At 41.7% G+C, this 144179-nt stretch overlaps 2 protein-coding genes, 1 long non-coding RNA gene and 1 pseudogene across 5 annotated transcripts in view; all 4 read left to right on the forward strand.

Moving 5' to 3' along the window:
• LOC307063544 overlaps positions 1-3231 on the forward strand; it is a 6972-nt gene extending 3741 nt beyond the window's left edge. For both annotated transcript variants that reach the window (XR_013811251.1, XR_013811252.1), the window contains exons 4-6: positions 679-751; positions 2588-2758; positions 2845-3231. This is a non-coding gene — a long non-coding RNA (uncharacterized lncRNA). The remainder of the gene's footprint in view (positions 1-678; positions 752-2587; positions 2759-2844) is intronic.
• An 18233-nt stretch (positions 3232-21464) lies between these two features.
• On the forward strand, positions 21465-118246 carry RALGAPB (Ral GTPase activating protein non-catalytic subunit beta; the record flags this gene model as incomplete). Its single annotated transcript, XM_079720291.1, has 31 exons — positions 21465-21545; positions 40966-41181; positions 44918-45120; positions 52155-52318; positions 53869-54055; positions 56539-56670; positions 67279-67457; positions 68504-68652; positions 68779-68995; positions 71229-71264; positions 72497-72698; positions 75498-75665; positions 76180-76294; positions 76671-76818; positions 78994-79058; positions 80271-80400; positions 82225-82358; positions 86820-87002; positions 88244-88395; positions 93930-94117; positions 96434-96540; positions 98139-98291; positions 100428-100637; positions 105488-105646; positions 107251-107416; positions 110640-110762; positions 112015-112151; positions 113853-113961; positions 114737-114815; positions 117065-117213; positions 118053-118246. The coding sequence occupies exons 2-31, from the start codon at positions 40996-40998 to the stop codon at positions 118244-118246; spliced, it is 4524 nt and encodes a 1507-aa protein (XP_079576417.1). The 5' UTR covers positions 21465-21545; positions 40966-40995.
• LOC307063794 (small ribosomal subunit protein uS3-like) lies at positions 84750-85458 on the forward strand (annotated as a pseudogene). The gene has a single exon. The product of its transcript is annotated as a small ribosomal subunit protein uS3-like (transcript).
• A 6171-nt stretch (positions 118247-124417) lies between the features above and the next one.
• On the forward strand, positions 124418-128411 carry ADIG (adipogenin; the record flags this gene model as incomplete). Its single annotated transcript, XM_079718801.1, has 2 exons — positions 124418-124544; positions 128299-128411. 2 exons carry the CDS (start codon positions 124418-124420, stop codon positions 128409-128411), a joined length of 240 nt encoding a protein of 79 aa, XP_079574927.1.
• Between the last annotated feature and the right edge of the window lie 15768 nt (positions 128412-144179).

The following is a 144179-nucleotide window of genomic DNA, read 5'->3' on the forward strand; positions in this document are numbered from 1 at the left end:
TCCCTGCCACACCTCAGGCCTCCAGGGCCTTGGGGTCTATCATGCGTGCATTGGTGTCATTGTTGGGGCATTCGCTTCCTGCCCCTGCTGTTGGGAACCAGGTCCTGTGTGCTGCTTAACTTCCCCTTGATGCCCAGTTGCTGTCAGTCGGCCATGGCACGTTCCCGTAAACCTGGCAATGGTGTCCTTTTCCGCCTATCACTGATCAATTACACATTGATCAGCGTTGGCCACCCTGCCATAGGCCATCCACTGTCTCCCTTTTTGAGTTAACTACTGTTTTTTTAATGAAGAAATAGTGTGTCTGTTCAGGAAATAATAACAGCCAACATATGCAGAACGTTTACTGTCTGGTAACTCTTTTTTTTTTTTTTTTTTTTTTTTTGGTACGCGGGCCTCTCACTGTTGTGGCCTCTCCTGTTGTGGAGCACAGGCTCCGGACGCGCAGGCTCAGCGGCCATGGCTCACGGGCCCAGCCGCTCCGTGGCATGTGGGATCTTCCCAGACTGGGGCACGAACCCATGTCCCCTGCATCGGCAGGCGGACTCCCAACCACTGCGCCAGCAGGGAAGCCCCTGTCTGGTAACTCTTGCACTAAGTCCTTTCCTGGTGCCTGACATGCTCTGCTGTGAGCAGGAACAAGTCGGGTGCTCATCCTTGGCTTCTTGTCTGTTGCAGATGAGTCCACTGTGTGCGGAGGTGTCATGGAAGTTGTCATGTCAGGAGTGGTCTAGACCCCAGTGTCCTTGAGGTAAGATCTCTCGTCCATTCTCTGGAGTGTTGGGTCCTCTCATCCGGTAGTCGTGTGTATGTGTTCCCAGGGGCTTTGGGTGAAAATGTAGGGGAGCCGAGAGGTGAGCTGAAGGCAGCATCCACGAGTCCCCAGGTCTGCTCACCACCCCAGCCCTGGGCATCCTGGACCACATCTGGCCCTTCACTGTCTGCAGTGGCTGCTGCAGGGGTGGAGCCTCTAGAGTTCCACTGGGGCGTTGAGAGTTGTGGGGTATCTGTCCTTCCCTGGAGTGTGGGCAGAAGCATGTTGTGATGGAAAACGGGTGGACCTGGGCATCAGAGATTCCTCCCCTGGCTTTGAATCCCCTTCTGCTGCCATCTTAGTCAGTGTCCTATTCAGAACCTTGTTTTCTTCATTTGAAAAACCAAAGCTGTGTTAGAGGTGACTTTGTGGTTCTTAAGACCACATGATTTCTGTAATTTCCAACCGTAATATTTTCCCGTTTTTGTCCAAAGTGACTTCTCTTTTTTTTTTTTGAGTGGATTTTTTTCTGTGCTTATTTATTTGTTTGTTTGTTTGTTTATGGCTGTGTTGGGTCTTTGTTGCTGTGCGCAGGCTCTCTCTAGTTGTGGTGAGCAGAGGCTACCCTTCGTTGTGGTGCGCAGGCTTCTCATTGTCGTGGCTTCTCTTGTTGCGGAGCACGGGCTCTAGGTGCACACGCTTCAGTAGTTGTGGGTTGCGGGCTCTAGAGCGCAGGCTCAGTAGTTGTGGCGCACAGGCTTAGTTGCTCCGCGGCATGTGGGATATTCCCCAGCCAGTGCTCAAACCTGTGTCCCTTGCATTGGCAGGCAGATTCTTAACCACTGCGCCACCAGGGAAGCCCCAAAGTGACTTCTCTTTGATTCCCCTTAGGAGAAGGTTTCTGTTGGGCTTTTGCAGGAAAGAATGGCCACTCCGTGGGTCCTGTGCTTGGCTGGGTGGTTTTCCCAGACTCAGTCTACCGTGTAGGCCACTGGCACTCCCTTCTCTTCCTGGAGCTCTCTCTGCCTTGTACGCACCTGCATTCAAAGGTGACCATGGGCTGTCCGTGCTCTGGTCGTTGATAATGCAGGGAGAGGAATTGTGGAAAGCAATTTCCCGTGTTTGGAGGGTCCACACCTGTCCCTTTCAAATGCTGACGCTTTCACACACTCCTGCTTCTCTCCAGCCTGTGCTTTCCAGCCCTCAGGCACTGGGGGCTGCTGTGTGACAGGCAGTGACAGGAGACTTCCGAGCTCGGCCTGTCTCAGCTTGGCCTCCTGTTAGCAGAGCCAGGCTACGTCTGTGTCAGGTTTAGATACTTTAGGGGTGTAAGGAACCAGGATGAATTACACATAATGAATAAGCACGATGTTGGGTGGTGTATAGTGGTTGCCGTAAGATTTTCAAAGGGAAGCAGCTTGTTGGAGGTGGCGGACCTGGCCTTTGAAGGAGTGAGATGCGATAGGCCGTAGGAAGGTCTTCGGGGGGAAGGGAGGAACACGAGGACGATTTGAGGCTGGGGTGAGCATGAGCACCTGGGAGTCCGGTGTACAAGCAGTAATGACAGTGCGGGGGACAGCTGCTGGGGGTGGCGGTCCCCACTCCTACCACAGGGGTAGGGCCGAGTGGGAAGAGCTCCTGAGAGCAAGCTCTCCGGCCGTCTCTCTGCCAGTTACTGCATTTGCTCTGTCGCTGTGAGAAGGCCCATTTTTTAAAGACAGTGTTCATTTTGACTCTTCTCTGGGAGTGTTGAGATTCCTTTTTGAGCCAGGTTTGGTGTGAAAAGCCCACAGCTCATGCCTGACTAACTGGGGGCACTCTCACGCGTGTCAGCTTGAAGGAAGACGAGGTAACGTTGGAGAGTTATCCCTGGTCCTGACCTCCTGCCCCGTGGCCTCCTCATCACTCTGGGGTGCTGCCTTGGAGGAAGCCTCAAGGGATGGAAGCTCTGGCCTCTCAGGATGGTGACCTGGGTCCCAGCTCCCCTGGAGGGGCTTCCTCATGGTGAGTAACTGCCAAGGGGCTAAGTCGGCCTGTGTTTCTGAAATAGAAATTCCAAGCTGCTGGCCTCACGTGACTTCCTCCTTTAGGTGGTTTTGGGGCTGTTCACGGATGCTGGCAGAACAGAGCGAAGAGGGGTGTTGCCGCTGATCGTCACCAGACCTTCGTCTCCTGTTGCCTTAGCACAGTATGGAAGGACTTGGCCCCTGTGAGCGGGGCAGAGGGAAAGTCCTGGGACTCTGGGGACTCGGGATTCAGAACTGGAGACCTTCAGCTGGCTCTGCCCTTCCAGCAGGTGCCACAGAGCACTGGGGACCCAGAAGTCTGCTTTCCTTCCGTCTGGACCAGGTCATCCAGTGGCCTCCGTGTCCCCTTGTCTGCTCCTGGTGTAACTTTTTAGAAACAAGAGTTCCCATTGGAGTCTTCTGTGCTGGGCATCGTGTCCTCTCACCCACTTCAATAAACCTTGAAACTGCCTTGCCGCTTTTTATGGTTTTGTTTTCTTTTTTTAATACTTGCTTCCATGTGCACAGCTGGGTATAGAGACAGTGGGCCACAGGGACAGGTCTTCCAGGTTTCAGTCATTGAGACTTTCCACTTAGCACACTCCTGAGGCCTGACCTAGGGATGGGGGATGGGATGTAGAATTGACATGGAGTTGAATAATCCCAAGTGCTTCTGGGGGCTCAGGTTTAGCAGAGATGGGAATTGTTGGCAGAGGGATGTTTGCTCCAGGGCTTTGGAAGAGACGATGAGGGTGCGGTGGACGTAGAGACAGTCGGGCTGAAGTCCTCGAGGAAGGCAGGAGAGCCTTGGGCTGTGGGGGTGAAAGTACACGGGGTGAATTTGGGGAGATGGTTTGGAGCAGGGCTGGGAGGGGGATGTATGAGGAACAGCTGCCCTCGGGAGAACTCTGGCGGTGTGGTGGGCAAAGGCCAGGTGTTGGGGTTACTGGTACAGTAACGATGACGGCAGTGGTGCGCTTCACCACCCGGTGGGTACATGGCACTCTGCTCACCTTTCAGGTGTCGTCCACACAGGGGAAGTCTCCCAAAGGCCCTGGTGAGAAGGGAGGAGTTCGCTGTCCATTCCTTCCAGTGACGTTGAATCACCTTGACTGGGGCTGAGGTAGAAACCAGGTGGTCAGGCCCACCTATGTGAGGTCAGCAAATTGATGGCTTCTACCAGTGGGAGGCATTTTTGGACCTGGAGGGTCCACGCTGCCGGGCAGCTGCAGCAGAGGTCCTTGTTTCTGCCGTTCCTCGGTACCTGCCCAGGGGCCACGTGAAGTCTCCCATTTGCTCTCTTGAAGACCCCCCACCTGCTCTGACTCCTCTCTGGGCCAGTTTCATCCCACTGTGGCCCTAGTCCTCTAGTGAAAAAGGAGCACATGTCCACCCACTTAGCCAAAGCCCCGCTGCTGGTTGTTGCCTCGACACTTGGAGCCCTCTTTCTTTAACACCGACTGTCCCCTCATTGCTAAGCAACTTCCTGTTAGCTTTTGGTACCAGTGTCTGTGCCCCATTCCCCTCCCCTTTATTCTGTTTATTCTTTCATGGTTCTCTGGACCCCCCTACCTCAGTCCTGTAGCCTGAGGGTCCCTGATGCCATTTTGTCTGTGTTCTGTAGGAGGGGGCAGCGATGGAGCACTGGAGAGGGGAGAGGCGGGAGGTGCTGTGGTTGGTGAAATGGGGCAGGGGAGGGGAGTCACAAGCCTACGGAGGTGTGATCTCTGACCGGAGGTGTGATCTCTGACCGTGGCTTGGCCCAAGGGCACCAAAATTTCCTTCGTAATTCGCCAGACTGGTCACTTTCCAGAGGTGTCACTCATTCCTCGCCCTGCTTCCGTGGCATCCTGGTATAATGACTGGAGGTGGGAGTGGGTGAAGTAATGCATTAGAAGTGTAGGTTGCACCACCCCGCCTGCCCGCCCCGCACGGAGCACTCAGTAGAGGACAGCGCTTCCTGATCGTTAACCTGTTCACTTTCGGATTATAAATGACGCTCGCCCCTGACCCAGCCTCTGAAGTCTGCCCTCCCCTGCCCTCTGCTACCCTCGCCCACCTGACCCTCAGCCCCAGCTTAGGCTTCCCACTCGCCAGGGTAGACACGCAGGGCCCTCCCCTGTGACCATGGTCTACTGTCCGCCTGCATCTCACACATCACGCCCCACAAGCACCATAGGCCCCAGCCATGCTACCACGTAAGGTCCCTGACCATGCTGCCCTTTTCCTGGCATGCGTTTTGTGTGCCTGGAATGCCCCTTCCATTTCAGATACTCGCCTGACTCTGCTTGTGTCACTTCCTCTAGGAAGCCTTCACTGGCTAAACCTCCACCCAGACTGGATCCCCTGCCCTTCCTTTCATTCACATCAAGTTCAACTTTGGGTAGGCACAATTCTAGGAAATGATAAATAAAAGAAGGCAAAAGAGCCAAAACCCCTGCCTTTATGGTGCTTCCATTTTAGAGGACAGGGACATACCATAAACAAAGTACTGAAATGTCTAGTGTGCTAGAGAAGGACTGAGAAGAAAACCAGTCAAGCAGAGAAACAGGACAGGAAGTCTGGGGGCAAGCAGGGACATGGCCTTTGAATCTGTAGATGGAGAAGGCCTCACCTAGGAGGTGTGATTTGAGTAGAGGGAGGAGCTCTCACCTCTGGGCGTTCATGGCAGCCTGTGCAGTCTCCATCACGGCACGGACCAGCGATGGGAGGAATCTTCCCTCTGGGATACCAGGCCCAGGGAACTGGGGGGACGAGACACCTTTGAGGCCTCTGCAGGGTGACGGCTAGTTAGCAATGTCTGCCATGTGGTGAGGGCAGCAGCGGAATCAAGTTGGGATTAGCTAGTCAGACCAGGCTGTGCACGGGATTAGCTAGTCAGACCAGGCTGTGCACGTCTGGAGGGCAGGCTCTGCATTGTCAGCGTACAGCCCCTCACCCCACCCCCCGACCGCAGCTCGGTGGACTCGGTGCCATCGCCCATGGGCAGGCCTAACCCATGACCTTGGTCTAAGACCAAGAACAGTGCTAACCAAGCCAGGCCTGTTTTCCTCTTGGGGAGTTCTTAGCGCGTCAAGAGCCTGAGTGATTGGTTGCAGGAACAAAAACAGGAAGAGGTGGAAGAATTAAGTCCCTTTAACAGCAGAGTCCAGAGGTGCAGAACATTGAGCGCCCATTGTAGGCAAGAGAACCATTTCTAGAATTTTTACAGGGAGAGGATGAGATTCCAATTGCCAAACCATGTTTGTGCTGCTGTACAAGGCCTGGCTATGGAGTCTTAGCAGCACTTGCTACAAGGCCTGGGGTTCAGTTTTCCCTGAATTCTTATAAGGCATGGCCAAGTGACCAAAATTCCCGTCTTCCTTTTCTTTCTAAGAGACGTTACATTCACCATCACTGTACCATGAGTAGAGGGAGCTAAATGAGTGTCTGCTCATAACAGCCTACAGGGTGTTACTTACCAATGTAGTGGCTGACACAGGCAAGGAGCTCAATCTGCATTTAAGGATGAGGGATGAAGCCAGTGGTGGCCTCGACCATGGGTACCAGGAATAGTTCACTGAGGCCCCTCTGCCCCCATGACTACAACTGGCATGTCACCAGGATACCTAACTCAGCCTGCATTAGGAAGCGACCTAGAGAAATCGTTAAGAGCCTGTTGAATTCCGATGTTGTCCCTTAATTGCTGTGGGGCCTGGAGCACATTCTTTTGCCTCCTTGAGCCTCGGTTTCTGGCTCTGTAGTTTGACCATCAGAATAGGACCTACCACAAATAGTAATGATGAAATAAGATGATGCTTGTTAAATGCATAACACAGTACCTGCCTCACACTGAGTACTCCGTACACATCAGCTATTTTTATTCGATGAGCATGTCTAGCTTGTTGATAGTTAAAATGAAGAACAAATATAAAATGTCACTATGACAGACTCATCAGTCATCTGTTAACGTGACACCATAAATACTTCTTTGCAAATTTGCAGACGTCCCAGTGGGGCTGGTGTTAAGCATCCCTACCATTGATTGAACTTTTATTAAATTCCACGCACTGTACTAAGTGAGCCTGTATATATAGTTACTTCACTTAATCTTCACAACAACCAGTGAGGTAGACTTAATTATTCTCCATTTTATAAATGAGGAAACCAAAGCTCATAGAAATGAAGGGACCTGTCTCCCTTCCAATGAATGGTTCAGCTGGCTTTCCATTTCCTGGTGTATCAAGTAGTGAAAAATGTTGCAGGCTGATTTCATAAATAGCACAAGCATACGAGGCTGTCAGATGCTTGTTTGTACTGGGAAACTGGAAATTAGGATATTTTACTATTCCCTCCATCTGTTTCAAATTATGGCCTATTATCCAGTCTTCCTAAAATAGTCCCCATCTAAATCACCAGTCTTGAGGACTGAACTTGTGAACCTGACACGTACAGAGAGGATAGGCATGTTTCAGCCAACGCCCGAGTATCAAGTGCGCATCTCATTAAGGCTGTGTCTGAGGCAGGAGTCATCCTAGGTCTTCTAAGCTTGAAAAAACCTTGGCAGGGTATGACCAAGGTGGCCCAAGAACCAGGATTAGGGTCAAGAAGGGGCCATGATCCTATCAACAAGTTGGTGCCTGGTACCAGAGGTGAGGCAGCTGGTGGGAGCTTTATGTGTAGTATAATCAAGCCAGGAGAACGGCCATCTGGGAGAATGAAGGTTTATTGTCCATGCAAAAAAGATTTGTCAGGCACTGTGCTGAGAAGCAGGATCTGCCCTCATGGGGATCACATACAGGTATATACATAATAAGTTCTATTTCCAGGTATTTATGGAACAGTCACTATGTGCGGGCCTTGCTCTAAGCTGTGCACACGATCCTGAACAAAGCTGAGGAGGGGCCTCATGGAGTGTACAGTCTAGAACAGCACTGTCCAATATAAACCAATACATGTAATTTAAAACTTTCCTACTAGCTGCATTAAAGAAATAAAAAGCAGATGAAATACATTTTAGTAATATGGTTTTATTTGATTCACTACATCAAAAAATATTGTCATTTCAACATATAATCAATATAAAAATTATTGAGATGTTTTATATTTTTCCCCCAAACTAAATATTTGAAATCTGGTGTACATTTCATGCTTATAGCACGTCTTGGTTATGCTTACAGCACGTGTGGCTGGTGGCTACCTTATTGGACAGCACACAGATCTAGATGATGAGGGGTTCGAGGCTAATTCCATGAAAGAAGAGTGTTGCAAGGATGCCTTCTTTACAGGAAGGCTGCTGCTCCTCCAGCCTGGGTTCCCCATCCCCTGGAATCCCTCTTCCCCATCTTGGCAGAGCAGGGCCAGGTATATATCAGGTGTGCCGGATGGAATCCCTGCATCATGTTCCAGAACCTACTGGAGGCAGGATGCCAAGTTCCGTAGTGCTCGCCCAGCATAAGCCCCACCTCCTAGAGTTAACCTTAGTGTGCTGGGAGTGCGTTCATTCAGTCAGTTACTACTTGTTAATTGAGCACCTACTAAGTGCCAGCCTCTGTGCTAAGTAAGCACTGGGAACACACACCAGTGAACATAGACAGTTGATAGCTCACAGTCCCATCATGATAAACAAGTAACCCATAAATGAAGAAATCATTAAAAACTGTAAGAAATGCTATGGAGGACAAATGACAGGTGCTGTGAGATTCAACAGGGCCACCTGACCTCTTTGGGGGTCAGAGAAGTTCTCCCGGAGGGAGTAGAATTAACTGGGCAGAGGAGGAGTGGTCCACGTGCAAAAGCAGCATGGGGGATGCAGGGAGGAGCTCTAAGACAGCCAGTGGGGATGACATGCACCACTGAGGATTAGGGCAGCAGCCTGGAGCGGCTGGGAGAGCGCTAACTTTGGAGTCGCACAGATCTGGTCCAACCCAGCCAGAAACTTGCGTGACAAGTTTCAACCTGTCTGGGCCCCAGTGACCTCCTTTAGAGGGACGTGGTGAAGATTAAACAGAGTGATGTATGAAAACTCTTGATATAGCAAATGCCCTACCTCACTGTTAAATTATTGGCCTTTTTTATTATTTATTGAAGGTTCTTCTGTACCATATCAAGAAGATGGCCAAGTTTTGTGTTTGTTTCCTTCTCTTGGGGACTTCAGAAGGCTCCAAAGTAGAAGTGTTTGGAGAAGTGGAGACAGAAACCTCCCCCCCCCCCTTTATTTTTTCCCTTGCTTTATTTTTACTAGAAAATTTGAACAGTACAAGTAATAGATGACTTTTAAAAATAAACCTTTTATTTTGGAATAGTTTTAGATTTGCAGAAAAGTTTAAAACCTAGTACAAAGAGTTCCCATGTATCCTTCACCCAGGTACCCCTAATAAGCACATTTGTCAAAATTAAGAAGTTAATACTGGTACCTTACCATTAACTGAACTCCAAGTTCAGTTTGGATTTCACCAGTTTCCCCACTCATGTCCATTTTCTGTGCCAGGATCCAATCCAGAATACCACATTACATTTAGTCATTATGTTTCCTTAATCTCCTCCAATCTGCAACAGTTTCTTAGTCTTTCCTTATTTTTCACGACCCTGACAGTTTTTTGTTTTTGTTTTTGGCTGCTAAGTATGTGGGATCTTAGTTCCCCGACCAGGGATCGAACCTGTGCCGCTTGCATTGGGAGCACGGAGTCTTTTTTTTTTTTTTTTTTAAGGTCACTGCAGTAGTGGTTGGAATAAGAGGCTGAAAGGATTTTTTTTTGTTGTTTTTTGTGTTTTTTTTGGCTGTGTTGGGTCTTTGTTGCTGCGCGCGGGCTTTCTCTAGTTGCGGCGAGTGGGGGGCTACTCTTCGTTGCTGTGCGCAGGCTTCTCATTGCGGTGGCTTCTCTTGTTGTGGAGCATGGGCTCTAGGCACGTGGGCTCAGTAGTTGTGGCTCGCGGGCCCTAGAGTGCAGGCTCGGTAGTTGTGGCACACGGGCCTAGGTGCTCTGTGGCATGTGGGATCTTCCTGGATCAGGGATTGAACCCGTGCCTGCATTGGCAGGCAGATTCTTAATCACTGGGCCACCAGGGAAGTCCCGACCTTGACAGTTTTGAAATGTGTTGGTAAGATATTTTGTAGAATGTCTCTCAATTTGGGCTTTTCTGATGTTTTCTCATGATTAGACTGGAGTTATGGGGTTGGAGGAAGAATATCACAGAGGTGAAAAGCCCCTCTTATCACATCCTATCAGGGAGTACATAACATGACTTATCACCAATGATATTAACCTTGATTACTTGGTTAAGGTGGTAGCTGCCAGACTTCCCCACTATAAAGTTACTATTTTTCCCTTTCCGTACTCTAGTCTTTGGAATATAGGCTTGATTTTAATAGATATTTAAGAAAACATATTTGGAAATCTTTGCCCAACAGTGAGAGAGTATATCTCTTTCTCAAGCACATTTGAAGTATTTACAGATAATGACCACATTATCTGCTGCAAAGCGAGTCTCAAATACCAATGCATCAGTATCACATAGATTACAATATGACTACAACATAAAGACACGTAAAAACAAAACTTGACACAATACTTAGACTTGAGCTATTACGAATATACCATATATTAAAACTTGTGGAATGCAGCTAAAACAGTACATAAGGAGAAGTTTATAACTTCGAAGACCTTCATTGAGGAATTCCCTACAGTAAAGGGAGCGTGTGACTCATCACACAGGAGACTTACCTCCACTGACCAGTGTGGACAGGAGTTCAGAGGGTTTCTCCCCAGTGTTATGGTCTTGGGCACTCCTCCAGGACTTTAGCAAAACCCTGAGGGAATCAGAACCACAGTGAACCACTGAGATTGAATGGCCCACCAGTTCCGAAAAATGGAGGCACAGAACAGTTCCTATTCGATTCTACAAAGAAAAGGGATAAAGGGACCTATGCTCAATATGCTGCAATAGGGACTTCCCTGGTGGTCCAGTGGTTAAGACTCTGCGCTTCCAATGCAGGGGGCGCAGGTTCGATCCCTGGTCAGGGGACTAAGATCCCACATGCATGCCGTAACTAAGAGTTCGCATGCCACAACTAAGGAGCCCACCTGCCGCAATAAGACCCAACTCAACCAAATAAATAAATAAATAAATTTTGTTTTTAAGTCCTGTGATAAACCATAAAGGAAAAGAATATAAAAAAGAATATATATATGTGTATAACTGAGTCATTATGCTATACAGCAGAGATTGGCACAGCATTGTAAATCAACTATACTTCAATTAAAAAAAAAAAAGAAAAGGGATGAGATATTTTCCCCACGCTAGCTTTGTGAAATAAGTTTCAGTTGTGATATCCATCAGAGGTGTTGAGGGAAACCAGAGTTTATGTTATCTTTGATTTAGATCTGCTAAAGACATTGTTTTGTTGGGAGCAAGAGTTTTATAATTTTTTAAAAAAGCTGTCCTTTCCAAATGCAAGAAAGACAGCTTCTCAACAGTGAACAAAGTACACAAGAATATAGGTTTAACTTCTTCTTAAAATAAAAAATTCTAAGTAATGAAGTTTGCTCCGACGTCACAGGTATTGCCTTTAAGTGCTACCTTTTTCAGAATGGGCCACCTCCTTGTAAAACTCCCACCACTTCTAATAGACCCTGTGTGGGTTCTGCTCTCATAGGTTTAGCTGTCTTCTGCTTGAGGTGATCAAGCCTGGGAATACAAAGCTTCAAAGTGCCGATTCTTTGAGCTATTCCCTGGCAGCTTTACCAGGGAGATCATTAACGGTTAGGGTGGGATTCCTTGAGCTCCCTTGGAATGGGCTTGTCGAGGACCGCCCTTCCCCACCAGAGAAGAATGTACTAAGAAAACCTACCCTTCTCTTTCAGTCAAGCATTTTCTATGGCATGGGCTCAACCAAGCATCCCCAGCATCTCTGCTTCTCAGCTACGAAATATGATGTGAATGGCTCTCAGGAGGGGTACAGTGCACATCCATGTGTGGCAAACCTGCCTACCTTCAGGGGAAGGTGGATGGAGACATGCCTGGGATAAACCTAGAGTATGTCTCTAGCTGTATGCAAAAAACCAGAGTGAGTGTGGAGTCAGAAGTCCACACACAGGGAGAGGCAGAGCTGCAGGACAGGGAGTCCCAGAGGAATTCCAGTCCCCCCTGCTTGTTGTCTTGAAGGCCCAACTTGGCCTCTGCCCTCCCCTTATTTGACGACATAAGCTTTCCAATAAATATTTCTTTTTAAAGTATAAGTTAGATTTCTATCGCCAATACATCCTCGCTAAAAGCCCAAGTTTTCCCCTTAACTTGCCCCAAATGGCCAGTTGTTAAGGTGTTCCATGGAGGGTTTGCTTATCCATGTTGACCTTGCCTACCTAACGGGGATTCCAGCAAACAGGGCAGTGTATTGAGGTCTCAAAATAAACATGTAGTGACAGCCTTTGCTCCTGGCATTCAGACATCCGTCCATTCTCAGTGGCTTGTCCTTATTTGTTGGTCACTAAATTTATTTCCTGGTATTAAAAATAAAAGAGTAGGCACACTCCGTCCATGCGGGAGATGTATGGGTGATTTGGATCTTTTGACTAGAGGGGATGTTCTGGGGCAGCCACTCCAGTGGGGGCCCAAGTTGGCAATTAAGACTGCCTGGAAAATGGTGCTTTCAAGAGTGGGGGAAGTGAGCTCAGAGGAGCTCAAGGGGCCTATCGGGAGAAGAGGAGGACACCAGCCAAGGCAGTCCTAGTATGTGCAAGGCCTTGGCAAATATTTTTTGTATAGCCCCTGTCTATATAAACAATTTTCTTTAAAATGTATTACAGAGGGGAGTTCCCTGGTGGTCCAGTGGCAAAGGCTCTGCACTCCCAATGCAGGGGGCCCAGGTTCGATCTCTGGTCAGGGAACTAGATCGCACATGCCTCAACGAAAAGATTCTGCACGGTGCAACTAAAGATCCCGCGTCCTGCAACTAAGACCCAGTGTAGCCGAATAAATAAATAAATATTTTTTTAAAGATGTATTACAGGGAATTCCCTGGAGGTCCAGTGGTTAGGACTCCGTGCCCTCACTGCCGAGGGCCTGGGTTCCATCCCTGGTTGGGGAACTAAGATCCCACAAGCCATGCTGCGTGACAAAAAAAAAAAAAAAAAAAAAAATTCATGGGCCCCATGTGGAGCGTTGTGGTTTACTGATGAAGATTTAGATCATGGGTAGGGAAGAGGTGCTGAGACTTTATTTCTTGTCCTATCAGTGCATGTGAAGATTCTTGGTAATATCCAGACACCATCTCTTCCTCTTCAACTCCAAGAACCATCTCTTCATGTTATTTATTGTAAAATGTGCCATTCTTGCTTAGTTTCTTATTTCCCACTGCAAAAAAAGGTATGCCGTTTGTAACCTGTTAGTATTGAAGCAATATAGATCTTCTTAACTTTGTATTTCTCTAATACATTTCTTTACTTATATATTACATTACAATTCATACATTACTCATGATGCTGCAGCATCCATGGTGGTGGTCCCTACGTGCTGGTTTCCAAGGACTCTCTCAAAGATTTTTACTGTGCCTCATTGTTGAGAACTACGAATATCAATCTTACCCAGAGTATGCAGGAAAATGAGAATGATGATTTATTTTCTGGTCATGTTAAATTTATCATTTTCAATATTGTTTTGTAAATGTGGAGTAATACATCTTCCAATCATGACTTGAACTCTCTTTTTTTTTTTTGGTAGAAAGGAAAGTTGCTTTAATCAGAAAGCCAGCAATCTGGGGAGAAAGTAGACTCATGACCCAAGAACAACTCCAAAGATTCTGGTCAGCCATGACAATTTTTAAAGGGAAAAAGGGGAAATAATCGCAGTTAAATATTAAGGAGGTCATATTCTTTGTCATTTTTCCATTGCGTGCAGACCTGCTGACTTCTGATCTTCCTTTGGATGCTCTCCTGCCTGCGTGGTCTGCCTGCAAGTTTACCAAGGGGAAGCTAGGGGTAGATAGTAAGTCATTCTTTAACTACTTAATTCTTCATTATTACTCCTTCTAATCCAGGAAAGGAATCAACAGGTTAGGCAAGGCATTGTGTACATTCAGTAAAGCAAAAATCAAGAGTTAGGTTAAACATTACCTAGTGATATCATTTTTATGATTGAAGTCTGAGAAAAACAGAGATGAACAAACAGAAAAGGGACAAAACAGATGCTTACATATCTACTGTACAAAAGCCTAGATTTGCTGAGAAGACTGTATTTCTCTTTTTATTACAAGTCCTTTCTCTGAAGTCAATATTTCATTCTGTTTCTTGGTAATATATATTTTCTCTCTCTTTAACTAATTTTATTCTTTTTTTTCCAATTCTGGTTTTATTTATTTAAATTAATTTTTATTGGAGTATAGTTGCTTTACAATGTTGTGTTAGTTTCTACTGTACAGCAAAATGAATCAGCTATACATATACATATATTCCCTCTTTTTCAGATTTCCTTCCCATTTAGGTCACCACAGTGCATTAAGTAGTTCCCTGTGCTATACAGTATGTTCTCATTAGTTATCTATTTTATACATAGTATCAGTAGTGTATATATGTCAATCCCAACGCATCCATCTTCATTAAATTCCTTCTTGAGAAATTCTGTTCATTTTTTTTTTTTTTTTTGCGATACGCAGGCCTCTCACTGTTGTGGCCTCTCCCGTTGCGGAGCTCAGGCTCCGGATGCACAGGCTCAGTGGCTATGGCTCACAGGCCCAGCCACTCTGCGGCATGTGGGATCTTCCCAGACCGGGGCACGAACCCGTGTCCCCTGCATCGGCAGGCGGACTCTTAACCACTGTGCCACCAGGGAAGCCCTGTTCATTTTTATTTCTGGCTCCCTAGCATCGCTTTGGATTTGGACTCTGCTATCCAGAGTATTCACCAAGCCTCAGGGCTTCATGTCTTTTGAGAATCGGCTCAGCTGGTTTTCTAGGTTCTCATCCAAGTCTCGGCAAGAAACTGTTGGTTCAGCCAGAGCTTAGGACTGAGTCCTCTAGGATGCTATTGGAACACACTCTCCAGCTTGGCTTTGACCCTTTGGAGACTGACTGAACTCGCTAGGCAGTCAACCAACTGCGTTATTGTCCAGCTTACATCTCTTTATCTCAGTTAAAAAGATATCATGAGGGTTTGGGTCAAGGGCCTTTCAGGCATAATATGGTTACACACAGGCCTTCCCAACCTATTAGTCTCTGATTCTATCACAAAAACCAGATAGGATTACTTGCTATAACTTATTCTTGGGAATCCCTTACTGGCTCCTAGAGCTCATTGGTCCCTCTCTAAGGGTCTACATACTACCTATTTGGGAACAATTATAGTTTTGTTTTTTTTAAATAAATTTATTTATTTTATTTATTTATTTTTGGCTGCTTTGGTTCTTCGTTGCTGTGCACGGCTTTCTCTAGTTGCGGCGAGTGGGGGCCACTCTCCAGTGTGGTGCGCAGGCTTCTCATTGCGGTGGCTTCTCTTGTTGTGGAGCACGGGCTCTAGGCACGCGGGCTTCAGTAGTTGTGGCTCACAGGCTCTAGAGCGGAGGCTCAGTAGTTGTGGTGCATGGGCTTAGTTGCTCCACGGCATGTGGGATCTTCCCAGACCAGGGATTGAATCCGTGTCCCCTGCAGTGGCAGGCGGATTCTTAACCACTGCGCCACCAGGGAAGCCCCTCGATTATAGTTTTGAGTGAGTTAGAATTTGCCACACAGTTTGTCAGGTCTATCAGAATTTATTGAAGGGCTTCTTAACCTAGGGTTTGTGAACTTGCATGGGAATAAATTACATCTTTATTTTCACTAATCTCTGACTGAAATTTCGCATGTTTTCTAATTGTTAATGTAAGCAACAAATCACAGTAATGTTAGCATGACCTTGACTTTGTCACCAATACAATCATGGATTTTTCACATCATGCTGGAGTCATTGTAGACATTTCAAAACATCTTTCAAGTTCACAACTACTTCAAAATTATGGTACTTATAAGACCTGCTGCTAGATCTTGTTATTTAATGCATTACTAAAGAGGCATGTATATTACCATATTGCAGGTTTAAAAAATATTCTAATAGCTTTATTTTAATATAATCGGCCTCCCTTGCAATCTGACATATTTCATTTGATGCATTTAAAAATACGACTCTGAGAAGAGGTCTGTAGGTGTCACCAGTTTGCCAAAGGGGCTCATGTACAGAAATTCATGCTTGTCATGATGGTAGCAGCTCCTCCTCAGAAGCCTCAGGGGCCAGAGCTCTGCCCAGAGCTCCCCTTTGCCCAGACAGATCTCTTGAGGGGCAAAAGAACCCTCACCTCAACTTTGGGTTCTTGTCTTCTCTTCACTCAGGCTAAGCTAACACTAGTGAAGCTTTCCTTTCGACTACATGTCTTGGACTCTTTAGGCCATAATCACTGCATTCCTGAATTATGATTGCTTTCAATGCTGACCACAGTCCTGCCTTCCACACACCACACCAGCAGGGAGCACAGGAAAGGGGCCTGTGAGCAGAGTGAGAAGAGCGGCCCCCTTCATACAAGATACATCCATCCCTTGTTCTCCATGGCTTAAGACAGATGAGAGCACCATGTCATCGCACTGATTGGAGGCATGAAAAGTACATCGATGGAAAGAGCACATCGGCCTTGCAGCTCAACATCTCAAAAGTCCTTGGAGGAAACGGGCATGGCCGCTTCTGCCAAAGGGAGTGAGGTGACCACCCTGGGGGCTGGCTGGGGAAGGGACAGCAGAACACACAGGGTAAAGGACATCTGCTGCCCTTTTCTCCCATTTCCCTGGCTGCAGTAGGTCAGAGGGGCACTGTGGTCTGAACAGAGAGGTGCAAGCCAATACCTGGGTCCACACTTGCAGCTCAAGCGTCTGCAGTGGATTGTTGGTGGCTCACAATCTTAAACCTAGCCTGGTTCCAAAGTGAGTGAGAATCATCAGAATCATACTAAAACTATTTTGGCAGCCCAATCTTGCACAAAGGGTGAAAGAATTACTGTATCAGATAGCAAGAGTGAGGTCCTTGCCTGGCTGTCCTCTTGGAATCAGAGCTGGCTATTGGGCTCCATGACATGAGTCCTGGAGTATCTCAGGGCATCTGGTCAACCCCACACATAAGTGAGAGGGGGGTGGGGGTAAGATAGAGGGTTGAAGAGTTCTTCAAAGAAAAGTAATGGAGAATGAGACCCACCCGGGATGGACATGGTCTGGGACGGGGTAGCTGTTCCTAGACGGCACCTCTGGCCAGCCCCAACCACTGAAGTGAGACTTAGAAGATTTCAAGGTAGAAATTTCTGGCCAACAGGACCCACACGGGGCCTGGTCTGGATTGGGGCACCAGGCCAAGATGGCATTGGTGGCCTGGAGAGGCACTCAGAAAATTTTGGGGAATACCAATCCAAAATGCAGTACCATTTGAAGCACAAGGTCTGGGGCAGGGGACCTCTTACCTAGATCTAATGATATTTTCTACCTCTACCACTGGATATTATTCACTAAGACTTAACGGTCCAGCAAGAAACTGGGTTCAACGCTGAGCCAATGAATCTTCCAGCCACCCACCCATCCATCCAACAAATGTTTATTGAGCACATACACTGTGCTAGTATTGCGTTAGGTTCAGGAGAAATAGAAGTGGATCTTCTCAGCCATTTTCCACACCAAGCTAGTTCTGCACAACTGAAAAAGGAAGAAAAGGGAAAAAAAACTGGCTACAGATGACATACCTCTCATACATCTGTTCAGTTAAACACTTTTCTCAATTATGGCTTTTGAAAACTGTTCCAGTTACTATGGTTCCACACAATTTACCCCAAAACTTAGTGGCTTAAAACAATGACAATATTTATTTTGCTCATGAATCTGCTATTTGGGCTGGGGTTATCTTGTCTCTGCTTTGCTTGCTTTCAGGTGAGTTGGCTTGAAGCCTGGGGACTGGAATCATCTGAAGCCTTCCTCACTCACATGTCTGGCCATTGATGTTGTCAGCTGAGACAGGTTGTCTCAGGTTGTCAGCTGGAACATCTCCACATGCTCTCTTCATGTGGTCTGAGCTTCCTCCCAGTATGGTGACTGGGTACTGAGCGTGAGCATTGCAAAAGGGGGTAAGCCAGGTGGAAGCTGAATCCTCTTTATGACCTAGCCCCAGAAGTCACCAAGCATTACTTCTGCCCTATTGGCCAGAACAGTCACAGCAGCCAACCAGACTCAAGGAGAGGGACTATGGATCCATCTCTCAGCGGGAAGATGTTGGTTACATTGTAAGAAGAACTGGGGGATGGATTATATATATTGGTGAGGTCAGTTCAGGAAAAAAGTCTGCCACATAAGGTTGATACAACTGCTCCATTTTGTTTCCTTTTTTCAAATGCAATACCTTTTAATACACAGTAGTTAAGTACATGATACAAAGTGATTATTCTGACTACAGTTTCAGATGAAGACAATTCCCCAATTCATTCTACTTTTATAGTTAGAATTTACGATGTAGAACAGATTTGAATTGTGCCCTGTTTGGAGGATCCAAATGTTTTATTCTGTATAGCATTTCATATGTCTCTTCAGTCTATTGTGCATGCACACTTTTCACATATGTTTCAAAGTGTTCTGATGTTTAATTTTCCCTCAAGGTGTTTGTGTGTGTTATAACTTTATTTTTATGTTGATTTAAGAGAAACCCTGAAAAAAATTTTAAAAATTGGAAAAGAAAAAATGCAGAAATATAATATCACCTTTAAAAAATGACTGCTCACTTGTATCTTTCCTCCACCCACCACCCCTCACCTAATATTAAATCTTGTCATCTTGGTCAGTACATTAGTCCTTATACGTTACATTTTTTATGTAGAAGCCACATTCTTTTTTTAGCATTTTATTTTATATTGGAGTATAGTTGATTAACAGTGTTGTATTATTTTCAGGTGTACAGCAAAGTGATTCAGTTTCATTTATTTATTTATCTTTTGGCCACACCATGTGGCCTGTGGGATCTTAGTTCCCCGACCAAGGATCAAACCCATGTCCCCTGCATTGGGAGCACAGAGTCTTAACCACTGGACCGCCAGGGAAGTCCCACAAAGTGATTCAGTTACACATATACATGTATCTATTCTTTTTCAAATTCTTTTCCCATTTAGGTTGTTACATATTATTGAGCAGAGCTCCCTGAGCTCTACAGTAGATCCTTGTTGGTTATCCATTTTAAATATAGCAATGTGTACATATCAATCCCAAACCCCCTAACTATCCTTCCCCCCTGCAGAAGCCATATTCTTAATTTAAAATTATTTATTTATTGCTTATATGATTTTTGTTTCCATTGTTCCATTGCTACATGTTTGTCTGTTAAAAATATTTAGGTGTCTTGGGTTGGAATTGAACACCTATCTTTTTCCCATTAAAATTAATGGAAGGGCTTCCCTGGTGGTGCAGTGGTTGAGAATCTGCCTGCCAATGCAGGGGACACGGGTTCGAGCCCTGGTCCGGGAAGATCCCACATGCCGCGGAACAACTAAGCCAGTGCGCCACAACTACTGAGCCTGTGCACTAGAGCCCGTGAGCCACAACTACTGAGCCCACGTGCTACAACTACTGAAGCCCATGCACCTAGAGCCCGTGCTCCATGACAAGAGAAGCCACCACAATGAGAAGCCTGCGCACCACAACAAAGAGTAGCCCCCACTCTCTGCAACTAGAGAAAGCCTGCGCACAGCAACTAAGACCCAATGCAGCCAAAAATAAATAAATAAAAATTTAAAAAATTAATGGAAATATATATTTTTTTCATTTATCAGCTTTTCACTTAGAGGCAGAATTTTCAGGAGTCAATTAAAGTCATCAGGTGGGAGATAGATGTACTTTCATCATCTCCCTAAAAGCTTTGACAGCCTCCCAGTCCTCTGTGTCTGTCATTTTTCCAGTTCCCATCACCTATTGCTCTTCTAAGCCGTCACCTCCATTATCAGCTCCTTACCTGTCTGACATATTACAGATGTTCCATATTTATTACGTTAGGAATGAGTCTGGTTGAATGTAACAGGTAACTTGACAAACTGTGGTCTAAAAAAGATTTTTTCCCCCTCATAAAACAGGAAGGCAGTCCAGGGTTTGTGCAGCTGCTTGAGTACGACCTAAAGAACCAGACTTCTTTTGTCCTTTTATTTCATCTTCCTTAGCACAATCCTCCTCATGGTCTCAAGGTGATTGCTGCACCTCCGGGTGTTGTGCCTTAGTTCCAAGCATGAAGTAGGGGAAGGGTGAAGGTCACAAACTTCTCCAAAGAGTTCCTTTTTATTCTGGAAGGGAAGCTGTCCCTTGGGACTTCTGCCTACATCTTATTGGCCAGGACTTTGTCTTATTGCCACTTCTAGCTGCAAGGGAAGGTGGGAACTGTGTGCTTTGCTTTCCAGCCTCTGTAGTTTGGAAAAGCAAGGGATAAGTGATTGGAAGAAATATTGAGAGCCTCTTACAACATGTGCCACACTGCGTTTAATTGAAATGTATTGCTTCGATCCACAAAGTATCCTGGATATAGCCTGTTCTTGTCCTGGAACATTCTTCCTTTTCCTTTTCTCTCCTTTCCTGGGTATGTATGTGTGTGTGTGTGTGGGAGGAGACAAAATATTGAGGAAACACTCCTTTTTTTTTTCCATGAGGATACCAGTTCCTTTGTCACTCCTTCCTCCATGGTCTCTTCTAACTGAGGGTAGGGAGGAGGAGTCAGCATCTTCTTTGCTCCATTCTGCTCTTTTCAGACACCGTGACTTCAGCACTACTACCCTGATCCCTTCCTCTATGAATATCAAGGACAGTTCAAGGCCAGGTTCTCCCTCCTCTTCTTTCTCAGCCCAAGTTTCCTCCTTTACACTCCCAAGGGACTTGAGCTGTATCTCTCTAATGGTATTTATAATTTTCTTCGTTGAAGCTGAAACCAAATAATTGGAAGTGGTACTGTTTACGAAATGTGTGGTGCATTGTAGGTGCTCAAACCGGTAGCTCTTGCTATTATTACTACTATTAATAATGTCTTATCGCCTATATCAGACTCAGCTCCTTAATGACAGGCTCTGAATCTGATGTCCGATTCATCTTTGTAACACACATCTGGCCTGGAATTGAACATTGCTCATAATGCTATCAATATAAGGGGGCGGCGGGTAAAGGACAACATTTCAAAGGAAGGGTTCTGTACTGGTGTGAGAAATTCTTAGAACCTGAGTGGGAGCCAGAATCTTGCAGAGAAGACCCTTACTCCGTCCGCATCAAAAACACGCAGAGTCCCAACTGTTTCGTAGGGACGCATGTGGACCGCCTTCACGCCTGTGTTGCGATGAAGTAGGACAGCCCGTCACTTCACCCCTCCTGCTCCTCCGGAAAGGGAGGCGGGACTATACCCCGCGCGCGGCGATCTGGGATAGCTGCGCACGCGCAACTTCCGGCTCCGTGTCTTGGGAATTATTTGACGCCGCCGCTTCGGCCCCACACAAGCCTCTGATCAGGCGCGCCGCGCACGCGCAGTGATCCTCTAGGCTCGGGGAGTTATTTGACGCTGCCGCCCCTGGCAGTCGGAAGTTGCCTGAGCAGAGCCTAGCCGGCCGGCCCGAGTGGCCTTCGTCGACCCGGGCGCCCTGGGAGAGTCGCTGACGGGTGGACGGAGCGACCGTCTGAGGACAGCCGGCCGGGGCAGCGAAAGCGCCGGGCCTATGGCGCGGGTGGCGTGAGGCGGAAGGCCGAGTGCGGCCGGCGGCGGCGGCGGCACCCGCCCCAGCAATGCGGGCTCCGCCCGTCGCCTCAGGTAACCGGGCGGCCCTCCCCGTCGCGACCGGACCCTCCCCTCTCCTCCCCTCCGGGCGGTCTAGGGATGGCTAAGCCTTGTTTCTCGGCCCTGGTGGCTCCAAGGGCCCTTCGGAAGCGCATCTCATTTTGGTGGGGGGACCCACGGGGTCCGGGGCAGCTTGGCTGTGGAGTCGGCGGCTTCTGTCCGGTCTGTTCAAACCCGGGGTGGCCCTTGAGAGCTGCCCCGGCCGGGCGAAGCTCTTTCCTGGCAGCCTGGGGGAGGGGGCGGGTCTGGAGCGGAGCTAGACAACTCTGGCGAAGAATCTGGTCCAGCAGAAAGGTTGGTCGAGTGGCTGTCGCCCTTTGGGACGATGCTGCCCGTTGCACGGTGACTGTCGGAGGAGGAAGAGTTAATAATGAGAATAAACAGCTGGCCCTTGTTAAGCGCTTACTATACACCGGCCATTGTGCCAGACCATTACGTTCACCCCATCAAACTTCACAACAACCCGGTACGGGAGGATGATTATCCCCATCTTACTGACGAGGCAACTGAGGCCCTGAATGGTTAGGTGACTTCCTTGCCCAAGGTCACGGAGCTGGTAAATTTGACTCGAGATTCAAGTTCTTAACAATTAGGTCAGTGGCTCTCCAACTTCGCTGCACGTAGAAATCACCTGGGGCAGCTTTTAAAGATTCCTGATGCCCAGGTAGCAGAGCCAGGCCAATTAAATCACCGTGTTTGGGAGTGGGGTCGGTGGGGGAAGCCAGACAGCAGTATTTCTTAAAGATCCCCACATGAATTCAGTGTGCAGCAAAGTTTGGGAACTGCTACCGTAGATAATTCTGCATCTCAGTTTAAGTGTGTAGGAGAATTTTCTGGGAGTTTGTTTAAAATGCAGTTTCCACCCGCAGAGATCTTTTCATTAGGCCCACGGACTACTACACCTTGTGAAAGCCTGTTGGGGGTGGGAAGTAACTTTCTCTGCAGGATTTGTGAGTCAGCTGGACCTTTTAAAGTGCGTGCATCTCATGCAAAACTGTTAGTTTGCAATTTTCCTGGATACACAGTACTCATGGTTATAGTGTCTCTGATTTTTGGGTCTTGTTTGAATATGCTGTTATCTGCCTAGTCTGTCCTCTGTGCTTTCTCCCTGCTCCGCCCAGACACACACACTTCTGCTGTTTCTTACACACATGCACGTAGTCTTTTCTTCCCATCTCTGGCTGCATAACTCCCAGCATTCAAGAAGCCTCTGTGACCCTCACGCCTCTCACTCCCAACCACCTTGGGTCTTTCCTGTTTGCTCTTTAGCATCATCCTAATGGAATTTACCAGTGATTTTCTGTGTTTTATTAGATTGTGAGCGACTTGAGCCATGTTTTCTCATCTCTGTATTCCTCCCAGTTCTTTGACATACAGACTCACAAAGGTTTTACTGAATGGAATGTTTGTGTCCCTTTTATGTCACAGACTGCATGCCGCAAATCGATTCTTCTCTATTTCCACTTTTGCAAAAGGTGTTTGGTAGTTCTTGCTCTACAGAGTTTTGTTCTTTTTGCTTGAAAATATTCTAGTTAGGTTCGTTAACTTTTCCATCCAGCAGTTAAATAAACACATTGAGTTCTTACAACTGGCGAGACACTAGGGAAGACTAACTATGTGCAGTCAACATTGGTTGATTTTTTTTTTAAATTAATGACTTCTTACCATATGGTGTCATATAGTAAGACTTCATGATGTTTTTTTTTTTTAATTTTATTTATTTATTTGTTTATGACTGTGTTGGGTCTTCATTTCTGTGCGAGGGCTTTCTCTAGTTGCGGCAAGTGGGGGCCACTCTTCATCGCGGTGCTGAGGCCTCTATCGCGACCTCTCTTGTTGTGGAGCACAGGCTCCAGACGTGCAGGCTCAGTAATTGTGGCTCACGGGCCTAGTTGCTCCGCAGCATGTGGGATCCTCCCAGACCACGGGTCGAACCCGTGTCCCCCTCATTGGCAGGCAGACCCTCAACCACTGCACCACCAGGGAAGCCTTATTGCTTTTTATTATATAGTTTTATCACAGTCAGATACAATCAGTTCTGTAGTGGAGACCTTTTTATTGCCCTTAGGCCTTTGCATGTGTTCCCTACTAAACACTATGCTGTCCAAACTAGCGTTTAGTTGTCATCCACTAAATGTTACCTTGCTGGTACTTGGTAAATACTAGTAGATGGAAGTGCTGTTGGTAGTAGTTCATCCTGTTACCAGGAGGGATGACTTAAGAAGTACTTAATAAAGATTAAAACCTTGATGTCAGAGGAATTGACAAACTTAGTATATATTTATTACAGAATGCCTGAACTGCTGTTGCCCAACATATTTACAAATTATAAAGGAAGGCAGCCTGGTAATTCAGATTATCTTTGTTCTTGGCTGGTCTTAAAACCATGTAAGGTTTATAAAAGTGATTGAGTGAGTATGTGTGTGAAGGTCATTATAAAGAGGTTTTTGGACAATAAAGATTTTCTATAGTAGTTAAATATGGTAAAGTATGTGGACTGAATGAGAAACACATTTCACGTAATGACATTCTTTACATCATACAGATTGTTATAGAAAGAGTTTTCTTGGTTCTGTTTTGTACTATTTACTCAAATTTTAGGCTAAGGCTAATGTAGAAACTGATGGGATAATTTATGTTAAATTCAGATACTCAAGAAACTTGCCCTTGTTTCTCTGATCAGATATGGGCAGAGTATCCAGTTCTGGCCTTAGCACATGGAAGAAACTCAATCTTCAAGCCTGAGGTTTAAGTCTCTAGTTTGATCCCCCAGAAAAGGTGAAAAACTACACATGCTCAGTTAGAGACCAAAAATGACTCTAATCATGATAGCCTGAGACCTAGAAATGGATTCTTTTTAATTTGAGGTACCCATCAGTGTTAGCAGATGTGTTCCCTGACATGTGTAAAGGGCTTTTCGATAGAATATATGATTTTCTTTGGTGTAAGACGATTAAACGTTTTAGAATTAAGGTACATGGAGTTTAAGTTTTAGATGCAGAAAATAGGTAACTTGCCCAAGACTACATGGTTGGCTGTAGCACATCTAAGAATAGAATGCAGGTCTCCTTCCTCTGGACTCAGTATCCCCTTCCACCCTCATGCCCCTCATGTGAGAGGATGTCTTGTTTCTTGTTGTTGTTGTGTGTGTGTGTGTGTGTGTGTGTGTGTGTGTGTGTGTTGGGGATGGGGGAAGTGGACAGAGTAGTCTGCTATGTTTGAGATATTAAGTTAGATATATAATGAGTGCTTGTAGTATGACATGTACCTTGCTATATAAACTGGAGATATTAAGATAAATAAGACACAGCCCCTTCAGGAATCTACAGTCTAGTCAGGGTTGTAATAAAAGTAAAAGTATAGTATCTAAGGCAGCTCTGTCAAATAGAAATTTCTGCAGTGATGGAACTGTTCTGTATCTGCACTGTCTAATGTGGTAGCAGTTAACCACATGGGATATTGAGGACTTGAAATGTGACTAGTTTAACTAAGGAACTGAATTTATAATTTAATTTAAATTTAAGTAACACGTGGTTATGGCTGCTGTGTTAGAGCAAGTCTGAGGCATAAAAGATGAGAGCTGTGGTGGAGGTGGGAGCAGGCAGGGTATCCATACTTTTTTGGACAGACTAGCAAAAACTACCTGTTTTCACTTTTGGGGAGGAATGCAGGCAGAACCTGTCTCCCTTTCTTGTAACTCAGGTGTTTGATAGGATCCTTAACAGAATCTGGTGCACAGGTGAATACATTCCTTTTTGGCCAAGCTTGATTGATATTTGCCTTGGGGGTCAATAGGAGTACAACAGAAATATGAAATATGTTCCTTGTGCCTTTATTAGTTGTAAAGGTTATATGGATGACCTTGAATGCACTTATGCACCTTAAAATCCAGCATTTATTTACTCAGTTCATTTATTCAGTGTTTTGGCACCCTGTACCCTATTTTTCCTAAGAGAAACAAGGCATGCCTGATAGTGTGTACCTTGCATTTGTACAGCTCAAAGTACGTTGACTTAAGTTGTTTTATTTGATCCTTTTCCCAAGTCACTTTAGCTAGGTACTGCAGGTATTCTCCCTGTTTTACAGGTGAGGAAACTATGACAAAGAAATGCCAAGTGACTTGTCCAAGGTCATATGGTGAGGTACGGAGTCAGAACAAAAGAAGGAGCATTGAACTTCGAGGCAAGAGGTGGAGTTTCTTGTCCCAGCTCTACTGTTACTTGATGTGACCCTGAGCAAGTTGTAGAGGCTAGTGACATCTGTCTTGCTTAAATTTCTAGGCTTGTTATTGAACTGAAATGAAATAACATGTGAAAGCTCTTTGAAAATGATCAATTATGCAAAGGTACATTGTTATCAAGCAAGATCTGCAATAGTTTTTCTGTTGTAGGATGCCACCTTTGTAACTCATCATGTCAGTTACCGTGTTGAATACTGCTGTATGATGGATTTATTCATCATGGATTTCTCTTGTCTTCTTCACTATGAAACTTTCTCTTGGGCAGCCATTGTGTCCTATTCATATCTGCCTCCCTACATGTTAGGACAATACCTGACACATAGCAGGTGTTTAATAAATGTTTGTTTAATGAAATGACTGCTGTATGAATTTACAAAGTTAAAAAAAACTGTTCTCTGCAATTAGATTTGAAGTTCCTTGGGAGCAAGGATGATGTTTATTCATTATTATAGTCCCTGTGCTTGGTGTATAGAAGGCATGTAATAAATATTGGCTGAGTTAATTGATGTAATTAATGCCAAGCTGTGGTCTTAGTGTGTCTACCACTGTATTGATCATTTTGGTAGTTTGTCAATTAGACCAAACCTTCATGTTACTTTGTGGTAGTACCTACAAGTCATAAACTGTTACCCAGCACACAGTGACCTGATAGTAGAAACATCCAGAGATTACCTAGAAAATGGATACATGCAGAGTTGGGAAGGAGATTAAGTGATCTGCAGGGTAGCACTGTCATCTTTACTTTCCTCCTATCACTTCTGGAGTATTGAAAGTGGAGACTTCTCTGCTCGCAGCTCAAGTTGATAGCCAACAGAGCCTAGCTGGGAAGGAGACTCATAGGATCCTAACACAGCAGTCAAAGCTCTCAGCCGTCTGACTTCAGTATCTCACCACAGTGCCCAACCCTCCCTGCAATGTTCCCATCCTTCCTTCCCTCCCCGTCCTCAATATGTTAGAGACACTGGAGTCTGCTTTCCTGCTGTCCCTTCAGCCTGTCTTAGATACTTCCATCAAATTTCCTTAATAGGAATTCAGTTCCTGTTGTATTATTCCTATGATAAAGTTAAACTTTCTCTCATTCTCTGCCCTCAGTTTTTACTAAGTTAATTTCAAATCTCCAATCTGAGGATTCATAGTATTCTTCCTCCATAAGAGCTGTCGTTTGTTGATTGCTTACTATGGACTAGATAGGACCAAACATCTTACATGTCTTGATTCTCTAATCACAGCTCCAAAGTAGGCTGTTATCCTACTGTTATTTCCATTTAACAGATGAGGATGCTCAGACACAGAGGTAGAGCAACTTTTGCAGGATTTTCCAACTTGCAGGTGGTGGAACTGGGATTTGAATCTAAGAAGTCTAGTTCCAGAGTCCTGGCTCTTAACCAGTCTCCTGTTTGTTTTCATGCTTCTCATCTCTGTTTGATGGCTATATTATAGTATATAGAGTTAATATGCCCTAATTGTGAAGGTATTCTATTATTGATGGACAGTTAAATTCTGATCACTTCCCCATCTTATGTGCAATACTACGGTGAATGAATGCCTCGTGCATTTTTCTATTGAGTTGTTTATCAGGATAAATTAAGTGGTATTACTGGGTCAAAGCACCTGATATTACTATGTCTCCCACTGTGTATTGGCAAAACATTCGTGCTATCCTTGGGTGAATGGTTAGGCATTAGCCTGAGGTGCCTTACAGATGTGTCAGTTTATTGGCAGGATAGAGCTACAAACAATTCCATGGCAAGTGGACTAGGCAATCAAGGCCCAGCAGGGTTTTACCATGGTGCTATCCTGAAAGGGTGATGCACATATGAACATCTTTGCCCAGGAGGACCTAGGCTGTGAAACAATTCTGGTTCTTGAAACTACAGATGTTCTTTGAGATCTCTGGGTTGCTTTGGACAGCTTGAGGTGCAACAGCAAGAGGAGGCTCTTATTTGTGTGTTTAAGACTAGGCTGACCACTGACAAAACTGGACCCAACGGGACTTACCCTGCCAAATCTGTGACATTACACTCTGCCCTCATCTTTTTTTTTTTTTCTTTTTTCCTAACAGCAACAAACATGAAACAAAATGAAGTTATATGACTTCCATAGTTGGGTAATAAGCCCAGACCCTGGATCAGAGGTGGGTTAGGGTGACTTTCAGGGCAGCAATGGCTCATTCATAGTGTATGCCTCCCTACCTTCCCTCCACAAGAGTCATGCTAATTCAGTTAACAAAACTAGCATATGCCTTTATCTTTGATCAGAGGCGTAAACTGACCCATAGATGAGTTCTTTTTAGCTTACATCCTGTTTTTTTTTTTTAAACTTGAATTAGTTGCCAACATTTAAAGAGTGGACTTCACAGAGATGTCCAGATTTTCTCTGTCTCTTGAAAAACTGGATTATCAGGCAACACTGGGTCTACATTCCTTCAAGGTAATAGTTGGCTAAGGCTGAGTAGTGATTGTGTCCTTTAAAGAGAACCTTAATTCTCTAATTTGCCCCAGTGTGCACCCTACCCACTTCACCCCATGTTTGGTTTCCTAGACTGGAGGTTTTCATCCTTCCCAGACCTAATATTGGTAATGACTGCTTCAGTATCCTGAAATTAACAGATAATATATAACCGACCAACACATAGAATTTTTAAAAAATCTGTGAAACTAACAATAACAAATGATAACCATAAATTACTATCCTTCCAATAAAATTGGTATTTCGGTAAAAATGCTCAGGTAGAGCTATACTAGAGGACATAACAAAATGATCGGATGCTTGTGTCTACTTATAACTTGAGAAAGTAAGACAGTAATATGGCACTTTATATTTGACATTTGAAATAAGGGCTAAGTAAGTAGCATGTAGTTCTTGTGATTGTGTTCCTGACAGCAGTGTGTGGTATTAGCAACTCAGACACCACAAAAGGTATGGCCTTTGGTGATGTGATTGTTCTGAAATGGTGAACAATTCTTGGTATGGTAAGGTTCCAAACATAAAAAAGTTGAATCTTTCCTCGGTTTGCATGGTTAATTGTGTTACTGGAAAATTAAGTGTATATTAAAATAGCACAAAATATTTTGTATTTATGAGTAAAATGAAGTTAGATTTTTAGCCTTAGACAATTAAGAACAGAATGATTTTCTGGCAGACATTAGAAAGTCAGGTGAAATGTAGCAAAATTATTCATTGTGCAGGACTGTCACCTGGGTTACAGGATGTCTAGATATCTTGGATCTACCCATAAATACCAGTAACATGCCCCAGTCGTTGCGTTAACCAAAAGTGCACTTAATATTTCCAAAATACCCTGGGCGGGGGCAGTCCTTTTTTTTTTTTTTTTTTAAATTGAAAATCATTGCCCTAAACTCTTGAGTGTGTCCTGTTGGCCTTACCTCCTAATCATTTTGCTAGTTTAATATTTACAAAATGATGCCTTTGTTACTTTGTGTTTTTTTTTTTAATGTTTGTTTCCAATGTTTATTTTCTCTTCATTGTTTAATTTGCATCTGCAGTTGGCCCTTTCTGTTGGTGGGTTCCGCATTTGCAGATTGAACCAACCATGAATCAAAGATATTTGGGGAAAAAAAAATCCAGAAAGTTCCAAAAAGAAAAACCTGAATTTGCTGTATGTAAGCAGCTATTTACACGGCATTTATATTGTAATTAGAACTATTTACATAGCACTTACATTGTATTAGGTATTATAAATAATCTAGAGATGATTTAAAGTATATGGGAGAATGTGCATAGGTTATATGCCACATACTTTTATATAAGGGACTTGAGCATCTGTGATTTTGGTATTGTTGGAGGGTCCTCGAACCAGTCCTCCGTGGATACCAAGGGACAGCTGTAATTATAAGGTACATCTTTGTCTTATTATTTTTTGTCTTTTATGCATTTTGTTGAAATTTAGCAGCTATGTTTTTCTGTTACATGTGTTAAATATTTAAGTTCAACTTTTTCTCTCTCTCGGTCTTAGTTGCAGTACGTGGGCTCTTTAGTTGGGGCATGTGGGGTCTTTAGTTGCGACATGCGGACTTCTTAGTTGTGGCATGCATGCAGGATCTGATTCCTGGACCAGGGTTTGAAACCAGGACCCCTGCATTGGGAGCGCAGAGTCTTACCCACTGGGCCACCAGGGAAGTCCCTACCTTACATGTTTCTTGAAGCATTTATTTCATTTTCTTCCATGTAATCGTTTAAACATTAATAGATTTGAAGAATTTAAATCTCTTACATTTAAAAACTTTTTTTAAAATTTTAAGAATTTAAGAGATATTAATCCTGTTTTGATTGGTCTTTCACAGTGTTTTTTCAAGAAAGATACTCCTGTCTTTTTTTTTTTTTTTTAACTTTTTTTTTTTTTTGCGGTACGCGGGCCTCTCACTGTTGTGGCCTCTCCTGTTGTGGAGCACAGGCTCCGGACGCGCAGGCTCAGCGGCCATGGCTCATGGGCCCAGCCGCTCCATGGTATGTGGGATCCTCCCGGACCAGGGCACAAACCCGTGTCCCCTGCATCGGCAGGCAGACTCCCAACCACTGCGCCACCAGGGAAGCCCGATACTCCTGTCTTTACTCCAAAATTGGGAAGGGTGGTAGCTGTTTCTTAAAAATGCAAATTCCCAGGCCCTAACCCAGACCTACAGAATTGAGCTTTTTGGGGATGGAGTTTTGAAATCTACATTTTAAACCAGAGGGCCCCCCCCCCCAATGATTCTTATGTGTACAGTGGAGTTTGAGAGCTAGCTTTTTTTTTTTTTCTTAAAACATTTTTTTCCCTCCAACAATGTATTATCCGAAATGGCCACTAAATATTATTTAAGTATTCCTTGAATATTTGAAAACCATCCAACTACTTTTTTAATACTAATAAATAGCTTAAAGCAAATGGACATTTTCAATTTTTATATGTATACAACATGCAAAATTTTGGACTTCCTTCAGTGGCATAAATGGAACACCTTCTAACATCTTCCTTTTTCCCATTGATAAACCTTGGCATTCTGAAACATTCAGTATTCACTGTATGCCAAGGACTTCTCAAAGATTCAGGAAGTGAGGTTTCCCCTCAAAAAGAAGGTTGACACACTTGTGGTGAAGATATCTTTATAAAGCTAACGAATAACCAAGCGTGAAGCTTAATATTAATAGCCTGTAGTAGGCACTCAGAGCTGGTGAAGAGGGGTGACTGGAGGAGTCAAAAAAAGTTTTACCGAAGAGGACATTTGAGCTGTGCTTTGAAGTGTGAAGACTTCATAAGATGGAAAGAGGTGGGGACAGCATGAGCAGTAATATAGAGTATGAACAAACTTGTCGGTTTTGAGCAATCATCAGTAGTTCTTTGGGTCATAGCTTGGAGGATGGGGTGGGAAAGTGGCCATAGAAGATAAAACTGGGAACGTGCATAAGCAATTTCAATTAGAATTTTAGCAAGGTTTTTTTCTTTAATTGGATAAAGTCATCTTAACTTTTATATAAAAGAGTAAATGCCTCAGAATAGCTGATAAAGTTTTGAAAAAGAGTAGTCAAAGTAAAGGGAGCTTCCTTTTCAGATGTTAAAACATTCTGTAAAGCCACTGAATTTAAATCATTATGGCTGGACTTCACTGGTGGCATAGTGGTTAAGAATCCGCCAATGCAGGGGACATGGGTTCTAGCCCCGGTCCGGGAAGATCCCACATGCTGCGGAGCAACCAAGCCTGTGCGCCATAACTACTGAGGCTGCACTCTACAGCCCACGAGCCACAACTGCTGAGCCTGCGTGCCACAACTACTGAAGCCCGCGCGCCTAGAGCCCGTGCTCCGCAACAAGAGAAGCCACCACAATGAGAAGCCCGTGCACCATAACGAAGAGTAGCCCCCGCTCGCCACAATTAGAAAAAGCCCGCACGCAGCAACAAAGACCCAATGCAGCCAAAAATAAAAATAAATAAATTAATTAATTTAAAAAAATCGTTATGGCATTAACATAGGAATAGACAAATAGTTGAACAGAACAGATTTGTAAATAGATTCCTATATAAATGAGAGTCTAATATATGACAAAATTGGTATTTCAGGTCAGTGGGAAAGGACGTGCTTTTATTTTTTTGTTTTTTTGTTTTTTGGCTGCATTGGGTCTTCGTTGCTGTGCATGGGCTTTCTCTAGTTGTGGCGAGTGGGGTCTACTCTTCGTTGAGGTGCGCGGGTTTCTCATTGAGGTGGCTTCTCTTGTGGAACACGGGCTCTAGGCACTTGGGCTTCAGTAGTTGCAGCATGCGGGCTCAGTAGCAAGGATGTGTGTTTTTTTAGATGTTGGGGGTAGCAGTTTATTAATTAATTTATTTATTTTTGCTGTGTTGGGTCTTAGTTTCTGTGCGAGGGCTTTCTTTAGTTGCGGCAAGTGGGGGCCACTCTTCATCGTGGTGCGCGGGCCTATCACTATCGCGGCCTCTCTTGTTGCGGAGCACAGGCTGCAGACGCACAGGCTCAGCAGTTGTGGCTCACGGGCCTAGTTGCTCCGCGGCATGTGAGATCCTTCCAGACCAGGGCTCGAACCCGTGTCCCCTGCATTAGCAGGCAGATTCTCAACCACTGCACCACAAGGGAAGCCCAAGGATGTGTTTTTAATAGATGATATTGACACAACTTACTATACATCTGTAAGAAAATAAAATTGGATCTTTCCTATACCACTCGTAGAAGTAAATTCCAGGTGATATAAAACTTAAATGTGAAGAATGAATTATCTTGCATGAAAATCTAGTAACTACATTATACACTTCAGGGTTATGTTTTTAAACTTATGGACCTAGGTGCATAATAAATATTTTATGTATTTTACATTATGACCCAGAACATATGCATATATAAAAAATGAAACAAGTCTCAAAGAACATTGCTTACCTTTACTGTGTGTGGTGCCTTTATTGTATATTCTATTCCATATAATTAAAAAGTATTATCTATTTCATTTATTTTATGACCCACAGTTTGAAAAACACTGATACAGGGGATAGGAGGGAGAAATCACCTAAGCCAGACTCAAAACTAGAAGTTATAAAATAAAAAAATATATATTTGGCTAGAATAATGAAATTTCACTTCATACCTACCAAATTGGCAAATAAATATGTAAATAAATCTGATTCTTGGCAAAAGATTGGGACTGAGAGGAGGAAGGGCTCTCATCCATTCTTAATGTAAATAGGAGTTGTTACAGCTTTTTGGGAATCTATCTGGCAAGACCTGTTAACATTAAAAATATATATACTCTTTGATCCAATGGTTTCACTCTTGGAAACTTGTTCCATAGAAATTAAAAGGCCAGTACTTAAGGATATATTAGCAAGCATATTTATTGCATCATTATTTCCTGGTGACAAAATATGGGAAATGAAGTAAATGTAAATCATTGGGAGACTAAATTGTACCATATCAGGGAATATTACACAGCCATTAAAAAGAATCTTATTGGAAGGATATTCATGAGGTACTGGTGAATGGAAAAAAGATGTAGAAAAGTATATAGTCCTTAGCTATGAGTGCATATAAATTATTTTAATATGACTGAGTTAGGGTGGAGCAAAATACACAAGGAAGTGTTAGGTTGTTTAAATGGATTATCTATTCAGGGAAGTGAATTATTTGGGTAGGGAATGAAGACAAATATAAAGGGTAAAAAATCACACTAAAACAAAACAAAAAACCTTGTAGTATAATGTTCTTGTGCATTTATTGAAGAGGTTGTAGTGTGTGTATTATACTATATACTATATGTATATGTATGTGTGTGTGTGTTTATATATATGTTCATAAAAAAAGGTGAGAAAAAATGTGTGGGTGTAAGTTATACTCTGATGAGAATGGCAACCTATCAGAGGCTCCCCTTTTTTCCCTTCCATTTTTTAAAAAATTCTTATTAGTCATCAGTTTTATACACATCAGTGTATACATGTCAATCCCAATCGCCCAATTCATCACACCCCCCCTGCCCCTGTGGCTTACCCCCTTGGTGTCCATACATTTGTTCTCTACATCTGTGTCTCAATTTCTGCCCTGCAAACCAGTTCATCTGTACCATTTTTCTAGGTTCTACGTATATGCGTTAATGTACGATATTTGTTTTTCTCTGACTTACTTCACTCTGTATGACAGTCTAGATACATCCACGTCTCAACAAATGACCCAGTTTCGTTCCTTTTTATGGCTGAGTAATATTCCATTGTATATATGTACCACATCTTCTTTATCCATTCATCTGTCGATGGGCATTTAGGTTGCTTCCATGACCTGGCTATTGTAAATAGTGCTGCAATGAACATTGAAGTGCATGTGTCTTTTTGAATTATGGTTTTCTCTGGGTATATGCCCAGTAGTGGGATTACTGGATCATATGGTAATTCTATTTTTAGTTTTTTAAGGAACCTCCATACTGTTCTCCATAGTGGCTGTATCAATTTACATTCCCACCAAGAATGCAAGAGGGTTCTCTTTTCTCCACACCCTCTCCAGCATTTGTTGTTTGTAGATTTTCTGGTGATGCCCATTCTAACTGGTGTGAGGTGATACCTCATTGTAGTTTTGATTTGCATTTCTCTAATAGTGATGTTGAGCAGCTTTTCATGTGCTTCTTGGCCATCTGTATGTCTTCTGTGGAGAAATGTCTATTTAGGTCTTCTGCCCATTTTTGGATTGGGTTGTTTGTTTCTTTAATATTGAGCTGCATGAGCTGTTTATATATTTTGGAGATTAATCCTTTGTCTGTTGATTTGTTTGCAAATATTTTCTCCCATTATGAGGGTTGTCTTTTCGTCTTGTTTATGGTTTCCTTTGCTGTGCAAAAGCTTTTAAGTTTCATTAGGTCCCATTTGTTTGTTTTTATTTCCATTACTCTAAGAGGTGGATCAAAAAAGATCTTGCTGTGATTTCTGTCAAAGAGTGTTCTTCCTATGTTTTCCTCTAAGTGTTTTATAGTGTCTGGTCTTACATTTAGGTCTCGAATCCATTTTGAATTTACTTTTGTGTATGGTGTTAGGGAGTGTTCTAATTTCATTCTTTTACATGTAGCTGTCCAGTTTTCCCAGCACCACTTATTGAAGAGACTGTCTTTTCTCCATTGTATATCCTTGCCTCCTTGGTCATAGATTAGTTGACCATAGGTGCGTGGGTTTATCTCTGGGCTTTCTATCTTGTTCCATTAATCTATGTTTCTGTTTTTGTGCCAGTACCATATTGTCTTGATGACTGTAGCTTTGTAGTATAGTCTGAAGGCAGGGAGTCTCATTCCTCCAGCTCTGTTTTTTTCCCCCTCAAGACTGCTTTGGCTATTTGGGGTCTTTTGTGTCTCCATACAAATTTTAAGATTTTTTGTTCTAGTTCCATAAAAAATGCCATTGGTAATTTGAAAGGGATTGCATTGAATCTGTAGATTGCTTTGAGTAGTAGAGTCATTTTCACAATATTGATTCTTCCAATCCAAGAACATGGTATATCTCTCCATCTGTTGGTGTCATCTTTAATTTCTTTCATCAGTGTCTTATAGTTTTCTGCATACAGGTCTTTTGTCTCCCTAGGTAGGTTTATTCCTAGGTATTTTATTCTTTTTGTTGCAATGGTAAATGGGAGTGTTTCCTTAATTTTTCTTTCAGATTTTCATCATTAGTGTATAGGAATGCCAGAGATTTCTGTGCATTAATTTTGTATCCTGCAACTTTACCAGATACATTGATTAGCTCTGGTAGTTTTCTGGTGGCATCTTTAGGATTCTCTATGTATAGTATCATGTCATCTGCAAACAGTGACAGTTTTACTTCTTCTTTTCCAATTTGTATTCCTTTTATTTCTTCTTCTTCTCTGATTGCCGTGGCTAGGACTTCCAAAACTATGTTGAATACTAGTGGCGAGAGTGGACATCCTTGTCTTTTTCCTGATCTTAGAGGAAATGCTTTCAGTTTTTCACCATTGAGAATGATGGTTGCTGTGGGTTTGTCGTATATGGCCTTATTATGTTGAGGTAGGTTCCTCTTTGCCCACTTTCTGGAGAGTTTTTATCATAAATGCGTGTTGAATTTTGTCAGAAGCTTTTTCTGCATCTATTGAGATGATGGTTTTTCTTCTTCAATTTGTTAATATGGTGCATCACATTGATTGATTTGCGTATATTGAAGAATCCTTGCATCCCTGGGATAAATCCCACTTGATCATGGTGTATGATCCTTTTAATATGTTGTTGGATTCTGTTTGCTAGTATTTTTTTGAGGATTTTTGCATCTATATTCATGAGTGATATTGGTCTGTAATTTTCTTTTTTTGTAGTATCTTGGTCTGATTTTGCTATCAGGGTGATGGTGGCCTCATAGAATGAGTTTGGGAGTATTTGTTCCTCCGCAGTTTTTTGGAAGAGTTTGAGAAGGATGGGTGTTAGTTCTTCTCTAAATGTTTGATAGAATTCACCTGTGAAGCCATCTGGTCCTGGGCTTTTGTTTGTTGGAAGAGTTTTAATCACAGTTTCAATTTCATTACTTGTGATTGGTGTGTTCATATTTTCTATTTCTTCCTGGTTCAGTCTTGGAAGGTTATACCTTTCTGAGAATTTGTCCATTTCTCCCAGGTTGTCCATTTCATTGGCATAGAGTTGCTTGTAGTAGTCTCTTAGGATGCTTTGTATTTCTGTGGTGTCTGTTGTAACTTCTCCGTTTTCATTTCTAATTTTATTGATTTGAGTCCTCTCCCTCTTTTTCTTGATGAATCTGGCTAATGGTTTATCAATTTTGTTTATCTTCTCAAAGAACCAGCTTTTTGTTTTATTGATCTTTGCTATTGTTTCCTTTGTTTCTATTTCATTTATTTCTGCTCTTATCTTTATGATTTCTTCCCTTCTGCTAACTTTGTGTTTTGTTTGTTCTTCTTTTTGTAGTTCCTTTAGGTGTAAGGTTAGATTGTTTATTTGAGATTTTTCTTGTTTCTTGAGGTAGGCTTGTATAGCTATAAACTTCCCTCTTAGAACTGCTTTTGCTGCATCCCATAGGTTTTGGATCGTTGTGTGTTCGTTGTCATTTGTCTCTAGGTATTTTTTGATTTCCTCTTTGATTTCTTCAGTGATCTCTTGGTTATTTAGTAACATATTTTTTAGCCTCCCTGTGTTTGTGTTTTTTACGTTTTTTCCCCTGTGATTGATTTCTAATCTCATAGTGTTGTCAGAAAAGATGCTTGATGTGATTTCAATTTTCTTAAATTTACTGAGGCTTGATATGTGACCCAAAATGTGATCTATCCTGGAGAATGTTCCGTGCGCACTTGAGAAGAAAGTGTAATCTGCTGTTTTTGGATGGAATGTCCTATAAATATCAATTAAATCTATCTGGCCTATTGTGTCATTTAAAGCTTCTGTTTCCTTATTTATTTTCATTTTGGATGATCTGTCCATTGGTGTAAGTGAGGTGTTAAAGTCCCCCACTATTACTGTGTTACTGTCTATTTTCTCTTTTTTAGCTGTTAGCAGTTGCCTTATGTATTGAGGTGCTCCTATGTTGGGTGCATATATATTTATAATTGTTATATCTTCTTCTTGGATTGATCTTTTCATCATTATGTAGTGTCCTTCCTTGTCTCTTATAACATTATTTTAAAGTCTATTTTATCTGATATGAGTATTGCTACTCCAGCTTTCTTTTGATTTCCATTTGCATGGAATATCTTTTTCCATCCCCTCACTTTCAGTTTATATGTGTCCCTAGGTCTGAAGTGGGTTTCTTGTAGACAGCATATATGTGGGTCTTGTTTTTGTATCCATTTAGCAAGCCTGTGTCTTTTGGTTGGAGCATTTAATCCATTCACGTTTAAGGTAATTATCGATATGTATGTTCCTATGACCATTTTCTTAATTGTTTTTGTAGGTCCTTTTCTTCTCTTGTGTTTCCCACTTAGAGAAGTTCCTTTAGCATTTGTTGTGGAGCTGGTTTGGTGGTGCTGAATTCTCTTAGCTTTTGCTTGTCTGTAAAGCTTTTGATTTCTCCATTGAATCTGAATGAGATCCTTGCTGGGTAGAGTAATCTTGGTTGTAGGTTCTTCCCTTTCATCACTGTAAGTATATCATGCCACTCCCTTGTGGCTTGTAGAGTTTCTGCTGAGAAATCAGCTGTTAACCGTATGGGAGTTCCCTTGTATGTTATTTGTCATTTTTCCCTTGCTGCCTTCAATCATTTTTCTTTGTCTTTAATTTTTGCCAATTTGATTACCATGTGTCTCGGTGTGTTTCTCCTTGGGTTTATCCTGTATGGGACTCGCTGTGCTTCCTGGACTTGGGTGGCTATTTCCTTTCCCATGTTAGGGAAGTTTTCGACTATAATCTCTTCATATATTTTCTCTGGTCCTTTCTCTCTCTCTTCTCCTTCTGGGACCCCTATAATGCAAATGTTGTTGGGTTTAATGTTGTCCCAGAGGTCTCTTAGGCTGTTTTCATTCTTTTTTCTTTATTCTGTTCCGCAGCAGTGAATTCCACCATTCTGTCTTCCAGGTCACTTATCCGTTCTTCTGCCTCAGTTATTCTGCCTTTGATTCCTTCTAGTGTAGTTTTCATTTCAGTTATTGTTCATCTCTGTTTTTTTTGTTCTTTAATTCTTCTAGGTCTTTGTTAAACATTTTTTGCACCTTCTCGATCTTTGCCTCCATTCTTTTTCCGAGGTCCTGGATCATCTTCACTATCATTATTCCGAATTCTTTTTATGGAAGGTTGCCTATCTCTACTTCATTTAGTTGTTTTTCTGCGGTTTTATCTTGTTCCTTCATCTGGTACATAGCCCTCTGCCTTTTCATCCTGTCCATCTTTCTGTGAATGTGGTTTTTGTTCCACAGGCTGCAGGATTGTAGTTCTTCTTGTTTCTGCTGTCTCCCCTCTGGTGGATGAGGCTATCTAAGAGGCTTGTGCAAGTTTCCTGATGGGAGGGACTGGTGGTGGGTAGAGCTGCCTGGTGCTCTGGTGGGCAGAGCTCAGTAAAACTTTAATCCGCTTGACTGCTGGTGGGTGGGGCTGGATTCCCTCCCTGTGGTTGTTTGCCCTGAGGTAACCTAACACTGGAGCCCACCTGGGCTCTTTGGTGGGGCTAATGGTGGACTTTGGGAGGGCTCACGCCAAGGAGTACTTACCAGAACTTCTGTTGCCAGTGTCCTTGTCCCCATGGTGAGCCACAGCCACCCCCCACCTCTGCAGGAGACCCTCCAACACTAGCAGGTAGGTCTGGTTCAGTCTCCCCTGGGGTCACTGCTCCTTCCCCTGGGTCCCGATGTGCACACTACTTTGTGTGTGCCCTCCAAGAGTGGAGTCTCTGTTTCCCCCAGTCCTGTCGAAGTCCTGCAATCAAATCCTGCTAGCCTTCTAAGTCTGATTCTCTAGGAATTCTTCCTCCCGTTGCCGGACCCCCAGGTTGGGAAGCCTGACGTGGGGCTCAGAACCTTCACTCCAGTGGGTGAACTTCTGTGGTATAACTGTTCTCCAGTTTGTGAGTCACCCACCCAGCAGTTATGGGATTTGATTTTACTGTGATTGTGCCCCTGCTACCGTCTCATTGTGGCTTCTCCTTTGTCTTTGGATGTGGGGTATCTTTTTTGGTGAGTTCCAGTGTCTTTGTGTTGATGATTGTCCAGCAGCTAGTTGTCATTCTGGTGCTCTCACAAGAGGGAGTGAGAGCAAGTCCTTCTACTCCGTCATCTTGGTTCAGGGCCACAAATTTTCCCTTCCGTTTTTGAGAGTGCTTATTTCAGGGCAGTGGTGCCGGGGTTGGGGGAACATCAGGATATCCTTAGGGGGGTTCCTTATAAATCCTAAGGAAATTGAGGCAACTTGTAACAGTCAGTCACATCCACCCATCCTTCACATTGTAGGTACCTTGTTCGATTCTGGTGCATCCTTTCTGCCTTCCCATTGTCAGGGCCTCTTGGTTCAGAGGAGGACCATATCCTCTTGAAAAACACTGATACTTACTGAGCTGGAATGGTTTTGTAAGATAAAATTAAACAAAGCTACCAGTTTGAAGAAAAACTAGTTTAAGGGATGGAACTTTTTAAAGCTTAAGTGTATCCTTAAACTCTGCTGGCTGGGCAAACAGATTTCAGAGCAAGTAGAAAATGAAAGTTAATAGAAATTAATTGGAAAGGATTAACCATCCTTGATTCTCTTCATGAGTATGGCATTTATGATTGTAATATTTACATTGCATTCATATAGATATGTTTTCTGTGGCTAAAGTTTCTCATTTGTATGGTAGACTTAAATATCTTTAAATGGAGAATATACAGTGTAGGGAAAAGCAGGACATGTCATGGAGAATGTATAGGTTAGGGAGGGGCAGTACATGCTGTGGTTAAGAGCATGGTCCCTGGAGCCCAACAGATGTGTACTCAAAACCCACCTCTACCATGTTATAGTTGTGAAGCCTCAGGGAAGCAGCAGACCTCTCTATATGCCTCAGTTTTTTCATCTGTGAATTAGGGATAGTGTTACTTAATTTTCATAGAGTTGTTGTGTGATTTCATGAGTAGTATGTAGTAAATGCTCAGTAAGTGGCAGGTCTTTACATGTTTTCTGAAGGACACTGACTTCCAGGGGTTCCATTACCAGAAGAATGTATGCCACTGCTGTAGGGAATGAAATATTCTCAAAGAATTTTATGTCTGATTTGAAGGCATTGGTAGGAAATTGCAGGGGTATGTTTCTAGCAAGTAATAGGTACTTGGAAACTGTTGACTGAAAAATCTGGGGCCTACAGTAAACCCTTTCCTTTGTCTCCCTTTCCTACTTAGAGCATACCATTCTTCTATCTTTTTCTATCCTGGAACATGAAATGTAGAAGGTTCCCTCATGCTGTGAGTGTACCAAATTTGATTATTTTATCCCCTTGCACGGTGGCCATCTGCCCCAGCTCTGCTCTGAGCTTCTGAGGGCTCTTTTGGGGAGGTGCTCAGACAGCTGCTTCCCAGGGTCTGCCTTTCCTACCTGATCTCACTAAGAGGCTATTTAGGACATTCTCAAGACATTTAAATGTTTTTTTTCCTCAGTCTTCTCAAGGCAGTATATTTACAGCTTCTTTATCTTGCTATGTAGGGTAAATGTGTATTTTACTAAGTTTTATTAGTTTGCAGCAATATAGTTTGACTTGTAATTCTCTTTTGTCTTTTCAGGTACCATTTGGATAGTCCTTTAGCGGCACGATGTACTCTGAGTGGAGGTCGCTGCATTTGGTGATTCAGAATGATCAGGGCCACACCAGTGTGCTACACAGCTATCCAGAGAGCGTTGGGCGAGAGGTGGCCAATGCGGTGGTTCATCCTCTCGGGCAGGCCTTAGGTACCCTTTCAGCAGCTGGTGGTGAGAGTTTGTTGAAAACTGACAAAGAAGTAAGTGTTTTTTCATTTCATTCTACTCTGTGGAAATATGTTTGTTACAGAATAATTTGTTTAACATTGTCTTTTTAAGTGGATTTCTGCTCACTGTAGTGTGATGTCTTAATTTGACCGTATTTGGGTTGAGGGCTGGGGCCCAGAGTCTGTGGGAGTTATGAGGAATAGGTTGTACCATTGTGCTGTTGGGATTTCCTGCTAGCTGGACCCAGTTCTCCACTTGAGCTGTGAGCTGAGACAGAGACTTGCCTGTCAGATCCCTTTCCCTAAGTTTTAGGCTTAGTCTTCAGATTTCCATTCAGAGGTTGTGTTTGGGAGGTCTTCATTCCTACCTCTAGATGGCCTCTGACTGAAGGCCTATCTTGGGTTGTCTTCAGGCTACACATGTGCGCTGCGCTTGAGGCTCTCCCGCTGTCTCCATCCCAGTCTACCCTTGTCTGACTTATGGGTTTAAGAGTGCTACAGAGCAGCTAAGTCTGTATAGCTGTGAGCCCACGTGGTTGGTATGGGGGTTGTGTTTGCTGTTCCTAAAGATGAGGAGCTTTTGGAGTGGCTTGGCCTAGAGCTGGTCCTCTGTTCTTGGGTTCAGGGGCGGGGCTGAAGTTAAGTTGCCAGTGGGGAGTCATGAAGGGGCCCTGAGAATGGAGTGATACGGAGCTTGCTAGTATGAGGTCTGGCTAATCGGGATTAGAACTTGTCCCCTGTGCTTGAGAACATTCATGCAACCTTTAGGCTTTGGGTTTACCTATTTCTCAGACACTGCACCGTTTTTCACTTACATTTTGATTTCTTGTGAAGGAGAGATTAGACTTAGTCTAGATATAAGACAACTCTAGATAGGAGACTAAGGTTTATAGCTCAGGAAGCATTTTATTTACCCTCTGTAGGCCAAAGAGCCTGGGTTGCCGAAGGGGAAGCCCCTCATACTGAGGAGCATTTTCTTCTCAGAGTGCCCTGGCAGAGACTTACCCCGAGGACCAGCACTTGTCCTGGCGCACTCTCTTCTTGGTGTGTCTGTAATTCCTTCTGCCCTCTCCTGGGAAGAGATGGCATGTGAGTAGATAAAGGTGCTCAGTGCAGCCCTTGTTTTTTCTCCTTTCCTACCCTCAAAAGGATATGAGAGAATAGGTCTTGAATCCAGTGTCCTCTCGAATTATACAGTTGAACTATTGTGTGAAGATATTACCAAAGATATCTTCTCCTTGGTCTTTGCTGTGATAATTAGGGACTTGCAACCTCTTTTAAAATTAGGGGCTTGCAACCTCTTTTAAAATTCTTTTGTTCAGCTAAATCCCACCCCCTCCATACCCCTTCCCACCTCATTTGTCACAGCTTCACTGTGTTCTTATAGTCACTTTTAACATTTATTACTGTTATATGTTACTTTCTATTATATTATATTGTTGTTATGTATTTTCTACCCTTAGCCTTTGTAGTTCTGAGGTTAAAAATTTCAGTACATGTATTTATCTTGTTAGATTCAGCTTTAGTTTTAAGCTGTTATAATCTTTTTTTAATTATTATTTTTTATTTATTTATGTTTGGCTGCGTTGGGTCTTTGTTGCTGCACACGGGCTTTCTCCAGTTGCGGCGAGCAGGGGCTACTCTTCATTGCGGTGCGCGGGCTTCTCATTGGGGTGGCTCCTCTTGTTGCAGAGCACGGGCTCTAGGCACGCGGGCTTCAGTAGTTGTGGTGCGCGGGCTTCAGTAGTTGTGGCTCGCAGGCTCTAGAGCGCAGGCTCAGTAGTTGTGGCGCACGTAATTGCTCCACGGCATGTGGGATCTTCCAGGACCAGGGCTCGAACCCGTGTCCCCTGCATTGGCACACGCATTCTTAACCACTGCGCCACCAGGGAAGCCCAAAGCTGTTATAATCTTCTTGAATCCTGAATTTCTATTTAACAAGTTAGTTTTTTTTTTTTAGCTTTGTGATATCTACAAATGGTCAGCATGTAATCTGTTTTTCTCTAAGTTAAAATCTTGGCAGAGCCTTTGGCATGCCATTGGGCATCTTCTTCCAAAACGATCTTGGTACAGTAATCCACTGCTATTCTCCCATGTTATTTTGACCAGTTACAAATCCAACCATTCTACCTCCTTCTGGACTGTATCTTTCCATCTTGTCCACAAAGACCGAATTTCTTGTTGAAGCCCAGATCCCCCTTTGCCAGAGAAGGCTGTTAATGGCATGGTGAGAATAGCTTTAGATTTCTAGTTGGAAGACCAGGGATCAAGTTTTCAGCTCCAGCATTTCCAAACGAGCGCCATGGTCCAAATTGCTTAATTTGCTAAACTTCAGTTTTCTTATGTATGAAATGAGGATGGGGACTTCCCTGGCGGTCCAGTGGTTAAGACTCCATGCTTCCACTGCAGGGGGTACACGTTTGATCCCTACTTGGGGGACTAAGATCCCACGAGCCATGCAGTGTGGCCAGAAAATAAAAGTAAAACATAAAAATAAAATGAGGATAGTTTACCCTCTCACACCGGTTATTTTGATGTTTAGATAATATTTATGAAAATACCTCAGAAACTGGTTTTAAATCAGTGCCAGGTTTCTACATTTGTCAGCTGCCTTCATAGTAACCCTCTTAATAAAGGAATGAAGCTTGTCTGGCATGACTTGTTCTTTTTGAGCAGGCTGGTTCTCAGCAACCCTGCTTCCCTTTCATAAGTGCTCACTGATCATCTGCTTAGTAATTTGTCCCAGAGTTTTGTCTGGAATTCACTTAAACTTTCCAGTCTACATTATCTGGAATATAGTTTCATCCTCTTTTGCAAATTAGGCCATTTCCCCTTTCTCATTGTGCCTTATTCGTTCATGACTGCAAGCAGTGGTTCAGCAGTCTCTTAGGCACCTTCTCTCGGCCCCTATGATTCAGACAGGTCAGGAGGCTGGAACTCATTTAGTGCAGCTAAGTGCCTTTTTAAGATCTTACCCAGCTTCAGTCCCTTCTGACTTGTGTTTGTTCTTGCCCTTCCATTTAAAATATTGTTTTCTTTGCCAATGAAAATAGTCACAAAATAAGAGTTGGGCAGTTCATCTTCCTTCCTGTTGTTTGTTAAAGTTGCATAATCTGGAAATGGAATATAATTAAATTTATGTAAGTGATTTCCTAAATGACACACATACCCGCATGCAAATTAAGTGGAGAAAAATATCTAAAATTTTCTATTTCTGTGCCTCCAATCTCTATGGAAAATCAAGATGACCTGTACTTACTTTTTATTTTACAGAGCAAACAATAATAATGTTTAAGGGGTGAAAGCCAACATAGGCTTAATAATTAGAAATAAGTAATTTATTTTCTTCTTAAATCTTTTGCTTAGGAAACGTTGTCTGAGTATGTCTTTTTTTTTTGGCGGTACGTGGGCCTCTCACTGTTGTGGCCTCTCCCGTTGTGGAGCACAGGCTCCGGATGCACAGGCTCAGTGGCCATGGCTCACAGGCCCAGCCGCTCCACGGCATGTGGGATCTTCCCGGACTGGGGCACGAACCTGTGTCCCCTGCATCAGCAGGCGGACTCTCAACCACTGCGCCACCAGGGAAGCCCCCTGAGTATGTCTTATACATGGAAAGTACATTCTGTAGAATTAATCTGATGTATGTTGAGATGAATATACTTCAGTTGAGAGGTTTTTGACAATAAAAGAGCTTAACATTTTAAATCAGTCTACTGATACACAGATAGGAATGTGTAATAATTCTATATGTATATTTTCTTTTGTTTAGGTAAAATGGACCATGGAAGTAATTTGCTATGGACTGACCCTTCCATTGGATGGAGAGACTGTAAAATATTGTGTTGATGTATATACTGACTGGATTATGGCTTTAGTGTTGCCGAAAGATTCTATTCCATTGCCAGTTATTAAAGAGCCTAATCTATATGTTCAAAGTATACTAAAACACCTGCAGAATCTTTTTGTACCAAGGTAAGCTATACTAGTCTATCTGACCTGTTATCAGGATCATAATGAAGTACTCACCAATGTTACTTTTTTATATTATAGGAACTGATTTCATTGTTAGACCTTTGAACAGTAACTTTCATTACTTGTTCAGTTAAAGAGTGTGTTAATATGAATGAGAGAGATGAGCTTATATAATGTTTACTAGGACTCTTTAACAAGTGTGTGTTCATTTTAACGGCTTTTGGTTTTGCTTCTAAGATCTGATAGCTATTAGACGTTAAAATACTGTGACCCCTTTCCCTTCCAGTCAAAAAAAACCATGCTTTTTGCCTAACATAATTCTTGTCTCCACTTAAACTAAAGGCGACTAAGCCATCTGCCTTAAAATGAATCTTTCTTATGAGAGAATGAAGACATTGAAGTAAGCAGATTTGAAATTATAGGCACATTTGTGGTAGGCCAAAACAATACTCTTGACAGTTTGTTGCTGAGTTTTTCCCCTATCTCTGCAGCAGAGACCTTAAATATTGTAATGTAAGATTGCCTTACTTGTGCCTAAAACATTTTTTTCCCATTCTAAAAGAATTATATGTCACTATAAAGGATTTTGGAAATATAGAAAATAATGGAGAAGAAAGCATTAGTTGCCTACCTATTTGTAGGGATTTCCTTTGAGAAAAATCTGTTTTCAGCTGTTTTTTATGTCTGGAAGGGGCAAGTGGGCTTCCCTCCTTTTGGAAAAGTTCTGGTTAGGGCTTTTGGTCTGTCAGATGATGAGGCCTTTGAATCATACAAAAACCAGCCCTGTAAATTTTAACTTTTTAAATTTAGAAGGAAGATTACTTTGGAAAATCTGAATTAAAAAAGAGGAATCTCCATTAAGAGCTCTGGTCTATAGGATCAGTTGTACAAACATACCTCAAGATAGTGCAGGTTTGGTTGCAGACCACCACAATAAAGCGATCATTGAAATAAAACAAGTCACATGAATTTTTTGGTTTCCCAGTGCATAAAAGTTTTTATACTATACTGTAGTCTGTAAACATGAAATAGCATTATGTCTAAAAAAACAATTACATATTTTGATTAAAAAATACTGGCATTGCTGAAAAATGCTAACCATCTGAGCCTTTAGTGAACTGAAATCTTTTTGCTGGTGGAGGGTCCTGCCTCAATGCGATGGCTGCTGACTGATCAGGGTGGTGGTTGCTGAAGCTTGGGTGGCTGTGGCGATGTGTTAAAATAAGACAACAGTGAAGTCTGCCACATTGATTGACTCTTCAGTTCATGAATGATTTGTCTGTAGCATGCAATGTTTTTTGATAACATTTTACCTACAGTAGTTCTTTCAAAATTGGAGTTAATCCTCTCAGACCCTGCTGCCGCTTTATCAACTGAGTTCATGTAATATTCTAAATTGTTTGTTGTCATTTCAATAATTTTCACAGCATCTTCACCGGGAGTAGATTCTATCTCAGGAAACCACTTTCTCTGCTCATCCATAAGAAGCAACTCCTCTTCCATTAAAGTTTTATTATGAGATTGCAGCAATTCAGTCACGTCTTCGGGCTCCACTTCTAATTTTAGTTCTCTTATTATTTCTACCACATCTGCATTTACTTCCACCACTGAAGTCTTGAGCCCCTCAAAGTCATCCGTAAGGGTTGAAATCAACTTCTTCCAGACTCTTATGAATATTGATGTTTTGATCTCTTCCCATGACATAAATATTCTTAATGCCATTTAGAATGGTGAATCCTTTCCAGAGGGTTTTCAGTTTCCTTTGCCCAGATCCATCAGAGGAATCGCTGTCTGTGGCAGCTATAGTCTTAAGAAATGTATTTCTTAAATAATAAAACTTGAAAGTCGAAATTGCTCCTTGATCCGTGGGCAGCAGAATGGATTTTGGGTTAGCAGGCAAACATTAATCTTGTTGTACATCTCAGTGTTGACTGAAAAAACTGCACAGTCGAAAAGTTGAGAATTATGTTTTATTCGGCGGACTTACTGAAGACTATAGCCCGGATACTGTTTCTCAGCTCTGAGGGGCTGTTCCAAAGAGGTAAGGGAGGAGCGAGGATGTATAGGAGTTTTGCTGGGAAAAAAACAAAAAAACAAAACTGTGTAGTGGAACATCAAAAGATTACTGCTAATCAAAAAACAGACATCTCAAGTTAATGATTTTAGTGCCTTTCTGTGTATGGGAAGGTGCAAGAGTTTGGACTCATTGAAATAATTCCTTTGGTATGCATCTTAACTATCTAGGGCCACTATTTTGTTTCTCTCTGTCCTGAAGTCCCCTCATGGTGCACCATGGGGGTGGGGGGGGGCATCTGCAGCGGCTGATGGCTTTATGGCCACAATATTGTTTGTTTACTGAAATGGCAGGTGACATTCTTTGTTCACATCCATTAGAGCTCTTGGATGACCCAGGTACACTGTTAATGAGCAGTAATATTTTGAAAGGCATCTTTTTGTCTGAGCAGTAGGTCTCACCAGTGGGCTTAAAATGTTGTAAACAGATGTGCTGGCATCCAGGCTTTATTGTTTCATTTATATGGCACAGGCAGAGTAGATTTAGCATAATTTTTAGGGGCCCTAGGATTTTCAGAATGGTGAATGAGTATTGGCTTCAACTTGAAGTCACCAACTGCATTAGCCCCTAACAAGAGAGTCAGCCTGACCTTTGAAGCTTTGAAGCCAGGAGTTGACTTCTCTCTAGCTATGAAAGTCCTAGATGGCATCTTCTTCCAATAGAAGGCTGTAGGCTGTAGGCTGTTTTGTCTCCATTGAAAATCTGTTGTTTAGTGTGGCCACTTTAATTATCTTGGCTAGATCTTCTGGATAACTTGCTATAGCTTTTACATTAGCAATTGCCGCTTCATCTTGCACTTTTTTTTTTTTTTTTTTAAATGGAGACATTTCCTTAAACTTCATGAACCAGCCTCTGCTGGCTTCAGACTTCCCTTCTGCAGCTTCCTCACTGCTCTCAGACTTCATAGAACTGAAGAGAGTTAGGGGCTTGCTCTGGATTAGGTTTTGGCTTAAGGCAGTGTTGTGGCTGGTTTGATCTTCTGTCCAGACACTAAAACTTTCTTCATATCAGTAGTAAGCCTGTTTCTCTTCTTATCATTTGTGTGTTCACTGGAGTAGCACTTCTTATTTCCTTCAGGAACTTTTCCTTTGCATTCACAATTTGGCTAATTGGTGCAAGAGGCCTAGCTTCCAGCCTGTCTTGGCTTTTGACTTGCCTTCCTCACTAAGCTTAATCATTTCTACCTTTTTACAATGTTGTGTTAGATTCTGGTGTACAGCAAAGTGATGCAGTTTTTTGTATATATATATATATATATATATATATATACACACACACACACACACACACACACACACATACATATATAAACACACACAAATATATGTATATTCTTTTTCAGATTCTTTTCCATTATAGGTTATTACAGATATTACTGAATATGGTTCCCTGTGCTATAAGGTAGGTCCTTGTTGTTTCTAGCTTTTGATTTAAAGTGAGAGACATGATTCTTCCTTTCACTTGAACACTTAGAAGCCATTGTAGGGTTATTAAATGGCCTAATTTTAATATTGCTATCTCTCAGGGAATAGGGAGGCCTGAGGAGAGGGAGAGAGCAGGAAAATGGCCGGTCAGTGGAGCAGTCAGAACACACACAACATTTATCAGTTAAGTTCGCTGTCTTATATGGGCATGGTTTGTAGTGCCCCAAAACAATTACAATCACCATAACAGATATAATAATGAAAATATTGCGAGTATTACCAAAATGTGGCACAGAGACACAAAGTGAGCAAATGCAGTTGGAAAAATGATGCCGATAGACTTGCTCAATCAATGCAGGATTGCCACAAGTCTTCAATTTGTAAAAAATCTGCAATATCTGTGAAGTGCAACAGAATGGAGTGCAATACAATGAGGTATGCCTGTAAACTCCTTATCTTGTGTGCAATACCTGCTGTAATCTGGCCCCTAACCACATTAGCTGCTGCTAATTCTGCGTGAGCCCTGCTCTTTGGTCAGACTCATAAATTAAACGTTCTCCCAAGACCCCTTAAAGATCTTCTCCATCATTACCTACTCTTTTGCCATCCTCCTCCTCCTCTCCCTGTCCTAGTTGTCCACATCGCTCTCTTGATGGTTCATCTTAAATTCAGCCTTACCTGATCATTCAGGCCCATAGTGATCACACCTTCTTTGAGCCTGTAGGGTACTTCCTGTGTACTTCTGGTATCTCTCCAGTTTTATTGCTTACCTTTTAAAATGTGTATGTCTCATTTCCCCATCTAACCAACTTGAGGGTAGGAACTAGGTTGTATATAGTTTGGACTTCCACAGTACCTAGAGCAGTACTGGTATTACATTAGGGTGAATAAAATGCTGGTTGCTTATATTTATTGATTTCAAATAGAATTATAACAGGAATGATGGGAAGTAAGTGGCATATTGTTTGTGGCTAAGCAGGTTCTTCTAAAATGATATAATACTTTTAATGCTTTCTTGTCATCCCATTTAGGAGACTAATTTACTAGGCTTTTTCTTAGTGCGTGGGACAGTCTCATGGATAGTACTGTCACTGTGTTTCTTTCCTCTTTGTACTCTTACCAGCTCTCAGTGCTCAGTTAGTTTGTATTGATGAGAAAAATCAACGGCATTTGAGTTAATTAGGCTTTTGCTTTGGCTTTTCTCTTTTGAGAAACATGATTACCTTATAAATTGTTCACTTACTGTTTTGGTAATTAGCTTATTTTCTCAAAAGTGTGTGTGTGTGCATACTTCTGAGTGGGTGCTAAACTGAGTATTAGAGTTCTCATGGCCAGTAATGTCTTAGGGAGCTGAATATTTTCATTGCTAAATATTGGGAGTTATGATCTCATCTCTTATTACTGGAAGTTTCTTTTTTTTTGATTCAGATAGTTCACAAAATTGTCATCAAGTTTACTTAATTAGTTGTTTTTATGAAAACTAACACTCAGAATAGAGGAAACAGCCTCTACTACTTTGCTAGAGATTAAGTCAGAGTGGATGTAACCTTTCTCTTTTTGCCTATCAGTTTTTGGGGGTCTTTTTTGCATAATTGAGTGAAGAGTGACCCATCATTTAAAATTGATTAGTGTTTTCAGTGCTCAAATAAACCTCTTTAGAAAATGTGATGTTCTTCTAAAACAGTGGTCGGCAAACATTTTGTGAAGAGTCATATAGTAAATACTTTAGCCTTTGTGGGCCATACGGTGTCTGTCACAACTATTCAACTCGGCTGGTGTAGAGAAGCAGCCATAGATGATATATAAATAACTGAGCATGGTTGTGTTCCAATAAAACTTTATTTACAAAAACAGATAGCAGGCCAGATTTGACCCATTGGCCATACATAATTCACCACCCCATGTTCTAGAACAGTTTTCTGAAGTTCACAAGTTGCTTTTGAAAATATTAAGGGGAAAGGAACATCTTTGGTGTTTAGACCTTTCTGTTTATTTTTCCAGTAAAGATTACCTTGTTTCTCTTAGCTGTAGAAACTTAGACACTGTTCTTAAATTTAGGCTGTCTGAGTGAGGCTACAGTACCTAAGGAGCAGATGTTTCCTTTTCTGCCACTGGGCAGGTGGTACCTAGAAAGGGTGGGTAGGCCTGGGTTACCATTTGGGAGGCTTCTAGTGTCATTGCTATCTTGCAAGAGTGTCACCCCCAGGACTACTAGTGGTATTTTTATTTCTTATTCTGGGTTTCCTCTTACATGGCTACATGAGGTTTGGGGCTGTTACGTATTTCTTACTCTTCTTTAGAAGCCAGAGCAACAGACACAAGCTTGAGCCTCATGGCTTCCCATGGACTGGATTCACCTCAAACTGAACATGGGATATCTTCCTGCTCTTGGGGGACTCTTCTTGGCTTTTCCTAAGTGAATGTCTCATCATTTTACTTTAGATCTGACTTCTTCAGGGAAAACTTAAGGTTGTCATTTTTTTGCAACTCCAGTGTAAGTTTCTGGTTTTCTGGGTCATGGCCCAGAATCTGAGAATCTTTATTCTAAGGTTTTGATGGGAGTTCTAAGGGCAGTCACTTCATTTTCTGGATTTCTTGAGGCAGCTCTGCGATTCTCTACTCTCATTCAGACATGTTTTATGAATTTGTAACATGAGTCATAATATATAGAAACTTGGCCTCAAGATTTATTTCAGTAGTATTAGTTACTTGTCTTGGGTTTCACATGAGAACTCCGGAGGGCAGTTCATCATTTGCTGATGCAGTGGGTTTACTACGGTTCTTGAAATTCTCAAGGTGATCCACTTTGGACAGTGGGGATAAGGGAGCTTGGACCTGATATATTGATCTAATTCTGTTGGAGAAAAATGGTCCTGTGAACTAAAAAGTGTTATAAAACTGTTCTTCGGGAGTATCTTGGGTACCTTTGGAGCCCCCATCTTGGGTTATGTTGCCTTTTTTTTTGTAGAGCAGCAGTAGCAGGTGCTCATTTCTGAGGCAATTGCCTCTATATCTCGTCAGTTTTGGGGACCTGTTAGGATATTCCATTCTGTAGGCTCTTCTCTACCAGACATTAGCTTCAGAGGGACTGTGAGCACTATGAAATCACGTGCAGAATTCTTGTAAATGTGTGTTTAAAATTTTTAAAAAGAATACAAAGGCCATTCTGCTGTGTGAGCAGCAGAAGTGGCTGTGGGTATTTACTCATTCATTCAGCAGAAACCTATTGAGTATCTGTTGTATGCACCAGGCACATTTCACACTTAGAAAATCTAGAAGTGAAGTTTACTTTCTGTTATCCTCTGTCTCCCCAGGAGCTCTTCAAGCTCTTTAAGAGTGGTAGGCTGAGATCCCAGAGGGCCAAACTGTATGACGAGGAAGTAGCTTTGAACTGAAGAGGGTGCACCTAATTCTGTCTGCTGATGCTGTTAGGGAGTATCATTGGATCATTGCTTGCTGTGTCCAAAAGTCTCCTGTCCTTAACTGTTGCATTCTGTCCTTAAGGCTCGTCAGTGATGTCTGTCTGTCTTCTTCAGACAGGAACAGGGCTCCAGTCAGATCCGACTATGCTTACAGGTCCTGAGAGCCATTCAGAAACTGGCCCGTGAATCATCCATTATGGCCCGAGAAACCTGGGAAGTCTTACTGTTGTTTCTTCTGCAGATTAATGACATACTTCTAGCACCACCAACTGTTCAAGGTTTGTTCATTTTTTTTCTAATTTATTTCTGAGCTCCAAATGCTGTTTACTTTTAGACTCAGTGAGTAGTAGACTGTGGGGATTTAAATTTTGGCACTACAGTTGACAAACCAAGATGAACAGTTCTTAGAATGGAAAACCCTCAAAGGCACAATGCAAAGTTATGTTAACTTCAGTGATGATTTTGCTAATATAGGGAGGGACTCAGTGAATTAATGCATGTTTGATAATGACAGTAACAGTAGCTTGTTCAGTATATTAGGATAGAGCCTAAATATGAAACAACTAATGTACCGGATTACAAAGTAGTTATCCAGGTAGACTCTGAAAACTTGATAGCTGGAAGATATTTTGTTTAGCAAATGAACCCTACAGAATCTTAAAGTGTTCTATTTGGAAGTATGACAGTATGTCATTCATTGCCTAGCCATTAAAAAGCCTCCAATTTTATAAGATTTTAGAGTGTATTTTAGACATCCTGCTTTGTATGCACAGTATACACAGACAATAAGTTGATATTTTAGTTCCCTTGTTGCTTATTCATCTGTGTAGTCTCTTTACTAACACATGTGAGTGTGCTTGTGCTCTCACACAAATGCAGTGTCCAGGAAGATATCTTAAAAAAACCCTAGAATTTTAGTGTAGCAAGGGACCCCATAATAGGAATACCCTGTCTGGTATTGATGATAGCTGGCCAGACACAGATAGTGTGTCTCTCTGCTACACACTCCCCATGGCAGGGATTTCAGCACCATAAGGCCGGCAATCCATCCACTTCTGGGGCTTATTATTGTTGAAACTTCATTTTTGCACATTTGAAATAGGAATCCTTAGAACTTTTCCTTCTCGTCCCAAGTTTGTCTTTTGGAGCCATGCAGAGTACAGACCACTGCTGTTCTTCCTGGTTCCAGGGCTTGGAACAGAGGATCAGCTCTGTTTTCATGGTTGAGGCTCTGTGTCCTTCCCAGTACCAGCCCTTGGGCCCGCTTCCCTTGAAAGGGTAGCTTTCAAACACCTGAAGCATTTGATAGCAAAGTTTAGAGGTAAAAAGTCTTGGGTATTTGTTCTGATTCCTTTACTTATTGGCTGTGTGAACTTGGGCAAGCTACTTAAATTTCCTGAACCTGTTTTCTCATCTTCAAAATAGGTCTAATCGATAATTGGTAAGAGATATTATAAATACCTATCCTGCAGAATTAATGTGTATGAGCTGTATGCACAGAAACTGACTCAGCAGTCATTCATTATAGACACTCATCCTTTCCCTTCTTCCCTCTGTACTCCTTGTCCCACTGCTGGAAGATTAAGATCTTCAATACAGACCAAGCAGGGCCACTTGAAAACTTGCAAAGTGATAATGGGTTGATGTATCCATGATTTCCTTCATAGGAGCTTCTAAGAATAGTTTTTTGTTCTCACTGTTAAGTTGTTATTTGAAAGTCAAAACTTAACATTGCAGTTAATTTTTTGACCAGTTCTCCCAAGTCACTGTATTAAAGATTCTGCTTTACAAATAAGTATGCCAAAGATGTTTTCTTTTTGTTGGTAAGGTGGCATTGCTGAGAATCTAGCAGAGAAGTTGATTGGTGTTCTCTTTGAGGTTTGGTTACTAGCTTGTACTCGGTGCTTCCCAACACCTCCTTACTGGAAAACAGCCAAGGAGATGGTGGCTAACTGGAGGCACCACCCGGCAGTGGTGGAGCAGTGGAGCAAGGTCATCTGTGCGCTCACTTCAAGGTAAGTTATCATCATCCACTTGCCTTCCTTCATCCGTCTGGCCTTGGGTAGCTTTCCCCTAGTTCTGTGTCTTTCTGGGATTCACAGAGTACATGGTAAAAAGTCTCTATTCTGTGTCTCTCATTACTGTACTTTAGATAGAGAATCAAACCACTTTTTAAAAATAGATATGTCAGTTTGGCTAGTGCCTGTCTAATCTAAAACATTTTAGATTAAGCAAGTATTTTGGAGAGGCAGATAAATTCTGAGCCCTGCCACTCCCACCCCCAAAATTCCACTCTTATTCTGATTATTAGAATATTCATGATCATTATTTTAAAAAAACAAACCAAAGAAAGGTATAACAGAAAGAATTAAGTTCACCAGAAGTCTTATTATATATGTTTATACATAATTTTACAGAAATGGGACCATACTATAATGTTCTCCTGTGTAACCAAAGTAGGCAGTATTTTATTATAATAATTTAACTTTTTTTTTTTTTTTTTTACCATTTATACATAATGCCATCACTATTCTGTGAGTAAACTATTAGGCCTCATTTTTTTCAGACTTGTTTTTTTCATTTCTTTTCATATGACTCTAAAAGTTGAGCATTCTTTTTTAAACATAATCACAATACCATTTATCACATCTAAACAAAATGTTAATAGTTTGATAATATTGGTTAGGCTGTTGAGTGTTCAGATGTCCCTGAATGGGTCAGTTTTTTTTATAGTTGATTCCATTGAATCAGAACACAAACAAGGTTTGGACATTGTATTTAGTTGACATGTTTCTTAAGCCTATTTTAAACTGTAGGTTACTGTTCTCTCATTTTTATTTCCTTGCAGTTTTTTTGTTGAACTGGATTGTTTGTCTTATAGAATGCTTCACATTTTGGATTTTTCTGATTATGTCCTAGTTGTGTTAATTAGCATGTTCCTCTGTCCCCTGTATTTCCTGTCGACTGGTGGTTAGATCTAGAGACTTGATCTGATTCAGATTTGATTGGGGGTGGGGTAGTGGTGGAGGTAAGAACAGATCATTCGTAGGTGGTATCATGTATCAGAAGGTAGACTGATTCTGGTATATCTTTGTGAATGTCAATATTATGAATCTATTTTAAAATAATATATCATTTTATCTTGATTATAAAAGCAATACATGCTTATAATAGAAAATTTGGAAGATGTAGGGGGAAATAACCATCACTTACAAATAACCAAAGTTTTAATGTATTTTTTCTGTTTTCTCTTTTTTAAAAAATCAATTTGAGATTATTTGATATAGTATTATCTGCTTTTTTTATCTGTTGTCTGATTCTTGTCCCAGTAATTACATGTACCTTTTTTCTTCTTAAATAGATCTCAAGATCATTTTTTAATGGCTTTATAGTTTTTCATTTTATAAATGGAATTATAATTCATTTAATAATTTCCCTGCTGTTTTGATACTTAAGTTTTTCCCTGTGTTTTATTTTAAAAATATTGTTGATATGTGAGTACTTTATACATAGTCTTTGTGTATATTCTGGTTATTTTATTAAGACATCATCTTTAGATTATATAACTCTAATGTAATAGATTATAATCTATTCTAATTATAATAGGTTAATAATTAGGTCAAAGGGCTTTGAACAGTTTTAATACATTTGGAATATTACTACTATTTAGTTAAGTAATTGAATTGTCAAATTCATTTTATGGCACACACACCATAAATTCTAAACTTCATTTAAAGTTATATAGCAGTTATTATGAATAAATTATAGCTTAGTTGTGTTGAAGGCGTTTGCAGTGCGATGAATCTTTTAAAAATAATTTAAAGAATTTATTATTTATATTACATGACTATATAATCAACATAAGCATAATTGTATATTATGATTATATAATTATTTGTTATTTGCAATTATAAAGTAAACTTTTAGGTAATTTTTAATTTTATAAAGTAATATTTAATTTGTAATTTATGTTATAATATATATTATAAAATTATATTATGTATAATTATATACACCATTGGATGTTACATGTTATACATATTATAATGTTATATACAAGAGGTATTATAAAATTTATATGAGATATATTTAATTTATAAAATCACTTATTTGATAATTAAAATAGAATCATATAAGTAAAATAAACTTATAGTTAAATACATAAATTTATAAAATTATAAAGAAATTTTATAAGTAAATAAAATAAACTTATAAATTATATAACTTAAAAATATATGAACTAAATTATAAATAACATTAATTATTTTAAAAAAGAAATACGTGTTTTAAATAATCCTTTACAAAACTGGAAATCCTCTTCCAGTTTATCTATTTTATAAACAAGGGTTTTCATTTATTTTATTCACCTCAGTGAGGTATAATACAAGTTTCATCTATTTTCTCTTATCATATTTCTCTTAGTATATTTTAATGCTTGAATATATTTTCCATTCTGTTACAAAATGAACTTGGTGGTGTGGTTTTTTTTATTTTCTAGATTGCTACGCTTTACATATGGTCCTTCATTTCCTCCATTTAAAGTTCCCGATGAAGATGCCAGTCTGATCCCTCCTGAAATGGATAATGAGTGTGTTGCACAGACATGGTTTCGCTTTTTACATATGTTAAGGTACTGTTGCTGTTGTATTTCATGTGGTTTTTACACAGTGAGTGTCTTAGGGCAGGAATGGTGCTATAACTCCTTGTTGGAGTTCACAGTGTGGCTGTTAAGCCCAGTCATCAGATGGAGCCAAATTGGACAACACACACATCTACATCATGTGCCCCTGCTCTCCCTGTCCCAGCAGGGTCAGGCCCTCCTCAGCTGCTCTTGGGCCACACTCTCTAGAGGCTTGTTCCCTGCAGTAGGTGCAGCATTTGTTCTCTTGCCTGTTGGTGCAGCTTGGATGATGATCTCTCTCCCAGGACTTTGTCACATTCTGTGGGGACTGGAGACTAGCTTGTTCCTCTCTATGACCAGCACTTACTGGTCAGTCTGGCTCTCAGGACCTCTCTTCTAGTAGCATTATTTAAAATTTCACTGAGGGTACACCATAAAATTCCACAGAGGGACAAATTGCTAAAAGTAATACTTCATGCTCTTTCTTTTTTTATAGTAATTCTATTCAATTCAATTTCATTGCTTCCTACCTTTCTCTCTACTAGCCCCATCCTTGTGCTCTGTGGAACTTTGGTTCTGTTGTATACTGTCTTGATTTGTAAACTTTTTCCTTGCATATCTTTTCTTTCTGGTTTGACGAGCCTCATTTTTCTATTTGTGTATTAGTGATTCTAAATTACTCTGTATGACCTGTTTATGCATTAGGGGTCTTAACCATTTTCTATCATGTTTTTTTCAGTTTGTATTGTGTGTTTTTCATATTTCAGTGATTTTAGTTTATTTTTTTTAATCTGTCTTTTTCTGTGATTATTTTCTGTTTCCTTTAAGATTAGAAAGTCTTTCTCTGTTCTTTGATCAGACAGATATTCACCTATGATTTCTTCTGACTTTGTTTCCTTTGTGCCATTAAGTTCCTTTATATATATGGGTTTTGTCTTTGGGTCACATATTATTCCATTGATCTTTTAATTCATTCTTATAGGAGATCAACACTTTAATTATTTTAACCTTATAATAGTTATTGATATTTGGTGGGACTAATATCTTTTTCCCTAAGACATTTCTTGGAATATTTTTAAAAATCTCTTCTTGCCTGTTTAACATTTTAGATGAATTTTAGAATCCATTTGACATGTTACAAAACACAAGTGAACAGAAGAACCTCACAAAACCTTTTGGGGTTTGGAGTGTGTATTAATTAGGGTAAGGAACATGTCCTCCTTTAGCAGATGAACCTGAAAATCTTAGTGGCTTAGTACAGTATGTTTCATAAAGTCTTGGGTAAGGAGCAGCTCTGCTTAGGTAGTTGTTCAGGGACCCAGGCTGGCAGAGTCTCTGCCATCTTCAACATGTGGCTTTATTAGGGCCTTAACTTTGTAGGCAGGTGCTTCTGTATCTGGCTAGAAGATGGAAAAGAGAGAGAGGAAGGAAAATTGTGTGGAAGGTTTTCATGGACCAGCTCCTGAAGTGTAATGTAAATCAATGCTACCCATATTCCATTGGCTGGAACTCAGACATATGCCACACTTAATAGCAAGAGAACATAGGAGGAAAAGAGAAGCTAGTGAACATCTAACCAGACTCTGCCAAAGATGAGAATTGCATTAAGCTTGTATTTATATTTAGGAACAGCTGATATCTTAATATATTGTGTTTGCTTTTCTAAGAGTAGGTATTTTTCTTTTTTAGAATCTTAATTAATTAATTAATTAATTTAGGTTGTGTTGGGTCTTTGTTGCTGTGCATGGGCTTTCTCTAGTTGAGGCAAGCGGGGGCTGCTCTTCATTGCGGTGTGCAGGCTTCTCTTGTTGCAGAGCACAGGCTCTAGAGCGCAGGTCTAGTAGTTGTGGCTCACGGGCTTAGTTGCTCCACAGCATGTGGGATCTTCCCGGGCTAGGGATCAAACCCATGTCCCCTACATTGGCAGGCAGTTCTTAACCACTGCACCACCAGCGAAGCTCCTAGAATCTTAAATATCTTGCAGAAGTGTTTTGTAGTTTTCTTCACAGAGATCTGCATAATTTTTTTCTTTTTACCATTATTCCTATGTATTTATTGCTGATGTTGTGAAAGGCTAACTTTTTTTCTACTGTTAAATCTTGTAAGTGGCTATTGCTGCTGTAAAGAAATGTTTTACTTATTTTTTTTTTTTTTTTTTTTTTTTTTTTTTTTTTTGTGGTACGCGGGCCTCTCACTGTTGTGGCCTCTCCCGTTGCGGAGCACAGGCTCCGGATGAGCAGGCTCAGCAGCCATGGCTCACGGGCCCAGCCGCTCCGCGGCATATGGGATCCTCCCAGACCGGGGCACGAACCCGTATCCCCTGCATCGGCAGGTGGACTCTCAACCACTGCGCCACCAGGGAGGCCCTTTTACTTATTTTTGTATATTTTTTTATATACTTGGAATTTAAAAATGCTCTGAGTATTTCACTGATTCTTTTTAAATTTCTAGATATAATGAATACATATCTGCAAATAAATGTCTCCTTTCTAGTAATTCATACTCGAATCTGTGGTAATTAATTATAAGTGCTTTGAGTGCAGTAATATCTGTATATGAGTTCATGTTCTGCTACTTCTTTCTTTGTGAACTTGAGCAAGCAGTTTAGTCTCTCTGAGTCTCAGTCTCTTTTTAATCTATACAATGGGGATAATAATAGTATCCATCTTGTTATAAGCACTGAAGAAAAAGTATGTAAAACAGTACATCTAATGCTTGAAAAGTTGCCATTGTTGTTATAATTATTTTTGTATGTGTTTTACTACATTAGGCAGGATTTCTAGAACATTGTTGAGTTAAAATGATACTGTTTTGGCATCCTTCTTTCATTCTGATTTTCATTGGAATGCCTCTATTGTGTGAAATTTTGAGTGGGATATTGGTTGTTGATATTAGATAGTTATTCTTTTTTATGTTCCTGATTTCCTAAGCAATTAAAAATTTTTGAATTTAAAAATATAAGTAAAATCAGAAATAGTACTGAATTATTTTCAAATCATATTTTGGCGTCCATTTAAGCAATTAAATGTTTTTTCTTCTTTTACCTATTGATAGTATGTTAATTTTTCCCCAATACTGAATCATCCTTCATTGTTTAGAGAAAAATTCTGCTTGGTTATGGAATGCTGTTCTATTGAATCATCCTTCATTCTTTAGAGAAAACTTGTGCTTGGTTATGGAATGCTATTTTAATGTTTTCCCAAATTATCTCTGTTTCTATTTTTTGACTAATTTATATTTTGGTAACTTAAATAGGAAACTACCTATCTTTTTCTATGCTCTGTTGCGTGAAAGTTATATATTCCTTAAGAGTTTGTAGTTCGTGGATAACCTTTTCCTGTTCCTTCACTATTAATTGATCTCTTCAGGCTCTATCTTTGTTCTTCAGCTGTAAGATTTTAGTATTTTAGTCAGGGTTTTTTTGATATACAGAATAGGAACTTACTTAAACAAATGCAGGTGAAAAAGAGGGGTTATTGTGTGATGATAGAGCAGTCTCACTGGGCTCCAGGAAGCAGTGAACATTCAATCATGATAGGGAGGGATCAAGGCAGCCTTGGGACAGGCTGCTCTATTGTCTGTCTCTTGGCTTTTTTGCTCCTCTTGTGCATATGCACTGCTCTCTTTCTCCGGCAGGCTCCCCCTGAACCCGTTTCTTTCTCTCCAGTTTTCAATATTAAACAGATATGAATTAAGCAGAGCTCTGCTGGACTGAGGTGTAGTCCATTCCAAGCTTACTGCTTATTTTTCTAATTTTTGAACAGAGAACTGTAATCCCCAGTAGGTACTGCTTCTAGAAACTTCTTATCTTCCCTACACCACATAGTAGACCACAGTTCTTTGGATACAGTGTACTAACACTAGAAGCCCCTTTTCCGTACATGCACACATATGCCCCTGTCCCCACTTGCAGTTATGTGAAATTCAGAGTCTGAGTAGATGGAAAAAGGTTTCAAAGGTCCAGGGCATCTATAAACCACTGATTTATGTTTCTCAGCCTAGTTCTTTTTGTCTTGAAGCTGGTGGAAGTTCTTTCCAGGTGCTGGCTGTAGGTTGACAAACAATATTACCTTGGGTTGGAAAGGCTGTTTAATGGACAGTTAAGCAGACTATTTTGAGTGGAAGCCTAAATCTGTTTTTTAATGGAAATGTTTAAAATTATTTACATATAAAATATACCTCAAGCCCATTGTTTTAAATACATTGAAATGGGTCTGCTGCCCTATCCTACCCATCTGCCACACATGCTGGGATGTTGCTCCAGGACCTTACTTCAGACATCCGTGTGGCTGACAGGGTCTTGGTGCTCTGGCCTGGTGTCAGGCCTGAGCCTCCAAGGTGGGAAAGCCAAGTCCAGGACATTGGACCACTAGAGACCTCCCGGCCCACGTAATATCAGTCGGCGAGAGCTCTCCCAGAGATCTCCATCTCAATGCTAAGACCCAGCTCCACCCAACGGCCAGCAAGCTTCAGCTTGGCTGGACGCCATGCCAAACAACTAACAAGACAGGAACACAACCCCATGCATTAGCAGAGAGGCTGCCTAAAATCATACTAAGTTCACAGACGCCCCAAAACACACCACTGGACGCAGCCCTGCCCACCAGAAAGACAAGATCCAGCCCTACCCAGCAGAACACAGGCACCAGTTCCCTCCACTAGGAATCCTACACAAGCCACTGAACCAACCTCACCCCCTGGGGGCAGACACCAAAAACAATGGGAACTACGAGCCTGCAGCCTGCGAAAAGGAGACTCCAAACACAGAAAGTTAAACAAAATGAGACAACAGAGAAATGTGAGCAGATGAAGGAGCAAGGTAAAAACCCACCAGACCAAACAAAAGAAGAGGAAATAGGCAGCCTACCTGAAAAAGAATTCAGAGTAATGATAGTAAAGAGGATCCAAAATCTTCAAAATAGAATGGAGAAAATACAAGAAATGTTTACAAGGACCTAGAAGAGCTGAAGAGCAAATAAACAATGATGAATAACACAATAAATGAAATTAAAAATTCTGTAGAAGGAACCAGTAGCAGAATAACTGAGGCAGAAGAACGGATAAGTGACCTAGAAGATAAAATAGTGGAAGTAACTACTGCAGAGCAGAATAAGGAAAAAAGAATGAAAAGAATTGAGGACAGTCTCAGAGACCTCTGGGACAACATTAGACACACCAACATTTGAATTATAGGGGTCCCAGAAGAAGAAGAGAAAAAGAAAGGGTCTGAGAAAATCTTCGAAGAGATTATAGTTGAAAACTTCCCTAATGTGGGAAAGGAAAGAGTCAATCAAGTCCAGGAAGCACAGAGAGTCCCATACAGGATAAATCCAAGGAGAAACATGCCAAGACACATATTAATCAAACTATCGAAAATTAAGTACAAAGAAAAAATACTAAAAGCAGCAAGGGAAAAGCAACAAATAACATACAAGGGAATCTCCATAAGATTAACAACTGATCTTTCAGCAGAAACTCTGCAAGCCAGAAGGGAGTAGCAGGACATATTTAAAGTGATGAAAGGGAAAAACCTACAACCAAGATTACTCTACCCAGCAAGGATCTCATTCAAATTCGACGGAGAAATTAAAACCTTTATAGACAAGCAAAAGTTAAGAGAATTCAGCACAACCAAACAAGCTTTACAACAAATGCTAAAGGAACTTCTCTAGGCAGGAAACACAAGAGAAGGAAGAGACCTACAAAGACAAACCCAAAACAAGAAAGAAAATGGTAATAGGAACATACATATCAATCATTACCTTAAATGTAAATGGATTAAATGCTCCAACCAAAAGACATAGACTGGCTGAATGGATACAAAAACAAGACCCACATATATGCTGTCTACAAGAGACCCACTTCAGACCTAGGGACACATACAGACTGAAAGTGAGGGGGTGGAAAAAGATATTCCATGCAAATGGAAATCAAAAGAAAGCTGGAGTAGCAATTCTTATATGAGACAAAATAGACTTTAAAATAAAGACTGTTACAAGGGACAAAGAAGGACACTACATAATGATCAAGGGATCAATCCAAGAAGAAGATATAACAATTGTAAATATTTATGCACCCAACATAGGAGCACCTCAATACATAAGGCAAATGCTAACAGCCATAAAAGGGGAAATTGACAGTAACACAATCATAGTAGGGGACTTTAACACCCCACTTTCACCAATGGACAGATCATCCAAAATGAAAATAAATAAGGAAACACAAGCTTGAAATGACACATTAGGCAAGATGGACTTAACTGATATTTATAGGACATGCCATCCAAAAACAACAGAATACACTTTCTTCTCAAGTGCTCATAGAACATTCTCCAGGATAGATCATATCTTGGGTCACAAATCAAGCCTTGGTAAATTTAAGAAAGTTGGAATTGTATCAAGTATCTTTTCTGACCACAACGCTATGAGACTAGATATCAATTACAGGAAAAAAAACTGTAAAAACTCCAAACACATGGAGGCTAAACAATACGTTACTAAATAACCAAGAGATCACTGAAGAAATCAAAGAGGAAATCAAAAAATAATTTGAAACAAATTATTTTGCTTCAAATGACAAATGACAATGAAAACACGGCGACCCAAAACCTATGGGATGCAGCAAAAGCAGTTCTAAAAGGGAAGTTTATAGCAATACAGTCCTACCTCAAGAAACGAGAAATCTCAAATAAACAACGTAACCTTACACCTAAAGCAGTTAGAGAAAGAAGAACAAAATAAACCCCAAAGTTAGCAGAAGGAAAGAAATCATAAAGATCAGATCAGAAATAAATGAAAAAGAAATGAAGGAAACAATAGCAAAGGTCAATAAAACAAAAAGCTGGTTCTTTGAGAAGATAAACAAAATTGATAAACCACCTGCCAGACTCATCAAGAAAAAAAGGGAGGGCTTCCCTGGTGGCACAGTGGTTGAGAGTCCGCCTGCCAATGCAGGGGACACAGGTTCGTGCACCGGTCCGGGAAGATCCCACATGCCGCGGAGCAGCTGGGCCCGTGAGCCATGGCTGTTGAGCCTGTGCGTCCGGAGCCTGTGCTCCGCAACGGGAGAGGCCACAACAGTGAGAGGCCCGTGTACCGCAAAAAAAAAAAAAAAAAAAGAAAAGGAGAAGACTCAAATCAAAGAATTAGAACTGAAAAAGGAGAAGTAACAACTGACACTGCAGAAATACAAAGGATCATGAGAGATTACTACAAGCAACTGTATGCCAATGAAATGGACAACCTGGAAGAAATGGACAAATTTTTAGAAAAGCACAACCTTCCAAGACTGAACCTGGAAGAAATTGAAAATATAAACAGACCAATCACAAGCACTGAAGTTGAAACTGCGATTAAAAATCTTTCAACAAACAAAAGCCCAGGACCAAATGCCTTCACAGGCGAATTCTATCAGACATTTAGAGAAGAGCTAACACCTGTCCTTCTCAAACTCTTCCAAAATATAGCAGAGGAGGGAGCACTCCCAAACTCGTTCTACGAGGCCACCAATCACCCTGATACCAAAACCAAAGATGTCACAGAAAAAGAAGACTACATGCCAGTATTACTGATGAACATAGATGCAAACATCCTTAACAAAATACTAGCAGACAGAATCCAACAGCACATTAAAAGGATCATACACCATGATCAAGTGGGGTTTATCCCAGGAATGCAAGGATTCTTCAGTATATGCAAATCAATCAATGTGATATACCATACTAACAGATTGAAGGATAAAAACCATATGATCATCTCAACAGATGCAGAAAAAGCTTTCGACAAAATCAGCACCCATTTATGATAAAAACTGTTCAGAAAGCAGGCATAGAGGGAACCTACCTCAACATGATAAAGGCCTTATATGACAAACCCACAGCCAATATCGTTCTCAATGGTGAAAAACTGAAACCATTTCCTGTACGATCAGGAACAAGACAAGGTTGCCCACTCTCACCACTATTATTCAACATAGTTTTGGAAGTTTTAGCCATGGCATTCAGAGAAGCAAAAGAAATAAAAGGAATCCAAATCGGAAAAGAAGTAAAACTGTCACTGTTTGCAGATGACATGATACTATACATAGAGAATCCTAATGATGCTACCAGAAAACTACTAGAGCTAATCAGTGAACTTGGTAAAGTAGCAGGATACAAAATTAATGCACAGAAACCTCTTGCATTCCTGTACACTAATGATGAAAAATCTGAAAGAGAAGTTAAGGAAACACTCCCATTTACCATTGCAACAAAAAGAATAAAATACTTAGGAATAAACCTATCTAAAGAGACAAAAGACCTGAATGCAGAAAACTATAAGACACTGATGAAAGAAATTAAAGACGATATAAACAGGTGGAGAGATATACCATATTCTTGGACTGGAAGAATCAACATTGTGAAAATGACTGTACTCCCCAAAGCAATCTACAGATTCAATGCAATACTTATCGAACTACCAATGGCATTTTTCACAGAACTAGAACAAAAAGTTTTGAAATTTGTATGGAAACACAAAGACCCCAAATAGCCAAAGCAATCTTGAGAAAGAAAAACGGAGCTGGAGGAATCAGGCTCCCTGACTTCAGACTCTACTATGAAGCTACAGTAATCAGGACAGTATGGTACTGGCACAAAAAACAGACATATAGATGACTGGAACAGGATAGAAAGCCCAGAGATAAACCCACACACATATGGTCACCTCATCTTTGATAAAGGAGGCAAGCATATACAATGGAGAAAAGACAGCCTCTTCAACCAGTGATACTGGGAAAACTGGACAGGGACATGTAAAAGAATGAAATTAGAATACTTCCTAACACCATACACAAAAATAAACTCAAAATGGATTAAAGACTTAAATGTAAGGCCAGACACTATAAAACTCTGAGAGGAACACATAGGCAGAACACTCTTTGACATAAATCACAGCAAGATCTTTTTTGATCCACCTCTTGGAGAAATGGAAATAAAAACAAAAATAAACAAATGGGACCTAATGAAACTTAAAAGCTTTTGCACAGCAAAGGAAACCATAAACAAGATGAAAAGACAACCCTCAGAATTGGAGAAAATATTTGCAAACGAAGCAACTGACAAAGGCTTAATCTCCAAAATATACAAGCAGTTCACACAGCTCAATATAAAAAAAACAAACAACCCAATCCAAAAATGGGTGGAAGACCTAAACAGACATTTCTCCAAAGAAGATATACAGATTGTCAACAAACACATGAAAGGATGCTCAATATCACTAATCATTAGAGAAATGCAAGTCAAAACTACAATGAGGTATCACTTCACACTGGTCAGAATGGCCATCATCAAAAAATCTACAAACAATAAATGCTGGAGAGGGTGTGGAGAAAAGGGAACCCCCTTGCACTGTTATTGGGAATGTAAATTGATACAGCCACTATGGAGAACAGTATGGAGGTTCCTTAAAAAACTAAAAACAGAGCTACCATACGACCCAGCAATCCCACTACTGGGCATATACCCTGAGAAAACCATAATTCAAAAAGAGCCATGTCCCACAATGTTCATTGCAGCACTATTTACAATAGCCAGGACATGGAAGCCACCTAAGTGTCCATCGACAGATGAATGGATAAAGAAGATGTGGCACATATATACAGCCATAGAAAGAAACGAAATTGAGTTATTTGTAGTGAGGTTGATGGACCTAGAGTCTGTAATACAGAGTGAATGAATTAAGTCAGAAAGAGGAAAACAAATACCGTATGCTGACACATATATTTGGAATAAAAAAAAATGGATATGAGGAACCTAGGGGCAGGACAGGAATAAAGATGCAGATGTAGAGAATGGACTTGAGGACACGGGGGTGGGGAGGGAGGGGTAAGCTGGGACGAAGTGAGAGAGTAGCATGGACATGTATACACTACCAAATGTAAAATAGCTAGCTAGTGGGAAGCAGCTGCATAGCACAGGGAGATCAGCTTGGTGTTTTGTAATCACCTAGAAGCATGGGATAGGGAGGGTGGGAGGGAGACACAAGAGGGAGGGGATATGGGGATGTATGTGTACATATAGCTGATTCAGTTTGTTGTACAGCAGAAACTAACACAACATTGTAAAGCAATTATATTCCAATAAAGATGTTAAAATAAGTTAATTAATTAAAAAAATATGGAACAGAAAAAAATACATTGAAATGTATGGCTTTAGTGTGTGCATGTGAACACAAACACTAATCCCAATTTTCACATAGTTTTTAAAAAATTGGAAATGTTAATATTAAAGTAAGATTTTCTCCTTGGGGTTCTTGTTGATTTATTTATAGTTTTACCATTCCATTGCTTAGTTCCAAACATATTACAAAATATCCATGTATACGTTAAAAAAATTACAAACTAGTCTTATTTTGATTCTCATTCTCTGAATAGGCAAAGTAGGTTCATGTAAGCACACTGCAGGTCTTCTGTAAAGTAGTGTTGGTGTTGAGTCCCTAGCTTATTAAATACAGATTAATCTCCTCTCTGAATCATCAAAGAAATAGGCACAAACAGCCCGTTCTTAAATTAGATTGCATGCATTTTATTGCTAAAGAGATTTCTAAATGTATAATTAATTCTTGCTCTCTCTTTTGATAGTAATCCCGTGGATTTGAGTAACCCAGCCATTATAAGCTCTACTCCCAAATTTCAGGAACAGTTCTTAAATGTGAGCGGAATGCCGCAAGAATTGAATCAGTATCCCTGCCTTAAACATCTGCCTCAAATATTTTTTCGTGCCATGCGTGGAATCAGCTGTCTGGTGGATGCATTCTTAGGTGAATTTTGTGTATGTTGCTAGATGTTTGAAGATAACTCTAGAGTCTAGTTTTAGAGACTTTTGTGGACAGCCCAAAGCAAAAGATGATCAGAGTTGATTACTAATAATAAACTGGGAAAAATTATTTGCAATGAATGTGATAGCTAGAGGGTTTTTGTTATTATTATATAAATAGATCAAATAATGCAAAGAAAAAGAATAAGACCTGGTAGATAAATGGACAAAGACTATGAATAAATAATTTGCAAAAAAGTGTTCATTCTCACTAGTAATCCAAGAAAATACAGATTAAAATGCATTAGGTATCATTCTTATGTGAATCATTAGGAAGCAGTTTATACTTTTTGTGAACCGTTGTTTTAAACTGTTTTTCACATGAAAAGTCAGAATTTTTTTAACCTGTTAAAAGGCAGTGATATTTAATACCAATCATTTTCAAAAACGTTTTGTTATGTGCAATTAATATATTACAGAGGTAATATATTAGTTCAGTTAACTTTGGCTGCCACCTGGCCAAAAAGTACTAGTGGTTTAAACAAGGTAGTTTACTTTCACATGTGTTAAGCGCAGGACTAAGCTGTATACAGGGCTGCTATAGCAGTTCCACCATTGTCAGAGACCCAAGGCCCTTCCGTCTTCTGGCTCTTCATCCTTTGTGCACACTCTCATGGGCCATGATGGCTGAAAGAGTTCCAACTGTCCTGTTCAGGAATTGGGAAGGAAGGAGCATCTACCTTTGATTGGTTCTTTTAAGGAGATTTCTTGGGGAAGACCCACCCAATAATTGCCCACTTCTCTATGGTCAGAACATGGCCACATCTGTCTGTAAGGGAGCCTTCAAAAGGCAGTTGTTTATTCTGCATAGCCATGTCTAGCTAAAATTTGTGTTTTGTAACTCAGGAAGAAAGGACAAATTGATATTGGGAGGCAGCTAGCAGATTCTGCTGTAGTCTGTTGTGAGCCTTCACTGGTGTAGCTTGAGGAAGATCTACTGACCACATATTTTGAACTATGAAGAATAACTCCATTTGTCTTTCTTTAAAGGCATTTCTAGACCCCGATCAGACAGTGCTCCTCCAACACCCGTGAATAGATTGAGTATGCCTCAAAGCACTGCTGTCAATACCACCCCACCACATAACCGGAGGCACCGGGCTGTTACTGTGAATAAGGCCACCATGAAGACAAGCACAGTAAGTTCTCATGACCATTGTTATACTGTATAAAATGGGCTTTTTAATCTGCCTTCCTTTAAAAAAATCCTGCTGTTTTCTCAAACTTTTCATGAGTGTGGCTGTATTCTTGTGTTCTTCTAATAGGTTAGTACTGCTCACGCCTCAAAAGTTCAGCACCAGACATCCTCCACCTCTCCTCTGTCAAGTCCAAATCAGACTAGTTCAGAACCCCGGCCACTGCCTGCCCCACAGAGACCAAAGGTTAACAGCATCTTGAATCTCTTTGGATCATGGTTATTTGATGCAGCATTTGTTCACTGTAAACTTCATAATGGGATAAACAGAGACAGCAGCATGACTGGTAAATATTGCTCAAGAAATACGTTGTCATTTTTTTTCTTTTCTTTTTTTTCTTTTTAATCTTTCCTACCTGCAAGATTAATATGTATCTTAAAAAGCTCTCTGTCTCTGACCAAGCAGTGTCTTGTGCTTAACCCCTTCCAGCTGAAGTAATTTTGAAAGTTTCCCTACTTGTCCTTTTTATGTTCGTTCTATGAGGTTTGGCTTTTGTCTGGCTTTTGTCTAACACTTCAGGTTAGCCACTTTTTGTTAAACCAGATTCCTTTCAGTAGGTGACCTGGAAGTTCCCTTCATGTCAGCCAGGATAATAATACTGATATAAAGAATTAAACATAATTGACCAGAAATTTATTCATAAGAAGTGTTTTCTTAGATTTTTGACAGCCATTCACTCATTACTACATATAAATATCAGAAAATTTCTGCTTCACAGAAGACTCTAACCTTTTAGGTTTTAGTCTAGAGAACTTTATTTCAAGGGCACACTTTGAAAAATATATTTTCTCTGTAAGTAAATAAGACTGGTGAAGAATTAATAACTCAACCCTGATATCTTCATTTGGATTTTATTACAGAAATGAAATTCTATCTAAATCTGATTTATTTTTGTCATCTTACCATTACACATGGAAAGTAGTGGCATAGGATGGAAGGCTGGGGTACTGCAGAATATACTGAATATTTATGACTGTTTTATAGAGCTGAGCAATAATAATGGCTAGCACTTACTGAGCTGCAGTTACTCTGTGCCAGGCACTATGCTTTATGAATTAATTGTGCTTTATGTAATAATATAATTAATATTGGTTGGTTGGTAAGAGAAGCACTTTTCCACTGGGGTTGGAAATAACTTTAGATAAAAGGATGCCTAATTGTGTTAGATTATGCGTCTCTAGGAAGAGTGTTAATTTCAAGGATAAAACTAATAAAATGGTCATAAGGGTCTCTGCTTTCTCTCAGAAATGCATTCTTCGTTATGTATCATCTCGGAACTAAGGGTCTGTTAGCATTATATACATGTAAATTATTTTGGTTGTTCTTACAAATCTTTAAATAATTTAGAAAAGTAGTACATATAAAGGCATTTTCAGGAATATAATTTGAGATTGCATGATTGAGTTTAGGGATTCCTTTGTTTATTTTGTTCAAATTCAGACACTTTATATTCTACCATTTCCATATTTTATTTGCAAGTTTGACTTATGGATAAGTAAATGTACTTATTTGATGACTAAATGAAAACATTTAAAAAACATTTTGACTTACGTTTTCTTATGTTCATGTGCCTTATATTTTGAGTTTTATGACCCATGTTTATATTTATTAATTTGTATTGTATATTCTAGATTGAGTTAGTTATATTTTTATTTTTTATTTTTATTAGGATACAATTCTTTACAGTGTAACTTTTGGGTATCAAGCTGTTGACACTAAAATCCCTGAATCCAGAGTGGTTCAACCTGCTGCTTCCTTGGTGGGCTTGCTTAAAGGGAATTTATAGATCTTCCCACTCTCTAGGGAGTTTTTAACAGCTTTTCTCACCCTCTTGTGCCAAAAGACAGAAACTAAAATTCAAATCATGTGTGGGCTACAAATTCCTACTTTTAACTCTTACCATTTTCTTTGGTGGGGAAAGGATAGAAGCTCTTCTTCCCCCACCTTGTGTTCAGAGATGAGAAAGGCTGTTGTATTACCCAGGAGATAGGAGGTGTCCAGATAGCTGAATGGGTTAAAGTGCTGTTGGGTGCTACTCTTGAGGTCTTGGGGGTGGTGGGAAGTTTGAGAATACTGATTCTGTTAGTCTGTTCTCTAAGTACTGGCTGCCATCAAGGAATTCTGCCATGTAGTTCACCTCTAAAAATGTTTGCTTCTGTGAACTGGTTAGCTTTAGAGTTACATGACAGTACACTGTGCTTTGTAATTGTAACATTGAGCTGGGAAGGGTTAATGAACTAAAATTTTAATGCACGTTATGGGCAGTTCAAAACCTCAATTTTTTTGTAGTTGTGTAATTTTCTTCGTTCATTGTTTTGCATGATACAAAAATCATAATTTTGGATCTGAATGCACAATTTCCTGTTTTTGAACTAGCTTGTGGTATCATAAAGCTTTTAATCTAACTTTTAAAAAGCTAAAAAGCTTCTTAACTTATTGTAAAATTTCACCATCTTTAAAGTATTTTATAATTACTACTGTCCTTTGATTTGTTTCCATTTATTTCTATTATCTTGCAGCATCTTTTATCCAAATTCTTCTTTCTTATAAATCTTGTAAGTAGGAACCAGAAGCTTCTCCTTAATTGCAGTCATGTTTTTATTTTTTTCATAATTCCATTAAAATTTTTGATTGTCATTGTCTCTTGTAGTTTTTGCACTTGGGAAGAAAAATACTTTTCTGTGTTTTGAATGGGGAAGATTGTTGGCAAAAGCAAATTAATCTGCCTGAATCAGTCCCATTATTTTCGTACACTAGTCTGGTCATGTCATGAATTCCAGGATTTTGCACTAACTGTGTTTTGGCTTTTTTTTTTTTTTTAATTTAAAGCTTTAAGCGTATTTTTATACAGATTTAGTGTTTGATTTGTATGCATTCTGCATGTAGTGTTTTTCAAATGTATTATTGCTGGATAGCTTATTCAGGACTAAAAATGGCTCATGGGAAGTTGCATAAAGATTTATGCTTGACTCTGCATTCTGTTAAATCTGTTATTACAAATAATTTAAACATTTCATGTAGAGTGATAAAAGATTTCAGAGTGATTTTCAATACACTGTGAAATCGTTTGTTAAAAATAAAAGCAACTTTCGAAGGGCTTCTGTTTCAGTGACAACAAATGACCATGATAATCTTTCTTACCAATCCAATTTTCTGATTTATCAACCTCAAGTTAGCTGCTGTCTGTGGTTGTTAAAATTCATTCTCATTTTGCTTGGTTGGGCGATTCTTTGGTGTGTGTTTTGGAGTTGGGTGGGTGGTGGGAATGCTCTCTCTTCCTCCCTACCCATTTCTTATCCTTACCTTGCCCTCTCCCTAAAGTATACAACCTGGCATGGGATTACCCATTCAATTATGATGTCTGTCTGGGGTAATGTGTAAATTTGCAGTACCTATTTTTCTTAATGTTTAAGCATCATTTTTTTAGGGGGAGAAAAAAACGGAATAAATAATAGAAAAGCCAAATTCTGTGTTATATATCTGTATGTATGTGAATACAGATATATACAGATGTACTCTGCTAATCAGAAATTCAGTTGAAAAATGCATCTTGTAGAATCTGTTAAACTGACAGTACCACTGTAAATTGTTACCCCTTTTCAAAGAAGATTTCAGAGAGCCCTTTTTTAAAAAAAAAAAATTAAGACATAATTGCTAAACAAAAGCATTATTGGATTCTATTCTAGTAGCTATTTAATGACACCAACATTTGATCTTTGTGTCCAGGGTCCCATGAGCCTATTTGCATATCAACAAATATAATAAAACCCTCCTTTTTTCTCCCCAGCCATTACAACACAAGCTAGCATGGAGTTTCGACGGAAAGGGTCACAAATGTCCACAGACACCATGGTTTCCAATCCTATGTTTGATGCAAGTGAATTTCCTGATAACTATGAAGCAGGAAGAGCTGAGGCTTGTGGGACACTGTGTAGGATTTTTTGTAGCAAGAAGACTGGAGAAGAGATTCTGCCAGCTTATTTATCCAGGTCTTAGAATTTTTTTTGTTTATTTTTCCATTTATATAGTTGTGATAGTGAAACTATTATAGCATGGCTTAGTAGGTTGAACTGATAAGTAAATGTTGGTTTGAAATACCTGCAAATGTATGTAAGTAACTGAAATTTTTTGCTTGAATTCTTCCTTTTTACCTACCTTACCAGATTTGGTGAGGACCCCTAACACCCTTTTTATTTTAGAAGTATTGTTAATTCCATCTTAGATGACGTTTGTTAATTACAGAGAGATTTGAAGGGCCACACTAAATTTTTAATACATTTTTACCACAGTACTAGACAGTATAGATGGTCCAGAAATGTTAGCTGTCAATCCTGCCTCTAAGGAGCTTATTTTCTCAAGTGAGCAAAGCCATGTACACAAGTAACACCAATCCGATAGCAATAGGAAGCTGGTAAGAGAGAGACACAGAAAAAGTGCTATAGGCATTCAGAGGAAGCAGCAGCATACACTTGCCCTGGGGGTTCAGGAAAGAGTTACAGAGGATTGGATGATTGTGCTGGACTTATAAAATGACTAGTATTTAGACTATGTTAGCAAGTTGGGTAGGGTCATCCTATCCAAATTTATAACTTCATCCAGTCTTTTTGAATGGCTCTGCCATCCATTCAGTTGCTTATGCCAGAAACTAGGAGTCATTTTAGGCTTCTCTTCTCTCCCTCTGTATCTTTAGATGGTCAGCCGACTCTTGCCTTTCTGCTACTTAACCCTCTTTCTAATCTCTCCACTCTGTCCTCACCATGACACTTCAGGCCTTGTCACTTTTTTGCTAAATTAACTTGTAATGGCCTCCTATTTTTCTTGACTGTCTTTTGCCCTCCTCAGCTGATCATTCACACAGCTCCTGAAGTGATACTAATATTAATAAGAACATTCAGGTGTCTGTACATACTAGGTTCTCAGGAGAGAGGATTAAACTGACTCAGAAGGAAAAAGTGTAGAAGAATACAGATATGAAACAGAATGGTACATGCAGGGAAGTAAGCAGTATCTTAATAGGCACTTGACTTTCAGTAACAGAAAACTCTTTCAATGTGACTTAAGCAAAAGGGGAATGAGTTATGAGAAACTCACGCTATTAAATACCTTCTAAGGTCAGGACATGCAGCAGGGTCTCACAAAGGGCAGGAACCAGGAGCGAGAAAGTGTTCAGGGGCCAAAACAACTTTCCCCCTTTTTGTTTCTCTGTCATCATGGTCTCCCAGAACTGCTTCATTTTTCTCTTACCTGCAGATCATGTTCTTATATTGTAGTATGCTTCTAAGTTCAAATTTCCATGACCTTTGTCTAGGTGACCAGCAGGGCCAGTTAGCATTCTGAATCCTAATTTCAGATTCCTGAGAAAGAGGATCTGATTAATCAGGTGTCTACCTCTGGTGTAATCAGCTACAGCTGTGAAGGTGGGTCACATTGGATACTGGCACCCCATGTGGTGGGGGCACATTTCTTAGGAGGGAGACTATAGGTTGGGACGATACTCCAAACGGTATCAACAGCAGTAAGGGAGAAGGCTGTGAACACGAGCCTTCCATCTGGCCCATAAGATTGGATGGGTGGTAGTGTGACTGAAGAGTGGATTTGTGACGGGGGCCAAGGATGGGGTTAGTGTTGAACCTGTTGAATTTGAGGTGCCTGCGGGCTATTTATCAACAAATATTTATTAAGTTCCTACTTTGTGCCAGTCGCTGTGCACAGGGAGTACTAGAGTAATCAGTAGACATGTCCTGCCCTCAGGTCTCCAGTATGCTTTTGGCTAGTAGTTCTGGAGCTAGAGACTGATTTGATTATGTTTGGTGGCTTAAGTAGTGTTTAAAACCAGGCTAGTAAAAGAGATAGCTTAGAGAACTGAGGTTGGCAGCCTGAGGAACCCCAGTGTTAGGAGGCACGTGGAGTAAGAAGATCTGTTAAAGGAACTAGCCATAGAAGTCAGAGAAGAATTAAGAGCAGAAGGGAGTAATCAAAGGGTTGAATGCTTTAAAAAGGCAAAGTTAAGACTTAGACATGTCTTTTGGATTTAGCAATTGAGAGGCCATTGGTTATTTGCTATAACATGGTTTTAGTTGAGTTCTAGAAAGAGAAGATAGATTGAAATGGGTTGAGCAGTGACCAGGAGGTTAGGAAGTTGTTTCTGAGGAGGTTTGTGGAGAAAGGTACCTTACAGCAGCAGAAGAGTATACTAGTATAGTTGCTTTTGAATGATGGAAGATTGAATGCTTAGTTCATTGGGGGTTAGGGGAGGATGTTGAAAGTAAGGTATGTTCAAGTACATTCCTAAGGATTCTTATTCACAGTGACCTTCATGTCGTGGTGAATACAGGGTCGAATGAGGTTTCTTTCTTTCATTGTGCCCCCAAAAATAATGGGGGAGGGGGAAAGGGACACAACACACTTTTTTTCAGGAATTGCGAAACACTACACAATTTTACTGACATGGAAATCAATTCAGTAATTCCTCCAGTTTATTGATAATTACTGCAGCCTTTTGTTTTTATCAGTAGTTACTTCATTTGCAGGCACCTGTAACTGAATTGCAAGGCTTAAAACTTCAAGAAAGTGTAATAGACATGAATCTTTTTTTTCTTTTGATTAGGAAATATAACTTGGTTCTTAGTGTATTTGATTCTGAATTGTTCTAACTCCAGTAATACCTTTTAAAGGATAGAAGTAGTGAAGATTGGAAATAGACTTTAAGATGACTGTGTAGAAAATATTAATAGTTATGAAAACAATTGATCAGCAGTTTGTTTAAAATTTTTTTCTTGCTTTCCTAGATTTTACATGCTTTTAATTCAAGGTTTGCAGATAACTGATTATGTGTGCCATCCTGTCTTGGCCAGCGTTATTCTAAACTCCCCTCCTTTGTTCTGCTGTGACTTGAAAGGGATTGATGTTGTGGTTCCTTACTTTATTTCAGCTCTTGAAACCATTTTGCCTGACAGGTAAGCTTTCATTCTGTACTAGTATGTCAGTTGTCGGTTTTGGCCTGGTCTGTTTTGGTGCTTCCACCCCAGTTTCCCAATTTATCCTGTCCAGTTGTCTTCATAGCCCAAGGGGACTGAGGCCATATTAAATGAGTGTAGAACATCCAGGCCTACCTCGTCCCTGAACTCTTTCAGTTCTCTTTGTCCACGGGCGTGTTGAATCCTTCTTGGTCTGGTCTAGAGGGGTAAGAATAGCCCCAGCCCGGAGGTCTTTTGTGGAGTAGGCCTTACATTTAAAATCAATCAATCAGTCAGATTCTAGTTTAATTCCATAACAGTTTAACATAGAGATTCTCTATCACACACACACAGATTGCAGAATATGAACTCAGTGGAAAGTAGTTACTGCATTCTTTATAAAACCAAACCCAGTACGTGTATTACAAAAAATTGGCATAATGTATATTTGGCAATAGCTAAAAACATACTTTAGTTCAGAAATACTAATAGCTATCTTTTTTTTTTTTGGCAGAGAACTCTCAAAATTCAAAAGCTATGTAAATCCAACAGAATTGAGAAGATCTTCCATTAATATCCTGCTTTCTTTGTTGCCCCTCCCACATCACTTTGGCACAGTCAAATCCGAGGTAGTTTTATTAAAGTTTTTTATATTCTGTATTCTCTTTTGTGTGTTAATTCACGTCAAATTGTATTTTTTTAAATGGAACAGGAGCTTTAAAAATTTTTTTCAAATTATTTCAAGTGAATCAACAAAGTTGATTTGTTGAGGTATTTCTTCTGTCAGTGAGCCAGCATGCCCTTGGCCTACCATTTCAAGTGGTGATGGGCTGGTGATGTCTGATCTCATATGTTGTGTGAGTTAGTGACACACTTAGCACAGTGGCTAATATTAGACTGCAAGCCTTGCTTGTTAGACTGATTTATGTGTCCACTGTAGCAGTTCCTACATGGGCGTAGCGTACCACAGCAGACGATGTTAAATGTTATTTGTTTCTTCCGTAGGTGGTCCTGGAAGGAAAATTTAGTAATGATGACAGCTCTTCTTATGATAAACCAATAACTTTTTTGTCACTGAAGTTGAGACTTGTGAATATACTAATAGGTGCCTTGCAAACGGAAACGGACCCCAACAACACTCAAATGATACTAGGTTTGTGTTCACATGTTTTTTTATAAGTGAAAACCCAGGTGGTATGTTGACCTCAGGCATGTTGAGGAGGCAGGGGTCAGGGATGGGAACCTAAGCATAATATAGCCCTACTTATTCTGAATCACAGGCAGAATTTGTTTGCTTTTATATGTGAAAATTTTTGAAGGGGTGAGATGAGGGAAGGAAAGCATCCTAGTTGTCTTGGTAGGTCATGTTGGCTTAGTTTTATTTGTGTTCTTCATTTTTCTCTTTCCCTCTTGTCCTTCCTCTCTCCTTCTCTCCCCTTCCCTCCCCTTCTTCTCCCCTTCCCTCTCTTCTCTTTCCTTTCTGTCCTCATTACTTCTGCCTCTGCCTCCTGCCTATTACGTACATGTGAAAATATTTGGAGTTGGGTGTAATTCTGGAAGCCATGTTTGAACATGCCAAGAGGAGATTGAGGAGTAGCTGTTGCTGTGCCTCCTCCCTTTTTCCTTATTGTTTCCTGTTGGTTTTCTAATCATACTGACTCTCTGTCTTAAATGGCTCCTTATTATTATTGCCACTTACATATTTTAAACACTTATCACCTCTCAGCTTGGTTACTGAAGCTGTCTCTCACTGTACTTCTGGTTTTTTTTATCAAAGCCAAGGGCATGGTCCTATGTGCAGGTACTCCAAGGAGAAAGAAGAGAATGGCATGGCTTTTATCCTTGAGCAAGTCTCATTGCAGAGGTTGGAACACCTTCACAGAGTACTCAGATAACAGCAGAAGGCAGTGCTGATTGCATATCATGTTGAGTGTCTTCAGGGTTGAGAAAGAAGAAACCAAAAGAGCAAGGAAACTTCATAGAGGGAAGTGGAAGTTAAATTGGATCTTGTAGGGCAGGATTTGAATAGGTGCCAGTGAGGTTAGAATTTCATTCCAGGAGAGGAAATGACAAGGCCAGAGCATTGGTGGTGGCAGTAGTGGTTGGAGTGGCTACTCAGGAAGTATAGTATGTTATGCGGCAAGAGAGGGGAATAAACAGGGAAGAGTAAATCCTTTCATTTTGGAAAGGAGTTGAAGGAACAGAGGTTAAATCTCGATCTGAGAGAGCCTCCACATTGTACTTTTTTAGGTTATTCAAATAACATCACTTGAAATCAGATAATTTCTACAGTGGATAGAGTATTTAGTTCTGCTTTATCCTTGTTCTGAAGACGCTCCCTATGTGTGTTCCAAGGAAGAATCAGTTGTCGGTCTTGCCATAGATTGGCAAAGCTGTGTCTGTCCTCTCTTTATCCATAGTGCACAAGAGCACTCCCCCACTGGGATGAGAAGCAGTGTGCTAGGCTCACTATCTTGTTTCTGTCCTAGTCTTTCTAGGGCTATGAGTTCCTTGGGAATAAATACATGCAGCTTGCCTTCAGAATGTGCAGCCATGGGCGAACCCTAAACCATTCGTAAAAAGCAGTTGGTCAGAAAGATATAGCTGTGATTTTTATTTTGTTATTTTATATTGAAAAGATCAGGGCTTCCCTGGTGGCGCAGTGGTTAAGAATCTGCCTGCCAATGCAAGGGACATGGGTTCAAGCCCTGATCCGGGAAGATCCCACATGCCAAGGAGCAACTAAGCCCGTGCGCCATAACTACTGAGCCTGCGTGCCACAACTACTGAGCCCGCGTGCTACAACTACTGAAGCCTGTGTGCATAGAGCCCATGCTCTGCCACAAGAGAAGCCACTGCAATGAGAAGCCCACGCACCGCAACTAGAGAAAGACTGCGCGCAGCAACAAAGACCCAGTGCGGCCAAAAATAAATTTTAAAAAAAAGTAAATTTATTAAAAAAAGAAAAAGGAAAGATCAGAATCTGGTTTTGAAAGTATTACATAATATTTTTCTTAGTTTATATTACCCTCGAAATTGAGATGTTTACATCTGGTCTTTCACACCAATTAAAAAATACCTTCAGATTTTTTTTGACCTTCAGATTTATTTTAGGAAAACGTTATTTTAAAATTTGGGGGAGAGATCAGGAGATTAGGTCATTTCTAAAGAATATCTTTTCTGACCAACCAGTAGATTTATTAGTAATTTTATGGAACTTTCAGGAATACTCAGCTAAAGTAATATTCTTATCTCTGTATTAATGGAGATGTTTTAGCCATTTTAGTATTCTTGTCATGTATTTAAATGTATTTTTTTGTTGTTTCAGGGGCAATGTTAAATATTGTTCAAGATTCAGCACTCTTAGAAGCCATTGGTTGCCAGATGGAGATGGTAAGAAGCATACAACATGTAATTTGTCAGAGAATATCAACTTCTGTTTTTATGTAAATTATATTCCAAAATGTCTGTCCTTGTGTTTTTTAAAGGCATTTGTTTGTAAATTCAGCTTACTGATTCAGAAAGGATCCTTTTTAAAATATCTGTTTTGAGGTTTCTTACCTTTCAGTGCCTCATCAGGTCCCTGAGAGATTCTGCATGAGAGAAATTCCAGCTAAACACTGTCTTTATTCCTGGGCAGTGTTTACTTAAAGCTCTTACTTCTTTTGCTGTGTTGGTGAATTGGCTTGAATAATCTAGGAAAAGCCCCCTATTCCATAATTCCTTGTATCCCTTGTAGATCTAGTGTTGGCTGTAAACAGCATCTAGTTTATTCTTTTCTATCTCATCAGCTCTTTCTGGCCCCTCTAGACCAAAGTTTGAAGACCCCCCCAAAGCACCAATGCTTCTAAATCAAAAAAACTTTCCAGAGACTCCCAGTTCCCCCTGCTTCTGTCTTCAAGATATGTGATCCCTTTACCTGGAGTAGAGGTGGGGCGGTAGGTGGGTGGGGAATAGAGTATACTGGAGTGAGATGGGTGGATGTTGGATAGGTGATCAAGTTATTATTAAGGAAATTATGTTCTTGTCCCAGTAGGTGGCTAATAACAGTCACCTTATCTGGATAAAATGAATTGTGTTTGTAGGGGAAGAAAATGAGGAATGTCTTTAACAGACACCTTTGTTAGCCCCTATACATACAGGAGTTAATCTTTGTACTAATCATATGTTTTATTGTTTGTGTTTTATCATATAACTACATTTGAAAGTTGTTTGTTTATTTGTGTTTTTTTTTTTTTTTTTTAAGATTGTATTCCTGTTCTGATGTTTTGCTTGGGAGGCACTAGGGTATTTCTTTAAGGACCCAGAGTCATTAGCTAGTGAAGTCTAGTGAAGATGGAAAAGGTCTGGCCCTTTTAAACAGCATCAAAGAAAACTCCAGAATGGGCACCCTCTAATCATCAGACCCTTGATACCTCCAATAGGTGGTTATGCGAAAACACCACAGCAGTTTTAATCCTTTGTCAATTTTTATCTGTGTATCAGTTTGTGCTGTTTAGCTGGCACATTCCATTTTATCAATATGGCTTTAGTGATTGACCTCTGTCTATACTTGTAAACTATGGGTCTAGCTGTCAAATATTTGATTCATTTTTATTTGACTAGGGTGGTGGAGAAAATAACTTGAAGAGTCATAGTCGCACGAATAGTGGTATTAGTTCAGCAAGTGGTGGAAGCACGGAGCCCACAACTCCTGACAGTGAAAGACCTGCTCAGGCTCTTCTAAGAGATTATGGTAATCCATGTTTGTTTTTTTTTTTGAAATCTAAAGTTTATAGAATAACTTTTAACGCACAGATATACAAAACAAACAAGCAAAGAAATTTTAAACCAGATTTTAAGTTCATGACTTTTATGTATCTAAGTGTAACAGAGAGGCTATTAGTCCAAGACATTAAGAAAAAGAAAACATTTAGCTCTATAGCTTTTAGTAGTTAGATTTTGCGTGGTTTCTTAGATTTTATAAGTGATTATAATGTGTGGTTAGGGAACATTTCTGAATTCTGTACCAGGTGCTAGTAGTACAGAGTCAAATAGGATTTACGCTCTGCCTCAGAGTCTAATGGCAGAGTCAGCCAGTATATCAGATTTTGCAGTGTGGTAAGGGTGGGTGATGGTTTATGCATTAGATGGCAACTCAGAGGAGAGTCTGTCTTTGTGTTTGAAGGCTATATACCCTACTTCATCTGGTTAGATTCTTCAGTCACAAAATGTAAGGAAGAGTAAGGAAACACTTGCCATTAGAGCATCCTATTCAATAATGTCCTTTATCCTGGGCAGTTACTTGATGGGTTCTGTGAGTTTATGGGTGCCTTTATGTTTTTACACATAAATACTAATGGTGTATTGAATCTGTGAGTATTAATCCAACTAGATTGGAATGAAATCTAGCTCCTTAGATGTGAGCTTAATTTTTTAAATCATTTGGAGAGTTCATGAGCCCAGGAGTCCAGGCATATTTCAGTGATTTAAGTTTGTTTTGAGGATCCTTCAACATGTCAGATACATAAGGTCATTCATTATGTGGCTATTAAACACATTTAAATATTGCATTTATGAAGAAGTTATTTAAATTACTATCTTACTCATTATGCTTGTGGATTTAAGTGTAGGTGAAAATTTGTTTTATTTTTCATGTTTCTAAGACACTTTTAAACTAAAGAAATTTTCGCATTATTATGTGTTCTAATATAAATGTTTGAAGTGGTTATTGTTTGTTTCAGTATTTTGAACTGGTGTTAGTGAGTTCTGCTTGTAATGTCATAAAATATTTTTCCTAAGAAATCCAGATATGTGTTAGTGTCGCATGAATGTCTCTCTTTAATGATCATTCCTTTTTTTGTTGTCACTGCCCTCTTTCTGATAGGATCGACAGGTATTAATGTCCCTAAAGCTTCCTTTATAAATTCAATTTAATTTGTCCTAATTTATTATTAACTAAGTAGTAATTACTTTTAAATATAGAATTGGAGGCTAAATAAAAACACAATAACTTGGTTATGTAATTTTTTTAGAAGTATTAAAGTTGTCTTAGAGAATTCAATGTTAAAATTTGTTTGAAAAGGGATTGCATGTAACTTTTGGTGGTTTAAACCCTGAAAATAATTTCAGTAGATGCTTTAGGATAATTCCCAGCATCTGAGGAGATTCTAGAATTTGAATTCTTTCCTCTATAAAATTCCAAAGAAATAATTGATAGCCTTTTCATTGTTTTGCTTTTTTTAAAAAAAATGTAACTCTGTGAGTTAATTTAGACATTTTAAGATTTACATTGTTATAAAAATGATATTGAAACTTTCAAATCCCAGTGGATGTCTATATGAAAGTACATGAGCTGGGAGCTAGAAGCTGCTCTGGTCCAGTGTGTGTGCCCTGTGCACTGTTGTTCAGTCAGGCTTGACGCTCAGGCCAGTGGGGCGGGGAGCATAGCGCTGTGTGGGTGCCCATCATGCTCACTGTGGCTGCTGTGGTCTGTGCCTAGTGGAATGCTGTGCTTCTCGTTACTAATGCTTAGTTGTTTTCCCTCCCTGTGGGATGTGGCATTGGGGTTATATCCTAGCTCTTAATACAGATTCAGCTGCTGGGCTCCTGATTCGCAGCATTCATCTCGTCACCCAAAGACTCAACTCCCAGTGGCGGCAAGACATGAGCATATCACTGGCAGCTCTAGAGCTCCTCTCTGGCCTGGCGAAGGTGAGAAGAACAATCCATTTATTTTAGCCCAGCGACCTTGGACTATGGCTCTTTTTTCTGTGTCTCCTGACCCCTTCTTGGGGTATTGCGGTGTTGGTTATATTCAATGCAGTTGATATCAAGGTGTGCAGAAATGAGCCTCCAAGTGAGATTTTACAAAATGATCTTTACTATTTTGTTTAATAGGTTCAAAGAGTGTGAATGATATTTTTTGCTGTTAAATTACTGGAAACATTTCAATACTTGCTATTCATTTGTACATAATAATAGAATACCTGTTGATTTATACCTGTTGATTTTGTATTTGCTTATAATACCCTTAAATTTTCAACAACATTTTGTGCCATTGTAAGTTCATCTAACTTCAATGAACAAATGCAGATTTGGCAACAAAAGAAAAGCTTATCCTAAAATATGCCATTTGGGACTACCTGTGATTCTTCCATCTTCCATTATCAGAGATAAGTGAAAATTGGCTGTATTTTCAAATTTCTTTCATAGGTCTTTTTCAGTTTTTTGGAACCTTAGAGCTGGGTGTCCGTTTGCATTTCTCTAAGTATTTTCTTTTTTTTTTGCTGAGGTGAAATTCACATAACATAAAATTATCCTTTTAAAGTGAACAATTCAGTGCCTATTAGTACTTTCACCGTGTTGTGCAACCACCACCTCTATCTAGTTCCAAAACATTTATAACCCCAGAAGAACCCTGTACCCATTAAGCGGTTGTTTCCTGGTCTCCGTTTCCCCTAATCCCTAACAACCACCAATCTGCATTCTGTCTCTATGGATTTACCTATTTTGGATATTTCTTATAAATTAAGTCATACAACCTATGAACTTTTATGTATGGCTTCCTTCACTTAATATGTTTTTGAGGTTGATTTATATTATAGAGTCTGTCACAGCTTCATTCCATTTTATGGTTGAATGATATTCCATTATATTTATGTACCAATTTGTCCGTTCCTCTGTTGCACATTTGGGCTGTTTCTACCTTTTGGCTGTTGTGAATAGTGCTGCTATGAACATGGACATACATGTGTTTATTTGAATACCAATTTTCAGTTGTTTTGGGTATATACCTAGGAGTGGAATTGCTGGGTCACATGGTAATTCTATATTTAACTTTTTGAGGAGCTGCCAAACTGTTGTCCACAGCGACTGAATCACTTTACGTTTCCACCAGTGATATAGGAGGGTTCCAATTTCTCTACTAACATCTTCACTAACATCTAAATGTTTTCTTATCTGTAAAATGGGCAGGATTATCTTGCGTGTGTGTATGTATGTGTATATATATATATATATATATATATATATATGTATGTATATGTATATATCTATCTATCTATCTTGTATAACACCTGGTGATGTGAGGATGAAGTGAAATGAAATATATAGAACACTTTGTAAACACAAAGGTGATGTACACACATAAGGTGATATTGTCTGAGATAAAATTTAAGCCCTCGTTTTACAGATGAGGGGACAGGTGAACAGAGGCTGTGACTTACCTAAGTCATGAGAGACAAAATAAGCAAGTCACCACCACTTACAGCTTACCTTTACCTCAGGGATTCTCAAGGATAGATGAAATGGCCATAGTTTTGTGAGGAGCAGTATTGATGCAGAAGGTAAGAATAGCCATTTGTGAGACATGCAGGACCACACTGTCTTTGAGAGCAAGGTACTGTTGCCTGTGACCTTGAGTACACTTGAAGTGGTAAGGAATAATTAGTCCTAGATGGAGTGCTCTCTGGACCTAACAAACCATAAAGGGCTAACACTATGTGATTTCAAGACTTGCTGTATAAAGCTATGGTAATCAAAACAGTCTGGTATTGGTATAGGGTTAGACACCTAGATCAACAGTGTAGTATATAGGGAGTCCAGAAATAGATCCACACATGTATGGACATCTGATTTTTGACAAAGGTACCACAATAATTCAAAGGAGAAAGGATAGTCTTTTCAACAAATGGTGCTGGAACAATATTCATATACAAAAAAAAAAAAGAACTTTGATTCATACTTTGTACTATGTACAAAAATTACCTCAAAATGGATTGTAGACCTACATATAAAACCAAAACTCTAAACTTCTAGAAGAAATAATGGGAGAAAAATCTTTATTGGTTGTACAGAGATTTGGGTTATACAAAGATTTCTTAGATATTATACCATAGAGGAACAGACTATTAAATTGGACTTTATTAAAATTAAAAACTACCATTCTTCAAAAAATACCGTTAAGAGAATGAGATGACAAGTCACAGATTGGGAGAAAATCTTTACAGAGTATGTATGTGGTGAGGGACCTGTATCCAGATCATATAAAGAATTCTCAAAACTCAGTAATAGCCTTTCGTTTTGGTGGTGTGCAGTAGTAATATGGTGGTGAAAATTTCCAAGAAGAGGATGTTTGTTGTTGATGGCTTTTTCAGAATTAAACTGAATGAGTTCTCACTCAGAGGCTGGCTGAAGATGACTGCTCTGGAATTGAGGTCTGAATTATACCAACCAGGACAGAAATCATTACCTTGGCCTTCAGGAGCAGAATGTTCTTGGTGAGAAGAGTCCAGGAATTGACTGATGTAGTTCAGAAGAAGTGTGGATTCCCTGAGGGCTACGTAGAGCTCTGTGCTGAAAAGGTGGCCACACGAGGTCTGTGTGCCATTGCCCAGACAGAATCTCTGCATTACGAACTGCTAGGAGGGCTGGCTCTGCAGAGAGCCTGCTGTGGGGTGCTGCAGTTCATCATGGAGAGGGGGGCCAAGGGCTACAGGGTCATGGATGTCAGGGAGACTCTAAGGACAGAGGGCTGAATCCATGAAGTTTCTGGATGGTGTGATGATCCACAGTGGGGACCCCGTTAACTACTATATTGATACCCCTGTGTGTCAGTGTTGTGCTGGGCATCAGAGTGAAGATCATCTTGTCCTGGGATCCAAGTGGTAAGACTGGCCCTAAGAAGCCCCTTTCTGACCACATGAACATTGTGGACTCTAAGGATGAGATATTATCCATCATTTCCATCTTGGGCCAGAAGGATAGGAAGCCAGAGCTACCTGCCATGCTCGAGCCAGTCCCCACTGCATAACATGGTCTTCTTGGCACCTGGATACGGAGTCTGGATGTTGCTTTGTAAAGACCTTTAATACCGTCTTTTGAAAAGACAGTATAACAATGACAGCAAAAGCCCTCAATAATACAACAAACAACCCAGTTTTAAAATGGGCAAAAGATTGGACAGATATTTTACCAAAGAAGATATACTGATGGCAAATAAGCACATGAAAAGATGCTCATTATCATTACTTAGTAGGGAAATGCAATTAAAATCACAGTGAGATACCACTCCATACCTTTTAGGATGGTTAAAATTTAAAAGACTGACCATACCAAATGTTTGGTGAAGATGTAGAAGAATTGGAGCTCTCATATACTGTTGAAGGGAATGTTAAATGGTGCAACCATTTTAGAAAACAGCTTGGCAGGTCCTTAAAAAACTAAACATGCATCTATCATATGATTCAATCAGTCCACTCCTAGAAAATAAGAGAGCATATACGTGTACAAAGACTTGTACCTGAATGTTTATAGCAGCTTTATTGGTAATATTCAGAAGCTGGAAACAATCCAAATGCAACAGGTGACTGTATAAATTAATTGTGATATAATCCATATAATGGAATACTACTCAGCAATAAAAAGGAATGAACAACTGATACACACAAAAATGTGGATAAATGTCAAAATAATTGTGCTGAGTAAAAGAAGCCAGACTGTCCCCCCGACCCCCACCAAATAGTGCAGTACTCTATGATTTTATTTATATAGAACTCTAGAAAATGCAAGTTAATCTATAGTGACAGCAAATCAGCAGTAACCTAGGGAGGGGGCAAAAAGGAGTGAGAGGAAGGATTACAAAGGTGCATGAGATTTTGAGGGGTGATGAATATATCCACCGTCTTGATTGTTGTGATAGTTCACAGGTGTATACTTAGGCTGAAATTTATCAAATTTTACACTTTAAATATATGTAGTTTACTATATGTTAATTATACCTCCGGGCAGCTGCACAGAACTTTGTAACCCATAGAGCATTGCTGTGGGGTTGGGTTAGGGGGCTTAAAAAATGTGCACATGTTCCATTGCCAGCTATTCTTGTGATTTGTGGCAGTGATGAGTAGCTGCACCCCAGGAGTTTAGGTTTTAGAGCATGAAAAAGTATGCTGAAGTGAAATACTGTTTTAAGGTTTGAAAAATGCCCTCTATTTTTATAGAGTAGTGTATGATAATACATCTGAAATGTTATGTTCTTTTATATAAATAATACTTTAAAAAGCAAGGCTTCCTGTGGTGTGTCATATTCTCAGAAAGGCTGGGCCTCAGTGTTGAGGCTTTGACATTGGTACAGTGTTTCCTGGCTAACTGTGTTCACCGTACAAATACGCTCAGGTGAAGGTGATGGTTGACTCAGGTGACCGGAAGCGCGCCATCAGTTCCGTGTGCAGCTACATTGTGTACCAGTGTAGTCGGCCAGCTCCTCTTCACTCCCGGGATCTTCACTCCATGATAGTGGCAGCTTTTCAGTGTCTCTGTGTCTGGCTGACAGAGCACCCTGATATGCTTGATGAAAAGGTTAGTCTACTAGATCTTAAACCAGTAAATAGAAACAAAAATGTATGTTGGAAAATATCTTTTGAAAGAGAATATCTAAATGTAAATACAACATTGCATACTTTAAACTGAATATACTTGTTATATTTCAGGAGAACACTTGTCCTAGTGAGCATAATTCAAAAACTGTCATCGTACTTATGCAGTTGACCCTTGAACAATATGGAGTTGAACTGTGTGAGTCCACTTACATGCAAATTTTTAAAAATAGTAAATACTACACTATTACATGATTCCTGATTGGTTGAACCCATGAATGTGGAACTGTGGATAAGGAGGAGCCGCATATATGGATGGCTGATATACATGTGGATTTTTGACTGAACTGAGGGTCAACGCCTCTAACCCCCATGTTGTTCAGGGGTCAACTTTATTTGGTTGCAAATTAACCCATAGAGAAGTTCTTTTTAAAGATGGGGCTTTGAATAATTTATCTGTGAACTGTCAAGAGATGGCCAATAGGTACTTTGGTCACCTGTCATCAAACCAAGAAGGGCAGTTGATAGCCAGGCTGCAAACCTAGAGCACTGCTTGTTCATAAAGGTTGCTTGTATCTAAAAATTTCATTTCACACACGTTTTTTTCTTTTCAAGTAGACACAGATATCTAGGCTGCTTTCTCTACCATTGTTCCATGTAATACTTTTCTTATGGGAAGGCAGACAGTTACAAAGAATTCACAGTGTAAATAAAAGAAGAGATACCAGGTTTATTGGAAAATTATAGAGAGTTTTATATAGTTTTTTAAAAATAATACTGTTGATTAACTCTTAGTCATTTTCATGATGACTTGTAAAGTTATCATACCAGAAATTACTTTAAAATGTCAGTAACCTATGAGCTTCCCTTTGGATAATGTAACATATTTTACACCATGTAGGTTTAACTGAATTACTTTCACTGGGCCTTTCACGATTTACAGTCCATGGTAATTTTACAAGACTTGTGACTGATAAAATTGAAATGAATTTATCATTACTTATTATCTGAATCTCAACACTCAAATTTAGTTCTTTGAAGAACAATGGGGGGGAACAAGTTTATTTTATTAAATTATTATGAAGTTAATATATACCTATTCAAGAAAATGAGAAATTAGAGTCCCACCACCAAAACACACCCATATCGACACTTTCATGTATTTCCTTGTCGTCTCATAAAATAGGTGTATTACAAACGCTAATCTGCTTTTCCTTTTTCTAGGACTGTCTTAAGGAAGTGCTGGAGATTGTGGAACTGGGTATTTCAGGAAGCAAGTCCAAGAACAGTGAGCAAGAGGTCAAGTACAAAGGAGATAAGGAGCCAAACCCTGCATCTATGAGGGTAAAGGATGCTGCTGAAGCCACCCTAACATGGTATGAAAGTGACTGCACAGGGATTGTGCCTAAGAGTTAGATGGGATTAGATGTGATCCTGTGTTGTTTCATCTCCTCCCCAGTTGTTCAGCATTAAGTGACACAACCCCATTTAGGATACTGTTTCTCCAGAAATAAAATGGAAAAGAAAATCTCTTGTTTTTTGGACCAAAGGAAACCAGGAACTTGGGGCTGAGAGTTTGGGTCCTTGTTTTTCTATGCTGGTTGTTAGTTAATTCAAGTCATATCATTTTAGAGCTGGAAAGGATCTTGGAGAGCCTTACCCACCCCCTCACTTTGATGGCTGAGTCCAGAGACAGGGTATGTCCGTGGTCACACCATTAGGTCTCCTACTTGCCAGCTCAGTGGTTTGTATTCTCTGCTATACCATTTATATTACATGTTACAGGTTCATTCAGCAAGATTTATAAACTTTCTCTTATGAACTGGTAATAGGATTGTAAAGATAAATCAGATTCAGTTATCACCGTCAAAGAGCTTCTTGTCTAGTAAGGAAGATAAGATGTGAACACAAATATCTATAATGCTAGTTAGATTAAATGCTCTAAGAGAAGAGGTACAAATGAAATGCTGGGGTGTTGGAAGGAGGAAATGAATACTTCCAGATTTGGGGAAATCAGAATAAGATTCCTAAGGAAAATGACATTGACCTGACTCTTAGAGAATGGATAAAGTTTGAGCCATAAGTCAGATTGCAGGGTGGTTAGGCTGCAAGAGAAGACTCCTACGTCAAGCAATTTGGTAGTGAAGGGACAGAGACAGGTTGGTATCTTGAAAAAGTATTAGAATTGAAAGAGTGTGTTTGGCCAGTTAGTGAGCAGAGTAGAAAGAGGGAAGAAAGGCAGTTTATCAACTGAAAGGAAGAGGTAGGTGGAGAAGATTAGGTGGAATTGGTACAGATGGAAAGATGAGGCTTATGAAAGGGTAAATGTGGATGAGACCCCAGAACAACATAAAAACAGGAAGGAGGAATGTCAAGTCAGTCTGGGTTGGCTCATCTTGGTCTTCTTAGTAAAGTGGTAGGTAAGACAGCTTGTAGATTTGTATGTAAATCAGCCCCTACCAAGATCCCAGAATCTTTTATGAGTTTTGTGACCTGTTGAAAGCTTCACACTAAAGTGTGCACAATAAAGTTGGGTTTATTTCAGTTCCTCATGGGCTTGGGTCATTCAGTAAAGTTTCAGAAGCACACTTGCTTTAGTTCAGTCCTGCTCACTATGCTAATGATGGGCTTTCACTGACTTTGTGGAGGTTTGGCTAATAGCTAGAAAATTAGAAAAATGCGATTGAGTACTAGAAATAATAGAAGTCCAGAGAGAAGACCTGTGTGGGCTGGGGTGGGCTTAAAAGCATTATTAAAAAACTAAGACTTGATGTGTGTACATTGAAGAGTAAGGGATATGGAGAAAGGGGGAAGGACATTTCTCACTGGGACTCTGCGTTATATAAAAATAAGTTTGCTCCATCCTAGGCTGGATGGGACATTCCATTGAGAATATGATTGGCAGTGAGGATCGGATATGAGCTCGGAATAAGTAGAGAGTCCTGGGATGCTTCCAGGGCTAGCCAGTAGTTATGCAGGTGGCTCATCTGTCTTATCTCTGCTGGCAACTCTACAAAAGGCATCTTCAGTTTTAAGTCTTGAAGAGGGCCCTGAAGAGTCATCATGAAACATATCCAAATCACATTTTCTCTGTTCCCTCACAATTACAGCTTTATGTCAGTATCATTGCTGTTTTCCAGTTATGCAAGCACAGAACTTTGACTCATTTTCTGATTTATCTCTGCTTTATCTGTTATTCCCCATATGAAGCCAGTCACTGAGTCCAATAGACTTTACTTTTGAAAGTATTTCCTCCATTTGTTCTGACCTCAGATAGCATTCCCAGTCCAGGCCCTTATCACTTCTTGCCTGATTTCCCTGTTTTCAGTCTGTCACACTTTTCATTTTGCATTCTGTTGCTGAACTCATCATCTTAGGTACTGTGCTTATTCTGCTGCTTGAGTGATTGAAAACTGAATAGATTGCTGTTTACTGCCATGTGGTGTGAAATTTTTGGTCTCGTTTTCAAAGCCCTCCTTGAGTCCCCACTGAAACTGTCTGATCTTTCCCAGCACATCCCTTCTGCCACAGCTGGCAGGCCACTTGTGGCCGTGAAGTGCACATGTTCATACCTGTCTATATACTTGCCCTGGGTTTCAGGACTTCCCTCTTCTCTTGGCCACATCCTCCATTGTTCGGTGCTCACATCATATCCACTACTTCTGTGGACCTTCTTTGGTCATTCTGCTTCTTTTCCACACCTCTGTGCTCAATTAGCCTGACCTTACCACACTGCATGAGTTCTACAGTGTCATGATCACACCTGGTTATATTTGATAACATGCTAGTGTTACCTCCCCAACCTGGGTAAAGACTACATTTCCCTCTTCACACCCCTCACAGTGCTGAGCACACAGGAGATAGTTACGGAATGCAGATCAGCTGGTTGGTGTTTTTTCCCTTGTGGTATAATATACATTAGGACTCTTGGAAGACATTTCAGTGGCCCCTCTGCTTAGTCACCTTTAAGACTTATTTACCAAGTTATTCAGCCTCTAATTTTGGGATACTTTAACCCCCAAGTTTGCCCATTTCATTTTAATTGTTAAAAACTTGATGTTTACACTGAGCTAAAATCTCTCCCACTTTAACTTCTACCCATTGGTTCTGATTCAGACTTTTAATAATGAAACCCTTTTTTCTGAGGAGTGGTGATATTCGAAGACAATGCTCATGTTCTTTCTGATTCATTTCTGCCAGTACCTTCAACTGTTTTTCATATGACAGGGATTTAGAGTACCTTTATCATCCTCATCTTTTTCCTTTCAATGGCGCAGGTTTGGCTGTGTACCTCTTTAAAGGTCAGTGACCTTTAAATTGTAGAATATTATATTTTCATTCAAGTGTACTTAGAGACTGCATTGGGTTTTTGAGAACCTGGTGGTTTGTACTAAGTCAACTAAAATCTTAGAGGCTTTTTTTAACGCATTTACCTTTTGTCTTTCTCATCCTGTACTTATTTTTTGGGGGGTATTTGGATGTAATATACAGAATTTTACATTTAAACTTGAAATTTCTTTATGTAAGATTTACCTCATTATTGTTAATCTTTTAAGATTCTTTTGGATCCCAACTCTTACTCTGATATATTAACTCTGCAGCTCAGCTTTTGGTCAACTGCAGATTTATTTTATTTATTTATTATTTTAAAATTTATTTATTTATTATTTTTGGCTGTGTTCGGTCTTTGTTGCTGTGTGCGGGCTTTCTTTTAGTTGCAGCGAGTGGGGGCTACTCTTCACTGTGGTGCGCAGGCTTCTCATTGCGGTGGCTTCTCTTGTTGCAGAGCACGGGCTCTAGGTGAGCGGGCTCAGTAGTTGTGGCTCGTGGGCTCTAGAGCACAGGCTCAGTAGTTGTGGCGCACGGGCTTAGTTGCCCTGCGGCATGTGGGATCTTCCTGGACCAGGGCTCGAACCCATGTCCCCTGCATTGGCAGGTGGATTCTTAGCCACTGTGTCACCAGGGAAGTCCCCAGCTGCAGATTTAATGAGCCTGCCCTGTGTGTCCTAATCAAAGATACTGATAAAAATATTGAACAGGGACTTCCCTGGTGGTCCAGTGGTTAAGACTCCGCTTCCACTGCAGGGGGCACAGGTTCTATCCCTGGTCGGTTGGGGAAGATCCCGCGTGCTGCACGGCGTGGCCAAAAAAATAAATTAATTAAATGGTTAGTTCTTGAAGAAATATATATATATATTGAACAGAGAAAGACTCACAAAGCACATGATAAGAGGTTTCCCTTCAGGTTCACAGAGGTTTTTAAATCTTGTCTGTAAGTTTATAATGATACACTGCCAAATACTTGCATGTCTTGATTTCAGAGATATTTCTCTGCCTTTCCAGTCTAGAAATCATCAAGAAGAGAAAATGAGGTTAGGCTGGTGTGACCTATACCCTTGCCAGCAACCTATTTGATAATGTCTTAGGATCTTGCATGGAACATAAGCTCACATGGTCCATATGCTTTGTGACAACCATCTCTGTCCCATATTAGAAAACCCACATTTTCCCATTACTCGTCTCTTGGTTTTTCATAAATCCTTAGGCCTGAACTCATCATGAAATTCTCCTGGTCCTTGAAATTCTTAGATAGTCCTCCTCCTAGGAGGAGAGAAAATGGAAGGAAAGTATCTGTTAAGCAGTGTTGCCTTCTATTATCCGAGAGATTTGGGTTCAAGCATTAGAATGAAAGAGAAAGGGAGAGGATTGCAATGATGTTGGGGAATACTAATTTTCAAATGAGTTACGTATGAAGGATCAGGTGATATTAGGACCACAAGATAAAATCTTTAAGTTTTCTTAAAAAGATTCTTTCTGTGTTTCAGTTTCTTAATTATAAAATGGGAATAATAATGGTACCTATCTCATAGGGTTGTTATGATAACTAAATAAAATGTGTAAAGTGCTTAGACCCAGTGCCTGGCACATGGTAAGTGGTATATGTAAGTTATTACTATTATGCATTGAAGGTATGCAGAAATCTCTGTGGATATAAACATTTCAGAATGGTAAGACTTGATCAGTTGAATTCCAGTTTATAAAGCATTTTTTCTTATATATTCTCATTTAATAATTACAGTGGTTCTGTGAGATGTAACTACTAGTGCATCAAGTTCCTTATCTGTAAAATGAAGATATCTATTCATGGCCACACAGTGAGAAGGCAGTAGGCCCTGGTTTCTGGTCTCTTGATGATCACTTATCTCTTCTGAGCCTGAGTTTCCCCGTCTGAAAAATTGAGGGGGCTTGGCTGATCTTTGGATCCTTTTCTAGGTCTAGAATGCTTTAGCATTATCCTGAAACCTGGAGCACACACATTTTTTAAAATATATCTTCAGGAGCTTCATGATTTGGAAGTATGATTAGTCACGTTCCCTGGGTAGCAAACTTCGAGAGAGAGAAATTTGCTTGCAGGAAGTTTATTGGAAAGTGCTCTCAGGATCAACCCTTATGAAGGAATGAAGGAAGTAGGATTGAGCAGAGGGAAGACATAAACTGTGATGCATTTGCAACAAAGAGCTCTGGAGCTGGGCTGGCCCTTCAGGATTCTCTCATGTTGGGGCCAGGGGGCTGGGACTTTATACCCCTGTATTAACAGTTCATTGGACGAGAACTGTCCCAGGAGGAAGCTGTGATCTTGAGTAAAGTGGTTCTCATTGGCCTCTCCAGGACTCAGCTGAAAGCTATGGCCACCATCTCCCTGCATCTGAGGGACTGGGTCTTTCAATCTTGGAGAGGGAAATCTGGACAGCACACCACAGCATCCGCCACAGGGAGTAAATCTGACTCTCAAAGAGGAAGCGTGGCTGTGGTCAAATAAATCCAAAAGAACAGAAGGACAGATTGATGCATGAGGTGAACTTAAGATTTCCCTTTGGGGATTAACTGTTATCTTTTGCATTCTCCGTAGTATTATGCAGTTGCTTGGCGCATTTCCTTCACCCAGTGGTCCTGCCTCTCCTTGTAGTCTGGTGAATGAGACCACTTTGATTAAATACTCCAGACTGCCAACCATAAACAAGCATAGTTTCCGGTACTTTGTCTTGGATAACAGTGTCATCCTGGCAATGCTGGAGCAACCTCTTGGAAATGAACAGAGTAAGTTTCAGCACTTTGGGCTTTTTCCACTGCTAAATCAACATGTTCATCAGTATTAGCAAGCTGTTTCCGGGATCGGGGAAGGAAAGACTGCAAATTCTAAGTAATTTTGCATTTGTCAGAAAGCCTTCTAGCTGATGAGATAATAGCAACTAAAAAATAGAGGGTCAGAAAATGCAATATACATATTAAATAGAATCTTTTAGAGGCTCTTTATTAGAAAAGAGCTCCATAATTTTATAAAAAGTTTACTTTAGTGGGATATTTCTGTTGTTTACTGTGTATAAAAATCAGTATTACTCTTCCGTCCTTCTTGAACTTTGGATCCTGCCCCTCTCCTTTCCCACCCTTCACTCCACATTGTTCTTTTTCAGTTATTGGTGCCACCCAAACAGGCTGGGAATTGGAGGAGTCATCTTTGCCTTCTCCTTCCTGTTACTCCCTTATGTAGTTGGTTTCCAAGTTTCTACCCCGCTAGTGACTTTGGAATCTTCTTTTCTCTGCATTCCTCCCAGTACAGCCAAATGCAGGCCTTTATTATTTCTTACCTGGATTATTGCTTCCTACCTGATCTGATTCTTCCTCCTTCCAGTTCCAAAATTTGTTACCGTTACCTCCATCCTACTTGCTGCCACCATTGCATTCATCCTCAAATGCAGATCTGACCATTCCAGTGCCCTCCTGAAAATTATTCAGTGATTTTCCATTGACATAACATGCACTGTTTTCTTCCCCTCTTTCCCCCAATTATAAACCATCTCAAGGTGTGTGATTACCACTGCAACGCAGACTACTCAAAGTACATTTTTTTCTGATGGTAATTGGAATCAGCCAGTATGTAAAGGAAGCATGTTCTTAGAGAGACCCTTATTGCTGGGAAGGTAAAGGAAAGTGAAGGTTACAGAATCGTTGGGCATACAGGGAATCACCTAGCGTTCAGTTCCCGCATTTACAGGTTAAGAAACTGGGGCTCAGAGAGGGTATGTGACTTATCCAGGGTTACTTGAGAAGTGTATGGTATGACCAGGACTAGAGTCCAAATTTTCTGAACCTCATACTGTCTCTTTGTTATTGTTGCCCCACAGTGATAGGATTTCCTCAGTGATTAAAGACTTACCTTCTTACTTTTGCAAACGTGAAAAGGATCTTAGAGTCCCATGCAAATTCTGTTGAGTATATATAGGTAGGATCTCATAAATCCATAAAATGAAATGAGACGTTTCCCAGTAGTTCAGGGACGAGTGAATACCATCACAGGTTTCCTTCCTCTTGTGGTAAGATACAGTGACTTTAATATGAAGTGGATGGGGCCTTTAATCGTTGCCCAACTCCAGAAACACTGGTCCCAAGCCTTTCCGTCTTAAGGCACCTCATCCTTCTCTACCTTAGACCTGGGTGTTGCTTGACTTTCTTCCCTGGTTTGTGCCAGTTATTCATGATTCCTCCAGTTTCCCACTCCCAAGCCACCTGCTAAAGAGTCTATAAAATCCCAGTATCCTCTCCAGGTTTCCTAGCCTGAGGGGTAAATGTCAACCCTTTCAGATTTTTTAGGACTCCATTACTCTCATTCTAAGCAATTTCATTGCATTGGAATTCTACCAAAAATATAAACAATTGGGATTTTATAGAACTACAAGGATATTTTAATGGTTCATTGTAATAGTTAATAACAGAAGTAAGAGAGAGAAGTTTGAACAAGTTTGACTCCTACACCAGAGACAAAAGAAGGGAATAGGAAGAAGGATCTGGGTACTCAGGAAGTCCATCCTGAGTTCTTTACCTCCCTTCTTCCTGCCCCTGAACTTGTGTTGGGATGAAACAGTGCCTGCCTGTGGTGGGCCGTGGTGCACAAAGGCATGGGTGAATGTAACATCAGCACCGCAAGCACCCAGCCTGTCTTCTGCATTTAGGTCATTCCCAACACTGAAAATTAAGAGTATTTGCTAGGATAGTGTTACCCAAAAATGTGTATGTGTATTGCTGGAGGTATGTGAGATGATGTTGGTTGATACATCGGTGAACATTATTTTATGTATTTTTAAACACGTGTTTTTAAAATATATAATTAGCACACCAAAATTCATGGTTTTCCTTTTAAGGTAGAAATATATCATTTCCTTCAAAAATTTTAAGTTTAAATTTAAATAGTAATAGCGGTACTTGAATATGGCAGAATCCACAGAGATGGTTCACAAAGAATAAAAGTTAGGGAAGCACTGGGCTAGGGCTTTGATTATGAGAGGCTCTAAAATTGACAGTAGGTATATTTTATATGCTGTCAGAAATAAAAACTTTTCCACCAACATTTTATTCTAGATGATTTTTTCCCCTCTGTCACTGTGCTGGTCCGGGGAATGTCTGGAAGACTTGCTTGGGCACAACAACTTTGCCTTTTACCCAGAGGAGCAAAAGCAAATCAGAAGGTATCCATCAGAAGTTACAGGGAAGTGACTAGGAGTGAGTGTGTGTGTGCACGTGTTTGTGTGCGTTGTGATTTAAAGGTTAAATAATATTACAACAAAAATCACCGATAAATATTTTTGATCCTAGCCAGATTCTCAGTGAGTTCACATCAGAATCATCTTAGGAGCCTAGAATTCCAGGTCCACTGAAATACTCTTTAAAGACATCTTCAAGGCAGGTGTATTTTCAGAAAGCTTTCCGGGTGACTTTGACATCCACTTATGATTAAGAACTACTGTTCTGAACATTGTCCCAATTTTTTTCATGCAGTGTTTAATATAGTAAAATTTAGGTACATGCCATTACGAAAAAAATTTTGCCAGAGCCTTGATGTCTCTGGCAACAGTACTTAGTTTCAAATTGTTTCATATAACTGTATAATTGGTAATATGCTCTATAATTTTTAATGTGCTGTATAATTTAATGAAATCTTTCTTTGGGGTGGCACAGTTTATTTTCTTTATAACAGTTGTAATTATGTGAATAAAATTTGCTTACGGGAGAAAGTTGGAAAATTCAGATAATGAAGAAATTTTAAATCACCTGTACTCTTACTCTCCAGAAGTAGATAGCCACTGTTAATATTTTAGTGGATTTCCTTCCAATCTTTTTGTTCCTTTCTGTACATAACACTTAAATAGAATTTTAGTCATTTTTGTATACTGCTCTTTTCACTTATCACACTGTAAGCTTTTACTTATGTTACTAAAAATTCTTTAAAACATAACTTAATAAAATTTTACCAGCATTTAAGAGAGACACTCACAAAATTGGAGCAAATGCCTAAAACAATTGAACATTCCATATGTCTCTGTTAGATGAGATGTGTTTGCTGTGAGGAGCACACCCCTATTTGCTCCTGGTGGCGTCACGCCAATCACATTCTGTCAGCAGCACTGTATAAGCCACTGAATGCCATTAAAGACTGAGGAAGAAGGAGATCAGGAAAGGCACTAAAACTGTTTGATAGTTTAATATGTGCCATATATTTTTTTGTTTAATCCTTATAACAGTCTTGTGGTGGATTATTTCCATTTTTCAGATGTGAAAACGGAAGTCACACAGCTAATATATATTAAAACAGGGATTTGGCGCCTTGAAGACCTAGATTCGGTGCCATATCTTTTCAATTAAGCCATGCTAAGGTTCTAATTATTGAACTCACTGTCTAGAGATGCCCAGTGGATGTAAACTTGTACCTTATTATATGGAATGATTTGAGAGCCCTTAGGGAAGAAGGAAGTTTGAGTCTTAAGCTCTGAAATGCCTTACCTATTGGCTTACCACTGAATATGGAAGATTCAGGCCTGGTGCAGTGGAGGTCCGTAACCCATTTATCAGTCACAAAAATCTGTCATAAGTTGATGAACATTTTTATAAAAATAAAAGAGTACATTGGTACCTTTACCATTAGCAGTAGTATTGGCAGATTCTTACTGAATTTCTGTGTTATGCAGTCCTAGGGAAACACAGGCATCTAAGAGACCAGGGAAATACATGTCATTTCAGATGGCACCCAAATGTAATAAACATAATGTTATTTGTTTTATTTTAACAGCTTTTTGTGCCTGAACCTCGTCCAGTTCCTAAAAATGATGTTGGATTTAGATATACTGTGAAACATCGACCATTTCCTGAAGAGGTGGACAAGATTCCTTTTGTGAAAGCAGATCTGAGCATTCCAGATTTGCATGAAATCGTTACTGAAGAAGTAAGATAAATTATTATGAGCTGTTGTTAAGAGAATGACTGTTAACATTCTTCAACAACTTCTGTGGTCAAGACACTGCCTTTCTTTGGTATTCCTGGAGGTGATTCATAAGATGACCTGGGTATTTGTCATCCAGGAGGTTACCATGTAGTAAGACAAATATAGATTGTGGCTGATTGAAAGGAACTGGACATATCTTATAGAGAGGTGGTACTGGGCTGCCTGGGCTGGTCTGTGGTTTCAATAGTGTTCTGATATGATCAGACCCTAGTGGAGGATATTTGAAGAAGGGAGCCCAATTCAGAGAGAGTTATGACAATCTAGACAGGGGATGGGAAGGACTACCTCATTGATAGTGGAAGTTTAAATATATGGCATGTCTTGTAGAGGTAGATCCAGACAGTCTTGGATTGACGAGGGAAGGAAAAGAGCCAAAGAACTTTAGATTTCAGGCTTGAATGACAAAGATAACAGTGCCACTTATAGAAATACAGACATAGGAAGAGGACAGGTTTGGGAAAATGGGAAAAAGTTATTTCGTTTTAGATGAGATCCTTAACTAGATTAAGTAATTGGTCGCTTAGGTCAAGAGAGAAGAATTTTAAGAAATGGAAGGCAGGTATGTCAGGGCATGAGAGAATATAAGGTTAGGAATGGAGGCTGCCTGCAGTTTCCAGTGCTAGAGAGATCAAGGAGAAGGAGCACTAAGAAGAGGCCCCTGGATTTTGTCATGAAATGTTGGTGACCTTTGAGAGCAAGTTCAAAGGAGTATTAAAGTGTAAGGGTCTGGGGAATGAATGGTTAAAGAGGAAAAGGCAGTGAATGTAAACTACACTGTTGCTGTTAGCAGTAAAGGGAAGGGTACAGAGTGAAAAATAGTGTGAGGAAATAGCCTTAGCTAAGGAAAGGCAAGGCTGGTTTTTCTTTTTCTTTCTTTGTTTTTAATTCAAGAAGAATTAGAGGTGGAAAGGAACCAGTGGAAAAGGGTCTGCACCTTGCCAACACTGTAAAGTGGGCTGGGGAAATGATAAGTAACAGAGTAAAGCCCTGGAGGCAGTAGGGTCAAGAACCTGTGACTGAGTCTAGAAACGGGACACTTCTTGTAAGACAAGAGAGGAGAGGGTCAGTGAAGGTTCAGAGACATTTAGAGGTGGAAAGGAGGAAAATTGAAGCAGCTTATATAAATTTTAATCTTAGTTCTTAGCAATGAAATAGGGAAGCAAAGATGATTCTTAAAATTGCCAGGCAGCCCAGCTAGGTTTAAGTAGCATCATCTGTAGTGAAGTTACTTAATGCACTCTGCTGACTTTCTTCAAAAGTCCTTGGTATCCAGAGGCATAAGTAAAAATTTTGAATGGTGTGGAGATTGGCTGGGTGAATAAGGAAGAATAAGGAACAACACAGCTATGTTATATGCTTAGAAGAGGGTATTAAGATGTCATATTTGGGGATTTAGTTTTGGTTGGGGGGTAGATGAAGCCAGAAGGATGCTAATGGCTTGGGGAAATACGGGGAGGGGTTGTTTGCCTTTCAGTGATAGTACGGGGGAGTAGGGGTACGGGTGAGCTGTAGGAAAGGAATTTCAGGATTGTAGCTCTTGAAAGTCCAGCACATCTGAGGTACAAAGTGCGTCATGGATGGCCAGAGTTGTGAAGGTTGAGGAGGTTGTAGGAATATAAGCCAGACTGTTCACCAAAGAGGGTGGAATTTTAAATAGGATGGATCAGAAGGGAAGCAGAGGTAATTCCAAGAGTATAGCAACTAATGCATATGGTTGTGGACTTCAAAACATGAGGGGATCACTGCAGGATGAAGAGGGACAGGGATCTGGCAGAGAGCAGCAACTCTGCCCCCTTTCTTGCCAATGTGAAGGAAAGCAGAGACAGAGTGGTTTCACTTACAGCGAGGAGATGAAGGAGCAATTTTTGAGGTTGTAGGGACATGTTTTGGGTGTTTGTTTTAACCTTGTAACGTATTTGCTTGATTGTATGCTCTTGGTTGTACTGAATTGAAGCTCAGTGTTGATCACTGAAAATTATCTTCATTTATTTTGTTGCTTTATTTTCATTTAAAACTTGATTAATTCTATTACTTTTATGATAATTCCAAAAAAATGAAATGTTCGGTTTATTTCAGTTAGAAGAGAGACATGAAAAATTAAGGAATGGCATGGCCCAGCAGATTGCTTATGAAATACACCTTGAACAACAAAGTGAGGAGAAATTGCAGAAGAGGAGTTTTCCTGATCCGATTACAGATTGTAAGCCCCCACCTCCTGCCCAGGAATTCCAAACAGCACGCCTTTTCCTTTCACACTTTGGATTTTTGTCCTTAGAAGCATTGAAGGTAATTTCTATAAACTTTTATGAGTAAATATATTCATAAATTAACATTCAGCTGCTGATAGCTAAAGCATTTTTATGAAAATAGAATTTAAAAAAAACAAAAACTGTTTAAAACCTTACCCTTCATACAAGGAAATGAAATTCCATGATGCTGTAGATTATAATATGAGCTCCAAGACAGTATTCCCATGAATATATTTAGAGTTCTGTCTGAGGGGACTGCTTATAATATAATAATATATGCACCTCTGAATTTTCCTAGGTAATGTAGGATTCATATCACACATATTAATGAAATCTATAGATAATTAGAAAAAAGAATGTTAAAACTCTTCCCCAGTAAACTTTATTACTGAAAGTATGGGCTACAATTTACTCTGCTCTTTTATGCCACTTTTAAAAAGGAACAAGTATAAGTACTTCTTATGTTGTGCAGTTCCTGAGATCAGACTGTCTAGGTTTATGTCCTGGCATCACTACTTGCCAGCTATGTGATCTTGGGCAAGTTGCCCAACTTTTCTGAGTCTTAGTTCCTCATCTATAAAATAGGGGTGGGCTTCCCTGGTGGTGCAGTGGTTAAGAATCCTCCCGCCAATGCAGGGGACACGGGTTCGAGCCCTGGTCTGGGAGGATCCCACATGCCGCAGAGCAACTAAGCCCTTGTGCCACAACTACTGAGCCTGCGTTCTAGAGCTCGTGCACGGCAACTACTGAGCCTGCGAGCCACAGCCACTGAAGCCCGCACACCTAGAGCCCGTGCTCCGCAACAAGAGAAGCCACTGCAGTGAGAAGCCCATGCACTGCAACAAAGAGTAGCCCCCACTCGCCGCAACTAGAGAAAGCCCACGCACAGCAACGAAGACCCAGTGCAGCCAAAAATAAATAAATAAATAGATAAATAAAATAGGGGTGATAAGGGTATCCGTCTCATTATGATCGTGTCAGGTGCTTCATGTAGTAGGTAGTACAAAGTCAACCAGCCTGTAAGGTAAATAATGTCATTATTCTTAATTCCATTAAAACAATTTTACAAGGAAAGTAATGGTATCTCTATTTCACAGATGTGGAAACAGGGCCTCAAAAATGTGAAATGGCTTCCCTGAATGTGGATTTAGAGTTTGTACTAAGGCCTGTTTGTTTTGAAAAGCACAACTGAAGATTGCCAGGCAAGAAGTTGCTTATTGCACAAGTTGCCCCCTGCCCTTACACGCCAACAGCTACTTGGTTAAAGGCCATTTAACTTTTAAGGAAAACAGAGGGGAACATTGCTGACTGAGTTTGGATTTCAGCATGTAGATGAAAAATACTTTATGTTGTAGAAAATTGAGTTAGTGGTGGAGAGTAAAAAGTAAAAAACTCTTAAAATGCAGAAGAAAACAGAAAGAGGAAAATAATGAGAAATACAGTGGTAAATATGGAAGGCCAGGAACAAAGATACAACCTACAAATGATTAGTGGTATTCCTAGTGGAGAAAATTGAACAAAGTAGAAGCAGTAAATTAAAATATACTAGAAGAAAATATTACATTCTGTGGACTGAAGGGAGACAAGAAGAGCCTTAACAGCCCTGTCTCTGAGATTGCAGTTTTCCTTTCATGTTATCTATTCTGCTTGAAATTTTTAAGCTTTCAAGGAAATAATTCTCATGCTTTCTCACCTGGTTCAGAACATAGGAAAAAGGGACTTCCTTGGTGGTCCAGTGGTTAAGACTCCGCACTCCCAATGCAGGGGGCCCAGGTTCGATCCCGGGAATTAGATCCCGCATGCCACAACTAAGAGCCCACATGCCGCAACTAAGAGCCTGCATGCTGTGATGAAGATCCCGCGTGCTGCAACTAAGACCCAGCACAGCCAAATAAATATTTAAAAAAAAAAAAAAAGAACATAGGAAAAAGTCAGAAAGTAAACTAGTTTATTTTATGAATCTTAGCTTATCTCTAATAACTTAAACCGGACAGCACACACATACGAAAAAGCTATAAACCAATCTTTACTTATGAATATATGTGCAAAAGTGTTAAGGAGAATGCTAGTAAAACTGAATTCAGCAGGGTGTTAAACAAATTAACTTCTACAACCAAGCAAGGTTTATCCCAGGAACTCAAGGAGAGTCAGTTATTGGTAAATATTAGTAAAGTTATTAAGAAAATAATTTGATCCTATTTTAGCAGATCAGTCAATAAAACAGTCAGTATTCAGTAGAATAATATTCAGTCTGATTTTTAAAACATGAATAAACAAAAAACCAAAAACTTAGCCAGGGCCAGTAATGTAGATCTCAGTAAATGGCAGCCTGTTTAGGAAACAAGATGGAGAATGAGGAAACTAGAACCACCCTTTGTTAAAAATCAGAGGTAAAGGATATCTACCTTGGCCACTGTTTAACACTGAGAGTTTTTTAGTTAATGAAAAGTTATTTTAATTTTTATTTTATTTTTAATTAAAAAAAATTTTTTTTTGGCTGTGTTGGGTCTTCATTGCTGCACGTGGGCTTTCTCTAGTTGTGGCGAGCGGGGGCTGCTCTTCATTGAGGTGCGCGGGTTTCTCACTGTGGTGGCTTCTCTTGTTGCGTAGCACGGGCTCTAGGCGCGTGGGCTTCAGTTGTTGCAGGACGTGGGCTCAGTAGTTGTGGTATGTGGGCCCTAGAGCATGCAGGCTTCAGTAGTTGAGGCACGTGGGCTCAGTAGTTGCAACGAGTGGGCTTAGTTGCTCCGTGGCATGTGGGGTCTTCCCGGACCAGGGATTGAACCCGTGTCCCCTGCATATGCAGGCGAATTCTTAATGACTGCACCACGAGGGAAGTCCCTATTTTAATTTTTAAATAACTATAGATTAACTAAGTTTTTTTAAAAATGTGAAGGGAGGTTCCCCCAATGGGTAACATCTTACATAACTACAGTATAGTATCAAAACCAGGAAAGTCAGTGAAATATTAAAAGAAACTAAATAAGAGGAAAAAAACCATTGGAAAGGAAAAGACAGTTCCCAGGTAATATGATTTCTAATTAGACAGCCATAAGAGTATCAATAGAATGTTTAAAGTAAATGAGAAGATCACTACACACAAAGTACAGATATTAATGGCTGTGGCTCTAATATCCAGTTAGAAATATGATGCCAAAATACCTCATTTACAACTGCGATATTGACAAAAGTTATTCTAAGAAAATGTATTAAAACACAGACCTAGAGGGAAAAACTTTAAAGTTACTAAGAGTTGAGAGATATAAAATATATGCATGTTATGTTCCTGAATCAGAAGATCATCCAGAAGAACAAGCTGATGAGATAGCTTATTTAAAAAGCAAAGAATGAGGAGCCTTTGTCCTATAAGGTGTATCATAGCATGCTGCAGGTCTGCAGTTCCTTATCCATGATTTCAAAGTGAAAAATGAAAACTAGAAGATCTTTTGTATGTTTGTATAAAATTCACTTAGTGGAAAAATCTGACCTGAATTGATGTGAGCCTATTTGTAGTCTTACTTATTTCATAGTGTGAATACTCTTCTGTTTGACTGCAAAAATAGTAATGTTTTTGATGATAGGGTGTTGCCTCAGCCCTTGTTAGGAATGTTACATAATGGACTGGAAGACCAGGCTCACGATCCTTGCTATTGTAGAAGAGAGTAATCCTTGCCATCTCTGGGGGATGCTTTCCTGAAAAATATCATGGATGGCCCAACCTGCTGGGCAAGATCAGGATCTCAAAGAAGATAAGGGATGGGGGGAAACAAAACAAAAAATGCCTTAAAAAATTAATAGACTATTTTTTAAAGCAGTTTTAGGTTTGCAGAACAATTGAGTAGAAAGTAGAGAGACTTCCCATATAACCTCTCTTCCTCCACACACATAGTTTCTCGTATTGTAACATCTTGCATTGTTGTGACACATCTGTAACAAGTGATGAACCAGTATGGGATGGATTATTAACTGAAGTCAATAGTTTACATTAGAGTTCACTCTGTGTTGTACAATTCTGTGGGTTTTGACAAATGCGTAATAACATGTGTCCATCATTATAGCATTATACAAAATAGTTTCACTGCCCTAAAAATCCAGTGTAGTCTTCTTATTCATACTTCCTCCTCCTTCCCCCACCCAACCCCTGATTTTTTACTGTCTCTACAGTTTTGCCTTTTCCAGAATGTCATATAGTTGGAATCATATAGTATGTAGCCTCTTCAGATTGGCTTCTTTCACTTAGCAATTTGCATTTAAGTTTCCTCCATGTCTTTTTGTGGCTTGATAGCACATTTCTTTTTATTATTGAATAATATTCCATTGTGTGGATGTATCACAGTCTACTTATCCATTCACCTACAGAAAGACACCTTGGTTGCTTGCAAGTTTTGGCCATTATGAATAAAGCTGCTGTAAACATTTGTGTGCAGGTTTTTGTGTAGACGTGTTTTTAATTCATATGGGAAAATACCAGGTTATGTAATTGCTTCACTGTGTGGTAAGACTATGTTTAGCTTTGCAAGAAACTGCCAAATTGCCTCCCGGCATGGCTGTACCATTTTGCATTAAGCCCGGCAATGAATAAGAATAAAATACATACAAAATTTTTTGCTAGAAAGCTTGATATTTTATAGAGAAAATAGGATTTTAAATTATATACATATTAAGATTTCAACTGTCTTTCAACAGAAAACGGCAAATAAGAGAGCTGAAAGGAAGTACACAAGCATGTTAAATAGTTTCTGTAGTTTGGGATTATGGTTGTGCTTATTGCTGCCACTTTATAATTTTTTTTTTACTTAATGTTTATTAAACCATGAGCAAGTGTTGCTTTTACAATTAGAATGATGAAGAGAGATGATAATTTCTCCTTTCTTCCTTTGGCGATAGGAACCTGCAAATAGTCGTCTACCTCCTCACCTTATTGCACTTGACTCCATGATACCTGGATTTTTTGATGACATTGGGTATCTGGATCTCTTGCCATGTCGTCCCTTCGACACAGTTTTTATTTTCTATATGAAGCCAGGTCAGAAAACAAACCAGGAGGTAAGATTTCTGGATTTGGGGGGTAAATTTTTATGCTGTAAATTCTATAAACCCTTGAGATAATTCTTACACCGGTTGAGTTTCCTTAGCTTTCTAGGAACTGAGTGTGAATAGAAAACAATAAGATTCTCTGAGGCCTCCTTTAGAATGGCTGAGACCTGCCTTCCCTAGCCACAGGGAAGATTTAGATTAATTTCCAGCTGCCAGCCAGTGGCCTGCAAGTTGAATTTGACGTACTTATTGCATCTTGACTAAATTTTCAAGTTGTTTATTTAAAAGTTTCACTTCTGAAAAAAAATTTTAATTGGAAGAAAACGAGAACTGGCTGTCAAATCAGTTTCTTGGCACTTAGAAGAATATGAAGGGATATGGGTGAACTAAACAGGTACACTTCTAAGGAGATGATGTGTTTAAGAGATGGTATGTTTAAGAGATAATGGCCTGGCAACGATGCCCGGTGGATTGAGAAGTATTCGACGTAACACACCACATATTTTGACTTTATTAGGCCTCCAGATGGTCTTGCCATTGATTAACATTGTATGAACTACATCAGTGATCTGTGGACTGGCTGCATCAAAAGTTACTTGGGAGAGCTTTTAAAAATAGTAATTCCAGGATCTTATCTCTGCTGATCTGATAGAGAAGTTCTAGAGTAGGCTAAGAGAATCTTATGTTTTAAGAGATTCCCCAGGTGATGTTGATACACTACCCCTCTCCCCATCTCATTTTTAATTTGTAGAGGATTTCTCCTTTTTCTTCCTCTAGCATTAGGTTTTCAACAGAAGCACTGTTGCTATTTTGGGCCGGATAATTCCTTGTTATGGGAGCTGTTCTATAGAATAGGACATATAGCAGCATCTTTGGCCTCTACTCACTAGGTCCCAGCAGTGCCCCACCAGTTGTGATATGAAAAATGTCTCCAGACATTTGTCCCCTGGAGAGCAAAATCATCCCCATGAGAACCACTGTTTTAGAACAAGGGACTTTTCTTTCTGAGGCCCAGGAATTAAGTTTGGTACTTGGTGAAGAGGAGAGACCCTTCTGGTCACTTCATTTTTTTCTGGAATGGTTGCATTCTCTTCTTTGGACTAAGAGAAGGATGTTTTCCCACTCATTAATTATTGGATTTGTAATAGGTTTATACTTTTTATAGCATTTGTCAAGATTTGTAAGTAAATAATCACATACCTATGTAATGTTTTTCACTAATCAGACTCTGTGAAGGTGGGGACTTAGTGTTTTTTGTTTACTTCTAGTAAACATGTCTAGCTCAATAATTACTTTGCTAGGGAGGGAGCTAAAGGATTTTCTTGTATTATCTCACCTAATCTTCACAACCATCATTATTACTCACTTTATAGATGAAGAAACTGAAGCAGTGGGGTTAAGAAACTTGGCCAAGGCCCAGCCAGGATTTGAACCCAAATCTGTCTAACTTGGAAGCGTGCATTTTTAACTACAGCGATATATATAGTCCCCAGTTTATTCTAAGGTTGGGCTTGATTTATCAGACACTTCAAAGTGAATCAATTTTTATGAAGCTTATTTTGATATGCTCTTTTGTTTCCTTCATTATATCTGATGATTGGTATGTATTTCAGATTTTAAAGAATGTGGAGTCTTCCAGAAATGTTCAGCCACATTTCCTAGAATTTTTGCTCTCCCTTGGCTGGGCGGTAGATGTGGGCAGACACCCTGGCTGGACTGGGCATGTTTCCACCAGTTGGTCTATTAACAGTTGTGATGATGGTGAAGGACCTGAACAAGGTAAAACTCATATGTTCATTTGTTTTTTCTTGTTTTGTTACTCTTGGCTTTTCCCCCTTTACTATTAGTTTGTAGTCTTATTAAAAAAAACAAGCAGAGGTATAGAATGGAAAAGTCTCTTTTCCTCTAATCCTCACAGGAGGTCACTTAATAATTGTATAGTCTTCCAGACATTTTCTGTTAATATGGGGAATACTTATGTATATGTATATATAAATGAATGTATATGTTATATACATATATAATGAGAGTTAATTAATATAAAATTAATGACCTAATTATCACAAGGTTAATAAGTTCCTTTTTTTGTAGTGTGAGTGAACAAATTCCATTTTCTATAACAATATTATAATAAATTTAGATTATAGCAAACAGTGCAGTTTCCTAACAAGTGTATTTTGTCTAATAAATATAGGTTTCTATTAACAGATGTGTTTTTTAGACTTTGTGGCCGTCATTTAAGTTACATTCTTGGGATATTATATAAAAATCTTTGTAGTAAACAGCTGACTATCTCTGAGAGATTCATGCCCATCTCTGAAAATCCTCCTGAGGAACTGTAATCAGGATAACAAGTACCAGAGCAAGTATAAGTTTAAACTTAAGGCCTTTGCACCACCTGGCTAGTGCTTTTTGTTCTGGGGGCTCTTGAAATCACTGGAAAGTTAATAATACCTCTCTCAAGTGGGTAATGCCTGTGTCCAGTGCTTTGAATTAGCAGAGTTTTTCTGTCAACAAGATTATACTCTCTCAAGGTTTCCCATTGAATATCATTGTGACCTGTAACTTGTAATTTTTTCTACTTTCAACCAAGGTTGAATCAAAGTATTTGAGGATATGTTCTAATTTTATTGCCACATAACCTTTAATATGTGCTTGAGTGTATCTATAGACTAAGTTCTCATAAGTAGAATTGATAAAGGATTTGCACATTTTTTAGTTTGATAAATGTATCAGTTGGATGCTTAAGGTTGCAGGTAACAGAAAACCCGACCCAAATTGGCTTAGATTTTGAAGGTCATTTATTGCCTCATATAACTGAAAATTCCAGAGATTAGTGTACATTTTTTGTTGCCATTTGATCAGCAGTCCTGTTCTATTTCTCTGCAGTTTTCCTTTACCTCTCTTTTCCATGTGTTGGCTTTGTCCCAGCCTGGCTTTCCTCATAGTGCAAATAAGGCAGTTCTAGGCTTTACATTCACATACCACACTAGTCTGAAGAGGAGAGATTAGCTGAGTCTCAGAACCTCCCTTCTCCCCAAATCCTGAGATACGCAGTGATTGGACCACCCTGAACCTGTCCCTGTGGCAAGAGAGATGGAATGATCCTGATAGAAACAAACAAGATAGAGGAGGGGAGGGTGGAGTGGATTTTGGGGCAGTAACCACAGTGTGTACTGCAGTAGACACAAGTGCCTGCCCAGCATCTAAACCGGGAGTCAGCAACTACAGCCCATGCCTGGTTTTGTAAATAAAGTTTTATTGGATCTCAGCCACGCTTCTTTATGTATTATCTGACTGCTTTCATGCTACAACGGCAGACTTAAGTAGTCGTGGCAGAGACCATATGGCATGCAAAGCCTTATTTACTGTCTGATCCTTTGCAGAAAAAGTTTGCTAACCTCTGGTCTAAACTTCCTGTTTGCCACATCCTCACCAGTTTAGGTGTCTTCTGGTCTGTTAGGTGAGGAATTTTCTATTTTTAATTATGATTGAGTTTCAGCATCTTCTCATATTTTTATTTCTTACCCGAGAACTACTTGTTCATTTCCTCTTCCCAGTTTTTTGTCAGGTTGTTGATCTTTTATGTATTACTGGCAGGGCATTGTGTCCATTTTTTTTTTTTTTACAACTTTATTGGAGTATAATTGCTTCACAATGGTGTGTTAGTTTCTGCTTTATAACAAAGTGAATCAGTTATACATATACATCTGTTCCCATATCCCTTCCCTCTTACGTCTCCCTCCCTCCCACCCTCCCTATCCCACCCCTCCAGGCGGTCACAAAGCACCGAGCTGATCTCCCTGTGCTATGCGGCTGCTTCCCACTAGCTATCTACCTTACGTTTGGTACTGTATATATGTCCATGCCTCTCTCTCGCTTTGTCACAGCCTACCCTTCCCCCTCCCCATATCCTCAAGTCCATTCTCAAGTAGGTCTGTGTCTTTATTCCTGTTTTACCCCTATGTTCTTCATGACATTTTTTTTTCTTAAATTCCATATATATGTGTTAGCATACGGTATTTGTCTTTCTCTTTCTGACTTACTTCACTCTGTATGACAGACTCTAGGTCTATCCACCTCATTACAAATAGCTCAATTTCGTTTCTTTTTATGGCTGAGTAATATTCCATTGTATATATGTGCCACATCTTCATTGTGTCCATTTTAATTGAAAACTATACTAGCTCTCAGGAGTGTTACTTTTTTAATTCAATCTTGCTGGCTTAGAGCAGATATTATTACTAAACTGCCTGTACACTTTCATATTATATCACTGATCACTGGGGAAAGTGGAACAGAAGCAAAGCTGAGGAGCAGTAGAGAGAGACCAGGGACAGGAAATGCCTTGAAAGCAAGAGTACACACGCAGGCAGACATCTGTCCCCCTTCCCTTCAGAGGGACTGTGGTAGTCTTCTCCCTTTTGATTACTGTTACCTCTTCCAAAAAGACTGTTCCCTAAATCCGCCTTATACAGATGAGCTAAAGGTCCTGCTAATCAGAAGTGGTCTGATTTAGAGTAGTTTCAGAAAGTATGAAATTAAGATTTTATGATTTAAAGTTAGTGTACGTGCACCACAACTACTGAGCCTGCACTCTAGAGCCTGCACGCCACAACTACTGAAGCCCGTATGCCTAGAGCCCGTGCTCCACAACAAAGGGAAGCCATCACAATGAGAAGCCCGTGCACTGCAACAAAGAGTAGCCCCCGCTCGCTGCAACTAGAGGAAGCCCGCACGCAGCAACGAAGACCCAATGCAGCCAAAAATGAATAAATAAAATAAATTTTAAAAAAATACAACTTCTAATTTAAAAAATAAAGTTAGTGTAAAGACATTTAATGAACATTTATGGTTTATTCTTCTTACACATTAATTGGTTCATGTTGGAAATGTACCTTCTATTTATTATCACTTTGTTAACCAGTTAAAATTTCAGGAAGCAGGATGATATTGGTTTTCCCACTTTTTGGAGCAGTAATGTAGTGTTTCTCATTCCTAGATGAAGTGATTTCCTCTGAAGATGCTGGGGCTAGCATTTTCAACGGACAGAAGAAGGTGCTGTATTATGCTGATGCCCTTACAGAAATAGCTTTTGTGGTTCCTTCTTCTGTGGAGTCCTTAAGTAAGGGCATTTTTTGCATGGAACTATTTTTGTATTCACTGGTTTGTGCAGTAGTATTGCATTGGGGGAGATTCTGAAGTCATCTAAGACATTCTTCAGCTTCGAAGGCATGATAGCTTTTAGATTATGCAGAGGTACAGGATGTTATCCCCTCTTAACTAAAGGAAGGTGGTTAAAAACAAGAAGACTGGCCCTCTAATAATTTTTAAATAAAGGAGATCCACTTTGGCCCATTTTTTAACTTTTTAAAATCTGATTAATACATAGAAGCCCTATTTTCCAGTTTATTCATTTCTTTCTCTAATTATGAGTAAGCTCTCACCTGCTTCCCTGTTTCCATGTGAGAGCCTTTATATGGAACCCCAGAGAATCCTGCAATTGGAAGGCTCTCATGATGGCATCTGGCTGATCTTCTAACACTGAGGAGGAGAAACTTCAGCCTAGAAAAGGTGGTGATTAAGCCTGTTCTTCTCAAGGATCAGGAGTGATCATTACTTCTCAGTCTGAATTCTTAGTCTTATTTTGCCTAGAACCTTTGCTTCCTGCAAATTAAACTCATTTCTTTGTGCCTGACCAAGCAGTAGGTGGAAAACTTCAGCTTCTTCATTGAGACCATCCATAGGATAGGATGCTGCACATCACACTTTGATGATCTCATCTCTAGGCTAATGACTTTTTGTGTACTCTAGCCTACCTAGGCAGCCTCCTAACCTTTGTATTTGGACCCTTAATTTTGCACTCTAGGCCCCTCTCTGTCTCTTACTCTGGGGCCAGTTGTGTCCCTGGCAGGAGGGGCCTTCCATGTTCTAGGTCAGTGTCTTAGCAGCTGTTTGCCTTCATGTCAAGACTGTGATCTACCACCTGATTCCAGAAGCCAGGCCCCGTCTGTCCTCTATGAACTGAGTCCCTGCCTGGTGTCTCTGGCCCAGCCTGTTTGCACCAACTCAGTAGAGCCAGAGCCAGCAAATTATGGCACACAGGCAAAATTCAGAACACTAAGAATGGTATTTACATTTTTAAAGGGTTGTAAATAAAATACAAAAAAGAATATGCTGTAGAGACCTGTATAGCCAGCAAAGCCTGAAATATTTATTACCTGATCCTTTGCAGAAAAACTTTGCCAACCCTTGCTCTAGAAGCAGTGCTTTGCTTAAGTGACTTAGGTTGGACTGTTAGCATAACTAGTTTAATAAACATGTTTGCTCTAAGGAAGTAGTAGGTATTATAATTATTTTTTTTCTTTATGCTATAGCTGATTCATTGGAAAGTAACATCTCAGACCAAGATAGTGATTCAAATATGGATCTTATGCCAGGAATTCTGAAACAGCCATCCCTGACACTTGAGCTTTTCCCTAATCACACAGACAATCTTAATTCCTCACAGAGGGTAAGTCACTTTGTTGATAAACCTCCAAAAATTTGTAGTGAAATGGGAGTAATTATAGAATCACGCCTGAAAAGCTTTTAACTTTAACCCAGAGAGTAATTATAGCAGTACTGATTCATTAGTATCTTAATTTTTTAAATCAAATTCTTATGCTTTTCTTTTTTTCAGCTTGCAACAAATATTTAATTCTAATTCAGCCTTTGTTGTTTTCCTTGATTTAGCCATTTCAGTTCCGTGCTCGGTTCTTTCACCCATTCCGTCTCAAGCCTAGGTTTTTATTTGGTCCCTACAATATCCACTAAAGGTACAACAATTACTGTACATTTCATAGCATTAATCATGCAAAATTCAACTTAAGTCTGACAACATACAGATGACAGCATTTTGAAGAATCGCCCAGTGTTTGAATAAATGCACTGAGTGAGGCAACACAGCAGCTACTACAAGAAGACAGCATTTTACTTTTATCCTTTTTTCTTACCTTATCAGATGTTATGTCTTATCTGTGTTCTCCCCTCATGTTATGTCATAATCCTTACTGGAAAGTGACTAAGTGATAACAAGAGTACAGGATCAGTTTACAGGTGTAAGAAAATTGATTTAGAACAAATGGTAAAAAAGACAAAAGAAGTGTAATGTAAACTTTCCTGAAGCCCTTCTTCCATTGTAAAGGGGTTTAATTTGGCTCTTTCTACACTTAAAATTATTTTTAACATAAGTATTTGCTTAAAAGATTATGGGAGAGGTTTACCTTTAAAATTGATTTAGGAAAAAAGTTAACTTGTATAAAACTCTCTGAAGTAGACCGATTTTGAAAATCATGAGTTGCTACCTTTAAAAAGGTTTTACAGAATACAGTTTGGAGAAGAACAAGTCAGGTAATGCAGAATTTTAGTCAGATCTAATAGTCAAGGATTGCTACTCATTTTCTGAATGCCAACGTGGTTACGATTAGAAGGGAACTTCCTCAACCTGAAACAGAGCTCTGCTAGAAACCTGCAGCTAACATTATACTTACACATTATTCTGAAAGCTTTCCCCCCAAATGGAGGCAAGGATGTTTGCTCTCACTACTTCTATTCACAAGGTAGTAGAGGTTTTATGCAGGGAAATAAGATAAAGAAATAAAACGCATAAAGCTTGGTTATTTCTTAAAATCCAAAGAATGACAACTCTTAAAGCACCATGTTTTCATTTGCCACATACTTTGCAGACTACTAACAAACTTAAGGAAAGAAAAATCATATCATTATATCAGTAGATACAGGAAAAGCTGTTGACAAGAGTTCAACACTGAAAGGATCCCCAGGCAAATCAGTGATGTTGCTATGATGGAAAAATTGTACTGCTTTCTGACCATAGAGATAGACTCAGATCCTTTTTAAGCACTCATAAAGGCATTGCATCAAATTTTATTTTTATAACTATAATTGTTTACTGTTCCTTATCTTTTTTTCATTTGAAGTTTCTAGACCTTCATTTCCTTGTTCTAGTTTGAGACTTGATAAACAGAGGAACCAAAGAAGGGCTTTTTTGCAAATGTATTTTATACTTTTTTCCAGAAGTGACTTCCCATGACGTGATCCTTATTATTTCACTGGGTAGCTTGATGAATGTATGGTTGTAGTTTTATTAAGCCAGTGTTTTTTATTTGTTTGTTTGTTTTTCTTCCCCTCTTCTGCTCTTCTCTGCCTCATATAGCTCAGTCCCAGTTCCAGAATGAAGAAGCTGCCTCAGGGGCGCCCTGTGCCTCCCCTTGGACCTGAGACAAGAGTTTCTGTAGTCTGGGTGGAACGCTATGATGATATAGGTACTGTGTAAGGACTTTGTCCATTAATAAGATTATAATAGGATGACGATGACTTGTTAAATGTCTAAAGGGAGTGGCAGCATAGGCCCTATATGGTGGCCAAGAGCTGGGACTGGAGTTCAGCAAGCCTCGATTTCATTAAGCCTTAGGTCACTCATCTGTTAAATGAGTGATCCAGCACTTATTTCATAGTTGTGAAGATTTGATGAGACTCATGGTTACAAAAAGCCTTTAGCTCTTCTTCGTATGCCAGTTACTGGTTTGTGGCCACTTGGTCCCACTGCATGTAGCCCCCAGGTACCCCAGAACCTCTGGAAAGGAGAAGGGGGAACACCTCCCTCACCCTCTTTCCACAGACCCTACTGTCATATTTTAGTGTAAAGATTAATTTGTCCTTAGGGATTCTGCTATGGATTTGTTTTTCATGATTTTTATGTAAGCTGCATAAGAACATTAGAAATGTGTTTTTATCCTAGAATCTCATCCAGCTCAGAGTTTATAAGAAAGTGTGATAGTTGCTTTCCAGAACTTCTAAAGCTATTTCCAAGCCCTCCAAGACTATAGATTATGTTCTGTAAAAACTCTCTGCTTTAGATGAACTTATCTAAAATACGTCTTAAGGGAGAATTTTTTTTTTAAATTTGTGAAGAATAGTTAGGATTATATATTTTAGGATAGCACAGTCCATATATTTGTTGCCCGCTATGTGAAGAGATTAGGAAAATAGGTTTCCTAGGAGGGAGATACTAATTGTAATGCTATGATTTTCTTCCAGAAAACTTTCCCCTCTCAGACCTGATGACAGAAATCAGTACTGGTGTGGAAACTACTGCAAACAGTAGCACTTCTCTGAGGTACGCTCTTTACTTGCTTGAAGTTTATCAGCATTGTGTTTAAGCATAGAGAAACCTATTTTTCACAATATGTTGATTGCAGTTTCATTAAGAGATAAGGACTTTAATGAAACAAAAGGGATGAGGACAGTAAGAAGTAAACATAATTAGGGGAAAAGAATCAAAGAGAGAAGTTTGTAGATTAATGCACAAGGTGATCAAATTAGCAAGGATTTTTAAATGGCATAATTAATTGCTGTTTAAATTTATCTGAGGCAAAAAAGAAAGACGGAGAAGTGGAGGCAATTAAGTATTAGTGAAGGCTGATAATAGAGTAGCAATATTAGATAGAAATAATGGAATTAAATTGGTCAAAACATTCTGGATAGATAGCAGTTAAAATATCCTCATCACACAGGAGCTATTTAATGGAAAAATATTTCTAAGTAAAACGTAATACTAACTTTATTATAATAAGATTTTTATTTTAGCTTTTCATGCACAAAAAGGATAAAAACAGAATAATATGATTCTAAGAATAATAAGAATATATCTGTTCAGGCTTTATCGTTTCAAAGATTTTTGCTTGCTTGTCTTTGGTTTAAACAGATAATTTATATCAAGCTAAACTTGATATTTTAACTTTGAGTAAGTTCCTTCTGTTTACATGATCTGGTTTGTATTGCACGTAAGATGAATTTATATTACTGTTGTAGAAATGAAGTCAGTAAAGGTGGTTTATTTTAACATTATCATATTAAATTTCTAGAATAGGGCAAGTCATTCTTAAAACTTCCATGTTTGTTTTGGGGTTTTTTTGGCCACACCGCGTGGCATGCGGGATCTTATTGACAGTTCCCCGACCAGGGATTGGAACCCATGTTCCCTGCAGTGGAAGCACAGAGTCTTAACCACTGGACTGCCAGGGAAGTCCCCATGTTTTTTATGCTAAAGTATTTTAAAGCAAATTACAGATTTTCTAACATTCTAAATATGCACCTCTGAAGATTAAGAACACTTTTCAAATAGATAAAGATAATATTATCACAGTAATAAAGTTAGTAGCAATTCCTTAATTTTATCTAGTAGCCAGCTCACATTCAAATTTCTCCATTTTCCCTAAAATAGTCTTTATAGCTGGTTTGTTTAAACCAGCATCCATTTCATCCATCTGGTGTTAATTCTTTCAGTCTCTCTTAATACAGAACAGTCCTGTTTTTCTTTTTTTTGTCCATGACACTGACACTTGCTGAAGAGACCAGGATAGATTTCATGAGGGGTACTTTTCTAGAACTAGTTTGGAAGAGAACTTTTAAGTCTCTTGTACTGTTTGTTGTTGTTTTAATCTTTTTAGGTCAAAAGTTCTAATATGATTGGACTGTAAAATTTGTGTTTTACTAGTAGTTTAGCAAAGTTTAGAATTTGTCTTGGGGACAGAATTAGTATAGGATTGATTTTTATTAAATGTCTTTAAAAATTGACTCACTGTCCCTTTGGTCAAAATCACTTTAGAAAGAAAGCTCATTGTGTTGCAAAACAAAAACAAACCAAAACCCTGGCATATAGCATCGAAGAGTAACATGGGTACCTCTAGATGCATTGGCATAGCCCTGACACATGATGTGTAATTCAGTCTTCTAAAGGTACGGTTGCTGACCTTGGCAGCTGTGTTACCTGTTCAGAGGCTTTGAGGGCTTTGACTGTGCTAAGACTCAGCCATTTATCACCTCTGCTGAGGAGGACACTTGCAACTGACCCAGACTAAGGTCCTCCCGACCTCTTTCCCCAGCACCTAAAAAAAATCATATCAGGGATTCCCATAGTGAGCCTAAACTGTATTTCCACTTCTGCTCTGAGGTGCCAGCATTGACTGTGGTGGAATTCCCTGCCCTCTGGCCAGCCCCACTTTTGTTCCCTACAAGAAGGAGGAACTAAGTAAAAGTCCCATGGCTGGTTGCTATTGATGATTCCCCACCATACATTTTTCTGGCCTTTCCTTCCACCCCGTGTCCCCAGTGTTTCTAAGCACAATTTTTAGCCCCTTTTTTGGTCAGCTTCAAAAGGCCAACCCCAGTGATGGGTAATTAGGGTCAGGTGTTGGTGTGGGGAGCTTCACCATGGGCTCCCAGAAAGAAGATTCTGAGCAGACTGATCACTTGTCTCTTCTCAAATACTGCCTGGCAGTAAGTCCCCTTGGTATTCTTATATTATACATGGGGGACTTTAGCTCTTGAATATCTGGAGTAAAAAGAGTTTTTTCTTTTCTTAAGATCTACTGCTCTTGAAAAAGAAGTTCCTGTCATCTTCATCCACCCTTTAAACACTGGATTATTCCGGATTAAAATTCAAGGAGCCACTGGAAAATTTAACATGGTCATCCCTCTCGTGGATGGGATGATTGTCAGCAGGCGAGCACTCGGTAAGTCGTATGTGGCTGAAGGATTGAATTTTCTTTTCATTTCTTTTTTTTAAAATAAATTTATTTATTTTTGGCTGTGTTGGGTCTTCGTTGCTGTGTGTGGGCTTTCTCTAGTTGCAGCAAGCAGGGGCCACTCTTTGTTGCGGTGAGTGTGGGCTTCTCACTGCGGTGGCTTCTCTTGTTGCGGAGCACAGGCTATAGGCTCGCAGGCTTCAATAGTTGTGGCACACGGGCTCGGTAGTTGTGGCTCATGGGCTCTAGAGCACAGGCTCAGTAGTTGTGGCGCACGGGCTTAGTTGCTCCACGGCATGTGGGATCTTCCCGGACCAGGGATCAAACTCGTGTCCCCTGCATTGGCAGGCGGATTCTTAACCACTGCACCACCAGGGAAGTCCCATTGAGTTTTCTATTTTTTTTTTTTTTTATTTAACATTTTCATGAACCAAAAAGAAGTATAAATAAGGAAATGGTGATATTACTTAGTAGGTCCCACATGTGGAAAATCCTCTGGCTCTTGTTAAAAGGAAGCATGTTTGGTTCTGTTTTGAAGTGTGCCTAATCTGCTAAGTAGGAGCACAACTATAATTCACAAACTTCCAGTACTGGAAAACAAGCATAGTTGTTTACAGTCCAGGGCAGGAAATGGGTTGTCAGACTAGATTTTGATTTTGTTTTTCCATGTCATTGTGTGTTTCTTCTGACAGTTTTATCTTAGTAGAGCTCTGTCTCTCTGGGGACAAGGAGTTTTGCAAATGTAATGAAATAGTTTGAGTTTGCAGAGAATAGTTCACTTGAATACTGATAGTTCACCTAGCTGACTAAAACCCTCTGTTTTCAAGGTTTTCTGGTGAGGCAGACTGTAATTAACATTTGTAGAAGAAAGAGACTGGAAAGTGACTCGTACAGTCCACCACATGTCCGCCGGAAACAGAAGATCACCGACATTGTCAACAAGTACCGGAACAAGCAGTTGGAGCCAGAGTTTTATACTTCACTTTTTCAGGAGGTTGGACTCAAGAACTGTAGTTCTTAGACCGCTGTCTGTCTAGGACTATTGAACTCTAGTTTGGAGCTATAATATCAAAGCAAAACAATTTGATAGGTGATCACTGTAACAAAACAAATCACTCCCCAAGAGCTTACTGTTTAATCACCAGAATAGAAGAGACACATTATAAACCCATCTGAGAGAAGACTTTTCGGCTTTTTAGTGAAATGGGCTCCCAGACACAATCATATTCCTGCTGGTAATGATGATATACGTTTTAGCCATAAACTTTCTTTTAAAAGTGACAATTTTAGTTAAATATAAGCCTTTTGAGGAGAAAGGCTTTTATGCATCTCAGTTAAACATGTGCATTGGTAGTTTCAAATTTGCAAATTAGAAGTTGAAGATAGTTTTATACCTCACTTTTTAGGAGGTTGTGTTCAAAAGTAAAATCTGTCTCAGAATCTTCCAGGACATTTAAAGACTCGTGTTGATGGCATGGAGGAGAAGGAAGGAAACCTCAACTTTCTGCTCACTCGTAGATCCATTTGTCATCCAGCTGTCATCCAAATGTCAAACTGATGGAAAAGAACTTAAGTGTTTTTTGCTCAGATAAGAAGTCTGAGATTAAAATATTTCATAGTTTTTCTCCACATTTCAGAAAGTTACTCTCATCACTGCAAAAGTCTGTCTGAAGGCCTCAGTTTCTGGGCAGCCCAGGAACAGATCTAAAATGGAAGCATGGCCCAGTCCTTTAATGAGGATACAAATGGAGTTTGTGGAGCTAAGTTAGAAGACAGCTGTGATGCCTCCACTCTCTCCGTTATTGTCTAGCTCCGTGACATTATGACAGGTTAACCATTTGTAATTCCTTGGTAATTTCTTGGTTAAATATTAAGAAATATAAATTCACAGCAAAGGTTAAACATTATTTGGTTTCATCCATTGTCTCATTTCAGGACCAAGCAGGAAACTGCAGTAGTTTATGAAGGATTCTAATTTGGGGTTCAGAAAATAGCCTCTCAACGCTACTAATTCAGATCTCTCCCAGAGAGCTACTAGATTTCATCATAATTGACAAACATTAGTGACCACCTCCTTGGGTGGCTGCTTTTAGAAATGGCTGTTGTTATATTTTCTGGACTTTGCCGGCTGAAGGCACAACAAATCCCTGCCCGGGTTTTTGAAATACTTCTGTTACCTCGCTGCTACTTTTCTGCCAGGGATAAATGTTTTGAGGTGGCCAGACCCAGAACATCCTTACAAGGATTCCTGTTACAGTGCTAGAGTATACACTGCTCATTTCTCCTATTCTTATGTGCTTTCTTCTTTATTAAGATTATTTTATGTTAAGAAAATAAGTGACATTTAAAAGTCCAAAGAGGAGTGATCACAGTTGTATAAGGGGTGATTTCCCACTTGAACTCTGATGTCAGTAGATTCTGTAGGTCAGGCCTACAACGGTCTGCTTGGTTTGATGTTTTGGTAGTTTAATTAGAGGGTGGGGAATAGTATAGGACCTAATTCCCTGTGCAGATATTTCTATTCCAGAAGTACATGTTGATATCTATGAGCAAGAAACGGCATAGCAGCTCTTGGTTTTAGTTTGCCGTACCTTTTTCTTCGTGTTTGTTTTAAGCTCAGGTAAAGGTAACCTCCTCCTTCTATGACTCCAGTTTCCATTCAGGGTATAATATTATTCAGTAATTGATTTTTTTTTAATCTGGGCAATAAATTGATGTTTCCAGATGGTAGCATGGGGGAGGGGGTTGTATGATTAGCACGTTCTTCCCTAAAAATGTTTTAGTAGCTCAGCAGGTGTAAAGTGAGGTTTAACAACTTTCATGGAAATTCCAGATTGACATTTCATGGGAAAAAATGGGCACTTGTTCTGATGGATGTGGACAAAGAAGGCTATAAATTAATGTGCAACTTATAACATTCCAGAGGTTAAAAATAACTGATGTAGGTGTGCCTCCTCAGTGTGACTCTTCAGATAACACTTTTACCTTTGGCATAGTTCTGCTGTCAGCAAAATGTACGGTGGTGTGTGTGTGTTGGGGTGGCCTTCCTGATGCTTCAGTTTGCTCTAATTTCTGACAACTCTGTAATTCTAATGGCTTTGATAAGTCAGTGAACAACCATGTTGAATGCATTTATGATCTGGAAGACTTTGTGGTCTCCCAGGGAAGGAGGGATGGATTTAGGACTGTGCTGCTCCCTAAGGCGTAAAACCCCAGTGTGCACAGCACAGACGGAGTATGGGGCACACATACCTTGTCAGGTGCCGACTCCTTCTGCTCAAAATCACATCTACCTAAAAAGGGAGTGTGGTGGGGACCCTTGGACCTTTCACTAGTGTGGGTTTGAGTTCATGGTCACTAAGTTCTCTCAACTGCCTTTGTAAAAGTCACTTTGAGTACAGTAATGCCAGAGGAGCATATTTAGTCTCTGATAATAATCTCTAGTAGTCCACTTGATAAATTTGCTAACATAGGTTCAGAACCTTTGGGGGGAAGCCAGGACCACTTCGGTCTTTGGCTTAAACAGTTTAGTTGCTGCATGTGACAGGTGCACCAGGGTGTGGGTGAGTGTGGCTTTTGTTGACAAGGAAAGCATTACCCAGGGGACAGAGGCAGGTAGCCCCTCGTAGTCCCTTCTCACATTTGGGGGGTAGGGGCGCTCTCCCCTTCTCTGATTGGGAGCACTGAGGGCAGAGAGGAGGGCTTTTGCCTTTTCCTGTTCAGCCGGCTCTCTTTTGTCCAGTGCTTCCTCCTAAGACCCCCTCCTGTCCATTGGCCCTTTGACCTGGATAGTTACATGGTGGTTTGACCGCCTCCCGTCCTGGCAATATATACACAACATGCATGCATGCTGTCCTCCATTTCCAGGTCTTCAGGTCCCCTGAGGCCACCCATTCTCCTCTGGACTCATTTATAAAAACAAAATACCTACATCTTTGGCCAGTAATGTCAGTTCCCTACAGGTTTTGTGTGTGAGGCCTTCATGAGTGGTTACTTCCTGTATACACTGAGGAAGCATTTGTCAGACTCTGCAGAGTCATTTTTAGAGAAGCAGTGTCTTCAAGAGTATTTATTTATATTGGAAGGTGGAATTTTACCCAAAGAAAGTGGGAGTCAGCCTTGCTCAAAGACATGTAGATGGTAAAAAATGTATCGGCGGTAATTTGACACTCCTGCTGGTAGTTCTCCATTCAGCATTTTAAAACCCTTTCAGGTTATATCTTCCTAAAAAGAATTGATTTATATGTTTACATGAAACGGTAAGTTGCGTTAGGTGGTCTGTTTTAGGGATTTCCATGATAGCCTCTTTTCCCGAGATGGAGAGATTGGAGGTAATCCACCCGTTCAATGTGGAATCAAGCTGTGGGTTCTCAGTAGCTAAAGAAGCCATGTACTGTATAGTGTTTTTCTCGGAGTATCAACTCATGTTTTTCAGATGCTTTTCTTTTTTTAATGGTGAGGGAAAGGTATAATTTGGGATTCCACAGTGCCTTGCATACAGTAGGCGCCCAATAAATATTTGTTGAAGCAAACCAAGTTTCCCAAGTCCTTGTCTCTTGCGGTGACCAAGAACATCTTTCTCCTCTGAAGGGCTTGGCAGTTGTGGCTAAAAAGTAAGCAGTATCATTATTTGCTTGAAATCATATACACAATTTGTATGAATTTTGGTATGTTGCCAAGACATGATCTTTTTCTTATTGTATTTTCTGTAAATATTTCTGGCACTGAACTGTAAAGTAAAGGCGAAATGTAAATATGAAGGTGTCCTGTGTACCCTCGCCTCCTGTGTTTCCTCTTCGTCAGTTAGGGAAGAAGGCCCAGAGGCTTGTTTGTATTTATGCAGCCCCTTTGTCCAGAAGAAACCCATGGAATATTGAATGTAATACATTTAGTCAATTAAATTTTAAGGAGATTCTTATCTAAAAATGTCCTGTGTGCTTTTGGTTTGACTCTGGCATGGGTGTTCTTCATAATTTTAGATCAGTAGGTTTTCACCCTGGTTTTGTAGAGTATCATGAAATACTCAAAATTTGATAAATTTAAAAAGAAAATTATTTGGCCTTCTGTGCTGGAAGGAGCTTGTGTAACAAGCACTGCCAACAGAGGCCCACCTTACAGAGGCTAGCAATTGCTGAGCAGCTGGCTGGCTCTCTGTGTCCTGAGAACACAGAAATGCCAGCTGAGCTTCCTGCCTGCAGAAGATCTGAGCTCTGCCAGGGCTGGCCAGTCAGGAAAGCAGAGATGCAGGGGGAGGTCCTCCCGCTGCCCACTGGCCCTTTGAGTAGGGTCTTGGCTGCAGAAGGTTCCATGGGGCCAGATTAACACCTAATGCCTAGGTCACACATGGGGGTGGGGTACCACTTGAGCAAACAGCTGTGGTGCATGACTCTGCTAAGAGCCACCCCTCCAGCCTGGCACTGACTCCACGTGACAATGCGTGACCCCCTAAAGTGCAACTGGAAGCCAGGGCTGCGAGTTGCATCCCCTCAGGTGTGTGTCCACACCTGCTTGCCTCCTCACCACAGGACCTGCTGCTGGGTTCTGGTGGCTGGGGGTGCTTAGCCCTGGGCTGACTGCACGGTGGCCCTGTTTTGGGGTCTGGCAAGGATATGTGTGTTCGAGCCTTTCTCAGCTGTGCTGCTCAGCTCTTTCTGACCCCAGCCCCTTCAGAACCCAGTGCCAAGGGACCTCCCTGGTGGGCCAGTGGCTAAGACTCCGTGCTCCCAATGCATGGGGCTCGGGTTCGATCCTTGGTCAGAGAACTGGATCCTGCATGCCGCAACAAAGAGTTCGCATGCTGCAGCTAAAGACCCTGCGTGCCACAATTACGACTGGCACAGCCAAAAACGAACAAACAAAAAACAGTGCCAAGAAATCACCCCAACCCAGACCACCCAGCTCTTGGTCTTGGCCCCCGGGCCCTGAGTGGCACAGCTTGCCAGGCTACCGTGTTTCATGGATGCACATTCTAATACCATCTGCCCTGACCCTCCTCTGCTGGGGACTCAGGTCATTCCACAGCTGGGCTAAGACTCCCTTTAAACACACTGGCCCTCCAAACCCCAGCTGTCCCCGCCCTCGTTTTTACTGTGGCTGGAGCCCCCTTACCCTTCTCCCTGGGCCAGTGTCTTCCTCTAAGGGGGTCCTTCCACTCCATGTCTCCCCTAGGTCTACCACCCACTTCCTACAGCTGCTCCCCCAGCCTGGAACTGGGTCTGCCTGACTTTCCAACCCATGCTCCACGAGATGCCGTGGTCTCAAAATCAAGTCGGCCTCAGACCGGTTGTGTGTGGAGTCCGAGCCTCACCCCCTGGAGGTTCTGACTCAGCAGAGCAGGGTGAGCACGCCAGTCGGCATGTCTCATAAGTACCGTCCAGCCCCCTCCGCCCCTCTGCTGGCAGTGGCTGAGGCAGGTGGGCCAGTTGGAGAATACCACGCTTCTGCCTTCCTCCCCTCCACAAGCAGCAGCCGCTCTTCGTGTGGACTTCCCGCACCCACCAGGCTCCCAGCCTGGCCAGAGTCCCCCTCCAGCTCAGGGGCCGTCAGGCCCTGGGAGGTCCAGCGCCTCCTTCCTGTCGTGGGACCTGACGCGGAGATTCACTGACTACTCCATAATGAAAGAACGACAGAGGCGAGTGGGAGAGAGAAGCTCAGCATTTGGGGGTGTCTTGCCCACTTGGGAGATAAAGGAACAAGGTTAAAGTCTTAGAAGCTCATCACTGAAAACCCTAATACAGAGAGATGCAGAAGCTTCCAGATTAAATAACAGTCATTTACTGAGGGCCTTGCTGGCTCCAGAAGGAATATGTGACCTCAGATATATGAACACCCACCTGGGGGCAATTTGTATCCACTTTTCTAACTTTTAGCAGCTTGGCGAAGTAAGGATTATTTCCATTCTACAAGAGGGTCGGGGAGGTGTCACGTGAACCCACAGCATCTTACTAGGATTCAAACCCAGGCCAGGAAGCCTGGGCTTCTGTTCTCAGTCAAACTGTCCCACTACCCCAGCTTCTTCCCACTCGTCCAAAACAGCTCTCTTCAGCTGCCTGAAGGACCTTGTGGTTTCCTTATTACGTCACCCATTCAGTCACAATTGGGCTGAGAGCAGAGCGTGGCCCGGCCAGTTCCCCAGGGCAGCCCTGCCAGCCCAGCCCAGCCCAGCCCAGCCTGGCCTAGCCACACACGCACCATGAAGTACCCTCTGGTGCCGCTGGTGAACGAGCTGACGTTTTCTTTCCTGGTGTTCTGGCTCTGTCTGCCTGTGGCTTTGCTGTTGCTCTTGCTGATCGTCTGGCTACACTTCTTACTCAGCCAAGGTGAGCTGCCCAGGCCGGGCCCTAATCCGGGAGGCTGGGCAGGGCGTGGGATAGGGTGGGAGTCCCAAAACAACTGCCGAGAGAGGGGTGTCCTTCAGGCAGAGGGGTTTCCTGCTGGCTCCGAGAAAGCATTGACTTGATAGTTTAGCGTTTCTTAACCTGGAGTCCCAGAGTGAATCCTGAGTTGGGAAAACAGTATGTATGTGTGCACATGTGTCCCTTCAGGGCCACTGCTAGCATATAAGGTCTTCGGTACATATGAAATTATTGTGAATGTGATTGCGAATTTAGTTAAGATATTCTAGATAGAAGATAAAACAATTGATTACTTTTGTGCTATAATATAAATATATTTGTGGGAAAATAAACTTGGAGCAGAAATGGACTTGGAATTGGTTATCGTGTATACAAAATTCATATTATTTCTGAAGAAGCAGTAGTCATATACCACCGGTGATGGAAGCTATTATTATCAAAATGTGTATGTAAACTATATATATATATACAGAATAATGGAACTATAATTTTTGTGTGAAATATGGTGTCAAATGTAAAATGTATGTTTCAGCATGGCAGTAAATGCTTTCTGTTTTTGTGACCAATCATTAATTTAGAAGGAATTGAATCTTTATAATAAATAAATAAACAAATAAATAAATACACACACAAAAAGGTGTCCCTTCAGGGCCACAGCTAGCAAGCACATAAGGTCTTCGGTACAAATCAGAAAGAGGTGGCCCCTCTGGGCAGATGCATTAGTAAAAGATGTCCCTTCCTGTGAATGCAGCCAGGGCACAAGGCCCAGTGAGCAGAGCATGGGCTGGCTTTCAGCCCTTCTCGGCCCTCAGCCCTGTGCTTTTGCAGTCAACAACCAGCTCGATGGGTACAGCAGCCTTCAGCATTTAGCAGGTGCCCAGAGACCACTCACACAGTTTCCTGCCCAGACCACACATCAGGGAGGATCTGGGTTTCTGTAGGACACAGGATCACAGAAGCTGACTGACACCTGTCCTGAACTCAGCATGCCACCCAGAGGAGTGGGAGGCAGGGCGAAGCAGGCCTGAGGGAGGCTGGGAGCGGTGGGCCGGTGGGGACGGGGGACAGCCTGGCCACGTGGCAGGAATGACACTCTGCTCCTCAGGTGTCCCGTCTCCCCCGGCACTCCCATCACCTAGGGGCCTCTTCCTGGGAACTGTTTGACCTCCCACCTCCTGCTCAGCAGCCCCATGACCTTTGACCACCTGGGCAGGGAGGGCACTGAGTGTGCTGCCAGCTCTGCTCAGATGGTGCTCAGACAAGCTGAGCAGTTCACCCCCAACTTGCCCCATAATCTCACATGTAGGGGCTGGCAATTGTGCAATTGTTAGGAGTTCTTGGCGAGAGCTTCCAGAAAATGTTTGTTTAAAGTGTGTTCTCCTTCTGTTCCCAGGGTGGACGGCAGCCCTCCCTGAGGGCTAGTGTTGGGTAGAAGGCAGAGCCCTTGCCTGCAGTGGCTATAAAATCCCATTTCTCCAGAGTCTAGGGGATGTGGGCCCGGGTTTCAGCTTTGCCCCTTAATCGTTCATAACAATAGCTTTTTTGAACACTGTGCTAGGCCTTGTGCTAAACACCTGGTGTACCTTATTTCATTTAATCCTCAGACTAACCCTGTGAAATAATCCTTATCATACAAGTGAGGAAACTCAGGTTTGGAGAGAAGTTACCTGTCCAAGGCCACACCCTTAAGAGTGCCGACTGTCCAGTGTCCCACCTGGGCTCTGACACCTACCAGCTGTGTGACTTGGGGCAAATCCTCTCTGAGCCCCAGTTTTCTCACCTACAAAATGGAGATAATAACGGTCCCTACCCTTTGGGGCTGTGGAGAGATGCATGTCAGGGGAAGGGTACCTGAACACACATGGTACATAGCAGGTGCTTGGAAGCTGAGAAATAATCCAGGCAGTGTCGGTTTTGTCAAGGTAGGAGGAAGTGTAGGCGTAGCTTTGGATGGATTTTCCGGAAGGTGGGACACCTTCCCTGAGGTCCAAGGCACTAATCTCCTCCAGCAATTCGTTCTCCTTGGAGGCCCATCTCTAAGCCATCCACAACCTGCCCTGTCCGACCCCACTCTCAGACTTTCTCCTGAGAGGCTGTTTACCCACCGACATCTCACGCGGCGGTTTGAAACAGGTCCTTTTGTGGATTTTGCATTGAAGAGAAACCGTCCTTAAAGTGAGGCAAGCAGCCCTGCCTCAGGGTCCCCGTCTTCTTGGGAATCTCAGTATTACTGTGTTCTGTCTTTGTGCTGAGAATTGGCTCAAACCCAGGGTCTGGACCTGCCAGGGTGTGGGGGGCTGGGGCTCGGGACACCCTGGCCTGGGGTTTTCTCTTCTGCCATGGATCTCTTGATTGGGATCAGTCTGGCCTGGAATCCAGTATGAACCGCCGTCAAGAGGAGCTCTGATTCACCCCTCCCCACGCCCACCTGGCCTGGCTCAGCAGGGCGGTTTCAGAGCCCAGAAGGCAGAAGGTCGAGCAGCAAGTGCCACGTGGCCCACGAGGATGTGAGGATGCCAATGCGCTTTTCCAAGTGGAGGCCGGAGCAAGTGGGGCGGAGGAGGGAGCTACCTGGTGAGATGGGTGCAGAGGCAAGAGAAGATGGTTGGCAGCTGAGCCCTGGAGACGCTGGCCAGGGAGGGCAGTGCTGATCCCCAGCCTGACATAGGAAGGGAGGATGAAGCCTCCAAATCCCCTGCCTTTGGGCAAGGGCCCCCATGGAACTGCCCGGGACTGTGGAGCCGGGACCTGCTTTTGTGTCCAGCGCTGCCGCCTCCCAGCGGCAGGAAAACCTACGCGTGTTATTAGATGGGTACCTGAGCTTGCTAACACGGCCTATCTCGGGAAGGCAAGGTGAGAAAAGAGGGGGAAGGGGAGATGATTATTTTTCTGATATACTCAAGTTGTTTCCCTGGTTACAGAGAAGTAGAGGAGGGTGAAGACAGCCCCTCAGATTTCAGACCAAGAAAAGGCCGAGGGAGTTTCCTGGTGGTCTAGTGGTTAGGATTCGGTGCTTTCACCGCCAGGGCCTGGGTTTGATCCCTGGTGGAGGGCTTTGGCGGGGGAAGGGGGCGTTCTTTTTTTTTTAAAAAGGGATTCTACCATATACTTCTCGGCAACTTTCTTGTAATATACCATAGACATCCAACAAGTTAAAAGATACAGATCTAATGCGGGTGTTTTACAAGCCTCATGACATGCCACACGTGAGTGTGCCACACTTCATCACCCAGACCTCTCATGATGGACACACACATGGTTTCCAGGGTATTTTAGTGTGTGTGTGCGCATGTGTGTGTTTCACCATAAAACAGTGCTGTAAGGGAAACCATTGGACACATATACTCAGACATTTGATAATGAATGAACTGGTGGATGGATGGATGGACAGGTGGGTGGATGGGCTTGTGTCTCCTCGGTGTCCCCTCCTGGACCATGCTCAATACACGTAGGTCATTTGCTCACCCCTAGGGTCGTCCTTCTTCTAGAAGGTGGATGTGTCATGGGCCAACCTTCTTTCTTGGTCCCTGCTCACCATTCAAGGCCCTAAAGTCTTCCTGAGGTCTTGGGGCTCTCTCATCTCCCATGATTCTGCCTTGGCCCCCTGGCCTCAGATAAGGCTGCAGGGGATGCCTGGGCCCTGCAGGGGGCTCTTTTAGCATCGAAAATAGGAGATAGGATGTGACCACTGAAGAGGCCTTGTCTTGTCCCTCCACAGATTCAGAGGAAAATGACTCAGATGTTTGCTTTGATTGGGAGCCCCGGAGCAAAGGCCCCGCCAAGTTTTGCCAGAAGACACTCCATAGCCAAGAGGAGGAGAGGCCCTGCTAGTGAGCCTATTCTGCCAGGTGAGGCCCCTCTAAGAGGTGGAGGGCTGGAAACAGGAGCCTCAGGGCCTGCCCAAAGCCTAGGGCGGCTGCCATGTTGGAAATCTTGCTGTCTCTGCCACGTCAGAGAACCTTCTGCCTTATTGTGTGGGAGACCTGTTTTTGCCACGTTAGAGGACCAGTCACCTCTGCCGTGAAGAGTTTCTTTACAAAGGCCCCCCTACCCATTATCTCTATGACCTCACCTCCGATCACCCTCCTTAGGGTCTTTGCACTGGCTGTTCCCTCTGCCTGGAACCCTTCTCCCCACACATACCTCACCTCAGAGGGTTCTGCTCAAATGTCACTTTTTCAGTGACAACCACCTTCCTTAATGCTGTAATCTTTCCCCCACTCTGACTCTGCTCTACGTTTTCTTTTGCCATAGCACTTATTACCCATGACATGCTCGATAATTGATGTCTCCAAAGCATCCATAACAATGCCTGACACACAATGGAGGCTCCATAGATATTTGTAAAAGGAAGGAGAAAGACTTGATAACAATAGTCATAGTAATAGTAATAATAATGGCTGATATTCATTGAGTGTTTAATAGGTACCAGAGCCCGTGCTAAACATTCACAAGCTCATTTACGGAAGTCCTACGAAGAAGATATTATTCTTATCTTCATTTTACAGATGGGAATTCAGAGTGTCAGTGCAGTTAAATAATGTGCCCAAGTATCAGAGTTCTACCCTCACTGAACAGCGAGGACCCCTCATCCATCCCAGTGGGATTAAATGCCATTTCTATGCCAGTGGCTCTAAATGTATCTCACTCTAATCTCCCTTCTGAGCTCTGTTATCTATCCCCTCGATGCCTTTTCATGGCTAGAATGGGATTCTTAATTCCCTTTGCTACCCAACAAAGCAAAACACAGCACCCGATCTTCTGCCAGCCGGTCCCCATCTCCATGAACAGCATTGCTGTTGGTTGGTCTAGTTGCTTGAGCCGCAAGCCCGGGAGTCAGCCGTCATGCCTTTCTTTTCCTCCCACCCACGTCCAGTCCATCAGCAAGTCCTAAATGCCATCTCTCATGCGTCCACTTCTCTCTGTCCCCAGGGCCACTATGGCCTGCCCTACCCCAAGGTCTGCCTGTATGTCTCACTCTTGGAGCTCCTGCCTGTCCGAGTGGAGAAAGGAGGTGGTGGCGAGAAACAGGGACTCTCACTTAACCTCAGTCACACTCACCTTGTCAGGTCATGACCTTGACAGTTGAAAAAGGAAGTTGAGGGCCCTTTCCCCAGAAAAACACACACTTGGACACACACTCAGAGTTTTGTGCTCAGGGCCAGGTTCACAGGTTGTCACCTGTGCGGTTCCACAAGGTCACATGTTCAGAAGAGCCTCATGCTTCGTTTAATGTTCTGCTGTCACTGTCTTGAAATTCTTAATTTTTTTTTTTTTTTTTTTTGGCTGTGCCACGTGGCTTGTGGGATCTTAGTTCCACGACCAGGGATCGAACCCTGGCCCTCGGCAGTGAAAGCCCAGAGTCCTAACCACTGAACCACAAGGGAATTCCCTTGAAATTCTTAGTTTTTGAACAAGGGGACCCACATTGTTTATTTTTTTTAATGGGCCGCACAAATCACATAGCCCGTCCTGTTTGTGTACAGTTAATGGGGTAAGAAAAGGAGACATTCGGACGCTGATATAGAGCCCTTCCTGCCCCACCGTGGGTCTGTCTCCCTCTTACTCTTTCATCTCATTGTCACCCTAGATCCAGTGTTCCAATGCTTCCCAGCCTGGTTTTCCCAGAGTCAGCGGGGCTGCGGCAGCGGCCGAGGTGGATGGGAGACCCGCCAGGGAGGGGAGAGGACTTTGGCGAGTGAGGTGCTCCCCAGGGACCCCCGATTCATCTCCTCCACTGATGGACACATGAACGCCTCCAGAGACCTGTCTCTTCTCCGTTACAGACCACCTCCCAGTCCCCCCAGGGAGGAGCCTGAGCCTGTGAAGACAGTATAAGCTGGCCCTTGGGGAGAAGCTGCCGACTGAACTCAGAGGCCTGAGAGGGCAGGCCCCTGAGAAACCTGCTGGGCCTGACCAAGTCCACTCATCTGACAAGCTGTGCAGCCCGGGCCCAGCCCTGGCACCACCTTGAGCCATCCTGACCTTTGGGAATCTCTTTCCCACCTGTTCAGAGGGCTGGGGATCTTGCTCTGAACTTCTGTTCTCTAATTTCAAACTCACTGTATGTGAAATCAAGCTCAAAATCACTCATCCTTTTTTTTTTTTTTTTTTTTGGCCATGCCACGCAACTTGCGTGATCTTAGTTCCCTGACCAGGGATTGAACCCCGGGTCCCCGGCAGTGAAAGTGCCAAGTCCTAACCACTGGACCACCAGGGAATTCCCTCAAACTCACTCCTTGATTAGTCTTCAGGTTGATTTTAATAACAAATATTAATTTTATAACTATGTATATTGTCTACCATTTGCCTAGTTACAATAGGAAGAGCTCACCTTTAGTGGGTGCTTACTGTGTGCCAGGTGCTTCACTATGCATTTTTTATACACATGATTTTTTTTTTCTTTTTTTGCCGCGTTGGGTCTTCATTGCTCTGCACGGGCTTTCTCTAGTTGTGGTGAGCGCGGGCTACACTTCGTTGCGGTGCACAGGCTTCTCATTGCAGTGGCTTCTCTTGTTGTGGAACACGGGCTCTAGGCACGCGGGCTTCAGTAGTTGTGGCACGTGGGCTCAGTAGTTGTGGCTCACGGGCTCTAGAGCGCAGGCTCAGCGGCCATGGCTCACGGGCTTAGTTACTCCGCAGCATGTGGGATCTTCCCAGACCAGGGCTCGAACCCATGTCCCCTTCATTGGCAGGCGGATTCTTAACCACTGTGCCACCAGGGAAGTCCCACATGATGGTTTTTAACCCTCACAAACATTCTGTGAGGTAGGATCTTTGGTTATTCCTGGTTTACAGATGGGGAAACTGAGGCACAGAGTGGTCAAGCAACTTGCTCAGAGTCACACGGGTAGGGTTGGGATTTGAACCTGGACCCTGACTCTAGCGCCTGGTCCCCGATCCACTGTGCCAGTTCTTCTCCAGGTTGGGGTGTTGGAGGAGAATATGGAGGAGACGTAATGTTCTGACCTTTTAAGAAACCCCCTGTCCCTGTACCCCCACTGGCTACGGGCAAGCAGCAGGGTTGATGGGCTGGAGAAGGGGACAGGCCCTCTCAGGGATCACCTGGGTGTCATCTTTGTGTCCCCTCTTTCTCTCTCACCCCACATCCCACCAGCCACTATAAGACTTCTAAACAAAGGCAAGAGAATGAGTCTGAATTATTAGCACCTGAATTATTAGCTAGTCTCCTGGACTTTGTTCTCTCTGGCTCTGCTTTTTTCTGCCCTATTAGAACAATCCATCCAAAACACAAATCGGAACATGTCTCTCCCCACCACCCCTATCTTTCTCCCTCTCTCTCTGTGTCTCTCTCTCTGTCTCTGTGTGTGTATGTGTGTGTGTGTGTGTCTCTCTCTCTCTCTCTCTCTCTCTCTCACACACACACACACACACCCCTTTCTCCACACACGCTTTGTCACGAGCTTCTGTCAGTGCTGTGCTTTCTGGGGGCTTTCCTGGCATCGAATAAACACTTTTAATAACAAAAAGCTCCCCTTTGGCTGAAGCTCCCCCCGGCTTTGTCTGACATTTTCTCCAACTGCCCTGCTCTGTGCAATGCCACGTACCGTTTAGTGCCACTGCCCCTTTGCTGTCTGTAGGGGGCTGCTGGGGCATCGTTTGGCTTCCTGCTGACCCAGAAAAGCCACCAAGCCCCCCTCCATCCACTGCCCACCCCCAGCCATTCTGGAGGAGCCAGAGGAGCCTCCTGGGGCGAGCTCAGGCCTTGAGGGAGGGCGGCCGCAGCCTGGCTCTGCAGGAAGAACGTCTGGCCGTGCTCCCGGAGCGGCGCCTGCAGCAGAAGGCGGGCCAGACAGCTCCCTGGAGCCCCTGGAAGGCTAGGAGGATTGTTGGCTGTGTGTGTACGGGTTGTCTGTGGAAAGATGCCCTCCCTGCTTGGGTGGGAGGCTGAGACCCCGGGCCTCTGAGGGGATGGATTGAGGCCCCCTTTCTGGCATTTTGTCTGATAAGGCAGGAGGGGTGCGTGTGTGTGTGTGTGTGTGTCCTTCTCCCTGCTGCCCAGATGGCCCTGGCTTCACTGTGTCCCCAGATCCCACGGGCCCTCATCGCCAGGTGGCTGGGGCACTGTGCCTGGCGCTGGGCAGACCTGGGATGCAGGTACAGGAATCCCAGGAGAGGAGAGGGAAGGCTTGGGCCACTGGTGTCTCAGGGCCAAGCCTGAGGGTCAAGGGGACCAAGTTGAGGACCCATATGTGCTGGGGGCGTGCATCATCCCACGTCACCCTCACCACACACTTGTGAAGCAAGAATTCCCCTCTCATCCTACAGATGAGGAAATAGACGCTCTGGGAGGTCAAGTAAATGGCCCAAGGTTACCGCCAAGGGGTGGAGTGGGTTTCATTTTTTCTTTTTTTTTTTTTTTTGACTGCATGTTGAATCCATGCCCCCTGCAATGGAAGCACGGTGTCTTAACCACTGGGCCACCAGGGAAGTCCCTGGAGTGGGTTTCAAACCTTGGTCCGTGGGACCCCAAACTCAAGCTTTTCCTGGGCCACACACTACCCTGGGTCACTGATTTTTGGATACTTTGAGATGTGAGTAACCCCCAATATGTGCCGTTTCCCCTTCCTCTGGATGAAGAGTATTAGGGACTCCAGGGCTTCTTTGGGGCTCAGGATCCAGGACCCCAAGCTGTGGAGTCTCAGCTGGGTTAGTGTGGTCATCTCAACTGAGAACCGTCACCCCCTTCCCCCTGCTCAGTGTGCCTCTCACAGCAAGACCAGAATTTTTATTTATTAGAAAAATGTCTTTAAATTTATTTTATTTATTTATTTTTTTGGCTCCGTTGGGTCTTTGTTGCTGCGCGCAGGCTTTCTCTAGTGGCGAGCGGGGGCTACTCTTCGTTGCAGTGCGCGGGCTTCTCATTGCGGTGGCTTCTCTTGTTGCAGAGCACGGGCTCTAGGCGTGAGGGCTTCAGTAGTTGTGGCTCACAGGCTCAGTAGTTGTGGCTCGTGGGCTCTAGAGCGCAGGCTCACTAGTTGTGGTGCACGGGCTTAGCTGCTCCGCGGCATGTGGGATCTTCCCGAACCGGGGCTCGAACCCATGTCCCCTGCATTGGCAGGCAGATTCTTAAACACTGCGCCACTAGGGAAGCCCTAAAATTTTTATTTTTATTGTTATTATTATTTTTGGCTGTGCTGTGCGGCTTGTGGGATCTTAGTTCCCCAGCCAGCGCTTGAACCTGGACCCTCGGCATGGAAGCATGCAGTCCTAACCACTGGACCACTAGGGAATTGCCCAGATCAGAATTTTTAAAATGTCATTTCTCCTTGACTGTGATTACAGCATATTACAAAATGTGATTCTGACAGAAATTCAAACAGTACAGAAGTATATGCGCCTATTTCCCAGAACCTACTACTGTTAAGTTTTGGACATATACCTTGGGAGAATGTTGTGACATATATAAAGCTGTACCTATATAGTTCTACGCAAATACAATCATGGTAGTGGTTGTGCCTTTACGCTTCCTTTCAACCCTTAATTAATGTTATGGACATCTTTACATGTCAGTAACATAACGATCTAACTCATTCATTTTAATGGTCTTCCAGAATCCAGTTTTATGGGTATCCTTTCGTTAATTAGTTCCTGGCTAATTTAGACATATAGATTGGCTCCAATTTTTAACCATTCTAAGCAATACTGTAATGGACATCTTTGGGGATTTGTGTGGGTAAAACTCATTCCTAGAAGGGTAATTGTAGGTTTTAAAGGAACAGTTAGAATCTTGATAGTTCCTGCCCAATTGTCCTCCAAAAAATGCTGTAGCTCAGAACACGCCTGCAGCAAGGGAGCCCCGTTGCTCTCCTCATTTCCACCTGAGGACCAGATTGCTGCCCCCGACCAGAGTTTCTAATTCAATAATTCTCCAGCAAAGACTGAGAATTGGCAGAGTAGATTCACATATCCAAGTTTTCAAGCATCCAGTTTTAAATTTAAATTAGTTAAGATTAAATAAAAATTCATTTTCTCAGTCATACCAACCACAGTTCAAGAGCCCAGTAGTCACACGTGGCTAGTGGTTACTGCACTGGCCAACACAGCATAGAAAATAGGCTGATTAAGTGACTCAGGCAGGGACAGGCTAGTGTCTATGACCTTGGTCAAAGGAAGGGTCAGGGCAAGTCTCAACCCCCTGGGGAACTTCCAGAACCTCTCTGGCAAGCCCTGCAGGGAAGCCCATGGAAGGTGCAGCCACCGCTCAGCTTTAGCAAATTGTCGTCCCTCAGAGATGGGGCCCCAGGATTATCCTCTCTTTTGATTTTTTTTGGAGAGGATTGGAGCTAGAGGATTTTTAAATGAGAGACCTCCCTATGTTCAAACGATGGCAAGCTATATTCAATGTGTTAACAACCAGTGGGGGTAGTAGCCACTCTGCTACTTCGAATGGAGATTGTTGGATCCTGGTCTTCTGGTTGGGAACATTTGTCATCTCAGAGGTCACAGGCAGTACCGTAATCTCCCCCAGCCATCTCAGAAATGCAGGTGGCTCCTCCCAGAAGTGCTATGTGAGAATTCTGATGCAATCCATCCGTTTCACCCGACTCTTGAAAACTTCTGTGCAATTCTCTGAACCCAAGTGGCATAAGGATGCTTCCAGCGGTGCTCCCGAGCCTTGGCTGAACAATGGAATGAAGTGGGCAGCTTCAAATAATACAGGTGCCCATGTCCCATTTCCAGTGGCTTTGGTGCAATTGGTCAGGAGTGTTGCCTGGGCACTGGGACTTTGAAAGCCTGCCTGGGTGATTCCAGTGCACAGTCAGCGTTGAGAACCACTGGTCTGTCGGTCTGGTCTCCACACCTAGAATGTGGCTTCTTGGCCCAGCAGGTCTCTTATTTCTCTGGCTCTCACCTGCCTTGACCAGCTGAAGGGAACACCCACAGCTGTGCCTTTCTCTGTCTCCTGGCCCAGCCTCAGATCAGATTCAAGAAGCTAAATTGTATTGATTCTATTTCAAGATGTTTTCATTCTTGTTTTCTAGAACACAAAATAGTCATGTTTGAAAATTTTGCAACCCAGGCATCAGCTCTAGCAGAATTACTTCGTGGAAGAAAGGTGGAGAGCATCATTGGACAATTCAAAGAATGAGCACACTGCTTGGAGTAAACCTTCTTGTCTTAAGGGGAAAGTTGTTGCCTTATAGGGGTTTTAGGGGCTCAGTTAAGATGATACTCAAAATGGTAACTGAGGATTTGCCTTTTATAAGATCTCATTCCTGTCCGGCCCCCACATGGTCCCCACAGGGATTGCTTCATAGATGGCAGTGTTGTTGTGTACTGTTGTTCAGGTTGTGTACTGCATAAAGATGTTCCATCCAAAGGGGCACCATCCACATCATAGTCATATACTAAGTTATGTGAGAGTACCTGTGTGGGCATGGAGAATCCAGACTTCCTGGAAAGTCCTAAAGCAGCAGAGGAGAGGTCCTCCTTCGTAAGCTCCTATTGGCGCACATGACCACATACACGTTCATGGGAGAGTATGGACCTACACGTTCCCTGGCACACGCATGTGCACTTGGCTACGCCCTGCCCTGAGACTGACTTTTCAACCTCTGCTCTCAGAGGCTTGATTCTCACCCTTCACATGACTCAGAGCCTGATGTGCAGTTTCATCTGGGGGTTGGGGATAGGGTGGGACATGGTGTGGGCGTGTGTCATCTAGCATCTAGGAATGTGTGTGAGTGGGAGACAGTGGGCCCTCTCCTCCTCTGGGCAAGCTGTTAGGGTTGTTCAATAATACACTGTATGTGTCAGCTATGGCGGTGTAACAAATGATCCCAAACTCACCAGCAACCATTTATTAAAGTAACACTTATTCACGCCATGTGTCGATGGTCGGTTGCGGGTTGGCCGATCTGGCCCTAGGCTCAAGCTGTGAGTGCTCACTGGGCTCTGGCCTGTGCCACATGAGTTCATTCTGGGACCCAGGCTGCAGCCATCCAGGGATAGCGCGTCCCATGGTGATGGGAGGTGCAAGAGGGCCAGCCCCACCACACAGCCTCAAGTCTGCTACCATTCCACTGACCAAGGCACATCATGCACCCAAAGCCCAAGTCAGTGGATGGGCCAGGGGGACAGTAGCCCCTGCCTCTGTTGGAGGAATGGCAGATGCCTTAAGTAGAGGGAGGGGTAATGAATTGATAACAATAATTTGGTTTATCCGTTATTAACTTAAATGACAGAGGGACAACACAAGCTGCACACCTAGGACTCTGTTGGGAGAACTTTTCAAACACTGTAAAATATGTTTAGTGGCATAAAATAACAAATACGTGATTCTGTTCATGGATTCCGTGGGTAAGGATTGGGGCAGGGCAAGTGGGGATGGCTGGTCTCAGCTCCATGATTTCTGGGGCCTTGGCTGGGAAGATTGAACAGCTGCAGGTGACTTCACAGCTGGGGACTGGAAACATCTAGAAGCTTCTCTACTCATACGTCAGAAACCTAGACCAAAATGACTCAAAAGCATGGTTCGACTGGCTCCATTACCTGGAGCGCTTAGGGGTGACCTCGTACCTGGCCTGGGCTTCTCAGCATGGCCACCAAGAAGGGGCAAGCAGAGGGAGAGAGCCAGGTAGGGGCTTTCATGACCCGACTCAGAAGTCACAGAGCTTGACTTCTGCTGTGTTCTGTCGGTTGCAGCGGTTGCAAGTCTGCCAGGTTCAAAGGGAGCAGATGCAGACCCCACCTCTCCATAGACCCCACCTCTCTCTTTGACACCCTCCATGGCAGGGTGTCAAAGAACTCGGGGACCGTCTACTATATACACTACACCTACTATTTGCCAGCAGTGTTCTAGGCACTGGGGAGACAGCAGTGACTAGGGAAAACAATCTATCGATATTTCCAGGAAGAGTGAATGTGTGTTATCCAAAATCAAAATAGCAGAGACCTAATCCAGGTAAGGGATCTGAGAAGGTCTTTTGGAGAAAGTGACTTTCAGGCAGGGACCTGAGGAAGAACTGGCAGATGAGGGAAGGACACTCCAGGCAGAGGAAGGAAGAAAGGACAGGGGATGAGGTTGGAAATGGAGTCAGGCCACACCCATGCCATCTTAAGGTATCTGGATTTTATCCTCAGGGTACTCTCAAGCAGGAGACTGATAAGTCAGCTTCAAGAGCTTGGGAGATCCTTCTGAACCAGTTAAGGGTACCTAGAAGCCATGTAGTAAGACTGTGATGAGGCTGTGGTCCAGGCAAGAGGGGAGGGTAGCCTGAACCAAGATGGCGGCTGTGGGAATCGGGGGAAGTGGGTGGATGCAAGAGATGTATGAAGGGCCGAATTAATTAGTGTTTAATTGAATGTGGGGAATTACAAGGAAGCATTTTCAGGAGTGGCCCTCAGCGTGCTTGAAGGTAACACCTGGTGAGACCAGGAGTTCAGAAGGGGAATCAGAGTTTATGGTGGGGAAAGAATGGGTTCAGATCACTTCCTTCATACCTAAGGGCTTCCTGAAACCACAGCGCATACCAGTTGAGAGCACTAGAGCTGGGGCTTGCAACATGGGTTCGAATCCTGGCTCTGCTGCTTGCCAGCTGGGTATGTATGGATGGGTCATCTACTGCTGGGTCTGTTTCCTCATCTGTAAACTGGGGACAATAGCACCCACCTGTGAATATTAAACTGATGCCGGCACGTGTCTGGTGCTGGGCACGTAGTAAGTGCTCAGGAAACACTGGAAACAAAATGACAACAGGAGACGTTATTCATGCTGTACATGGAGGATCTGTGCACTTTTCTGCATATACTGTACGTCAATAAAACACTGAAAACAAACAAAAAATCGGCTCTTAGTGATGCTCAGAACAAATTCTGTGGATGTGCTGAGTGCCCTTGTTCTCTGGTGAAATGCGGGACTGACTGCAGCACTGCGTCATGTGACCTTGGGGCAGTGACGCCACTGGAACTGTTAGGGTTTTGTTTCATTTCTGTCCCTTCCTGCGTCCCAGCTGACCTCCTCAAAAAGTTCACCCAAAGAAATGTTCACTCCCCTCTTCCTGCTTAGCTGTCAAAACGGGGACAAAGGTAATGACTTTTGTTTTGGTTTAGTCACCGCAGTTTTCAAATTGTCACGAAAACACCCAGAGGCTGGTAATTTCCAAGCAAATCACAAAGCAACGAAAGAAATCATGTTGTGCACCAGCAGGGGTTTCCAAACGGACACAGGAGGTTCCCGGACTGGCAGTTTTCTCAAAAAGCATAAATCAAGCTAAACGGCCAATTTTATAATTAACTGGGAATCAGTCTCCAGTTAAGCTTCTGCTCCGTAAAATTGGCCAAGAGGTTGCCCAGGGAGCACTGGTGCCCTGCCTCTTCCTTCGGGCACTGGCAGACCTGAGATTGCTTTGCTTTACCACTTTCAAGGACGTTTCAGGATGGGAGGGTGGAGCTCAGCGTGTGGGCAGGACACTTGGGGGAAAGGCACAAGCCAGGGCCTGTGGGTAAGCTGCTGGCGGGACAGGCCACGTGCAAAATGAGCATGGGGGCTCTTGTTCAAAAATTATTAAGAATTTCAAGGGGCTTCCCTGGTGGCGCAGTGGTTGAGAGTCTGCCTGCTGATGCAGGGGACACGGGTTCGTGCCCCGGTCCAGGAAGATCCCACATGCCATGGAGTGGCTGGGCCCGTGAGCCATGGTCGCTGAGCCTGCGCATCCGGAGCCTGCAGAGCAGTAAACCCAGCATGGGCTCCTCCTAAGCCTGGGATCCTGTGGGACTAACCAGGTCACACACCTGTGATGCTAGTCCTAGGTACTGGATCACACCTCCAGAAGTTGGGGGACATCCATGGGTGGGGTGTCAGGCTGAGGGCAAAATACAGCCTCAGAGACTCCAGGGCACAGGACTCCACGAGGCAGAAGCCAGGTAGATAGCAGGAGCAAAACTGGCCTCCTGTTCCAGGCTATAACAACTACGACAACAACAAACAGAGAAAAATCCAATAGAACAATTCTGCGGGGGAGGCAATTTGGCAGGAAGTGTCAAATTTTTATACAAACCCTTTGATTCAGCAATTCCACTTTCAACTCTCTTCCACTGCTACCTCTGCACAAAGGTACAAGGTAATAAATATGAGGTTGCTTTTTACTCATGATCTGGACCCAATGGAAGCAATCCAAGCATCTGTCAAAAGGGCATGGATTAGGGCTTCGCTGGTGGCACAGTGGTTGGGAGTCCGCTTGCTGATGCAGGGGACACGGGTTCGTGCCCCGGTCCGGGAAGATCCCACATGCCGCGGAGCAGCTGGGCCTGTGAGCCATGGCCGCTGAGCCTGCGTGTCCAGAGCCTGTGCTCCGCAACAGGAGAGGCCACAACAGTGAGAGGCCTGCATATCACCCCCCCCAAAAAAAGGGCATGGATTAAAAAACCAAGATACCTCCCCAGGTAAGGATACTTCAGATAAAATGCACTCTGTGGGTGAACTTCTTATAATTTGACTGCTCAAGATTATCTAAGGCCCCACTTTTAAAATTTCTTTTTATTGCTGTGCATGGTATCCCCTTTGTTCTAAGCCCAGATCCCCTCTGGGTGACTGCCAACACCGGGAGGCTACTTATTTTTCGCACATGTCTTTAGCAAGTTGTCTACATCTCAGAATTCCCAATGAAAGCCCTGAGCTTTATCTTCTTGAAACAATTCCTGTGGCTGGAGGAATGCACACAATGGTTCTTTTCTTTTCTGTTTTTTTTAAACAATAGCTTTATTGAACTATAATTCACATACCATATAATTCACCCATTGTAAAGTACGCAGTCCAACCGTCTTCAGTCTATTCCTAGAGTTGTGTAACCCTCATCACAATCGATCTTAGAACATTTTCATCCCCTTAAAAAAACGCTGTACTCATCAGCAGGCATTCACACAACAGTTCTTAATTCAAGCTTACCTGGACCTGCGTCTGTGACTAGGCTGGTGGGGGGGAGGAGGTCACAGCTGCTATAATGGGGGATGCGTGGAAAGGATGCTGGGGAGGCAGCCACAAGGCCCACCACATCTGTGCTCCGCTCACTCGTGCCGTCGTGATGTCCCTTTGTCCTCGTCTGGCCCCGAGATGCTGACGGCCTCCTGCAATACGCCTTCCTTACCTCGCCAAGCTCTTGCTGTAAGACTGCCTTTAGTGCAGTAAGAGTGGGCCAGGTCTCATGTAAAAGGGATACGGTGGCCAGGATTGGGGAAACCCCAGCCCTGGCTGGGGGGACGAATTATGCAAAGACACGGAGGTCTAAGAGAAACTGGAGAACTTGCCAACTCATAACTGGAAAGCAACGTTCACGTGGGGAAATGGCAAACGATGAGGCCCACGTGTTTCTGTCAATCTCACATTTCTAGCCGTTCTTGTTTATTTTTCTTGCTGTGCTATGAAGCGCATAAAGGTTCCTCACGGTCATAGGTTCTTTGTGGATTTACTCTTTTTCCCTCCTTAGAATGTTTCTCAATCTGAAAGTGCTATCGATATCTTCGTCCGTTGTGTTAACATTTACCCAATATTTGGACCACCTTTTTTACTTTTAACTTTTGTTCTTTTACATTACGTGTGTCTTCCCCAGCTTTATTGAGATATAATTGACATATAACATTGTGTAGGTTTAAGGTATTCAATGTGATGATTTGATACACATATATTTTGTGAGATGATTACCACAAAAAGGTTATTAAGATCTTTATCACCTCACAGAGTTAGCACTTGTGTGTGGTGAGAACATTTAAGATTTACTCTCTCAGCAATGTATAAGTATTTTAACTGTAGTCACCATGCTAATCATTAGATCCCCAGAACTTACACGTTGTACAACTAGGAGTTACCCTTTGACCAGCATCTCCCCATTGCCCCCACCAACCCCTAGCAACCACCGTTCCACTCTCTGTTTCTATGAGTTCTGTTTCTATGAGCTGTTTTAGATTCCATCATACAGTATTTGTCTTTGTCTGAATTATTTCACTTAACATAATACCCTCAAGGTCCATCCATGTTGTCACAAATTCCTTCTTTTTTATGGTTGAATAATATTCCTGTGTGTATGAACACAAACCAAAGTCTCCCCTGTGGAGCGAACATTCCAGTGGAATTCTCAGTCCTAGGCTCAAATTCCCAAATGTGTCTCCATCTCTTTCAGAATAATAGACAACTGTATGTTCCTATTATGTATTATGCGTAACAAAGCACCCCAAATTTAGCAGCTTAGCAGTGTAAAGCAACTATTATTAATATTATTATTATTATTATATCTCACTGTTATGGGGGTTGACGGGGCTCAGCTAGGCAGTTCTCACTCCGGGACCCTCATGCAGTTAGTCAGATGGTGGCTGAGGCTGGAGTCACCTCAAAGGATTTCTCACTCTTGTGTCTGGTGGTGGATGTGACCATCAGTTGGGCCTCACCTGGAACCATCGCCTGGAAAGCCTACTCTAGGCCTCTGTGTGTGGCCTGAGTTTCCTCACAGCATGGTGACTGGGTTCTAAGAACAAGAGTTTGGGGGAGGGGGCAGGCAGGGGGAGAGAGAGAGAACCAGGCAGAAGCTGTCTCGCTATGTATGACCCAGCTTTGGAAGAAAGACAGCATCATTCTACCACATCCTATTTCCCTACGTCCAGCCCATATTCAAAGGGAGGGGAATTAGACCCCCATCTCTTAATGGGGTGAGAGTCAAAGAATTTGGGGACATGTAAAACCACCACATCACAGCTTAGCAGGCTTTGCAGAATTGGCCCTGTGCCCCACTCTGCCTCCTCTCCTCCCACCCCCCCTTCCCATCTCCCCACTTCTGCCACTCAGGCCTCCTTGCTGTTCCTAGAATGAAGTGGTTCCTGGACCACTCCTGCCTCAGGGCCTTTGTCCTCACAGCTGCTGCTGCCTGGAATGCTCTTCCCCTGGGGATCTGCATGGCATCTTCTCTCCAACCAGAACTGGGCTCAAACGTCGCCTCCTTGGAAAGCTGTCACCAACAGCACCCCTTCCCTGTCACTCACTAGCCCCTTGACCTGCTTTATGTATTGTTAGAGAATTTATCACCACCTGACATCACATAGTGCATTTATTTGTGCATTTGTTGATGTCCTCCACTAGAATGTAAACTCATGAGGCCAGGGACATTTCCTGTCCTTTCTCACTGCTGTAGCCTCAGTGCCTAGAACAGGCCAAGCATACACAACTATGGGGGACCACAGGCAAATCCAGAGAACAGGGAAAGGAAAATTGCTTTTATAGGGAAAAGCTGGAAATTGGGAAAGGGTGTGATAACCAAAGAGCCCATCAGAGGAAGCTGGAAGACAAAAGCATGGAGGCTTCTTATTGGTTGGGCTGCTACAGTCTTTGGCTGGGCTGTCCGTTGGGTGGAGAAAAATTTTCTTCTTCCTGACGGATATAGGGGCCCCTTCCTGTTGGAGTTGTAGGCATAGGTCTCTTCCTGTTCGGAGCAATTGGTGATGCATGGCAGGGTGTGAGAGCTCCCCCTACAGGCCTATTCCGACTCCAATTTTTTTTTTTTTTTTTTTTTTTTTTGCGGTACGCGGGCCTCTCACTGTTGTGGCCTCTCCTGTTGCGGAGCACAGGCTCCGGATGCGCAGGCTCAGCAGCCATGGCTCACGGGCCCAGCCGCTCTGCGGCATGTGGGATCTTCCCAGACCGGGGCACGAACCCGTGTTCCCTGCATCGGCAGGCGGACTCTCAACCACTGCGCCACCAGGGAAGTCCCCTAACTGAGGTTTCTTTAACTGCATAGCTTGCATGCGCTGCGTCCCCATTTTACATTAGGTCTTCGTCAGCTGTGTAGGCCAATATGCATATGCCCGTTGCCACTGTGTGTCCTTGGGTGGCCTGAAAGCTTAGGTTCTCTCTCTATATAGCCATTATCAGTGCAACTCTCATACTTTTTATTGTCATTTATATGTCCTGCTGGCACTTGAAACCTGATAGGTTGTGGGCATCTTCTTTCTTGGAATAGATTTGATGTGGCATAACCCAGCAATTGAAATGATAAGCACTGAAAGCAGAAAGACCTGAGTCCCAATGCCCACTCTCCCACTTAGCAGTCACGGGATCTTGGGAAGATCTCTCAGCTTCAGCCGCTCCATCTATGAAGAAAGAGTAGTGAGTGGCTCCTATTTCCCTGGGGTGTGTGAGTATCATCTGCTTCCCACGTGACTAACTGGAAGCTGTCTGTAATTTGCAAAGGAAATGTCTCCAGAGAGTGGGGACTTGGGTGTGAATTGGAACAAGCTCAGTTCCGGGGCTTTTGAGTCTCCTCCACATGAGGGGCCTTCACTCTCCAGGGCCCTGGGAATCCTCCAGTCTTCATAGAGGGGCTGCTCTGTGAAGTGAGAGAACGTGCACACCTCTGAGCATTTCTATCTGTTTGCCTTTCCAGCTTGAGGGCAGTAGGAAGGAACCCTGAGGGGAAAACTTGGGCCCTTGAGTGGACTTTTCCGATCAGGCCCATGGGCTTCAGCCTGGAAAATCACTTCCTGGGCAATGAACCTTAGCTAGGAAACCACATCCTGGGGCAAGGGACTTAGCTAAGAAATTACGTCCTGGGGCAAGGGCCTTAGCTAAGAAAACACTTCCTGGGGCAAGGGCCT

This window comes from Hyperoodon ampullatus (genome assembly GCF_949752795.1).
Source record: "Hyperoodon ampullatus genome assembly, chromosome: 14".
Lineage (NCBI taxonomy): Eukaryota > Metazoa > Chordata > Mammalia > Artiodactyla > Ziphiidae > Hyperoodon > Hyperoodon ampullatus.